The sequence below is a fragment of the Cheilinus undulatus genome, linkage group 2, assembly GCF_018320785.1.
Source record: "Cheilinus undulatus linkage group 2, ASM1832078v1, whole genome shotgun sequence".
NCBI lineage: Eukaryota > Metazoa > Chordata > Actinopteri > Labriformes > Labridae > Cheilinus > Cheilinus undulatus.
The window spans coordinates 29843141-29987319 of NC_054866.1; the positions used below are offsets into that span (position 1 = coordinate 29843141).

Consider the following 144179-nt stretch of genomic DNA (forward strand, 5'->3'; position numbering starts at 1 on the left):
TCCATATGCCTAGGACTTATGCACGATTGTAAACCCTTGTGTATAAAAGTGCTGTATGAATAAAGTTGTTATCACTGGATTCTAAAAGCCTCTGTGTGGTTATAAGGAGCTGAGGTGCACTGTGGCAAGAAACACCAACATTCATTTTAAAGCTCCTGTGAGGAACTTTCGCTGTACATCAGTTATGGCGCCCTCTGTGGACTCTTTGCTGCTTGTTTCCTGTGCTTATGAAAGTAGTGCTATTTTTCTTAAAAAATCTCCTCCTTTCCTCTTTTAAAAATTCAGCTTTATCACACACTGTGAATCTTTGCCATGGAAAATGTTAACTAAAGCTATTTAAACATTCTGCTGCTCATTTATTTATCTGACATCTACCCTGCTAAAGCAGTTTCAAATACTGAGAGTTGCAATATTGAAATAAAACCGTCAATTACGGTCCTGATTGCTCTTGTAGGAAGAGAGGCAATTTGAACCACATCATAATAAAATGGCAAGTTTGCAACATCTTAGAAGTAAAACAGAACCCATGATAAGGACAGGAAATCAAGTGCTGAGGTGATTAAATCCATGAGGCAAAATCAACTTTTGGACATTAACAAAATTTTATTTAAATGTTATACATAAAACTTTAGTTGTTCTTTTTTAAATTCAGCTAAACAAATATTTATATATTGTATATTTTATAAAAAGAAACATTTCAAACATTTTTTAAATATTAATATTTCTTATTTACAATTCAAAACAGTACAGGAAATAATAACAGTACAATGCAAATCCAATAATAAAAATGTTACAAAACATACGTTTTATTGTTTTTTCGGTTTGAAAATCACCAAGCTGATATTTCCAGAACGTTAGCAAGGATAAAAAGTAGCAATGTGGAGCTGCTCTACATTCAAACAGGAACGTGAGGTGCGTTCATCTCTTTAAATGCTTCTTTATGTTAGTTACAGTCCTGTAATCCAAAATCCTTTCTTTTCACATTAGTTGTCTTTCAAGTTATTTTTAGATAGTCTAAAATACCTCATGAAAAAATGTAAAAAACTGTCTTAAAATGCACCAGGAAGATTTATTTCAAAACACAGCTGAACGCACCTCAAGCTCAGTAAGGTCACTGTTCTCTAAAGGGACAGGGTTTGTGGAGAAAAGGCGCATGTTGTGTCTTTGTGTGTATGAAAAAATGCACTGTTTGCATTGTGTGTCTCTGTGAGTTTGTAAACTGGGGGCGAGGAATCCATTCTGCACATGGGCCGGATCTCTAAAACCAAAAACAAACAGAAGCTAACAGTCCAGCCGCTTGGCCTCTAACTGTAGATAGTTGACGTTCAAACCACAAGACTAAAGACTATAACGAGCACAGTCTACACACTTCTTCTTCTTCCTTTTTTCTCTACGCTCACCATCAGTCACTGTTCCACTACTTCCACGATGCGGCTCAAACTAGCACTCCAAAAACATTCAGGGGGAAAAAATACATCCTTCTTCCTGTGAGGCTACTGGCCGTTCAGTAGGCGCTGTGCCGTTCCGTTCCTGGTTGTCTTGTGTGAGGAATCTGGATGGGAACAAGAATAAAAAGTACAATTCAAAAGGAGGTAAAACAGCTGTTTGGTTGTAGGATGTGAGCTTGTGAAAGTGGATTAAGCGTGTAGAAACAAGGCTTGATGTCTTTCATGGAGGACTTCGATGACATGACATACCAGTCTTAGAAAGAGTGGACAGAGAGCTGGCAGACAGAGATGAAACACTGGCAGCAAGAACACGCTTTTGCAGCTGTAATGAGAGGAGAAGTTGCACAAAGCACAAAGCAGAGACACAACAGATGCTGATGTTCGAGAAAATGACTCTGAAAACAATGCATAAGAAAAGATGATGCCTAGTGTGCCATGCAAATGCAAATGAAAGACACTCATTGGTGGTTGCATTGTGGAACCTGCTCATTCATGATGCCTGACAGCTCCGTCAGCATGTCTCTGTAGTGAGCCCTCATCTCCTCTTGGTACTCCAGCTGGTCCTCCTTGATCAGACGCTCGTTCACATCCAGAGCCTGCCCGCATGCTTCTGCAAACTGCCTGCAGGGGGCACAGAAGGATGTGCTTAATGTAAGGTAGTGATGATTTCCTTACTTCAGTTAAGTCAATATATATATATGCTCTATATTTATTAAAAAAATAACCAACATCACAGCTCCCAAAAGTAACAGTTTTAGCCCAAATATTAGCAGCCCCGACTGTAAGACAACCCAACTTTCAAGGAAACATTTCATGGAAAAATACCCCTTCTTATATTTGGTGAATACAGAACATTGTATCGAGTTTTGTTACTTAGAAAATCGATTTCACACAAACAAGTCATTAGAGCACAATAAACATTAAATAAAGTACAATGGAACTTGGGCTTACTGGAGAAAAAGTAATTGATATTTTTCTTTAAAATAAATGGTTACCACTGCTTAAATTTGGGATGGACCATGTCTTTGCTAACATGCATGGGCCTCAGAAAGCTTTACCCTTTCTCCCCCCTAACGGGCAGCCTTGGTGGGATAGGAAGTTAAGCCACTGGTTGAGAATCATTAGGAATGGAGGATAGACCTTTGCTCTGTGGCTGACAAAACTGTATTTGCACAAACATATAATAGCTCATCGAAATACTAATAACATACTTAACTGATATTGTTTTTTCAGGGCCGGTACCAATACTGATTATGAGTAGTTCATGAGACCAATAATCAATATGAGGAATTGATATGCATTATGAGAAACAAAATGTACTAAATGTTTCTCTGACGATGTGTCAACACAGCAGCAGCAGGAAACAGGAAGTTATTCCATATGTTCACTGTGCCAGTGGCAGCCAGCCTTCAGTGTTGATTAGTTAGTGCTTGTGTGATGTATAGCCAACCAGATAGCGTTGTTGGCAGGATATCAGGTGAGCCTGTGAACAGTCTAAACAAAGCCAGAGGGAAAAACACACCTTGCAGCAGAGCCAAAGACACACACATTTTAAATAATTAATTTTATTGGAGATTGGTAAAACAAAATGCCAATAAAGATAATGGGCCAAATGCCTAATATCCAATAAACATCCAGGTTGACCTCTAGGTTATACAATGGTCTTTTGCTCTGAAAAGCTGTGATTAGGCTCATCTGTTGTGATATAATGAAATATTTTTTAAAACTGAGATCTTTTGCGTGGGTTCTGGGGGAAGATCAGGTGTTGTCAGCTACAAGGAAAAAGGACTGGAAATCACCGCTCTCCACAGATCTGCACACAACAGGTATCATTAGAATTTTTTTTTTTCTCTAGTAAAGGGATTTTTCCTCTCTAGTTGGTCAATTTGCCAGGCATGGAGGCGATACATTTCACCAATTACTTAGTTCTGCAGACCTCTGACACGACTAGCCAGATGAAGACGTGCCAAGTGTCTGGAGTTATACAACAATCCTTTGTGTTACTGGGTCAGCAACTTTGGACTGAGGGCAGCACTGAAGGACTACAATCTTGTTTTTGTTTGGTTATGTTTGGTTATGAAAATCACTGTATTTATCTAGCTGCAGAACAAACTCTACTCCACTGAATGATAGCTGTGCTTCTGGAAATACTGCCACACTGATCTGTATTTCTTAAGATCAGTGGTTCTCGACTGGTGGATCGGGTCCCAAAAGTGGGATGCAGGGTTGTTTCCAGTGGGTCATGAATGTGTGGGAGAAAAAAAGGTTGGTCTATCAATTTATCCCCCCCCCCCCTAATATTTTTGACAGCAAAAAGGGAAAAACAGTGTTTGACAGATTTTTCTCTGAATAACTCAGAAAATTTCGCTGTGAATCCATCTCAGTTCTCTAAGGAGTTTTCCCTGTAAACTTTTTTGGAAACTTAAGTAATTTCCCCTCAATTTTGGGGAGTTTTCTGAGGGCAGTTTCCAAGACACTTTTGGTAATATTCTCTGGGACTTTTCCTGTTATTTGAATAAAACTCACATTGAACCAGGATGCTTTTTTTTTGTAATTTTCAACAGTAGTTATTAGAACTTTTCATTGCAGTCTTTTCCAGGAGGTTTCCATGAACATTTTAGGAATTTTCATTGGAAACATTAGACTATTCCTGAAAACCTTCCTGGAAACTGTTTTGAATTTTTATCTATAATATGTCTCATAACCTTTCAGTAATCTTCTATGGCAATTTTCTGGAAACTTTGGGCTATTTTCCTCAGTCTTTGTTGTTCATGTTCTGTGCAAATTATCTAAATTGGACTGATGCATGCAGGGTTATCTTTTAAAAAGACAATCATATCCAAACCTTCTGTGTAAGGCTAAGGAACACCATGTTTACACTGAATTGTGCCTTAAATCATACCTGAAGATCTCCTTCAGCAGTTTGACTTGGTTGTCTGGGTATTTCTTTGCATTCTTCTCCTCTAAAAAGGCTCTCGCATATGCCATGGGACCTGCATTCACCTGCAATGGAAAAACCAGGTAAGACAAAACAAGGCACCTAGACTCAGTCAGATATCTGTATTCCTGTCAAACACATACCTTTACACTGACACTGCCCTGCAGTTTCAGCTGCAGACGAATCATGTCCACCTCCTCCATGTTGCACAGCTGGTTCAGCTCAGATACTTTACGGGACATCTCATCTATGGCCACCTCAATTGGGTTCATTTCTGTGCTCTGCTGCTCCACCACCTGGATACGCTTCTTCAGATAGGGGAAGCTCGAACTCGCTGAAGAACAACATAACATCCCGTTAGTCAAAGTCTATGTTTAAGTCTTAATTTTCTTCATATATTCAAGTAGGATTTTTTTTTGGTTGCAGGTCTTTATATTTACTGGTCAGTATGGTGCGTCTCTTGCACTGCTCCTCTACGTCTCCGTGTTTCTTCCCTGACAGAGTGAATGGCGTCTCAAACACAAAGCGGTTGATGTTGTGATGTCTCTCAAAATCAGTGTGCTTGTCCTGCTGCTCTTTCTCGTCAAAATAGGGCACAACATATGTCACCTGAATGTATGCAAACTTGGGGTCCAGGTCTTTAGGATTCACCTGTTTTTTTAAGATTAAGAAAGAACAGGGGATATTTTAATGAAACTTTTTGCTAAAAAAAAAAAGTAATCCGTGTTTTAGGAACACAAGGTGAGGAAAATCTTTTTATTGTTATTTTCTGTTAACTACCTTATTGGAGTCCTGGATCATCTTGACATTATCAGCTCCAAACTTGTCAGAGTAGAGTTTGAGTAATCTCTGGGAGATTTCTGACAGTCCTGTCAGCTTGGGCTCTTTGTAGATGAACTCTTTGCTCTCCTCCTCCTCAAAGAAACCCTGCAGGAACATACACACATGCACACTACTTAGCAAAGCAACAAGTACAGTATGGGAATTTGCATGTTTGGTATCTAAATGTTTTTGCTTTCACAGCACTGTTCTCAGGTTGTCTGTCTCCCACTTTTGGTCACAGCCATGTTCAGTGTTAGAGCAACTTATCCCGGACAGCGTATCAATGTTAAGTGCTGGATGGGCCAAGAGGAAGTGCCAGAGGTCTTTTTCAAAGCAATATCCAAGTAAAATGTCAAATGTGAAAGAGGTTTATCATATTATAGCTTCTTGTCCCAGACGGGTCTTTGACTTGTCACTCAGTACGTTTACATGCACAGTTAAGTCGAGCTGCAGTAGAAGCTCAGTCAGGCTTTTCACTGGACTACTGTCCTAGTCCTAGTGTAACATGACCTCTAGCTAGTTAGAGTTGACTTTTTTTTCCTGTTGTCCGTGCTAACAAGTTAACAGGCAGCTAATTAGTATTTCAGAGGGTGAAAACACAAAAAATGAAAGTCTATGACCACAGGAGATCTAGTAACAATTAAAACATTCATAACTCCCACAAATCTGGATCAGTATTAAAGCTGTTTGTTTTCTCATAAACATCATAAATGTATTTATGATCTAGGATACTTGATGATATTAAAAATGCAGGTTTTCATACTGAAATAAATTTTTTAAAATAGACACATGTCAGAAGCTGGAAGGTGGTAGTATTTATGCTGTTCAGCTTCTGGATCAAAGCCTGATGTGGAGATTGTAGAGCATAGCGTGGTCCCGTCTGGCTCAGTTTAGGTGTATGTGTGCAAAAGAAATTTGATCTCCTCCACTATTATCTATGTATGTCAGATCAAATGCAACTGATTTGATCTAGTACATTTCAGTCGGAAAAACATTTATATATAAAATTTTATATCTTTCTGTAAAGTCTAGTTTTTAGTCAGACCAACACAATAATTCAACTTTTTCTAACTGCATGTAAACGTACTGAATGTTTAGGGAGGATAGAACGTCATCATTCGAAGATTATTGGGGGTAAAATGGACCATAGCAAGCTGAACACAAACCCTCCTTAAGGACAGAAGCAGACAATGTTAATAGTGGTTGAAGGAGAAGAGAGGTAAACGTGGTTAGCACTGAGGAAAATGGAAAATCAAAGACATACAAAACTTACCGCAATCTTGATATATAATATAATAAAAAAGAAGAAGAGAGCAGACAGAGAAATTAAGGACACTGTCTCAGAAAAATCCTGCCTCCCTTATCTTAACATATCCATGCCTCACTGATAAAACTCTGGGTCTGATCTTTTTCCTCCGTTTTTGAACACTGAAACATTTCATATTCTCAGTTTTCCCCTTCAGAGCTCCTAAACCCCTGAATAGAATCACCACCCCCTAATTAACCTGTAGGAAACAGCATCATGCATCCAGGTTCTTAAAAACAAAGCACAGTTAAAACCAGGAATTAAAGATAAACCAGGACACAACTCCATTTGTTATGTGCTTTTTTAACACATCTCAAAGGTTGGCTGAACCAAATAACATTTTATTTTCCCACATACCCCTGGTGGTAACACTCTGCTTTGAAGGCTTTGATTATAGATTGGTGTATTGGCCTTGATATCTTCCATCTTGGATGGCTAAAAAATGACTTAGATAAGTTGTTAAAGGAAAGAGCAGCGTCTTTGGTGAGCCTGTTTTTTTGTGAAAAGTAAAACTGTTTATGAGACGGGACATTTCTGCTATTTATCAAAGTGAAAATAAACAAAAATACAGTGAATTTTGGGGATACGTATGAGATTACCATTACATTATTTCAAAAGACTTTCAAATCTCACTTTCTCTCTACCCCAACTTGTTTATTCTAATGATTATAAGCATAACAAACAGGCACACATGTGCTAGAGTTTGAGTTTGTTGTGCTGCATCTCATTTAATTTCATTTATCACATCCATTTTAAAACTTTAAACTAGTGGTTCTCAGCTAGTCCAGTCCCAGGACCCACCCCCATCTCCTTTATGATAAATCCAGACTCTAATTTCTAAAGATTTACAACCTGTCAAATATATGTAATCAGACCAAGACAAACATGTTTATCACAAAAGCCCTGGCACAACTGATAGCATACATTCTATTTTACTCTTTTTCCCATAATATTGTCTTAAATATTTTCTGTAAGAAGTTGAAAACCAGCTCTGTTATCCCAGGATATTGAGGCAAGTTGAGTTCTTGAGAACCAAAATGTACTTGTCACAGCTAAAAAAAAAATAGAGTAAAACAAAATAAAAAAAAAAATGTTTACCTTTCTTTAGATTATTTTTTCAGGCTTTGGCCCCTCATCCTCATTCCAGCCCATATTTCTTTAATTCTGTATCTGTTAAACATGTTATTTTGAAGAATTCTTTACACTTGGTAAATCTTTTGCATTTCTTCACTACAGCTGCTCAGTATTACAACCCCCTTTGGTGTGACACAATCAAGTTTCCCAATAGTACTGTTTGTTATTCAACGTAAATTGAAACTGTCTACTTCCCCTTTGTTGAAAAACCTTTGGATACTGTTTAGTAGCCCATTAGGTTTTAATTTGGGCATGAAGTGGACAATTTCCCTGAATTTCAGTGTATTTGGTCTGATGCTGCAGCTGATATAAACAGCCACAGTGTTCAATAGAGTGCATTCGGAAAGTATTCAGAACCCCTTCACTTTTATCAATTTTGTTATGTAGCAGCCTGATGCTACATTAAAAAAAACTTGTATTGTCATTGATCTTTTTAAACTAATTAAAAGTAGTGCATATAACTAAGTCCAGCTAAACAGCTACTTACAGATGCACATACCTGTAATTTTTCCATTAAACAATCAGATGTGCATGTGTCATTGAGCCCACTTATATATTTGGCTCTTTATAGTGTGAGTGGGTAGAGCCAGCTTAAAAACTGTTGCTCACCTGTCCATAGAAAGCCACACGGTAGTAGCGCCCAAAGAGCCGCTTTTCTGAGTTCACCACCTCAGTCACCTTCAGGTAGGAGCGATGGATGTCGTAGTAAAGCTCCGACAGCCTCTGTTGATACAAATACACGTGAGCTTAAATAAAGCTCACTTCTCCTCATAAACATTCAAAGAGTTCACTGTTCATACCCACCTTGAAATCCCGCCTTTTTTCAAAGACTGCTATTACAGGTTTGTTGATGTCAGCGATGAGCTCGTATCTCTCTGATTTCCACAGATAGTCCACACATAGCTCAAGCTGCTCTACCAGGGTGTCCTATGCAGAACAGAGGCCAGAAGAAAGATACGATATAACAATGTCTTACTTACTTAGGATAGGGAGTTTTGTAAAGGGTTAAAGTCTGACCTCAGTATAGGGTGTGTCTTGTGTACCAGTGTCCTCCTTCATGGCTCCCTCCTCTTTCACATTTGGGCTGATGCACATAAAAGCCGCCCAGCCCATAGAGAACGATGCTTGGGTTGCAAACGAGCAAAATTAACATCAGAAGTAATACAATCAATCTTGCAGGTGTGATTTTAAGCCTCTGAACATCCAACAAGTATGCTCTTGTATTAAAATACAAGAAGGTTTCACCATTGATTATGCAGTGAAGCATTTCCCTTTTTGCACGCTCAAACAAAAACATCAAAAATGAGTGTGCGTCACATCAGACCTCAGTGACACTGGATGTTTCTTCAGTGAGACTTGAGTAAAAAGGTCAGACAGTGAACACAAAATGTGACAACTTGACAGAGGATCATATCTCTAAGGCAAGAACAGTGGTCCTCAAACTGCAGCTGCATGATTTAATGCTTAGAAAAGACTATGAATCCAACAATGGAGAGGTTAATTCTGATATCTTTCCATCTCTAAAACCTTCACTCCCACCTCCCACCACCCAGCGGGCCCCACGGCGCACACACTCACTGTCTTGTTCTCGGGAGGTAGTTAGTAAGGAGCTACAGTTAAAGACAGGGCTTTCTTCAGGGGATACACTGGACATCCTGGCCTTGTCAGCTCTCCAGTAGCCTGTTTGGTAGGAGTGGAGGAGGAGGAGTTTTACAAAGTTCCACTTGCTTTTGCCTTTTGTGTTCAAGGACAAGGCTCACAACAAATGGCGGAGAAGCTTGCATGCTACGCTAGCTGTGTGGACGCAGGCTCAGTGCGTTAAGTGCTTGTGAAGACAGAACATGCTTTGATACCAAAAAGAGAGCATGCACTGGTGAGAACAAACATGTTTACAGGAAAAGGAAGGTAACAAAAAAGGAAACGAGCCTAGGTTCCTGCTAAAGGTGGTGCATGGAAATCACAATCAGATGGAAAGATTGATAAAATGTACAGAAAGACTGTATTAATTCATCCATACCTAAGTATCTTCACCATGAAAATACTATACTTAAGAAAATGACTCTCTTTAAGGTGTACAAATCAACGCTTATAACGATATTAAAGCTTCAGAAATGTGCAAGGATGAGCCAAAATGCAGTGACAGTTAGCAAAGACAATGTTAGCAGAAAGAGAGGATCGCTGATTAGCTGCAATAGGACTATGCATTTAGAAATTACAATGGGCCTGTACTACAAAGCAACATTTTGGCTAGCAGGGTAATTGGATGTTTTCTGTGATTCATAATGGTAACTAAGGCTGAACACTGCTACAACAAGTTATATTCTGGATAAGAGCTCAGCTTAAAATATGATCACGAAAGATATTAATAATATTTTACAGCTCTAACCTGTTTATTTTCTATGCTACATGCTGTTGTGGCTTCATCTTAAACTCTGAGACACACCACACATGAGAGAATAGTTAATCAAAGGGAAGCAACGGGAGATATACTGTCAAAAGTTTTAGGCATGTAGGGCCCTAAAGATTCATCACAGGGCCCGATGTGCCACAACCCAGGACTGAAGTGGGGTGGGGAGGGGTGGGGTGGAGTAGCTTACTCACAACATCTACACCTTACTTCAGCCTCAAGTTTTGGCCCAAATATGACTAAAAGTTCTGCGTAGTACTGTATATTTAGATTTATTCTGCCTTAATGATAACTAAATTGTATTATGAGCTATAATATGCACATTACACTTAGCCCTTGCTTTGGTGCAACTTTGCCATGTATTCATTCCTATAACTGTAATCTTCTTCTCTACTATGTATTTAACTTCTTATTCTTTACTATTGTAGTTTTCTTGCTTAGTATGTGAAATGTGATGATCTGCTGATGGAAGACTGATTAATGTACATGACTGGTCATATGCTGCTAACACTGCCCCTTACAAACTCAGAGTTTACTTGAGTTGACAAGTTGGCTTTATGTAAGCACTTATCAAGATCTCTTTTAGCGAGGTCTAGTAAGCGGTAGATACTCTTGGTATGTTTTTGTAGTTTGCTTTGTAGTACAGGCTTCATGTCTAAAGATACTAAAGAAGCACTCAGAGCAGCAAAATATAAGTCATGAACACACGCTGAACCGTGCTGAATCAATCTAAGTTGACACAACAAATCAGTGCACTAACCTCGCCTCTTCAGAGACTCAGCAATCAGGGCTGAAATGTGGATGTAGCACATGGCAGCCTGAGGGAAAATCAGAAATATAACTGTCAAATTTAAGTCAAACTTTGGATTTTTAATTGTTTTAAAAATTCTGGTGCAAGAGTTTCTTTCATAGTAGCATCTTTTATAACCTCAGAAAGATCGCCGTTGCGCACATGAATCTTAGCCATGCTCTCCAGCCAGGTGCGTCGCAGCTCAGGGGTGCTGGCATAGGAATTCGCCAGACTGTACTGAAGGTCAACTAGCATCTCTGGATCCTTTTCATGCTCCTTCATTTGAGCTGTGGCCATCAGGACCGTCCTGATCCGCTTTGTCAGATCCTTCACCTCAGCAGGGAATGGAGTGTTCTGTAGGAGACGTGTTGTTAACAACCATTAGTTTAAAAGAAGAGTGGCAACAAATCATATTTATCATTAATTAAGCTGTAATACAAGCTTACTTTGAGTGGAGCATCTCCATTGGCAAAGTTATTGATGATAGCCAAAGACTGTTGAAATCTAGAGCCTCCGATGCCAGCATCTGCTATCAGCTGGCTCACTGCCTTTATAACCTAGAGCATAAAGATGATTTAGGACAACACTGAATCATAACCCAAAAAAAAACACTACTATGATGAGGAACTTGTACAACTTTTGTCTCACTAACCTGCAGATGTGAGCGTACTATGGACTTGCCCTTTGTAAACTCAAAGTTTTTCCTCATGAAAAAATAGAGCAGGGCCGCAGCCTCCGTCTGAGTCTGGCTGGATCGATGGTTACAGCACTTGAGGATCTCATAGCACAGACAGCCACACAGGTCTGCCTTACCCTGGAAAAATCCACTGGGGAACTACAGGAAGACAAGATGGTTATAAAGCATCCACACAAAAAAAATGTACTCTATATATGCTTACAAACAGTGTGCTGCACCTTTTGCACAAAGAGTCTGAGTGCAGCAAAGACGTGCCGTAGAGTGGCTGTTGATTGGTTGATCTGAAAGAATAGCAAGTAGGTGTCCAGCACCTTCTTCATAAGCACATTTTGTCCTTCATCCTGCAACAGCTGCTTCTGTATGCATGTAAGTAAAAGAAAAAAAGCAGGAAAAACACATTTTGCAATCAAACTTCATGGGAATATAATTTTTCAAACTGAATTTAATCAGAAAAAATGAAAATTACAAGCAATCAATGTTTAAACAAAGAGACAGTTCTAGCCACCAGGTGGCAGCAGAGTTTTAATGGCTTGACTAACAAGTGCATAAGGTGAGTTGATTGTGACACCTCCACAATTAACAAATTGCATTTGGAAAATACATTTTTGTTAAATAAATGTATGTTTTAATCCTTTAAAATAACACGAAGAGCCATAATTGTAACACTATTAAGTAGTTTGCAGAATAAAATCAAAAAGCAATTATTAGGCCAATTACTGATCTTTGTTTAGGCCAGTATTATTGTGATAGCCTCCCAGTGACACATTCAACTTTTGAAAACTTAAATAAAAAATAAAATAAATAAGCAATTAGTTCTATTTGCAACCACATGTAATTGTCAAAGCCTTGAGCACATATTACATAGTAATACTATAAAATATATTAAGCTCCATACATTCTTTGTAATCAATGTTTTTTACATAATGGAGCATAAAATTAAATGGAAATGCTTGTATGTTGAGTCATGTTCATAAGTTTTAGGCACGTAGGACGTTAAGGATTCATCACAGGGCCCAATGTGCAGCCAGCATCAGGCTCCACACATGTCAACAAACATGTTTGTTGCTCGGCAGCCAAGGTCAAGCTCTTGTGTCTTGGCCTTTTCAACCCCGGTGATATGCCTGGAGACCACTGGCAGTGTTGGGACCTTGGGACATCCATAGCACGATCAGGGGCTCATGGCAACCTTACTGCACACCCGGACAATACCCTAGGCCGTGCTAACTCGCCACATCCACCCCTGACTCTGCCCTAAAGATGTGGACTTTGCTATTTTTCCAACAGATTATTTTCATATGCCCCTGGTAATTTGCAAAGATACCAGAGTATGACCTGGGTTGTTTCAATTCTCCTTCCAGTCCAATGGTGCCCTCAGAGAGGCTTTCTCATCATTAAACACCTTACTACAGCCATCATTTTTGGCCAAAACATGCTTAAAAGTTCTGCGCAGTCCTGTATTTTCAGAAAAAAAAAAAATAATAGATAATATATACAATACAGTCAGGGTGAACTACTGTATAAAAGAAGCACTGACCTTGTGATGATGCACAAAGAGCTCAAGAACATCCAGCACAGTGAGGGACACCTCTGTAGACAAGTTGGCCTCGATGTCAGTGGGACTCAAGTTGTCCCCTTCCTGAATGCTCCCATCTAGAAACAGAATCACACATAAGTAATTCATATTTTTCTCCACTATAACTGTATTCAAGTCTATCAAACGTATGCTCTGTTTTTGTGTTTTGTGTCACCTGTCTCCATCATCTGCAACAGTTTGGGGTTGGTGAGAGCATTCTTGCCCCTGATGATGGGCATGGTTTGAGAGCGAGCATGTCTGTGGCCGTCTCCTCCAGATGACGCCATCCTTGAGGTAACAGCAGCTAGTATTAATCTGAGCACTCATGCTTATTATAAATACCTATAGCTAATGAAGGACAAAACCTAGTGTCTATTGATTTTGTTTTGAGGACATAATGTTAACAGGAGTGCATTTACAAACTGAGTACATACACAGAAACTGGTATATCACACATAAAACTATGATGAGTGGCATGCTGAGAACACAGTCACAGTCTATTACATGAAACAAACAACAAACAGTGGATACATCAAAATGATAACACACAGGACGAGGATGTATATAAGCCTGTCTAGATCCATGTGGTGTATGCTGTCCATAATTCAAGTTTCCTGTTATTAGAAAAATCCATTTTAGTAACATTTGAATTAGCATTAATAACATTTTAAGTAACCAGAGACTCGTGTATCTTAAAATAACTTCATTGTCATGGCTGAGGTTGAGGAGGGTGATTACCATTGTGGGAAGAGGCTGGAGGACTGGGAGGACTGGGAGGGGTGGTTAGAGCCCTTCAGAGTGCCATTGGCGTGGGTTGACTGGGCCAGCTTTACTGCCGCCGCTAGCTTCCTGTTCATAAGCCAATGACATCAAAGCTAGCATTAGTTGGTTTAGTTGTTTAGTGTTCATTGATAAAATCAAGAGTCAGCTGTGTAACTGTGTGTTGCATACTAACAGTCACTGAGGTATTCCTGCAATCAACACTAACGGACCCAAACGTTTTAATGTAAACATTTTGCACTATAGCTCTTTTCCTTTTTTGCTCTTTGGTGACCTTGTCACATATTTATAGAAACTAGGTCTATGGAAAGTCATACATGAAATATTATTCATATGTTAGCTGCAAATTGTAAGTAAGAAGCTACAATTAGATCAAGATTGCATTTAAGGAATGTAAAATAATGTTTAACTTCTAAAACTGATATTTGGAATAGCTACATTTACATTTGAGATACCTTTAATTATTGTTGAAACTTATCAGGATTGATTATTGAAAAAAATAATTTAAACTTGTCAAATTGTGATGGTACAGTGCCTTAAAAAGTTTTCACCCCTTGGATGTTTAACGCTTTCATTGATTATATAAATGAATCCTCTTTAATATCAAAGTGATAACATATTTCTACAAAGCAATGTCAATTAAATAGAAATATGTAATTTAAAGTAAGTGGCTGCATATATATCCAGCCCCTTTAAGTCAGTATTTAGTAGATGCACCTTGGCTGCAATCCAGCACTGAATCTGTGTGAATAGGTCTTATTCTAGCTTGCACATCTGGACACTGCAATTTTTTGATTGATCCTTACTACATTCTTCTTTTTTTAGAAAAAAAAAAAAAAGCACAAGCTCTGTCAAGTTGCGTGGGGACTGGGCATGAACTGCCCTTTCAAGTCCAGCCACACATTCTCCACTGGATCGAGGTCTGGGCTTTGACTCAGCTACTGCAGAGCATTCACCTTGCCCTTGTTGTCTTCAAACCGTTTCTGTGTAGCTCATACTGCATGCTCCCGGTCATTGTCTTGCTGGAGAATAAATCTCCTCTCAAGCCGTAGTTCTCTTGCAGACTGATTAAAGATTGTCCTCCAGGAATTTCATATATTTTGCCACATTATTTTTACCCTCAACCTTCACAATCCTTCCAGTGCTGGCAGCCAATAAGCATCCCCACAGCATGATGCTGCCACCACTGTGTTTCACAGTGGGGATGGTGTGTGTGTGGTGATGTGTTTGGTGTCCTCCAAACAAAGCATCTTGTCTGATGGCCAAAAAGCAAAATTTGGTCTCAATTTTTTTCCACTTGACCATGGAGTCACCCACACGTCTTTTGGTGAACTCTAGTCAAGATCTAATGAGTTTTCTTCCATAGTGGCTTTTTCTGTGCCACTCTCCCATAAAGCTTTGACTGGTGAAGAACCTAGGCAACACATATTGTATGCAGAGTCTCTTCCGCCTCAGCTGCTGAAGCTTGTATCTCCTTCAGAGTAGTCTTGGTGGCCCCACGAGTCTCCTTCTTGCACGGTCACTCAGTTTGTGAGGATGGCGTGATCTAGGCAGATTTACACATGTGCCATATTCTTTCCATTTCTTGATGATGGATTTAATTAAACTCTTGTGGATGTTCAGTGCCTTTGCAATTCTTTAGTATCCATTCCCTGAGTTGCCTGGAGTGTTCTTTTGTTTTCATGTTGTACTGGTAGCCAGGAATACTGATTAAAAGTGAATGGCCCTTCCAGACACAAGTTTCTTTACACTACACTTGAGACACATTCACTGCACTTAGGGGATCCCAATTTTACTAATTGAATATTATTTTACCTTTAATATATTTTCATTTAATTGGCTTTACTTTGAAAAAAAAATCTGTTTTCCCTTAGGCATTGAAGAGCTTTTTTTGTTAAATTTTTGTGTGGAAAAAAAGGTAAATGATAATGACCATAATTGATACACATAATCAATAAAAGAGTAAAACATCCAAGGGAGTGAATATTTTTTATAGCCACAGTATACATCATCACTGCAGTAAGGAAGTATCCTTAATAGTGTAATAACTTGTAGACATATCACACTGAAACTACTGATATCCGTTAAGGGTCATTAATTTGTCCCTAGTTATGTTTATTTTTCAACATGAAGACAGCTTTTTTTGTCAGTACATGTTGAAAACAAAATTACATTAATTTGTAAACAGTATCAGTAAATTTCTGTATTGTTAAAAAGTGAACAGATGCACAGGTGAAACATTACCATTACCAGTCAGCCCTAATATGTAAATGTAATGGGGCTTGCTGTAGTAGGTCACATTGTGCTGTGCAAAGCTAAAAGCATCCATGATCCTCAATTTGACCCTGACGTTCGCCAGTAACTAAAGTCAGAGTTAAGGGAGGTCAGCCAGATGGAAAGGTTAGTGGTGCAGCAGAGTCAATGGTTTCAGTTTGCCATTAGCATCATACAGTGTTAATGTTTTTCAGCGTGTGTTAGAGTGTTAGTGGAGAGCAGAGGCCGGAGAATTAAAGAATTAAAGAATTAAATGGTGGAAGGCGAGGAGGTTAAAATGTAAAGATGTGAATGAAATGATGAAATGGGTTTCAACAAACAGATGTTCAACATTATGGTGCTTGAATCCAACTCTATGAGAAATGACGGCCAATCAACACAACCATCTCACAGCTCATTAATGAATCAATCTTGTGTAGTCATGATAAAGCAGATAACTACAAGTTCATCATGCAACATCAAACGTCAAATGTGTGAAATGACATTTAGTGCAGACAAAACCAAAACAAAGCACCAGCATTAATTCTGTGTTTAGAATCCATGTCAATACAAACAGGGTTACATGACGCAACAGAACATCAATGATGTGCAGTCACACTGACTGCCAATAACAGTAACAGCAGCATCATGCTCAAGAGGGATGTGGGGGGTGAGTGAGTGGTGGAAACTTCAACAGCAGAGTCAAACACAGAGAAGACATTAAGATTATTAGTTTGTGACATGATTTGTTTATTGTGCATGTGCACAAAGCATGTCTGCATCTAAGCTCAGCCTGAATGTGGCTGAAATTAAGGAAGTGAGTCACCCTGCAACAGCAAACAAACTGCAGCATTATCGAGTTCAGTAAAGACTCTGGAAAGCAACTCAAAACATACAATTTTTCCACCAAATCCGGAGCAAGTTTGTTTGTTTTTGATTTTGTTGTTTCAGAAATGTCAATGAAATAAGAGAAGAAAATGTTTTCTTGTTGCTTATTTTTTCATCTTAGCCCAAAATTTAAAACGGACCAAACTTAGTTAGTTAGAAATGGTTCTGTTTTGTATTTCTATGAGCCAATAAGGATTTACAGATTAGTAGAGTTTTTTAAAGGAATACTTCAAAATTTTGGCAAATTCACCCTTTGCCATAATCGCTATAGTCTTAGGAGTAGGTTCGTTACCTTTAGTTGTCGGTGCAAGCTGTTCTTAGATTGGTGGGGCTGAGATGCAAGCTGCTCAGCTAACGCAACGGAGACATATGGTATTTCCGGCTTTCCCTCATCAAACTCATCAAATACACAATCCAACAACTCCAAAATGCTCTCGTGGACAAGTTGTGACCTGCACATTCACCACTCTATGAAATAGTAATGTATAATTATGTAACATTATGACACATAAAGCAAATACTTGGAACTACTTTCTTGAGTAAACCACTGGGCGGAGTGACACAGTGCGCACCTCAGGCAGTGCCGTAATTACTTGGTTTCACCTGGAGTATCATCGGCTTGTTGTTTTGTTCAAGTTTTCTTGACGGAAGTACCTGCACTAAACGTGCGCTTTTGAAATAACTCCGCCCAGCAGCCGTGCCTAGAGTGAAGCTCCGGCTTTGCATTTGCCTCTAAAACAACTCTGTCTTGTAACGTTCCATGATTATTTCATAGAGTGGTGAATGTACAGGTCACAACTTGTCCACAAGAGTGTTTTGGAGTTGTTGGATTGTGTATTTGAGGAGTTTGATGAGGGAAAGCCGGAAATACCATATGTCTCCATAGCGTTAGCTGAGGACCTGGCGTCTCAGCCCCACCGATCTAAAAACAGCTTGCACCGACAACTAAAGGTAACGAACCTACTCCTAAGAGTATAGGGATTATGGCAATGGGCAAATTTGTCAAAATTTTGAAGTATCTTTTTAAAGGTTATTTTGGGCATTTTGCCTTTTTTGACAGGACAGCTGAAGAGAGCTCTTGCTCTCTTTTAGCAGTCAAACATATCACTTACTGGAATTAGCAAGCAGAGTAAAAAAGGTTATTTGTTGATGTGCTGTAAATCGCCTGCTCTGACACCTACCCTATGGCGGTGGTTACAGGCTTAAATACAACTATTCAGAAATAATAAGGCATCTTATTGATGGTGTCTTTCACTTTTATAGGTAATATATAGGCACTGACATTAATTACAATGTTTTCATAACCAGCTAAACGTTCCAACAGGAGTTTTAATATTAAATACTATAGAGAAAATGTAAAAACTGAAACCAGGCATTTAGATGCTTCAATGTTGTCTGACGGGCTAGCTGACTTCCTAGTTTGCTGCCCAGCTTCACACTGCGAGTGTAATTCATTACTCCTGAACTTCAATGAACACCCACTCTGACTCAGCCAGGCATCAAAGAGCGAACAGAGAGAGACTCTGAGACAGACACAGTCGTAAGACTGTGAATCCCCCATGGCTCCACTATTACAGACGAATGTTAAGTAGCTAGAAGCCCCAGACAGGCTCATCTACGTCTTAGAGCACTAGCTAGGCCTGCAGCTATCTTTACTCTCTTAATGCCTCCACACACAGAAAAGCAGTGTGTTCTCCCAGCCTTTTGTTGGCTTACATCTCAGCATCTTACTGCTGAAAGGAAAAAGAGGGCTAATTTAATTAGCTGGGAGGAACCAGAAGATGGAGGAGTCTGGCTGTGCCAATGGCTCAGCTCCAGTAAGAGCACACACACATAAACACACATGATAAACCCCAACCATCCTCTCCTTGCCAACTACTACAGTACAATATCCAGCAGAGCTTTTCTCCCAGCAGCCAGATCCAGGAGTTTTACCTCCCCCTCTCTTTCTTTTCTCCCCATCTTGAAGCTCATCCCTGAGCGTGCACATGCATGCAGAACGCATATTAGTATTTCTGCCTGACTGTGTCTGACTCATTTATTTGTGTTTGCACATATGTCTTCATAGCTGCATTTGCACATATGTGCATTCATGTGTGCGCTTGATTTAATGAATTATGTAGCAGTGGGTGGGGGAGTCACAACCTTTGACTGCAGAATGTATGTTGAGTTAATGAGCTATTTCCGTATCTGCAGCTTTACAATAAATGCATGTGAATGAGACTCGGCCCGCCCGTTTGTAAGGAATGAAAGCAAAGAGGACTTACCTGGCTATGTGGCGTTTCCCAAGAAACCTGAAGTGCTGCAGACACAGCCTGGAAAAAATGAATACATAAATATCTAGGTGAAAGGTTAATGTTTGTTTTTGTTGTTTTAGGTTAAAACACACTGTAAATGAAGTCCATGTGATGAAACTGTGCTGAAATAGTGAAGTCTGGATGCTGAGACAAACAGGAAACATGGGCAGTTAATTAACTGAGCTTTTCCCTGGATAAGAAGCTCTCATTGGATTTACTGTTTTTCTTCTCACTCGCTTGCTACATCTTTAGTTTTATCGGTTCCCTTCTGGTTACATTTTCTCTGTTTCTACTCCTCTTATTCTCCCGTCTTGCAGATACAGTATCACTCATGGGCTTAAAAGGGGCTGTGGTAACGCTGCAATGAAGACAGAGAAGCACTCACTCCAGGATGTTGAAGAAGTCAGAGATCTCCTGGTGAATGGCGCGGTGCCAGTAGGACACAAGCACATCTGGAAGCAGGTAACAAATGACAGCATGTCAGACATTAGTGTGGATTTATGGAGGTTCCAGTGAAAACTAGGTCATCTTTTTGGAGTAAACAGACCTTTTTGTAGATGTTTAAAGAAATTCAATAGCATAAAAACAACAACTACTGTTTAAATCTTTTGGAACATAAAAAAACAAAAATGTAGTAAAACTGTACACATGTTAAGTGATAATTAGTGCTTAGCTCTAATAGCACACAACAACATATAAAAAATGTGATTTCCTACCCTCAGATATGGTTTTCATGATGTGCAAAAAGCACATGAGGAGGCTGCGGGTCTCTGCTTGGTCCAGCTTGTCACAGCGAGATCCATAACCAATGAGGGACTGCGGCCGGGCGAACTATGGAAACACACCAAGACATGAAGACATGTTTGAATGTTAGGATTGTAGCTCCTGTTGCTGTGGACACAGGCGTCATTTTTTGGTATTTTTATGCCTCCATCCTGGCAATAGCCGAGGCCAAAGACATAATGTTTTCAGGCCGTTAATACGACAGAGACACTGATGTGATATCTCAAAAAAAGCTTTGACAAATTTCCTTCAAAATTTGCACAAATGTCCCCCTGACTCAAGGATGAATAGATTTGATTTTGGAGGCCACAGTAAAAAGGTTAACGCTCTGATGTTGTCGTATACAACAAGAACAGACACAAGAGAGTTGAAAATTAAATAACTTTTGGACCATAGATCGTAGCCTCTTCCTTTTCTTTTTCCTCTTGCAGCCTGCTGTTTATGCAGTTCTGATGATGCTACCCATGCCTTTAGAGCCTTTACTGAAGCTTTTCTAGCGAGCCTGGAACTTGGATGACTTTTCAGGGTATTTAAAGATTTAATCCACACCAGTAGATTATCCATTTGTAATCTCCTTTTGATCATTTCTGCTGCTAGTTTAGCATTCTCGCAACAATACAGTTTTCCTATAATTTGTGACAGGCTGTGAGAACCAATGGCAGGCTGTTCTGTCGTTGCATCAGGCTTTGCCAAACTGTGCATGTCTTAACAGTGAAGATGGCCTGAATAGCTCATAATGGAGAGAAAGGCTACGTTCACACTGAAGTTAAAAGTGACCCAATTCAGATTTTTTTTGCTCATATGTGACTCATATCAGATTTTTTCCGAACAGCAACAGCGAGTTTGCTGATAAATGACTAAAGAGTCAGAGAAAAAAGTGCTTCTTTTCTGCCTTTTTTTTTTTTTTGACAAAATTTTTTTTAAAAATGAAGAAATTGATTTAGGAGGAACCTAATAAAAAAAGATAAGAAGTGTATACCAAACACATAAATTGAATGTGTACAGATAATGAGATGAGTTTATGTCCACATATCTGCTGCCAGAGTCCTAAATAACATCCACACATGACATCTTACAAGTCAGCAGGTGATGACAGTTTCTATTATGTCTTACATTTTTCTCTTTCTCACCTTCTCACATCCGTCCATCTTCTCGCTGTTTCTGTCACTGTTGCTGGGGTTTGAGTCCACACTGATCAGAGAACCCCGGGAGTCCGCCTGGTTACCCGTGGCAACTGCCAGGGAAGAGAAGGCTGGTGTAGCAAGGGGGGAGGGGATGAGGGCTGTTAGCATCAAAGTCCTTTATCACACCATTTTGTACTTGATAGTAAACTGACAGCTGCAAACAAACATATGGCTACCTGTGATGGAATTGAGTACTTCTTTGGAGAAGGAGGCGTCCACAGAGTTGCCATGGCGAGTGACGGGAATCACCGCTGCAGCCACGCCACCTCCCACACTGAGGTCATCTCGAGAGCCCTGGTAGGGGACAAGGAAAGGAATTCTCATTTTTTAAAAAAGGAAATTATAAGTTGTGCTTATTTCAATTTTGATATCTCATGTGCAAACACTAATAAATAAATAAATAAAACTGTATCAGAGAAAGTTCACAACAGCATCAACATGAGAGAAACACTAAGGTCTTTTTTTTATTCTTACTCACAATCATGAAAATAAACACTTTAAAATTTAAGTGAACCCCCGGCTCAGAGCTAACTCCGCCCACCTCCATAATTCAAAAAATGCACAGAAAATGGGTAGTTTGGTGCTGAGAGGAGGGAGGGGAAAAGGTCAGGGCTTTCCAGATGAGGCGGGAGAGATAGTGATGTCCCCTTGTCAGAGAGCGACACAGACAGAGTCCCGCAGCACTACTGCCTCATAGTGATCTTTTTAAGTGGAGGAGTTTTCCCCTCTAGAGTCCCCCTGATGCAGGCTATAGCGTCGTGGTGAACTGTGGCGGTTCTGAGCATGACCTGTTCGGTCCATTTGCTCCAGCAGCGGCGTTACTATAGCTGGAGCTCTCGGAGCTGAGGCAGTGCAGGTGCAGGCAGGAGAGGATGGGTGTGGTCTCTGAATGGTAAAGTCAGTTAGAGGTGGTAACGCTTTATCTTTTATATAGAGTTAAGCCCCACCTTTTCAGAAAAGATTTTTCAAGGCAGATGTCCGTTTGAGCTCATTAAAAGCCGTAAAATACATATTTTTTTTAATTTGGTGCAAATTTCAGCTACAAAACCAACACTCATGTGTTTTATTATAGTTCAGTCAGATACCTCAGTGTACAGATGGAAAAAAAAATGTTGGATGACTCAACACAGTATTTAAACCTTCGAAACAGTTTGTTTGTAGTTTGGTATAGAAACAAGTAGAAGCTGACAGACTAAAGAACAAAATTTCAGTAATCATAACAGTTCCAGCAAGACCCTGTTATTTAGGTAAGTGATTCTCTACTGGTTGATCTGGAGCCAAAAGGGGGTCACAGAGCTGTTTTCAGAGGGTTGCGAATGTCTGCCTGGAGATAAAAGGGGCAATGAGTATATGATGTACAGAAGCCTAAGCAGACATATATCCAAACTTTTTATTCTACTAGTTGTCCTGAGAGTACAGTCCAGTCATTTTTACTAGATTTCAGCTTTTTTATCTTGTTGTCTTGGAATTAAAAAAGCTTATTTTCCCAAGATAAAAACTGCAACACTACCTCCGGGAAATGGGAGTAAAAATAAAATGTATGTATGCTTTTCTATAACTGCCCACTTTTCAAACCACTTTTTGTCCTGTCTTGTGTTTTATCTAAGGTCTAAACTGTTAGATTGTTCATTGAATAAACACAAAAGGATATACAGTATGTATAAATGTATATATTTTTATCTTTATCTAGATCATGATTTTTCATGAGGATGTGCCAACAAGTTGAGAACTACTGACTTAAATGATATTGACAGGCTTTCAAAGATACAAAAAACTGACCAGCTTAGAAAGGAATCATAATTAAGTGTTCAGTTTGGTTGAGGGATAGAGGAATTTATTTTGTTTTTAAAAAGTTTTAAATGTATTTTGCTTGTCCTTGAATACACTGGTTAATGTCAAGGTGTGTTTATTAAATCACTGCAACTTAATACATAGCATGTCACCATAACTTAGATGGCTAGTAAAGTAGCAAATGTGTTAATTAACTCTACAACCATGTAAAATTCATCTGAGGCTGTTCCTCAATTGTGTCTAATTCCATATTACTAAAAGTCTTTAAGTCCTTGACTTTTCGTAAAAGTTTGTGGTGAAGTACCTGGTACCACTTGGTAGTACCACTGTTTAAATAAATCCAGATTTTTTTAAACAACCATTTAAATCTAGAAAAGCCATGTGGACAACATTTACTCCATAAGAAAGCATTGATTTCCCTTCTGTTTATTTCATCCTAGTAATAGACAATAGATGTTGCCATGAAAATACTATCTCTCTCTTGCTACACTGCCTTTTCAGAAGTTATTAATCAACCTTAAACATGGATACCTCAGGCAAAAAAGATACTCATTATTGCTCATTATTATTAAGTGTCAATAGATTTGCTAGGGGCTTTAAGTGAAGCAGAATCTGCTGGTGGTGAAGTTTCAGGACTGAGCAATCACTCCTAAGACAATTTTGGTTGTGATGGATGATCATCTGACAGTGATCCTGGTTTTTGCATAGTTAATCAGCTGTTCATTGTCTGTGGTTAATTATATTGCTCTTGAAAATCAATGCAGTGATTGATAGATAAACTTTAACAGCTGGCTGCTTTAGGTGTATAAAGACCCCTGGCAGTTCTCGTGTTATAATAAAAAGAAAATGGTCTGAAAAACTACATGAATGTGCAGGTTCATCAACGCAGTTTTTTCAGTCTCAGTCGTAACCACCCTGACTCTTACCTGGTCACTAGAAGTGAAGTAGATGGGGAAGAGATCCCTGAGGAAGAATCGAGGCATGTTGTCTAGGATAAGGCCGTACAGTGGCAGATAAAGAGAGGCGATTCTGGCCTGCTTCTCCTGGAGGAAAAAAACAACAACAGGAGTTTTCACATTTCATGTATTGATCCATTGGTTGCATGCTATTTACATATTGTGCAAACAAAGTGCCAAATCCTCATGGATTAACAAGAAACCTGAAATACATTTCCACTTGTCCATCAAATTGCATCATTACAAGTTTTAGAGGAGGTGTGTTGTGTTTCTTTGCAGCTTAGGTTTAATCATTGTATCCTGCCTTTTTCTTTCAGGCTTTGGAGATGAACTCTACTACAAAAAAGGTCTCTCCTTGGGCACAGACAGCCGAGAGGTTGGGTCACAGCCCATGTTTGGAAGCTAGTCTTCCAGTTAGGTGGCGTGGGTTTAAGTCAAATCTGTGGCTTCTTTCCCGTATGTCGTTCTCCACTAACTCTTTTTATTCTCTATCCACTGTCATGTTCACTCCAAATAAATGCACAAAGCCCCCAAAATCTAAAAAAAAATTAAAAAGGGTAATTCTCTAAAGAACAACTCAAGGTTTTCTAATGCCAGTTGTAATATATTGTACATGTTTTTGCACTACGAGAGCAAGAATAATACATTTATCATGTTTCTTTAATCCTGGAGAGACATCTGATAAAATAATCTCACCCTATTGAATAAAGTTTTACATAATTAATTGCTCTTTGATTGTCTATATTTTATCAACAGTCTTTTATGTACTAAAGTACACATGCAATTAGACATTATTTCATATATCCTGCAAAGAAAAGGTCCAGACTTTAAAGAGAAGTGATTTTATTTGGCCTCTGATCACGGTTTGTTCTGACTCTTTTGGCTGCAGCCTTGCAGTTGTGTTGTTGTTGGCAGTGTTTGGTAGACTTTAAAGAGGGCAGATTACTGACATGATCCAATCTGGACATTTCCCAGCATTCATTAAGACATCTTGTCCACAGCTTGCAGCTGCTTTGAACAATCATGTCAGTGTGTATGTTTGTGTGAGTCACAAAAGGAGACCTTTCTGCTGTGAAACTCATGACTCATTGTGCCAGCCGTTCAGTTTCCCACCATGTAAACATGTGTTCTGGCTACCTTGGTGGCATAGCGTGCATCCAATGAGTGTTTGGCCATTAGGGTCTTCAGGGTGGCCAGTGCGAGGTGCCTCAGGTCCTGCTCGTCCTGGAGAGCCAGCCCAAGTTCCCGTAGCAACAGACCAGTCAGGAAGTGCTTCCTGCAGAACTCTCCGGTCAGGTTATACTCTGGCACTGAAGCTGAGAGATGACAGGACAGTATAAAAAAAAAGGTCACATTTGAGAGGAAATAAACCGACATAATCGAGATTACCCTTGAGCTAATATTGGCTTTCCATCAGGGAGTTAATTACCACCCTCTTAACATAAATAGAGTTACATTGAGCAAATAACGAGGCCAATTTTTCCATGAATTTCATTACCATGACCACTGCAGCAAATACACACATGTCTAACATTTAAAGGAATGAGTATTTACCATGAGTACTTTGTGGCTCTGGAGATGCATGATCTGACATGAACGAACAGTCAGAGGACAGAAAGAGAGAGACAGAGACAGTGTTAATAGACAAATGAGGGTTGGATCTACTTGATGTATGACTGTTAACACATTCAAAATGGAGTCACTTAACCACAGCCGAACAACTCTATCTCTTACTGTACCTGCAATACGAGCGGAGGGTAAAGGCAGGCTGAGAGGGATGTAGTGCTCATGGTTACACACCTCTCGTAAGAATTCAAACTTCAGCTCACACAAAACCTAGCAGATACAAAGAAAAATGTATTGTTTCACTCTTTATTTCACTGTAAATATATATTCAAAGTGCCCTTTTTTTACCTTGCTGTCTGTTGCAGTGATCATATTAATGTAGTTGCTAATCAGTTTAAATGTGACGCCTCTGTCCATGAGAGTGAAGCAACGCTGCAAGAAAACGGCAAAGACAGGAGGTAAGACAAATATCACCGTATCATATTTAATTTATTTTTTCTGCTTATGGTACTGTTTCTAGTTTTTAATAAGGAAAGAAACAATTCACAACGTTAACACAGCTGCTGTCTGGAAATGAGCAGGGAGAGAAAAAATCTTATTTTGCCTGACTCAAAACACAGGAACAAATACTCGGTAACCCATTCTACAATAACAAAGGAAAAACAAAAAAAAATCAATTCTTGACTACAGTTCTACATAAACAAAGACACAGAACCTGCCAATCTATCAGGGTCTAATAATAATAATTTCTTTCTTCATTTTCTTGAACTGCAATATATTCACATAGTCGCTAAAATCAGTCCATGAAGAACCCATTTTGACTCCATCCACACAAATAACACTTCTGCTTTCAAATAATCGGTGTATACTGATACTTCAAATTAAATTCCCTCCTCTGTTCCTTAATCTTTTGAGCTAACAACTTTTTCATATTTTCAGAAAACACTCAGACTACAAGAAAGTCAGAGTGAAAGATCACTAAAGCACAAATGAAGGAAATGGACACGTCTTTCACTTGCTGACGGTTTAGCTTTCACACAATGAAGTGGTGCAGTAATGAGTCTAACAGCCTTGAAAAGTGTTAGCATTTAAGCATTTCTGGGTCCATTGTCTCAGAGTCTATGGCTTTTTGGACCTTTGTTTGTTTTTTACTATTCTGAAACACTTTGCTTTTTGTAAGCCATACTAAGACGAACGTCCTTTACAGGAGAGTTGAGGGCGTGAAATAAAAGTTGAAGGTTTTGGTGGTGATGTTGAAGTCTGTTGACCACAGTGTATTTCCTTCATAACAATTACCTATTTGTTCTAGCTGATTGCGTAAACACACCAACAGTTGTAAGTAGTGTTCATTTGTGGAGATTATCTTCACGAACAAAACAATCAAACTAAGTACTTCAGTGATAATCCAGAAATCCACTGAATGTCCTCAAAGACATTTGGCTGATGGAACTTGCACCTTGCTAACTACTGGGTGAGCATACAAATCTACATAATCCTTGCAGCAATCTGTGAACCTTAAAGCACAGAGTGTCCCTGTAAACTTTATTGTTTTAGTTACAACCTCGATTTATTAGAGAACTTATTTTGTTTCTACCTTGACAAAAGCAGCTACGGCTGAGTTGGCACTGCGTGTCTCCTCTCCCAGGTCTTTGTTTTTCCAGAAGATGTGTTCAGACACTGTCTCAATCAGTGTCTCCACACGGCTCAGGTAGGATGAGGGGAAGCGCTGGGGCCTCTGGAGCTGTTGGGAAACAGGGCCAACTTAAATTCATCAGTCACTGTACAACGTCAGATTACTGAACAAAAAAACAACAACAACACAGCAGTCATTAAAGCTGTAGTGAGTGGATTTTAGCGAGATATGGACTTGTCTGAAATGAATACTGATTCCTTTTTTACCTTCTTTAAAAGCAAACAAGACAAGGCCATGCAGACTGACCATTAAGGTAGTTATTTACAAGGTCAGATATTACTGCTGAACGGTAATGTGACTTACTGCATGCTGCCAATGCCCTTTTTAAAATTTCCGCTGTCAAAAGTTCACATTAGTGATATGTTTGATGGTCAAAAGAACAAAAAGGATAAGTTTTAGTGAAAAAAAACTTGCACATGCAAGTAAGGGGGGGGGGGGGGGGCCATCAAAAAAGCGTAAATAAGTGTGTAATATTACCTTTAACTTGTCAGAGTCAACCAAATGCTGGGCCATAGATTTGACAATCAGCTCAAAGAAGAACCAGGAGAACTGAAACCAGGAAAGGTCAAAGCAAGGTTAACGTTTTTACAATATTAAATCTGTCTAATTAGTGCCTGCTTCAAAACATGAGAGGAACACATGATGCTGTTGGAAGGTTTTGCACTCATTTACTTTTACTAGCCTTTTTAGGCATAAATCGACTATCTGGCTTTTTTCTTTCAACTTTGCCCAAGAGTAGTTATGACGAGAGGAACGAACCTTCAGAACATTTCTCACGGCCGCCTGCTCGTTGCTCTTCAGATCAAATGTCATCCCCTTAGCCAGCTCCTCGTGGACCGTCCTGAAGCCGTGGGACTCTGACTTGAACACATACTACACACAGAGAGAAGAGAACATTAATTTGGGCCAAAATACATGTACTAGGTGCTGCAGTATTTTTGAATTTCTTTGCCTTTGTTGGAAAGTTATAATAAAGAGACAATAAAATCAGTGAGAGGATGCAGGAAAAATCCCTGCTCGAATATCAGCAGTATCATAGTCCTAACTAGAGCTGCAATAACTCTGAATGAGAGAATTTGTTACCATTTCTTTTCTTACGTCATTAATAAGTCAATATTTGGAGGGTTTAGATGGATTGTAAATTCAAGACATTTATCCAACATTTTGATGTTGGAACCAATGTCAAACTCAAAATTTTAAAAAAGAAAGCAATTATGTTGTAAAACTTGGTATGTCTTTGCGGCCCTGGTCCTTACATACCAGACTGACCCAATCTGCTGACTTTTGGTACATTTACAAAATCATTACCTGTTCTATAGCTTTCATAAAGACTTTTTTAAACTAGGTACACCATTGTAATTAGCCTTCTCATTTACAGTTGCAGAATGGTAGATGGTGGAGACATTTAAGGGATGGGGCAAGTGGTTAAAAAAGAGATGTTAAATGTGGAAAAAACGACATAAAGTTAGCAAAAAACCTGTGGAGAATAAAACAACTTAAAATACAATTCAGTACACAACAGAGTACATACCAAAGATAGTTTGCACATTCTTTGATTGTTCTTTGAGTCTATGGACTCTTGTTTTGGTTGCTTGTGTGGCATTTCATTGTCAGTCACTGTTTATCATTGTCTGACAGATGCTATATGCCTCTGGGAAAGGTGGATTTCTCAGTAATTCTGGTGAAGCCTAACCTGACCTACCAGATGAACAGCTCCACATATCTAAGGCATGGGTTATATACTTAACATCTATCTGGGTAACCACCCATACATTGTGTTTGGGAAGGGCAGAAACTTTAAAAACCCAAACAATCTGTCACATTCATTTCAAGCCAATTAGAGAAGTAAAACAAGAAGTAGTACTGCACAAGGAAGCACTGCTGTTCACTATCAGTGGAACAATCTAGAAAAACAAACTTTTACTGAAGCCTGTCAGGAGGAGAGCAAAAACATTGTATCCACCAAGCAAAGCTTTCAGAGCAATTCTTTGCCCTTTCTAAAGAAATTTTCTCCACCTCTGACGAAACTGCCGCTATGGCTGCACCCCAATCTAATGTCTTCACCAGCTGCCTTCGTTTATTGGCTTGCAATGCAGCTAAACTACGCATGTAGCTACTGCCTTGTTTTGCTCAAATGATGCCAATTGCTCCAGTCAAAAAGTGTATCAGCTTGAAGCTTTGCAAAATGGTTAACCTTGAGATGAAGCGGTATTGTTAATATTACAGGATTGCGAAGATGGAAGCGTCTCAATATCTTTGTGGACATGTGGCTGTTTCAAACGATAGGTCTTCAAAGCAATAAGTGTATTTTTTTTTCTTCAGTGAAACAGAACAAAGGGAAATAGGAACTACAGTTACCATCATCCTTAGCACTCCACTCGCTGGCATGATAAAACAGCGAGAAGAGGTGGATGCTATGACTGGCAAGGAGTGACAAAGTTTATGAGATTGTGGAGGCTCCAGCGACTTTTACATCTGATGTGTGGAAGCATTTTGGTTTCCCAATGTCAAGAAACGACAAAGGAAAAAAGATGACGGATGACGGCTAAACGAAAAAAAAAAAAAAAAAAAATTCTGACACTGCCAGACTGTGGTGACACAGCTGATGGGGAATATGACATGAGGAGCCACTTGGCAAATTGTCACCCTGAACAGATTCATTGAGATGCGAAGAATCCAGCCGGGCCAAAAGACTCCTAAGGAAGCGTTTACAATCCCACTTCCCCACAACAGCACTTAACAGATCACATAGTGTATCAGTGGATATATCACCAAAGACCTACAGCTATTTTCAGAGGTGGGCAACCAAGGTTTTAGACGGTTAATAAACATGCTAGCACAAGTATAGATTTTAAGCCTAACGCTCACCCATAGCATTTTTTGCATATGTTGTAAAATTTAAAGTGCAACTGGTTTTAATAAATGCCGACGTCACATTTTTCCAAGTCTTTGTTTATTGTTTTGTTTTTTAGATACTGCAATAAACATTGTACAATGGACTTGCTATTAAGGTCTTATCAAACTGAAAGATTTTGATACCATTACATCCCTAATCCCACCTGATGGTTGAGCTGTGGGATCTGGCCTACCCATTGGCTTTGCAAGGTGCAAGTGAAGCCAGCAGTCTACGTTAAATGACTTCCAGATCAGACATCCTTTTATTTGTAACATACAACCAGAAATGTCTTTGTCGAGAACATATCAGAGTAGTACTGTGCAACTTTTGAGTCTCAGTGACATACGTAGACAGATAACAGCTGAATGTAAGTCATGGACTACAGTGTCTCTACTTGCACTCACTTCTGCTCATTATCAACCAACTTGAATGTGATTTACCCTCAATTAAGGGGAATTAGATAAAATCATCTTGATGGAGATTAGTAAAAAGTACGAAGTCAAGCTTTTTCATAAAAAAGGGATAAGAAACAACTTTAAAAATGTTGTGCTTGCTGGCTTTAACAACCTAATATCAAGCAGATTTGTGGCTTAAGTTTAAATGTTTGATTTATAATGGATTTTAGCTGCACTTTCATGCAGATTTCTGTTTATAGACCAATACTCATCAGAGCACTGTGTGGGATCTGGAGGGCAATCAAAGTGAATAAGGTTCCACCTGTTTGTTGTTCTCCACACAGACTGTTTTACACACATACGCCAAAGCATGCTGATACAGAACTGGTCAATACAGCTTGGACTACAAATGGAAACCAAAAAACTTAAACTGCAGAGAATCCTGACCAGATTCCACCTTTGCATGTAGAATGGCTGCACTTGATTCTACATTTGTATGCAGAATCTGTAAATAGATATTAGTTTTAACTAGACAAAGAGGCCATGAGAAAACGTAATTTCCAACTTACAGGTAAGAGTGTGATTTTGGTGTCTTTATACTCCATGAAGAGCAGACACAAGAAGACTTTCTGACTTAGCCCAACCTCTGCGCCTGATGAATATAGCTGATTTTGTATGTAATATGTTATCATAAAATCAAACCCACAAAATCTGTAAGATTCTTGTCATTTACAACTTGCAACACCTTCACCGCTGTTTCCTCCTCACTCTCTTATTAATGTCTGACCACCAGTGAAAAATCTAAATATATCTTCAGTTTATAATGACGCAAAACAGAAATGAAGGAAATCCTCACATCAGCAGGCTAGAACATTTAGAAGTGTTGTCCACTTTAAGCCCTCAAAATTAGTGAAAAGCAAAGAAATATAAACAGAGATTAATACAATTCTACAAGTATGAGATTCGTATGAAAAAGCTGCCTTTTACTGCAGTGAATAAATCCCCCTTCTTCATGATTGTACAAACGTGCATAATCACACACTCAGCAGTTTAAATTGGTCAGCTCTAACTGAGCACCATGCCAATCTGTTACCATGACAACCCTGCTTCCATTACTCCTCTCTCTTCTTGCCTCCCATCATTTGTCTCTGCCACTGCCTCTTTGAGCCCAGCACTTTTCCATCCCTGTGTCCAACATGAAGCAGGTCTTGCGGTTTCTCGTTGCTCTCCTCTCTCATTCTCGCTCTGATTTTTTTAAACAAACATGCCTTGTGTTTCTGATTGAGCACCCTGAATGTCCCCATTCGCCTCCTACTCAATCACCCTTTATTCATCCTCTCTTCTCCTTCTCTCCCTGGTTGGCTGCGTGTTTGCACATAGCTCTCGACACACGGCCCTATACCACACTCCTGCTGGCTCAAAAACACACAAACGTGCATACATGCAAACACAAAAAGCCCTCTTCTCTGTCTGTTTTCCTTTCAGAAATTAAATAGTCTTCTTCTGCTTAATTGAAAACAACAGCCTTCAAAATGATCATGTGATCTCCCCGAGCACACACATTAATTAGGCATTCAAAAACCACACAAATGCACAAGGTTGCACACTGCTAACTAAAGGTACCTTGATGTAAGAGTGCAGGTAGTGAACCAGGTTTTCTTCATGACACTTTGCAACAATGTGGACAAGCACCCTGCAGACAGAGAAGAGAAGCGCAATATTTCTGCATTCTTGATCATTAAACATCATTCCAACGTGTACATAAAAGCATACAGAGGGACTTTAAAAAAGGATAAGTGTCAGAAAAATAAGATGGAGAGCAAAAATCAAAAGCAAAACACACCTAAACATATATTTCTACAAAATAATTTCACAATAATTGTTGAATAAATTACAAATTAGAGAATGCTAATTCATCAATAAAAGGGTATGCAGTGTTAAAAAAAATTTAATCTACAATGCATTCTGCTCCTCTTACTTGGAGCCTGTTTCCACATGAATCAGACCCTCCACACCAACCCACTAACCCAGATGTAAATCAAGCGCCTGAGGAGACTGTAGTACCACTACCTACCTGGTGGTGGCAGTAGTGACCTCGTCGTTGTCATTCTGAGTCAGGACCTTGAACAGCTGGTTGAAGAGCACTGGCAGAAACCGGATGATCACTGGGATTCTCTCCATACTGAGCAGACCCTGGAGAAGGGTGGAATAAATGCGTCGGAGGATGGAAATAAATAAGACACATAAACCACAAAGAGGAAGAGAAAACCACAAGGCTGGATTTATAACAGTTTAGCTTGATGCAGCAGTGCAGATCTTTTTCTTAATCAGTAAAAATTGGTTGTATGAAGGGTTTTTCTCTGACCTTCAGGCAGTTGAGGAAGTTGGAGGTAGGAGGTAGTGAGAGGTCCAGCTCTCTCTTCTGGCACTGCTGGAAGAATCGGTTCAGGTGGGGGTCCTGGCACAAAGAGGAGTCCACAAAAATCAGCATAAAGCATCTGCAATAAGACTTAGTGGACTGAATCATTTTAGGTCAAAGTTAATCCTCAAAAGCAACATTTTGCATACAATATTAGACACAATTGTAAGTATAAACTATTAGCAGTAGTTTCAAAAAGAAACTGAAAATAAAAGATAAGATTGTAAGACTTGTCAGTTTCTTCTGCTGTTTTCTGTTGTTGGTTTTTACAGTCAAAGAGTTCAGTTTTGCCGAAACAAAAAGACACAGCTTGGTACCAAAGACAGACATCAACATCCAACAATGCTATAGCAAAAGAATCACAGAACATTGTTTCACTGTAGACTATTAAATGTTTTCATCAAACATGATTTAATCAGTTTTTTTTTTCTTGGTTTTAACTGAGGGACTCCCTTTCTAAAGTGTCTTGTTTTGATGTGTTTTAAGCCCAGTTCTGACCAAAGGGACTGTTTTATAAAGTTATAGAGGACAGTTGCAACTGTGTGAAGTGAGCTGTTTCAGCTCGAGTCAGGATGGCTGATGATGGTGCCTGCAATTCCACATGTCAGATCAACAATAGCTGTTTTTTGGAGGTTGAAAGCAGATAGATAAGAAATTAAAAATAGTGTTAAAGATTAAATGCCAACAAATGTTAGTTTAAAAAAAAGATAAAATCACGCTTTGAAGCTTGGAATTTATCATCTCTATCTTTTTATTCAGACCGCCTTCAGTTTTTCTCATTTTTGTTTTATTGAAACCTGATGAAAAAAAAAAAATAAAAAACTTATGTTCACTGAACTTTCCCGGGGCTTTTAAAAGAGGTGACCACCAAGAAACCCATAGTCACCATGACTGAGCTCCAGTGATTGGGTGTGGAGATGGGTCTGAATAATTATGTAAATTTGATATTTCCGTTTTTTATTTTCAATAAAATGTAAAAGTGTCTACAATTCTTTTTTCCCCTGGTCATAATGGAGCACTGAGTGTAGATTCATGAGAATTAATTTTTTTTTCCATAGTAGCATCAGGCTGCAACAGAACAATATTGAAAGAAGAGCTGATGATGTTTTTGAAGAGCTGTGATTGAAAAAGAGCATTAAAGGGTTATGTATGAACAGTAACCTCCTATTTCTACTATAATGAATTAAAAAAGATGTAAAAAATAGGATTGCCAGTAAACTTGTGGTATGAAAACAACAACAGATAGACTGATTGACAGCTGCAAAAGAGACTGGCTTGCACACCTTCACCACAGGCTGAAACAGTAGATTACTATCCATTTTATATCTTACCAAATAATAAGTAAAGTTGCCAACCATTAAGAATGATGGTGCATTTTGGGCTCACATTCCATTTGTTACATAAATTTTAATAGTTTGTTTAGAAGCATCTTATTGGTGTTGAAAGCCCATTTCACACTTCCTCACTGGTAGAGTGAGTGCATCCATCCCTTGCAGGGGGAAGCTGTATGGAAGAGCTCAAGGCTAATAACATTGTTTAAAGTGTTATTGAGTGCTACCATGCCTTCATTCTTTTAAAAGGATGGATCGGCTGATACAACAAGTGCAGAACTTTGTATCCATCCTTTTCCCAGACCATTTTTCTTGTTAATGGTTAGATAATGTAGATTTCACAAGGACACCCTCACCTGTAGGCCATGAAAAACAACGTGAGTATGCTAGACAGAAGTAACCCAGATGATGGTCTTACCTGAGTGTAAACTGTTGAGACAACATTGGTGGACACTTTGAAGATCGATTTTCCTCCATCGACCCATTTCACATCTGCTCCATTCTGTAAAATAGGATACAACCTTTATTTATCATCTGCTTGATGCTGAATAAGCATCTTATTAAGGAAATGAATGCTTCTATTATTCATCCCAGGTTTTAATATTCATGTCTTTCCTCCTCCCATTTCCCTTTCTTCCTCTCTCACCTTGGTGTTGCTGGCTTCCTTGATAGCCAGGTATCCAGGCGGTAGGTTACAGGAGACGGGGATGCTGAACTCCTGAGATACCAGACGGCCTTCTTTGAGGAGAGGCAGCCAAGAATACCCCACTAAAAAAGCACAAACAATGATGAATGATGGAAAAGAGCCACAGCAAAATAAGCCACTGCTTATTAAAGATCCACCAAAACTCACCAAGGGTCTCCAGGGTTTCTTTCCTCTTAGAGTTTGTCTTGGCGTTGATGTCACATGTGACATGGTAAAAAGAGAAAAGAAGGTGATGCTTTTCATGGAGCTGAGTGGGGAGCTCAATCTTCACCTGGGGACACAACAACATTTTTTTTTTCATTTAAAGGTTACAACAACAACTCTTCCTTTTTGCAAGTTGTCTGTAAACATGCTTTTTTCTCATGCTAACTAACAAAAATGTTAATCTTTCCTGTACCTCATCGTAAAAATCAGGGTTCTGGGAATGATGCAGGACTGTAGAGCAGGCTGCTGTGGTGAAGACTGGACCTCCTGGCTTACCATAGATGCACTGAAAAACAACAATAGGAAAAGAAACAAAATAAGCAATAAGCAGACACTTTTTTTCAAATATAGGGTTTAATTGGAGTCCTATAAATGTCTCATTGGCGTGTATTTTACCTTTAAAGGCTTGGCAACTTCTTCATCTGAGCTGCGGAACTCCACATAGACTGCAATGTTACGAGCCTGCAAACAAGAGGACCATTGTGGCACTAATGATTGCAAATATTTAAAAGGATGAAGAATGGAAAAAGGAAAACACTATGCATGCTGTAAGAAATAATAATTCCAGTGATTTTGACTCAGAGCTCTAGCTCAGGCTTTTTTTTGTGTTCAACCTTCTGCCATGTTCTCTACCTTTGCAAAGCTCTTCTGGCTGTCATATTTGAGATGTTTAGGGTAGACATAGATGTGGTTTCTGTAGACACGGTGAGGCTGTGTGAACTTGGTGGTGTCCTGGACAAACTCCTCTACCTCCACAGTAGGCTGGTGTTTGCTCAGCTCCTCAAAGGGCTTCACCGGAACATAGGAGGAAGTCACACAGTCTGAAAGAGTAGATAAAAAGAATTCAGAAAACATCACATAATAGAGAGGGAGAATGTGAATGGCTGAATCCACACACAAACACTTTAAGAAGTGTTTCTGGTGCGTGAGGGCTCCACTGTGGACTTCTGTACTAATAATTACACACTTTTCATGAGTCCGCATATATGCAGGAATTCCTGTAGGATTTACTTGGAAAAAAAAACCCAAAACTTTCATGGACTTCTCACTTTTTTATCTATCCATCTAGATTAAAAATGGTCCGTTTCAACTGTCAGCCTCAATAACTAACTCATCAAGAAACTAAATCAAAAATGAACTCAATAACAGACTTACTAACAATCTAACTCACTCACTAACTCACTCACTGACCTCCTAACTTATAAACAAACCAACTCACCCACTAACTCACAAACTAACTAACTGACTTACTCACTCACAAACTAACCAGCTAAAACACATTTTAACGAACTCACTACCTCTCTAACTAACCAACTACCTAATTGATGTTTTCTGAATTTCAATACAGTTCTTCAGTGGATATACCATAAAATACAGAAAATCTCCCAATGAGGGAAAAAGGTTTCAACTACCCTTCTGCGTTATGATTTTCATTTTTACAGTTATGGCCTAACAAGGGTGAAAAGCAGTTAAATGTGTCTGCCACTGTTGTTATACGTTCTAGAATGCTCTTAGAAGTGAAGTGGATGCAAGCAGTACGCAGTAAGTGGGTTGAATTTACAATTGCGTGACTTAGGTCTGGCGTAGAGTTTGATAGTGGAAGCTGCATACACTTGTGGTGATGACACTGTGTGTCCAAGCCCTATATACTAGTACATAAGTCAGACCAGTATATAATGTGCAGCCACAGCCAATTGTTCAGATGAAAAAATAGATATTAAAAGTGCAGCTTGTATACCAAATTTTACTGTTCATTGAATTGAAGAGATACAAATACATCCTGGAGGTTTTTTTAATGTTATCTCAAGCACATTTTGTTTTCAAGAAACATGTGCTCTCTCATTAATCATTTGTATACCATCTCAAGCCCTCACAGACAAATGCACTGCACACCTGATGGCACTAAAGTCAGAGATGGTTCAGAGCTTAGGCTTTGGGGAGGAGACTTGGATGGGTCAATGAATGTCTACTAATTCCGATAATAGTGGACGTACTAGGATGCTCCATTGGAACATAGTCGACTGCAATGTCCAGCGTTCCAGGAATAGTCTGCAGTTTGCTGTTTTTTTCAGCCCTGTGCACACAAACAGAAAAAATAGTTGTTTACAAAGAGATTATTTTGCCTCATAGCAGCATAAAAACAACCTTTGTGATATTCAAGCCTGCAGTACGTCTTACCTCCTGTACTCCGATATCAGTTTCATCAGATCATCAGTGGAGATCTTGTTGCTTTCCTGTTTGAAGAGAGGGGAGAAACGAGATTCTCTGTCCAGCCCCCCATGATTGTCCTTAAACACTGGCCTATAATTAAAAAAAGGAAACAAAGATTTAGGTTAAGTATCATATCCTTTAAAGTGAAAGTAGAAGAATTAGACAAATGTTAAGAAAAGCCTTCAATCAGCAGCACTGACCTGACCGACCAGGCAAAAGGCATCCGGTACTTTCCCAGCTTACTGCAGAACTGCTTGTTGGATTTCAAAATCTTCTGAACAGTCTGGACAAGACACAAGCAGGGGAAAAAGGGGCAGAAAGACATGTAAGCAAGACGCCACAGCTGTTATTTTTTACATGCAAGTAGACTTTCTCAGCCCTTAATACAAACTGACACACTAAATCGGGGGTTGTCTATTAGAGTTTCTCTTGCAGCAGGTCGAACGTCTGCTGATTCATTTAGCCTTCTCAACAACGACCACATGGAAGACTGCCAGCAGGGACGCCAGGAAATGTCTTGGAGAGTATTTCGGAAAAAACAACCTAATTAACAAACTATCTCTGCAGACTGGCTTTCAGTGATGAAGATAAGCTTAGTACTTACAGGAAAACCATTTTGTAAAATGTTATAAATTAAACTTTCTGGAGTAGATAAGGGAGTTTCCCTTACAATAATTGCCCTAAGAGCAATGTAATGTGTAGTTAACTTTAAAAGATAAGATGCTGTTCAAAGTTTAGCCGTGTGGTTGGTGATAGTAAAGAAATCAGCTAATTTTTCATTCAGAACTTCAAGTGAAACTAAAAACTGTCACTCTTACCTTACTGGAGTCTGTATTTTTTATATAAGGTTCGGTCCCACAAGCAATATTTCCCATCAGCACCTTTTCAATTCTGGCCACCATCACGATATCTGTGTGAGGGTTTGTTACAGAGAAAATGGCCTGCAAAGCAAAGCATATTAAAGTCACTCTACATGTTCAACACAAAGCAATTATGCAAGGACAAATTCTGTGGAGTGAGATCCCTGCACCTGTTTGGGGAAGCAGAGCCAGTGATCCAGGTCCAGGCTCAGGTAACAGTCTCCAGGCTTCTTCTCAGCAGGAGAGGACAGGCCATTTTCCTGTCCTCCGACCCCTGTGCAAGGACCACCTGTCCCATTACTGTAGCCTCCGAGCATCTGACGCACTGCCTCTTGGTTCAGGTCTACATGGAAGTCTGCAGACACCTTTCTCCCTTCTCTGACATCCATCAGAGCCAGCGAGATGAAGAAGGGCTCAATCTAGAGAGGCACAACGAACTCAGTCATTCTCCTTAATAAAAAATACTTTACATTTTCAGATCACGATGTCTCATTTGACATGTCTTTTGATGTAAAAGAGAAATCAGTCCTTAGCATGTATAGATTTGTGCTCCATTTCAGTTATTTAAATGCAAATATATTCACAAAATAAAGTCATTTGTCAGGACTGGGTCATATCCTTACATTGGTAACTGGTCCAGTTTCACTCTCGTTGATGCAGCCCTGCAGCATGAAGTTGAGTGATCGACAGGTTATCATAAACCTTCTACCCAGTTTTTCCTCAAATGGACGCACCGCTCCATTCTCCACTGATGAATGTTCAGTCTTTGGGCTCCTCAGAACCTGTGATTTGTAAAACACAGTTTGTAGCTAAATTAAAAATAACAATGAAACTGTGTAAATATAATTCTTTATACATACAGGAGTGTCAGGGTCCAGCGAGAATAGATTCAACCTTTCTTCTCTTCTGGCTGAGCGAATCCCTTCATCCGTCTCTGAGATATACTGTAAGAGAGGAAGTGAAGTTGATTACTATTTCCCTGACTTATGATTAATGATACTGTGATTTAATTTAAGGCCCCTGTGAGGAATAATTAACTGGTTAAGAAATGACTAAAATCAATACTAATACCCCTATATAACCTACAAAAGAAAAAAAAAAAAAAACTTTAGTGACTAAACTAAATAGACCTTTTTAGATATTTTGATGCTTGTAACCACGGCCAAAGGGTATTTGGAAGACGATGTGATGGCCAAATTAGCCCGTTCTTACAGCCTTCATAAAAAGGATGTTTTACCCTTTAATTGAGTGTACAAATCATTCAAGGTCAATATAATTTGGTTGTTGTTTTTTTTACAATAAAATAATTTAAAAAAAAAAAACGAACTTTTGAATGTCAAAGTGAAAACAGATTTCTACAAAGTCATGTTAGTAAGACAAAAATATGTAAGGTAAAATAAGTGATTACATAAATATTCACCCCCTTTGAAGTGATTGATGTGATTCAACAGAGGAACAGAAAATTGGTGCTAGTAGTTTCACAGTTAGTGAAATGGGGATCATCTGATTGCTGAAATGTGTCTCAAGTGATTGTAGGTCCCCCAACTGGTTTATCAGTATTCCTGGCTACCATTACACAATGAAGACAAAAGAACACTCAAAGCAACACAGAGAAAAGGTGATTGAAAAGTAGAAGTCAGTTACCTGACACGACAGATGGATTTGTTTCACACATCCAAAAAAATTGGAGGATGCTTGGATGAACGTTCTGTCTGTCACATCTTTACAGGCCAATCAGAGCAACAAACCATGTGACATCATCACCTCTACCAAGGTGCGCGTGCACTGCTACTAAGGGATTAACTCCATATAGAACTGCATAACGCAAACCATGGCAATTATAGACATGTCAGTACACAACTTTTGTCGTTTTTGGAAAAAAAAAACAAAAAAACAACTAAATGTTGTTCTTTGTTCTTCTTTCAACAAAGAAATGCTGTCAAGTTCTGATAAAACTGGCACTTCAGCTGTATCCATGCTAATTTCTTCCGCCATAACGGCACCGGCCTCTTGTTGTTGCCTGCTTACATCATGACTCCGCCACGGCCAAAAGTACTGCCCCTTAACGCTAATTGGTCCTGTCACTTTCTAACCAGGCCCAAACGGTTCAGACAGGAACTTTGCAGGATGGATTCACCAGTGAGAAACATGGAAATGGGCAAATCCATCTTTAAGAAGTCAGGGGATGGATACAACAACAACAACAACAACAACAACAAATCTGAATCTTCATCATCAAGACATGGACAGAATATGGCACATGTGTTAAGTTCAAGAGAACACCAAGACAACTATGACTACTCTGAAGCAGTAACAAGCTTCAGCAGCTGAGATGGGAGAGACTCTACAACAATTGTTGTTCTTCACCAGTCAAAGCTTTATGGGAGAGGGGCAAAGAGAAAGCTGCTGTTGAAGAAAACTGTTAAAAAAAATCTCAACTAGAGTTCACGGAAAGGAATGTGGGAGACTCCATTGTCAAATGAAAGAAGGTTCTTAACAGTGCTTTTTTTGGCCATAAGACAAGACGCTATGTTTGGCAGACACCAAACACTACACATCAACTCAAACACACCATCCTCACTTTGAAACCCGGTGGTGGCAGCATCATGCTGTGGGGATGCTTCTCAGCTGCCAGTCCATTAAGGCTTGTAAAGGTAGAGGGTAAAATGAATGCAGCAAATTATAGGAAAATCCTGGGGGACAATCTTATTTAGTCTGCAAGAGAACTACAGCTAGGGAGAAGATTTATTTTCCAGCAAGACAATGACCTGAGGCATACAGCCAAAGCTGCACAAAAATGGTTTGAAGACAACAAGTTGAATGTTCTGGAGAAGCTGAGACAAAGCCCAGACCTCAATCAAAAACAGAGTTTGTGGCTGTACTTAAAAAGGGCTGTTCACTCCTGATCTTTGTGCATCCTAACAGAGCCTGAGCAGTTTTGCAAAGAGGAATTAAGTAAAATGTGCCCAGATGTGCAAGCCTGATTGAGCACTATCCACAAGGACTCAGTGCTGTCAATACAGCCAATGTTTGATCTACTAAGTACTGACTTGCAGAGGGAGAATATTCATGCAGTCACTGGTTTAACATTAATTATCTTTATTCGACTTACATTACTTCCTAGGAATCTATTTTCTCTTTAAAATCAAAGAGTTTTCTAAAGGCAATTAAATTGACCATGACACTGTAGGCACTGTACATAATCCACAGCTAAGAGTTACAGAGCATGATTTAACTGATGACATTTGACAGTCAAAAAAAACTGGTAAAATACATTATCTTAAGAGACAATGGGTTGGAGAAGTGTTTGACTCCACTTTTACATTCTGTAGCAGAGGAGTTGGGATACTAATTAATGAGAACATCCCCTTTAAATTAAATTCATATTATGCAGACCCAGAAGGTAGTCATAAAATGCGTCATTTTTGAAACCACATATACATAGATCAATATTTATGACCCACCCTTATCTGATGGATCATTTTTATGCAAAATACGAAGGTACTTGATATATCTCCTACAGGAATCATTATATTAGAAGGCGATTTGAATAATATCATTAGTATAAAGGACAGTTCAAAAAATAAAAGGAAAATACAACCACCCGCATGTCTAGTAGAATTTCTGTCAACAAACAAATTGCAGGATGTGTGGAGGGTAATGCATATCGAGAATAAAGATTATACCTTTTATTCTCATGCTCAAAAATCATACAACTGAAAAGATTACATTTTCATATCTCGTAGAGGATTAGGAAGTGTTAACTTAACTAAAATTCATGATATAGTCATTTCAGATCACGCTGCAGTGACATTAATAAATAAACATTCTCAGAAAATTTGGAGAATGAACTGAAAACATTTAACCAATATAGAATTTGCAGAATTACATAAAAAATCATATTGAGATATTCATGAATACAAATATTGACAACACTTCAATTAAAGACAGACCTCAGATGGACATTATGTGGAATGCCTTTAAAGCGTATATTAGAGGAGTAATGATATCCTTTTCAGTAAAAAAGAAAAAAGAATTAGACAGAGAGATTGACCAAGTGGGAAAATCCATGGAATATTTTCGGAATGTTCAAAAAAATACTAACTGCATCAGTGATTTAGAGAAACTGCAAAAAAAAAAAAAAAAAATACAACTAGAATATGACAGTCTGTTACTTTAAAAAGTTCAGGATATTAAACAGAACACAAATAAACTGTCAAATATATCTGCAAATAAGACATGGAAACAGCTGAGCAATTTGGTCAAAAAAATAGTAAAAAGAAATATGGCAGTTCTACAGGACAAACCCTCAAATAAGACAATAACAGATAATAAAATAATAAATGCAAGATATGAGACATATTATAGGAACTTATCTGATAAAACACATATTGACCCTGAACCCTTCTTAAAATCAGTGAACTTGAAAGTTCTAACCAATGAACAAAAAGAGAAGCTAAGAAAAGACAAAACAGTATCCGAAGTTAAAAAGGCAATTGACAGTTTTCCCTTAAAGAAGGCAACCGGTGGTGACGGATTACCAATTGAGTTTTATTTTGTTTTTTGGAATCAAATTATCCTTTATTTCTTCATGTTATCAATAATGCATGGTAGTATCACGCCCTTCCAAAAAAAATGTATCAAGCAATATTTAATGTGATACCAAAACCAGGACCTGAAGGCAGTCAGCCATCTGATTATCGCCCAATAAGTTTGATTAATTGTGACAATAAAATTATCACTAAAATTTTAAATAATCAAATGGCTGAAATACTTCCAGGTATAATTCATTATAATCAGACTGGTTTTATACAAAATAGAAGCCTTAAAACTAACATTAGAACCTGTGTATCATTAATCCAGTATGTTATGAAGCAAAAACTAGATTTGACACTGATGGTAGTTGATGCAGAGAAAGCCGTTGACCGTTTAGAGTGGGCTTACCTTTTCAAAATATTAGAAATGTAGTGGATTCCCAGAAGAAATAATGGCAATGATAAAAAATAATATATAAATCACCTACTGCCCAGGTTTATGTTAATGAGACTCTTTCAAAGATATTTGGTTTACGAGGCACGAGACAGGGTTGCCCTTTATCCCCTTCATTATTTGCTCTGGCATATAACTACGTATTTAAAATGATATGGTCCCCAAATTCCTCTTCATTTTTCCAACTTTACCTCTCATTCCTTCAAAACAGTTTTTCACGAAAATTAATAATTTACTTTCTTCCTTTGTCTGGTCAAATAAAGCAAATCGATTAAGCAGAAATCTTCTCCAAAACAAGAGAACAGAAGGAGAAATTCCCAAACTTAGAACTGTATTACTGATCCTCACAGACATTTTACATTGATCGAATAATTAATGATGCCAATGAAGACCCTTGGATAGGCATAGAAAGTGACCAATCGAAACCTCACAACTTATTTACTTCTCTGTTTACAAAACAAAGAATAAAAGGGCCCAACTTTGTATTAAACAGCACCTTAAATTCATGGCAGAAAATTAGAAATATACAAGCAGTGGAACTTGGTATACCCAAGCAAAAGATCTGGAATGATCCATAAATAAAACTCCAAAACAGGGAAATGAACTGGAACAGCTGGAGAAAAAAAAGGTATTCAGTACCTCTCACACATAACTGAAAATAATAATAATAACAACAATGTTCTTTCATTTATAGAGGTTCCAGAACAAATTTACCTCAGAAAACAAGGAGTTTTTATTAGATATCTACAGCTTAGGAACTGGATTACAGAAAACTTTGATTTAGAATATGATCTAGTCACAGGACCCTTTGAAGAGTTTTTGGTAAAACGTGGTAAAAAGAAACAACTAATCGGAACTGTATACAACATGCTGCTGAAGGAACAATCTAAACTGTACTCACTGGAAAAGCTACATGACAAATGGAACAAAGACCTTCAATTTAATGATGCTAACACAAAAGGGAAGAAATGTGTGTATCTCACCAAAAGCATTGCTGGAAATATAACCTACATTTAATACAATACAAACTCATGACAAGAATATATTACACAAGAGAAAAAATGCATAGTTTCTATCCAAACTCCTCTGATCAGTGTGTGAAGTGTGGATCTCCTGATTTCCTTATGCACTTATTCTGGACATGTGTTAAAGCGGTGAAAGTGTGGAATGAGATTCAAGAATGGATGTCTGTTATATGTACAAAACAAATTCACTTCTCAGCTGCACTCTGCATCTTCCAGAAAGCTGAGGCAATTCATTATCCATTGGGATGGCAGATTTTCTCTGCCTTGGTTTACAAGAAGTTAGTTTTAAAACACTGGAGAAAAACAGAGAATCCTTCTCTATATGCTTGGAAAGGATTGATGAAATATTACTTGACAACAGTAAAGAAGATAGCAATGAGGTGAAACAATTTAACGATGTATGGAAACAGATTCATGAAGCATGATGAAATACGAAATATTGAAACATTAAATTTCACAGCTATGGGGTAAAGGGGGGGGGATCAGGAGAGAACACAGGACAGAGACCGATGTGAAGTGTTTGTGTGTATGTGGATATGTACAGGTGTACAGGGGGATGCTTGTTGGGGGGGAGTATGTGAATTTAAATGTTGTAATTGTTTACTGTGTGTTTTTTTGTGTTGGATTATAAATGTAAAAATGTTTCATGTCATTCCGACATCGCTATGGAAGAGTGTAGATTGTGTTATATTGTTATGTTATTTTATGCTATTGTACTGTTCAGAAAAAGGCTATGTAACCTGTGGTGGGAAGCATGAAAATTAATAAAAAATAATTGTTGAAAAAAAAAAAAAAAAAAGTAACATTTTGCCCCTGGTGAATGACTAAATTATCATTGCCTTTGAGTTTGTTTTTGTTTTCACATAGGCGTTTCTTACCCCCATTTTAATCTTGGAGGGTTAGGAAAATATCACAAATGCTTTCTCTTTTTACTTGTCTTTTGCAAAGAGTCACTATTACTTTTGCTGAGTTACAAACAATGATTGTCATAGCATGAGTTTGTGTGCCAGTACATGTGCACACATGCACTGTAAACAGAAATCCTTACAACTTATGGTTGAAAACTTCCAAATGAGCCTTTATAAACCCTGATGTGTTGCTTACACATACATTGAAATGTATTATTACACTGTTTACTTCAATGGTCTAGCAGCAGAGTTAGACTTATTTTAAATGAGGATGTTTCAGCTCAACCAACCTTTGCTAGCTCTGGATTGATGCCGTTCTCTGCTGTGGGATCTTCATTCTCCTGCAAACAGCAGTCACTCAGCGACATGTCAAACATATCTGAAGCAAGACAAAAGAAAATAAGGGATGACTGCAAGCAATGGCTGTACATAAATGTTTATCAAACTGCTTCAATTCACCATAGGTAGAAAGCCATATACCATTTTCTGAAATAGGTTCAGCAGTGCACTAAATAAGCTCTAACCAGCATCAAGTACACATATATTCATCTCAGAATGAAATATGAATCCTTTTGCGGTGTTTATAGGTAATAACGCGGGCATGCTTCTACAGAAACATAACCTTCATGTGCCTTGAGCAACTCTTCCCAAAGGCCATGCTGAACAAAATGGCTCATTAATGGTAGGTCACCACATGCTGCTTGCAGCCTGATTTAGAGGCATGCTAGCAGACCACAGAGCTATGACAGCTCAGGCTATTACATCACTCCACCACCTCTCACTGGGCCAAGTCTCAGTGCTCCATCAGGGTGTGTCATGTTATAGTCTGTGGTCCAATGCCCAAACTATGGAAGAACTGGCACATATGATTGAATTTTATATTAAGTTCCTTTTTTAATAACAAAGTAGGACATACGAAACATAAGTGGAGTCCCTGGTTGGTGTCATTTCCTGATTGTGATGTGATAGTTTAAGCCTAAAAGCAGCAAAAATTCCCCAACGAGATCCTGGTGAAAGGGCAAGTATTATTTAAAGCAAGTCAGACAGAGAGGAAAAGGTTACATTCTGCTGACATTGCATGTAGAATTATTCCCCTCTTAGGGGCACTATGATTAATAGATGTTGAAATTATGCTAAAATTTCCTCTGTCTCACTTTAAATACCACTTTCACCTCCAAATTACCATTATTACTTCCACCCTCATTGCTGTTTCCAACAATATTTCATTCCCTACCCTCTAAACCCATCATAGGTAAACTTGTTGTACTCTAAATTTCACAAACAGAACCAGTCTCACCCTGCCGGTGGTCTGTGAGGTCCAGACTCTTGCGGTCAGGAGCTGGACCTTCATGGGGAGAGATCTGCAAGATGCGGGTCAATGTGCTGATCCACTCCTCCATGTCCTGCTCGCTCTCTGCGGCCAGCACGAAGTACGTAACCTCGTTCATCTTCAGCTCGAAGGCATGCTTCCTCAGGCGGTTGTTCTTTGGGGAGACAGATGAAAGGATGGATAGGATTATGTGGTTAGCCAACAAAACCAGAGCTTGGTTTTGCTTTAGGAAAATCTGATTTCTTCTTGTAGCTTTGAGGTACTGACTTAACAAGGATGAGCTTAGTTTCTGGATATATAATGGATAAAGAAACCCTCTTCTAAAATGTTTTATGAACAAGTGCATATTAAATCATAACACTAAATGGATCATTTTGAACCCAAAATACAGCATGCAAGTTGTGTAATGGTAATTTAAGCTTGATATAGCATCAATCCTTTAAAACTGAACTTTAAAGTCTGTTAAGTATGCATCCATCCTTGGAAAAGTTTTAAAAAGTTATGTGTCTTACTGTAAATTTAAAGTGATACATATTGATTTGTATGAATGTTATAAAGATAAATATATGGCTACACACACATAATTTGAAATGGCAGATGATAAAAGCATAATATTTCTAAAAAACCCACAAAGGATATGATTGTGGTTTTTAAAAGACGGAGGAAGCCACAACTCCCAAACCCTTATATAGTGCATTAAGAACATGCAATTATATAGTATAAGTGGAGCGAGATGACTCTGACTATAAACTAAAAGCAGAGTAATGTAGGGTCGTCTTGGAGGATTTCTTTGTCAGTTATTCTAAAAGAAAAAAAAGTCAGATACCCCCTTTTAGAAGGAGTACAAGAATATTTTGAACAAGACATGTGCCATTATGCCTGTGCTTGAATTGAACATTGAACATTACCATTAAACACAATTTGTGCTCAAGAAGGTCAGAACATGCATGGTGAGAGTGGTAATCCTATAATATCTACACACTTTTTGCATTAGTAAAGCATTAGTTAATACGAAAATCATCTTCTTTAAAGCATCATTAATATCTTCATTTAATTTCCAAACAGAGATACCAATGCTTTAGAAATGCATTAGTAAAGTATTTAAAGTATTGATAAAGTGTAAGACATCATCTACAGAGCATGACTAATTAATTTATAAATCATTTATAAACAGATGTAATACTAAAGCGCAGGACTGAAGCATTCAGAACAGCACCCTTTACTAATGCTTTACAGATGCATAAATAAAGCACCTAAAGCTGCGATTATGAATGACATATCAATAAATTAATCATCCTTTAGTAGAGATTAATTAAGTATTTAATAGAGCTTTATATTAATGCATCAATAAAGCACCTATAATTGCGATTATAAATGGCGCACAAATTAGTTAATACTGCTTTGTCAAAGATAAGTATTAATGCTCTGAGCCCTAAGCTATTTTTAACCATTTTGTCTCACCTGGACTTATTGTCTTAAAAGGCTTGTAAAACATCAACCCTGTGGTGCATAGTCAAACTCTAAAAATCAATTTTTTCAGGACAACCTAAGCTTTAAGATGTGTGCTGCAGTAAAGCCACTGTAATTTAAATAATGATGGGACTGTAAGGAGAAAAAGAAAAAAACTAAACAGAAATTAAAACTCAAATGTTTTATGTGACAAAGTAAACAATAAGGACTTTATGCATCCCATCTCTCTGGGACCAAAAAGTGAAAAAGATCATTCTGTGACAAAAAGTCTTGAAAATATTCATAATGTACAAAAAAGTCCTTATTCTTTTTCATATTGCTTGAATTTGAGCCATTATTCAAAGCAGTTCCTGTCTGCAGTGACACAGAGGGCCACATCACAGGCTCTCTGTCTCACTTTCTCTCTTCTGAGCTGTTCAGGTCATCTCCTCTATTATCTGCCTAGTTAGACATTCGCAGTTTGGCAAAGCCTGCATTGGTTCTCATAGCCCATGTAACAACCATAAGCTAATTCTGGCTAGTGTCAGAAAGGATCAAAAACTGATTCAAAAATTATAAAATGACACTCAACATTGGAGGTACTGGTGTGGATTTAATCTTTAAATACCCAGGAAAATCACCCAAGTTCTAGGCTCACTATAAAAGCCTCCATAGGGGTTATGAAGGCTTAAGATAAGATAAGATAAGATAAGATAAGATAAGATAAGATAAGATAAGATAAGATAAGATAAGATAAGATAAGATAAGATAAGATAAGATAAGATAAGATAAGATAAGAGAAGAGAAGAGAAGAGAAGAGAAGAGAAGAGAAGAGATAAAACATCAAAACATACACTGACGTGCTTGGATAGCATAATTAGAACAACACAACACCAGGCTGTAAGAGGAAAAAAGGGAGGTGGCTATGATTCATGGTTCAAAGCTTATTCAACTTTTAATAATCTGTGTCAATTCTTGTGGTGTACAACAACATCAACTCAGAGGGTTAACTAATGCTTACAAGTGTCCAGTTCCCAGTACTTCCCTTCAAGTTTAAAGTCAGTTGTTTTTAATTAATTCAGTCCTGATTTTTCTTAACAAAAGATGTTCTGAAGCAGGTCTTTGTGGAAAACAAATTTAAATTGAACTAAGAATGAAATCCAAAGCAATGAAGAATTTTTAAAAATTTGTTACATCCAGTAATGTCTTGTGTTGCAGCATTTTATAGTTTTGAAAAAGTCTTGACATTTAAATCTGACTTTACACGCTGAGCTGGTTCATCAATCTTACTTTAAATGAAAAGCTTTAAACCTCACCTGCACAACCCCAGTGCATGAATCAAGGAAGATGCACCCTTTGGGCTCCTTGGAGATCTTTTCATCTTTGTAGAAATTCATGATGTAGGAGTTATCAGTCAACTGGGTGAGCTGAAAATATCTCCTCTTGAATGACTGTAAAGATAGAATAATGCTCAAGTACATGAACTTGGTAGAAGGACAAAGCCAAAGGCGACAAATTATTGAAGCTGCATGCTTTAATATTGTATTTTTCTTCAAATGTTTGTGGAAGGGAAAAACCTTCAAGCTTGTATCATAGTGCAATCTGAGGATCAGGGTGAACCTGAGCATCATGCATTTCCTCACCCGGACAGTGATGCTATTGTTGACGGTGCTGTTGAAGTTCCCTTTGTAGAGCCAGCCTGACCGAAATACACCGATCCCTCCTCCCCCTCCTCCACCACCTCCCCCTCCCCCTTTGGACGAGGACAGGGAGGTAGTATCCTGTAGAGCACAGATACAGTCAGTTACTGATACATGAGCTTCCCGTTCATCCCTCATAAATGTAAAATTCCAAACTGAAACAGAAAGAGACCCAATATTAGGATGTTAGTCAAATTGTGCTCAGAGAAATGTCCCCCTGACCTTTTAATAAATTATCTGCTCTCACAAAGTACATTTGAACAGCTTTGAGGATGAGATAAACTAATTTAAACATGACCTTCAGGATGTGTGCAGTAATGCAGTCATTGTTAAAGCATTTGTCAGAAGATGGTTATTACTGACCTCATCCTTATCCATGTCCTCATAGTCAATCTCAAAAGTATGGGATGGCAGCTTCTCTGCTTTGTACAGTTTCCTATAAGAGGATGAGGAAAGAATAGAAGAAAATATGAAAGTCTCAGAATTAAATATAGTGATGGTACAAGAAAATGATTTCAGGAATTTAATTAGGCCCCTCAGTGAACGTGGGTGGCTGACTCTGCTCCATCGTTCTCTGTCAGGAGTCAACAATAGGTAGCCCTCTTTCAATTTCACTCCACTGATTTCACAGTCTGGCTGTCTTTGTGTGAGAGCCACTGGGGTAAAATGCTTTTGTGTGTGTGCTGTGAGCTGCAGACAGCCAGGCTGCAGTCTCTGGAGGAAAACACTGGACCCACCCTGCTGCTAAAAGTCACAAAGTCATAAAAAGCTGCTTAAAAAATATTTTTAGGGGACTGTGCTTTTAAGATTTTTGTTGATAGCTGGCTGGCCACTGGCAGAGGAATGAAAATTGTGGCCTGAAGATAGGAAAATCATTCTACCCAGTCGCAATGGTGACAACGCATATAGTTTACTAAAATAATAGCTTTTCCCATTGTGTAGTCGATTCATGGATGCATCTTACAAACAAACCATAACACATGGTTGACTAGCTTGTGAGCTGAATAAATACTAACTAGCTTGTTAGCCGCTAGGTTGGAATCCAGCTAGCAGCCATGCACCATTCCCTTTCCGTATTTTCTAATCTATTTTTGTGGTCCTGTCTGATAACATTTACCATGCTAATTTTGGATCATACTCATTTAAAGTGGTAAAACTGTGTGAAAACTAAGATTGTAACAGAGCTTGGCAACCAACGCGACTGCACAATGCATTATTGGCATTATTTCGGTCAGAATCGCCATATTGGCAGGCCAACAGTTGTACTGCACTATCTAAATAACAGGCACTGTAAGCATTATTCTAGGGTTTCTAATAATGCTTTAAAGTAGTCTAACAGAGAGTGGTACATACAGAGACAAACTCTTTTCTAATGCAAAGAGACAATAAATAAAAAGACCAATATTATTTGAAATGTAGACCCAAATTTAGTGCCAAAAAAAGACTGGCTTTGTCACCTGAATTCCTTGCCTCCAGTTATTTAAAGAGGACATATTTTGCCCTTTAAAGACAAGTTTATATTGATCTCAGAGGTCCCCTAACCTGACACGCCAGATGGATGTGTGAAACACATCCATCTGGGAAAGCTTCAATAGGAAACATTGGAGAAAAGGCAGAGGCTTTGAAAAAAACTGGGAGTGTGACTGGATGAACGTTCTGTCTGTCACATCTCTACGGGCCAATCAGAGCAACAAAACATGTGACGTAGCTGCCATTGAGCTGCGTGTGCCCAGCTAATGAGGAATAACACGAAACATGGCAACTACAGACATGCGAGTACTCGATTTTTGTCGTTTTTGAAAAGAAAACAACACAGTGATGTTTTTTGTTCTTCTTTTAATGAAGAAATGTTGTCAAGTTCTGATAAAACTGGCGCTTTAGCAGCATCCATGCTAATCTCTTCCTTCATAACTGCACCAGCTCTTGCTGCTGCGTGTTTACGTTACGACTCTGCTGCGCCTGAAAGTACAGCCCCTTGTCGCTGATTGGTCCTGTCACTTTCTAACCAGGCCCAAATGGTTCAGATGGGAGCTTTGCAAGATGGATTTGCCAGTGAAAAACAAGGAAACGGGCATATCCATCTGCTTTGCAAGCTTAGAGGTCCCCAAAACATGCCTGTAAAGTTTATTCCTGAAAAAACACTCCAGTATAGGATTTTTCATGTCTAAAAACCCCACTGTTTCAGCCCTGCTCAGAACAAGCCATTTCTGTGTCTGTGGCTTTGAATTGTAATTAGCTGTCTGACTCCACCCCTGACCACACCCCTCTCAGGAAATGGATGCAGCACTCATAATATTACAAACACTTTTTTTCCAAAGTTTAGACTGGTATTCGAACCACCAATCTTGCACACTGCAGCCAGCAGGGTAACCCACTGAGCTATCCAGCATCTCAGCTGGTAGCTGAGAGGATCAGTAGAGGAGGGTGGAACTTTTCTCCAAGTCGGGGAGGGCCAACCAAACCTGGGGGCGGGTGCTTATGCCTCTGGGGAGGTCACTAGATGTACAATCTGAGAACAGCTTGTTTTAGCACACACTTTCTGAAAGGTAGAGAAAGAGAGGGGGAGAGGGAATGGATTTTTCTGGTACTTGAGGGGATTGTGGACAGGCCAGGGACACATACTTGTGTTAGAAAAGCCTCAAAAAGTGATTTTTGCATAATATATCCCCTTTAATATCTTCCTGGTATGTGGTCCAAGTGCTTACACTGCTGCTCAGTTCAGAAAGTTCAAATCTCTGGAAGCCCACGCACAGTTTACCAATGGTTGAGTACATGACCTGGATGTTTATAAAAGTTTGAACAGTATTTTCAGGTGAGCCCTGTGGAATTTAATACAGATGTCAACATGTTTTGCACCTCAAAAGCTTTTCTTGTTTGCAGTCTTCTTCTTTGTTTCCTACTTTTTGTTAGCTTGACAACCAAGCTTGTCAGCCACTGAAATGCAAGCTATCTTGCTAGCCATATACACACAAGCTAGCTGTTATGAAGCCTAGTTTTGTTATCTAAAAATGTTTTTTTAATCTTTTTTCCCTGTTCATTTGTCATTTCTTTTAACTTAGTTGCATTCCTGTACCCCCTAGCTCTTCCTTCCTTTGTTTATTCTGCCTGTATGATTGTGTGCCCCAGCCTTATTGTTTTCACCTGGGTGTGATTAGTCTCACCTGTCCCTGATTAGCTCTTTCACATAAAGTCTTTGTTTGTCCCTGTTTCTGTTTGTTTCTTTAACCACTTCTTCTTATGTGAATGTTTTCACTTGCATGGCTCTTCTTTTGTTTTCACCTGTTGCTAGACCTTGTTCTTTTTGCCTTTTTAAAGTCTTTACCCTGTTAGCCCTGGACTCTGGGCAGTACTCTCTTTGTTTTGTCCTTTTTGTTAGCACTGAATAAATCTCATAGTTGGGGTTTCATCCTTTGTTGCTTAAACAAACTAGTGAGCCAGCTTGTAAGCTGCAAACAAATCACTTTGCCGGTTTGCTGTATATGCACTAACTAGCTTGTGAGCACCATAACACCTAGTTAACCTAGTAAACAGCCCCCATTTCAGTAGAGTTTGTTTTTTTTCTGATTCTACAGATGAATAACATCTAAAGATTGTACAATTGTTCTTTTACTTATGTTTTAAGCTTTGAAGTTTCCTAGTTGTCAGTTCAGAGGTCATGTGAACCAACCCAAAGAATACAGTGAACACCCATGGGACCAAAGAGTGACATTCCTGCGGTTGAGAGCAGGAACTGCAGGGCTGCTCTGGGTCAGACTCACTGTGACTGACAAAACACAAGCTGACTGACTGACAGCCTGATTTAAATATATGACTGACTGAATAAATGGCTGCCTGATGTTGAGTGATATTTATGACAGTGACTGAGAAACTGTTGGGTGTATACATTTGTTTAAGTGAAATGTTCTCAGTTTTCATATCTTACATCTTTTTCGTCCAGTGCTGATCACCATCTTGTTTTTTTTAATGACCTCCCATCTAAGTGTGACAAATAGTGGTTACTCTGCCTGTCAGCAGCTACTTCTGGATCTGTATGTTCATGAGGATAAAAACACAGAACCTCTTACATCAGGTCAGTAAGTCAAACAAAGCTGAACTCTTACTTTTAACATAATCATATATTACAAACATACATAGCAAATAGAACAGCTGTGTATGTTTTAATATATGCAGATCAGTAAATTGACATTGAGAAATGTAAAAGATTGCCAAAAAAATTAATGGGAAACTTGTGTTGATATAATTTGAATATAGTGCCAATATTGGTACCAGTTCAGAGGTCTGGCTTATAACTGTTCTATTAGCACCTTTAAGGCATCATCTTCAACTAAAGTAAAATATGTGAAAACCCTGAGCGACCAGATCAAGAAATACTTAGGACATGGAAATTTGAGAAAATTGGGTTGAACAAACACATTTTAGTTATATGAATGCCAAATGACACAGAATTTATGGGAGAACATAATTTTACTCCTAAACAAAATAATCAGAACAAATTTGGTTCAGAGCCCTGCACTATAGTGGGTCAAATTACAGAAGGGGTGGATTTATCGACTCAACAGACTACATGGTGCAGACTGGCCCTTTCCACAGGTTGTAGGATTATCCTTAGAAAGTGGAAAACAAAAAATGTCATTCCATTTAGTGAGTGGCTGGCAGAAATAACCAAAATAGCTAACTACGAGCAATTAATTTTTAAATTGAACAACAGACAAGAGGTATTCTGGAAAATATGGGCCGTTTTATGAATACAGTACTCAGTGGCTGAGGAGAAGTGGATGTTCTTATATGTATAAATAGGTATGTAATGTATGTGAATGTAACTTAAGCCAAGATACCTTCGTGATAAAGGTTCCAAAGCCAAATGTGATATGAGATTATAATGAAAGTAAATGTGGAAGACAGCCACAGAATTTGGACCTTAATTATTTCTTCTACACCTGTTATTTCCAAATAACGAAATAAGCCTACAAGCAATGTTTTAAGTCCACTACAAAGTGTGCAACCTTTGTGTCATCTAAAAATTTAAATTGCACATTGCTGAACATTATTAAACACAGAGGGACATGTGCTGAACTGCCTGGAGTCTCTACCAGCTTCCTGTTGGGTGACTTCAAGACTACAGTTATTAACTGTGCCCTACCAAGAGGCAACCACTAGAAAATGCTGGTCTAGAAGAGCCAAAAACAGAACCTCCAATGGCAACTTAACACTGGTTCCAGAAGTCTATCTCCAGAGAGCCTCATGTTGACATGTCCAACTTCAAAGCATAAATCAATGTGATTTAATGCCGTATTTAGCCAATTAATACAGCTAAGTGTGTGGCTGGTTGTTCTAGCACATGGTCCAAGAAGTCTGTGCTCCAGTTTCTCCAGTGGGTGATATTATGATATTGTCTTATCTGTGTTAGCACTATTTAGCAGGTAGCAGAGTGTTCACTCAACTACCAGTCTTAGCATGTCTATTGTTTGTCATATTATTATTATTATTATTCATAATTTAATTATTTGTTCATTAATTGTTGTTAGTGTTTCCTTGTGAGGCAGAAAGTTGCTGAGGAAACCAGTTCTTTGAAGCATGTCTTCTTTGAAGCAAGTTTGTCACATTCCTCTGAATAAAAACCTTGGTAAGCTAGTACCACAATTAGAATATCAGTCTGCTGTAGGCAAATTCATTAAATCTCTTATTACCCTGCTAATGAAGTAGCCCAAAGCACAGACTGTTAAAGTTTAACAAGTTTCTCCAGTTGTACTTTCTCATGCAAATATGGACACTTCTGGCTACAAAAAACAAGGTAGACAACCAAAATCCCAAATTTGAGGTAAAAGGTTAGACAGTGTATCTGACCCAAAAGTGGCTTTGCACAGAAAACCAAAGGTCAGCCTTTCCTACTGATCTCTATGAAGCTAACTATCACTGGATTATAGCTTCATATAAAATCTACACAGAGGTAAAAGTGGAAAGCATGTTTCCACAAATGATAATTAAATATTCAGAAGCATACAGCACACAGAATAACAGAGTCATGCTAAACAGTATTACCTTGGAAGCAGGCGGTAGTCTCCAGCGTACTCATCGTACTTGAACTGGACCACATTCAGCTCCGAGTTGTAATACTTACAAGCCTGAAGGAAGGTAAAGAGATCAGGATTAAATATGAATTTTTCAAAATAATGGCCTCTCTTTCTCTAAAGTTGTACCTGGGGCAGCTTCAAAGTCTGCAGACAATAAAGAGAGCTACACCACCATGAGAAAGCAGTCAGACCTCCACTCTCCTGAGGCTTTGTTACTAATGTACTGGCTGGGATTCATCATCAGAATATTTAAATTATAAAAGCAGGGGAATTAAGACTCTTTCCCTAAGGGATGTGCAAATCAAGATATCTGAACTTCTTAATAGATCACTTGTCTGTCTTAGGGGTTGAAATGGATCTCTCTCGCTGTATCATTACCAGGAATTTTGCACATACAACTCACAAAGGCTCAAAGACAGTTTTACATTCTCTCCTCTGTTTTCTGAATACAGTTCAACTATTTTCTTAAAGCCACATGTTTAGAAAGATTTTGACCTTTTTTTACTAATGTCAGAAACAATAAAAAAGGCCAAACATGTCATCTAAAGAAAGAAAGACAGCAAATACACACGTGACCCACTGGTAGGTCTCCAGTGAGCTGTGACAGGACTGTCAGGGGGTTTTCCATCTACTTGGGTAACATTTCTCTACTCAGGCCTTGAGATGATGATGATGACAGTTTAATCTGAAATGAGCACTTACAGCATTTGCCTACTCAAAAACTCTAAGACAGGCGCACACATCTGGTTTATTTTGGAGGCATGATGAAAATGCTCCAGCGTTACCAGGATGTGCTGTACTAAGAGCAGCCTGAAGTGACACACCAAACCACCACCAACTGAAATCTTTTTTCCTTTAAACCACAGTGACTTCAGTTAGATCCTGCACACACACACACACACAACACACACACAGAGTTAAGACTCACCTGTCTGACCAGCAGACATTCAGTCTGTAGTTCTGCCCCATCTGGAACAGTTGACTTGAGAGTGCGACTCTCCTGAGGCACAGTGGATACCTGAAGGAAAAAGGGAAAGTGAATAGACCCTGAACATGATGGGAAATATACTCCAGTATATTTCAAATACTTTTAAGGGAGTCACTTAGTAACTAAACAGAGGGCTAGACAAAATGTGTGAGTTTCTAAATGGAATATCCCATTACTAAACCAGATAACTCAAGAAATATGAAACCATGACTTCTGAAAGCCCCCTTCTCTTTACAGGCATGAAGCAACAGATCAGCCGTTAAACCATTCATCTGAACACACATAGTACAGATTTATGTGGAAGAAAACCATGAATAAATGAGTTCAAAATATAGCACGGTCATGCTCAATACAGATCATACCAAAGGAGGATTTGAGTCACATGCTATCTGTAGAGTATAAAAACCCTCTATTCTCAACTACAAGTCACAAAAATAGACAAATATGAAACTGTCATTCATAAAGGGGAGAAAGTTTAGAAAAAAGTGTGTCCACCTCTTAAATCTATACCAGGGAGCTATGTTCTGAGGTAACCCTATTTTACTATTGCACTTCAAATTGTTGTTTTCCTCTAATTTGTCTCCTACATGTACAACAGAGGTCGGGCAAAGTCATTGTTCTGCAAGTCAGAAGTAAGTCTCAAATATCTGTGTCAGGTCCCAAGCAAAGACAGACAAGTTCTGAGTCAAGTCCAGCATCTAAAACTTTGAATTCAAGTCCGAAACAAGGAGCACAATATGAGCGGTTGCTTGTATTTCCCTTAATTTTCTCCCAACTTCAGCAGCATAGTTTCCAGGTTACTTTACTAATGAGCATGGTAGATTACTCAAGCTAGCTTTTATCAATGTTACCTAAAGCATATCAAGATACATAGTGCATATTCTTCATCAGTATGGATTGCCTTTCTACAAGGTTGACTCTCTGCTTTATTCTTGCCAGAGAAGACTCAGATTGCCGAGGATCTTCAGGATAACTACAGTTCTGTCATATCATAAAATACTTTCAAACACATTTTCAAAAGTGTTGTTTAACTACACATAGTGTGGACTAATATAGACAATTAAAAGTGTTACATTTAACTCTATATGAGTTTAATTAACACTTTCAAATGTGTGGTGTATTTCACTTTATTATATTTTACCTTATCTCTGACCTGGGCCTCTTCAAATCAAAACTTAAGACTTATTTATTCAGGATGGCTTTTAAATCCAAGTTTTAGCCTGTAATTATAAATGCTGTTATTTTCTATCTTTATGGATTTGTCTTGTGCTGTATTTTTAATGCCATTTGATGTTTTGTAAAGCACTTCGGTCACATATGGGATGTTGTAAAAGGCTATATAGTTTAAGCACATTTACATTTACATCTGTTGTCAAAAGCTGAAAAAAAAAAAAAAAACAGCTAGTTTCATGGTGTTGCAGGAAGCTTGGGCCTCCCTGCTCTGGCTCTTAGTGTTTACTTTTTTCTAAGAAGTACTTTTCAGCTTTTTAAAATGTAGTCAGGTAGAATACTTCCCCAAAAAACATACTGAAGTAAAAATGAAACTACTGATTTTAAAAAGTACTCAAAAAAGTACAAGTCCGCTACAAAACTACTAATGTAGTTAGTTACTTTCCAGCCCTGGCATTAAGACATGCTAGACTAGAGCAATGATATATAAACACTGTGCCTGATTAAAATAATCATTCTAGCATTGTAAAGCTAATAACATTTATGTTAATTCAGAGATATGCTTTTTTTATGAGCTAATGTAAGAAAACACTAAACTAATGATGACAGTGGCAAACAGTGCCTGCTTAACATAAACAAGACTGTGTTGCTTTTGTTACTATGTAGGCATTCAGATCTACTGAAACTATCATTACACTTATATGTATTTTTAAGTTTCATGGTTGGTCCCCTGTGTTTTTGGATTTTGTGTTTAGATTGTTTTATTGTGTTAGAGCAGCGGCTCAGTGTGTTTTTTCTCTCTCACTGCAGGCTTGGTTGGGGAGGAATGGAGCACTGCAGGCTGCAGCTAGTTAGGCATCACAGCTGCAGTCAATCTCTGGGTAATCAAGATCTCCTCTGTACCACTGCCTCAACTTCATGACTGGTAACTGGCTTTCTCAACTCTAAGTTGAGCTGTTCTTTACAGGTGAGCTTTTTCAGCGACATTGTGGAGTTTCGAGTATTTTTTTGTCTGTTTTCTTGCAGTGCCTTCTGTATGCTTCCAGTGATTCTGCCTGCCACCAGCCAGCTAACTCACCTTTGTTTGCACTATAATCTCCTGTAAACAAACTCCTTTCACCGACTTCCTTGGCTCGTACTCTGCTTCTAGGTCCTTGTCAGCAATTCCACACATTAATAAGCTTATTTAGAATGCTAGCACAGTAAGCACGGATGCACGGGTCATAACTGTGGTTATTACTGTGCCCTATATCTGCATGCTAGCATGTTAATGTATTAGTATACTGGCAGTATATCAATTCTGAGAAATCACTGAGTGTGTGCCCTCATTTTAAGGGACATTGAGAGTATAATTAAAAACAGACAAGAATTAAAAAGAAAAAAAAATACAGAACTAGAATGGCCGTCTGAGGCTGCAGACCCACGCCTAAGCAGCGCCACTGAGGAACTCACGCTCCCATTGATTACTATGGTGTTCAAAAATTTTCCCTGAAAGTTTGGTGAAGATCCGACTTCCTGTTCTCGAGTTATCTTATCTTATCTTATCTATAATGTGCTACATACAAACAAACAAACAAAGAAACGAACAAACAAAGATACGGAACCCTTTACATAACCCCCTGCCGATTTCATCGGCTTGGGTAATAAACAGTTGGGATTGCAAAATCAGCAGATTGCAATTGGATGCAATTGCATTCATGAGTACAGTAGCTTATAGTCATATTTTTATTGACAACTGTGATGAGTTTTAGTGTGCATTGCAAGGGATGATTTTACAATTTAAGTGTTTACTCCTGGCGCTTTGAGCATTATGCAATCACTTGATTGAGTCAGGTAATGGCTATCTGCCCAGTTTAATAAAGAGGTTATGTAGGAGGCATTTCCAGTGAGAGCTTTACAGATAAACAGAAGCAAGTGTCTCTCACACCTCATTCTTAACAAAGGATAACAAACTGTGTCATCCAGGAAGATTTTAAGATCAGACCTGTAGCTTAGATCTGCACAAATACAGTAAATCACAGTATATATTCTCTCTGATCCATGTGCAGGAAAGGGACACTCAGTCCTTAAAGTCTAAAAGTTAGATTCATTGGTTGTAGATGGCTTAGTGATTAGATTGCATGTACAGAGGCAAAAGTCCTACAAGTGAGAGGCTGGGTTCAAGCCTGACCTGCAGCTCCTGTCTCACATATTCCTCCCCACTCTCTTCCCAATTTGCTTCTTGATCTACTTTCCTATCAAAACAGGGTTTAAAAGCCAAACAATAAATCTTAACAAGTTAATAAAGTTGAATTCACATTCAAAGAGAAGTGCTGATATTTTTTCTTAACAGTGACTGTGCAAAATAGAAATGAAAACAAGTCGGCACTAAAGATCTTTGTGTGCAAACACAGACAGACTTTGATTTATACAACCCAATCAGCTGGCTGGAGCGCTGAGCTCATGAACCAACTGGCAATGAAGCAGATCTAGTAAATGCCTTTTGTGCATTAGCAATACTCTGCCAAGCCACTCTCACTTACAATTATGGAAATTGACTGTGGGCTGCAGAGACAAAGAAAATCAGAGGAGATTGTGTTGAGACCAGACAGAGCTGGAAACCAGCAGGATCATGCTTTAAAGCTTCAACTAAAGGGTTTACAAGCAAGCGTTTCTCTGTACCACAAGTATCTATTAGGTAATCTTAATGTGCAGTGGATCTGCATCTGTAGAGACGCATTAGCTCAGTAATGAAAGCAATAATAAACACAGAGAGCTGGAGAGAATAAATAGTTGACTGTAATGAAAGACCTAATGCTAAACATGCATGATTAAAGTGGGTAAGTGTGTCCTGCAGGAGTGGGGGAAACATTTTCCATGTTGCATTATAAACAACAATACATCACAGTCAAAGTAAACAACTGACAACTTCAGCTGTGTCCCATATAAATCATATTTTTTGAGCTCTGACTGTCAAGCTAAAGTCCCATAATGGAACAGAAAAATCACGTCTAACTTTCTACTGACAGTCTATATGGACCTTTCCTGCTTGTCATTTCCCCTCCATCTTTACTCTGACTGCATTAACCCCTGAACCATCAGCCCACAAACACACTTACCGAGAAATCATTGTCAGGGAACAGGAGCAGGTCTCTGAGAGGGTCTTCCTTCAGCTCATCTCCCAGTTCAGAGATGACAGTCTCATAGTCGAGAGGATCAATCAGCTTAGGCTTCTCCTGCTGCAAATGCGAACACAAAGACATCCAATCAGCATTTACTAGTTTGGTAAGATATCTCATACAGATATGCATTCACAGAAAAATTACTCATCAAAAGTCACTGGAAGTTACTGGAAGAGAAATTAAAGATTCCAAGTGAAAGACGTTTGCTAACTTGATGCTAACACCTAATGGAAATTGCCATTAACAAGCTAACAGATGAAGCATTGCTAAGTAACAAAATAGCCTATTTCCCTCGACATTACTGAGTTAAATAGATTAACTGGTCATACTAGGGGTCAACCAATATTAGTTTTCGGGGCTGATACGATACCAATTATGAGTACTGTAGTTCATGAGCCTGACAGCCAGTATTTGGAACCAAATTGCATTTACAAGTACAAAATGTACTTAACATGGCAAAAGTAAAATTGCACCATCCAAGAAAGAACAATTGACAATTTGGTCCAAGTTGTATCAAAACAGCAGAGCAGCATAACTGTAGAAAAACAGGGTGATGTCATACACTCACTGTGCCTGTGGCACAGGCTTAAGTCATGTGACGTCTAGCCAGTCAGACTGTGTTGTATACAGGACATGGCTAGCAAACAGATGTGCTACAGCCGCTGGCTGGTGGTCGAGCCATATTAAAACTGGATACTGGTTAAAAAACAGGAAAATTTTAACTCTAAAGAGATAGTCACATGAACCTTAATTTTTCTATAATCATAAATCAATAACTGAATATTTCAAAATCAGACTGCACAGCAGTGCAGGGGTTGCTGTTGTCACAGCAAGACTGTTCCTGGTTCGGTTCCTGGTAAGAGCCTTTCTGTGTGGAGTTTGTATGTTCCACGTGGGTTCTCTCTGTGGACTCTGGCTTCCTCACACAGACCAAAAACATGCTTGTTAGGTTAATTGGGAACTCTAAATTGGCTGTGGGTGTGAGAGTGCCTGGTTGTTTGTCTCCATATGTCAGCCCTGCAATTGGCTGGCGACCAGTCCAGGGTGTAACCTGGCTCTCACCCAATGACAGCTGGGATAGGCTCCAATCCCTGTGACCCCGAATGGGGTAAGTGGTGTAGATAACGGATAGATGGATATTTTAGAATCATTGCCCATCCCTAGTATTTAACAGCAATATGAAAAGAATCAGGACTATTAAATTAAAATTTCACAATATTAAAATAATAGCCAGTATTCTAAATTGGTTATGAGTACTAGGTGAGAGAAATCAAACATTTCAGGATTAGTAACATTGTCAAGAGAAGATTTTTTTATCATAAAAGATGATTCCAAGAAAATTATGACACATATGTTTTACATTCACTCCTTTACTCCAAAGTTAGCTCAGTAAAAAGTATTGTTTTTGCTATGCACAGTGTCAATAGGTTTCATACTGGCACAAATACTGAAAAATGTCAAAGAAAAGACACTTTTAAAAATCTAATTGATATTACAAACTACATAATATTTTAACAGCAACTATAAATCCTCAAGCAACAAGATTGCTGTTTTCATAAGTTTAAATAGTAGCCATGACAGAAACATTTTCTGTGTTTTGCCATGACATCATTAGGACCCAAAATAATCGGAGGAAGTGGCAGTACAGCTTCAGTGAGGCTGTGACACATCTCACAGAGCTAGATAGCTAGATAGTACTTTTATTTTGATGACATTTTAGATGCACAGTTTGAAACGGCTTCATTCTAACAGATATTCAGCTTAATAAAAGTTGATTTAGTGTTGGGGAAATGAAAACTTGAACAGGCAACAGCATAATGCTCAGCATTAACAAACACTTCAAAACCTCAGACACAGTTCACTTCTAAATGTGGACATCTGGTCGCTCAGTCTTCCATATTGCATTTAACACCTTTAGTGTTAAAACCACCAAAGAAGAACGTATGTAGCTGTGATGCAATGCAGACTAACAAACAATTATACACTAGCTTTATTGTTTCAGCTTTGTCTTTTATGTATGTTGAAGAATTAAGTCACTGATCAATGAGTCACACACAAAACACTATTTGAAGTATGTTAAGCGCAGAGTACAATGTAAAATGCTTCTGCCATTAACAGAGCAGTGACTACAGCAAAGCGAGAGCTGAAGCAGGCTGTGGTGAGGAAGTAATGATCTCTGGTTTTAGTTCACATGCACAGCAGAGTTTTTACCCACCACAGCTACACTAACAGACAAAACAGGCCTGCTGGCACACAACCAAGAGAGAAAACAGCAGAGAGGAGCACAAATGAAGGTGATCTGTGTGCTGGAGGAGGCCCTTGGTCTGTGAACTGCTGCTGACACTGTACACTCTTAAAAGAAAAGTGTTAGATTTACTTAAAAAATGCTTCAATTGTTAAGCAAAAGAATTATGCATTAAGTAGGTCCAACACTTTCTTTTTTTCTGTGTACAGTTCAAGTTCAGCAGCCAGAAGAAAGTCAGCATGGTTTGTACTCGCACAGACCCACAATTTAACACCCACAGTTGATCTAGACTTCCAAAACTTCAAGCAATATTTTGTACCAACACAAATACTGCTCAATTTACAAGCAGCTATAGAAATGATAAACTGGCAAACAATTACACATTTTGAAACACAGAATTCCTTTATTTTTGCCTGTTTCTATTACATGTAAGTTTAAAATCCAATATTTGACTATTGGTCGGACAAAATAAACATTTTTATAATGTCATCACTTGTAGGAAATTAAAATGCGCATTCAATATAACTATTTCTAATATTTTATTGACAACACACAATTAGTTGACAACAGAAACACTTGCTAGAAGGAGTCTTAGCACAAGCTCCTAAACCAAAGGGATTAAGAATTTTCCTTTCCAGAGAAAATTGAGGATATGAATGACACGAGATTAATACTGATTAATGAAAAGGTAGAGCAGGTGATCAGATCGAGCGTTCACTGTAACTCTGGTCTGACCCATGTGACGTCAGAGTCTGTGTTTCAGGAAAAAGTCTGGCTTTTTCACGAGCTGTCGCAGTTTGATACAACAGCGTGCCATTAGGTATGCTGGTGGGAAACACTGACATTAACACCCACAATTTGATCTCACAAAGCCTGGCTCAACAGTGTGGAACAAACAGATCTTTAAAACTGGAGGCAATGAAGCACAAACATGTCATAAGTAAAAAGGCCATGGGCTGCGGTCTATTATTACAACAGCTGTATATATCACAACTATGACTATGGATGGCAGCTTATAAACATGTGAAAGCCACTGATAGTGAAATACAGCCACATGACAGTCAATAAATAATTGTTTGGAGGGTAATGCAGCATAAATAATCTTGATGTTAGAGAGCTAGACAGAAAAAGATAAAAATACATACAATACTCAGCCGGTTGAAATCCGATCGCACTCGTTTGCTCTTTAGTCTCTTCCTGAAGGTGATTTTGCTCCTGAAGCTCATTTTAAGTCAAACTGATAAAGTCTGTGATGTATTTTAAGAAAAACAAAGCAAAAAAATCAAATATCTGTTGAAAAAAGATGTTAAGACTGAATTTAAAGTAATCGAAACAAATGGCACATCGCAGGCATGTGCTCTAACAGAAACAGAACTAACACTAAGTGGCTTTATGAGTGTGTGTCAGCGCACGTGGAAGTAGAGGAAGTTCATGTTTGATATCCAACACGCTTCAGTACAAACACCCAACCACGCACTCGCAAACAGACAGAAAACGCCCCAACCATTAGGTGCTCCTTTTTCAACCCACTGTGTTGTCAGTCTTTCGTACTTGACACCTAAACATGACAATAAAACACAGTTTTATCTTGACTAAACAAATATAAGCTAACGTCTCTCAGCCTATAAAAATGAGCACAAAGAAGGACAACTCACTTTCTGTCATGCACCCACATATTCTCAGCTTAATCTTCAGCTTAACCTTTATCTGCTTATGTCCAGTGCCATCAAAATAGTGAACCGGTTATCCACACATGCACACAAACACATTACTGCATGCACACCATCAGCTTCCTCTTGTAAGGCTTTAACCTCTCCACCTCCTCTCTCAATGATACAGTCTGTAACCCAGTTTACACAAGTTATTTTAAAGCAATAAGTACCAAAATGCATTTAACGATGCATGCTTCTATTGAACTGCATATATAAAATGACACACAATAACAGTTCTGAGTTTTTGTCTGTTTATGCAGATGCTCACTTCCCCACTGTTAACCTCACAGCAGAACAGAGATCTCTGTAAGAGGAAACAATGCCTGATGATGATACACATTGTTTAAAGTAATTTTAACAAATACATAAAGTCCCACCCATACTTCTTTAAAACACTGATGGATTGATGCAGGAATTCCCCACAAGGTGCTTATTACTCAATGAGTGCAGGCATCTAGCAGAAATTTGGTCAAGAAGACAATATTTACCATGCTGGGCCTGTTTTTTTTCCCGTTTCCCCTGATACCATTCAGCATATACCCCCTAGCAGTATTATTTCCTGTTGTCATCATCCAAAATCCCTGCAACACAGTCATTTTTTACATAACCTCAATGTTTTCATTTGAATCAAATTCATTCAAGCTGTTTTTATGTTTGACCACTTCTTTATCACTGCCCAGTCTTTGTAGTTTTATCATTTTCATCAATGTCTTAGCTTCGACAGATAAACAAATAACCCCGATCATGACGGCCATTGTAAAAAGAATGACATTAATAAAAATAAAAGAATCAAAATTTCTTGAATCTCCTGAGTCCTTGCTTCGAAGAGAGAGATATTCTCAGAGGCTGGCAGTCACCTGGTGCTACCAAATGGGCCAATCACAGCGCTTGTGTTCTCTGCAGCTTCAACACGTAGTTAAGGAGGAGGTACACGCCCGCTATGTGCTGAGGCCTCTGCGTATGGTTCAAGGCTATGCAGACCTACGGCATATGCTATGACGTGGAATGGAAACAGAGGTATAAATCAGACTTTACACGATTTGTTGTAATTTACATGGGGCTTAAGCTCAGATGACAAGGCTTTTAAGGAGCTTTTGAGATTAAGAAAGTTAAGGAAATCAATATCAAAACCAAATCTGAACTAACTAAATCTGAAAAAAACAAACTGTAAACAAGGACAATCTCTTGAACAAGACACAGGTATCTGTATAAATCTCAAGCCATTTTTCACCTGCGCACTATCCTTTGTAGTAGTGTGGTTTACAATATTTCATTTTCACATTTGTCAGTTAATGGAAGTTGATTTCAATCAATGTTGTCAGATTTGAGGTTGAAATGGGTTTCATAAGCATGGGAAAGTACATGGTAAAATCTAACTGTCAAGTGTTTAGTTTTGAGAAAGTATCCTGCTACTTGTAGACTTAATTATTCATCAATAATGACACTAGTAAGCTATGTTTCATAACTGTCCCTCTGATGTTCATGACAAGAGTGAAACAGAAACATGGCCCAATAAATCTTCTAAGTAATGCATTAATCTTAATCTGCTGAATTTTTTCCTAACCTCATAAGCATTAATGGGCCTTTGATGGTTTGTGCTGCTCTCCTTCAAGCTTATTTAATGTCACAGCAATAAGCAATAGCTCCTCCTTTTTCACTCTCTTCCTCCCTCCATCCTTCCTCTCTTTTGCTCCAGCTGCCTCATCTGGCCCCGTCCCCTCCTCATTTCATCAAACATCCTCACTCCTTTATTTCTTCATGCTTTGATTTCCTCTGTCTCTTCCCTGCTCCCTTGTTTTCAACCTATTAAACATCCCTTTTAACATCTCTCCTTCAGTCCCCCGCACTTCTGTTTTCTCTCCTCCTCCCTATTTGCAGTGTTGAGAGAGAGTGGGTGTTGATGTTGGTAAACTACAGCTGTGTGGAGGGCACAAATAGAGCTTGAAACTGGTGGCTCACAGCATGGCTCTTCTCCAGCAGAACTGTGATAAAAAAGGCGCAAGACAGTGGGAGATGAAGAAGGGTGCTCTGAATTAGTCAGAAGAAAAGGAAGGAGCACATACGTAAAACAAATAAGACAAGGATGAAGGGAAATGACAAGGTTCGGCTTTTTCCACAAGCTGGTTTGTGTCATTCTCAAGCACGGATTGAGTGGCTTGTCATCCTGTTCAGGGGATGATGTGAGGATAGTGTGACAAAAACAAAGAGAGTGGGAAGTGTGGAAGAAGAAAAGGACTGTGAAAGATTGATAGGGAGGAAAATGTAGAGAAAGGGGGAGAGAGGGGGATAGAGACAGCTGAGACAGCAGAGAGGAGAAGAAACTAGACAGAAGCCATCTGCTTCATATCATTAGAACAGTGCAGGGTCTTCAGAGAGACACGGTGGGACTAATGGGGAATCATACTTTGAAAAGAAGTCACTCTTCTCATGTAAACTAGCATTCTCCACTCTTAAAGGGTTCAATTTAAAGTGCTGAAAAAAGCAAGGAAACCTTATTTGTAACATCTTGTCTTCTTCCAGAGCAGACACAAGCAAACTGAAGTGTCGACTGTCAACCTCACGCATCTATTTCAGCATTCTGCTTTTTGATTGTGCAAACCATTCACAGCCCTTATTCAAGAGTGCAGGGAAAATAACTGGTTCATAGATCATGTTGAGAACCAATTAACAAGACAAAAGCATATTTTCAAATGCCACTCAAGAGATCTCCAGAGGTCAGGAGCAAAGAGGATTGACAGTTGCTGAGGAGAAAGTGGAAGATCTGCATTCTTCCCCTGACCACAGTGTCAGTGACGGGGTGACAGAAGGACAGACTGAGTGTCGACCTCAGCAGGAGAGATGGATGGAGATGGACAGTGTACTAAAGTGTCTGACAGCTAGGAGACAATGACTTATTGAGCGTTTGTTGGACCTTTACATGTCCTACAATGTGTCTTTCTCTGAGCTCTGTTCTGCCTGTAGTAGTTAATAAAAGCTGCAGATGTGAAAAAAGCCCATCACATTCACTCTCCTAGCGTATTGTGGATCACTTTCCAATAAAGATACTGCACCATTTTAAATTAAAATAAACTCTCTTTTGATCAAACGGTGTTGAGGAAGGGGCCATGGTAGCCTGGTGGTAATGTCCACGTGATGCATCTGTATTTTATGAAGCAGGTAGCACGGGTTCAAGTTCAACCAATCTCTCTTTCCCCAGTTTCTAACTCAATCTGCTGTCCATTCTCAATAAAAGCATAAAAATAAAACAAATCTGTGCTGAGGAATTGTAAACCAGTTTTCAAACATTGCTAATGATTAACCACATTTCAGAAAACCATGTTATCAGATTCACTGTGTACATTTTTCAAAGTATGTGAGGAAAAATGTTTAAAATTAATCACTGTCCAATTGTTAAAGGCTAATTGCTTGCAGATGGTAGTTTTTATTTTATTTATATTAGATTAGTGATCTTCATTGAACAATTCAAAACTTCACTTAAACTGACAATTTTACAAGGTGGTCAGTCTAAAAGCTAGTGTTTCATAGGCTTCAGTGATACCTTCAAAAATTCTTCAAGCCTGCATTTGACCTTTGGAGAAGGGTTTACTCATCACAATTTTAGGTTTTTAAAATTCTGATAATCATATTAGTAAGACTACCAATCCAACACCACTGCAACTTTCAATTCCCACTGTTATGACTGTGATATCTTGACTGAAATGACTATAACGCAGGCAAAGTCCCCTCACACTGTCTGTCCTGCACAAATACACTAGCAAGGTCTCACGTCTACTTGTGATATCTCTCCTGTTTTGAAATCGTAAGACCTATTTGTGAAATCATTAACCAACCTGACACACCAAACAGACTGTTTGACATATACATGCATGGGATTTACTGTACATCCATCTGGGAGGCCATTCTGTCTGCTACATTCATTGCAAGTCTATTAGAACAACAAGACATATCACAAAGGGAGTAAATAACTAAATCCTCTTACCAAAGCCATTCAGTTTAAGAGAACACACCTTTTTCTATCAAGAACGGCTTTCAGTGTGGTTCTTTACTCTTCTAGGTGTCTAGGGGCACAGATGGCCTAACAGTAAGGTTGTGCCCCATGTATGCAGGCGGCCCTGGTTAGCTTCCGACCTGTTCCTCCTTTCCAGCATGTCTCTTCCCCTCTCTCTCATCCCTGTTTCCAACTCTATCCACAGTCCTCCTCTCTAAATAATGGCATAAAAAGCCCTAAAATAAATATGCACCAAAATGTCTAGTTCTGATAAACTTGCCGCCGTAGCTGAATCAAAGCTGATTTTTTTTCAGGCTGCTACTGTTGACAGGTTTGCAGTAAAACTAAACCACACCCACAGCTAACACCCCTTTCACCCCAATTGATGCTTTTCATTTCAGTCATTCTTAGACTAGGTACAAGCATTTCAGCCTGATTCTTTGCAAGGTGGATCAGTCTGATGGCAGATGTGGAATTTGGCCAATCCATCAGTTTTGCAAGGTTTATCTTTAGCTGGTTTGAGTTGACAGTGGACTGGAAGACAGTGGGGATTGTCGATTGTATTATTTTAAATCATGTGCTATGAAAAAGTACCAAAGACAGAACTTTAATCAACCTCACTCTGGAGTTCTCCACAGCTCAATACTTGGGCCTTAACTATTCTTATCTCTTTCATGCTATTACACCCAGTATTAATTTTATTCACTTGACAGCTGATATATTTTTTCCTGACTCTTGTGTGACCTGGCTCCCTAAATCACCACTAATGAATCACACTTGGATCTTTGCCTTCACACATAAAACACTGCTGCAGAGACCCGCTGTTATTGAGAGCATTGCCACTTTTCTTTGCCTTAAACTTGAATTACTAATTTGAGGTTTCAAAAGAAGCCCAGACTTTATGACATCATTAGCTGTTTCAGCCTGGAAAAGTGTTGACTAAAAGTTGGCACTGTAGTCCCGATAAATCTGTACGTCTTACATGTAAATATAGCATTGCAAGATCAGCAAGAGCCAGAGTTGGTGCACCAGTTTCTAGAGCAGACTGGCCTGAATACAGCATCCCATGTCTTTATGCTTACAGTGCAAGAATCAGCAGGCAAACATGGCTTTGCAGGTTAAACTTACGACTCTAGTTTGCCAAAGAGACCAGAAGAACAGGCACCAAGAGAGAAATTGGGTGGTTAATGGAGGGAAAGGAAGAAAGGGGAAACAGAGAGGGCGACTGTAGAGATCCCACCCTGCCAAAACTTGAACATTTTTTCCACCATGCTGTCAGAAACCAGGGTCTTTCTGGGAATAAAAATCCAGCCAATGCTAATGGATAGAGATACCAAACAGATGGCTAACATACATCATTGTACTGAAAAAAAAAAGAGTCAGGAACGGGAAACACATATGTGCTTTGATGAATTTCATTCATCCAGTCTTTCATTCCTCAATGCCTTTATTCATTCATTTACTCTCTCAGTCAAACAGCTCTCCTCAATCGTATTCATAGTTCTGTTTGAACAGCTATTTTTACCATCTCTGTGAGCCATATGCAGAGAAAGCAGGTTTTTTCCCACAGAAACTAAATTCCTCATGTCTGACCCCACCACCATCCCCCTCTATTCTCCTCTCTCCATTTCCGTCTTTCTGCCTCTCAGCTGTGAGGGGAAACAACCAGGCCCCAATCATGGATCATTCAGAAACCTCAGCAAAAGATGCAAAGAAAAAAGCAGCACAAAAAGAAACTTTGACAAGGAAATGCAGAGATGTAGACAAAAAAGGAAACATATTGCCAGCATTAGGAGAATACATCTTTTGTGCATTGTTTTGGCTTAAGATATCTTAAAATATACAGAAAGATGCATTTATGCATATCCAGATAGGATGCCATGATGCATACAATTACACTTGTCTCCTCCACCTGCCAATGCATGCATTAGGTAGTAAGCATGGGAAACTAGAAGTGCAGCTGGTTACCATGATAATGATGGTCAAAGGTGAGGTGGTACTGGTGTAACCCTCTAGGGTGGGAGTTGCAGCATCCAGTGATATCTGGTCCTGTCTTGAACACATGTGACCGCAGTCAGGCCCACCCACTGAACGGAGGAGAAGGACCACACTGGCCGAACAACCCATAATCCAGCGCTGTGACACCTGGCCCAGCCTGATTCCCAGGCTTCACCTGAAGTGAACTTGACTATCAACCTGAAGTGAACTGTCTCCCCCTGGTCCAGCCAGTGGTGCTGTGCTGAGTTAAGAAAACTGAGGCTGCATCCCTGTCCACAGTCTCGGTCCTGCTTTGCAAGCGCTCTTGTGTGCTGCTCCTCTGCAGCCTCCAGCTCCTAATGTTGCTGTGGCTGAGCTTACACACTGGCAGCCTTACATGGCTCTCCCTCTCTCTCTCTCTCTCTTCTTCTAACGCACACACATACACACAGTCACTGCAGCTGTGAGTGGTTCAGCCCAGCCCAGCTCACCCTACAAATCACTGTCTGCAATAGCTGTCAGCTGACCCAAACCAGCTGCCACACACTCATGCAAACACACACATAAAACTACATAATTTTTCTGATTTCCACGCTGTAGCACTCTCCCTCTTCATTTGTCTTCCAATCACACTAGTCCTTTCAAGTTGAGTTCTGCTGGCTCTGCTTGTTCTTTCGTGGTTTGAGTTTGAAAACAGTGCAGACACGCTATCCCACACTCTGATTTGGTAAAATAAACTGTATTTTTTGAGAGAGCATTAAAAAAGTGTGCATTTATGCATATGCGATGTTTGCTACAGTAATTTCATCCAAATGTCTCTGGAGAGACTGTTGGTTAATGGTGGAGGCGGCTATTGAATGGATTGTGTTTGAAAAGTGGGAGGTGGGTGGTTTTACAGATGAAGAGTGCCAGTGAAGTTTTAGGACTGCAGATCTACCGTGAAACCCCTCTGACTTTGGCTCAACACATTAGAACACCTAATGGGACATTAGCTGAGTCAAAAATGAAGTTTCAAATAAAACATCTTTTACTTCAGCGCTGATATCCCTAAAGGCCAGCAACAATCACTTTAATTATTTTCATGGTTCTCATGTCACCATAACATCTGGTCTTGCCTTGTTTTAAATGCCCCACTTTCAATGTGTGTGGCTGTCCAGAATGAAAGATTCTGAGTACAAAATGGTTTTCATATGTTTTGCAGCTATTTGAAATTCTACTTATTGTTAAATATACCATGTTTATTCCTGCGAGTCGTACTTGCTGAATGAAAGGTTGTCCAGAACAAAGATTTTAGAAAGGGGAATGCTTTGAAGCTTTGATTTCAGTTTACTGTTGTTTTCTTTGTCAGTCACACTTAAGCCAGACACATTTAAAATGGTATATGGGAAGAACATGAAGTGAGATGTGGAATAATAGGCTAAAACCAATGTCACTCAATGAAGCAATGCAAAAATCATACTTCTCTTTTTTTGTCTCCATATTCCCCCATTTGAGCTGTTAAAGTTGCAGACAGTCACTCATTAGAGGAACTGAAAGTAACTTCAGAGACTCGCTCTAGAAGTATAAATAAATTCATAAGTCCCTGACTTTTTTTAAAGACAGGAGTCAGATGGTTTTTCCACTGGAGTGACATGGGAAATGAATAGGCTGCCTTGGACAGGACCACATGGCTTAATGGCTCCATTTATATTGGCAATTTTACTCCAGTTTTGTGGATCATTCTTACATGTCTTCTACTTTCCTTAATTTAGGACTGTGCCAGCACCTTCTGCCTCACAAAAAATAGACAGACTCTCCAACAGATATTTAGAATAAAAAATGTTGCAGTGACTTAAATCGAGGTCAGACTATATGAATTTTTTGTCTCTTAAGATTTTCAGTGTGCTGGATTAAGTGGTTACAGAGCCATACAGTTGTGCAATTTGACAAACAGACAAGGCAGGTGCAGTGTGGTCTTTCTTTTTTGCATAAATGTAACACTTCAATGTTTCAGATCATCAAACAAATTTTGATTTTATACAAAGATAACCAGAGTAAATACGAAACTGAGTCCTTAAATGATACTTTCATTTACAATTTTCGCCCCTTGTTGAATCATGAATTAACTGTGATTAACCCTGTAATTTTTTAGAAAGCTGAGTTCAATTTTACTAGCTACATCCAGGCCAGATTATGGCCAGAGCTGTTGGATCACTTAAACAGAATCTGTCTGACAAAGTGAAGTAGGCCAAAAGATCTCAATCAGCAACACATCATGCCGTCATCTAAAGAAATTTAAGAACTAACGAAAAACAAAGTCATTGACGTCTATCAGTCTGGAAAGAGTAACAAAGTCATTTCTAAGGCTTTCAGTCCAGCAAACCATGGTGAGTGTTATAATCCACAAATGGGGAGTGCATTGACGACTCATTCAGGAGGTCACAAAAGTACCCAGAACAGCATCTAAAGACTTGAAGGCCTCACTTGACACAGTTAAGATGAGTGTTCATGATTCAATAATAAGGTAAGGCAAGTTTATTTGTATAGCACCTTTAAGAAACAAGGCAATTCAAAGTACTTTCCAAGACATACAGAGCAAAGTGCCCCTGTCACCTGCTTTCGGCACAATGTAACTTTGGTACCATACCTCAGCCCTCTTGCAAGACTTGTGTATGGCTTTAAGGCACAAGGTCAAAAAAGAAGCCAGGTACTGTCTCAGTAAGGTTATAAATAAGGCTAAGAGAAAGAGGAGGACAAATGAAAGGAGTAGAAAGCCAGACTGGAGTTGAATAAATACTGGACAGGCGTTAAAATTTTGGCTTTAACTTGTGAAAAGGAGGTTTTGGTCCATAACTGAGCTGGCTTTGTTGCTGTTGGACAGGTTATAATATTCTCATACTCTATTTACTATTTGTAAACAACAGTGAAACAAGCCTTTCTTGCTGTCCCGGTACTCCTTCTTCAGGTTCTTGAGTTCATTAATTATTAGGTCTGGCATTCAGGTGAACCCAGCCTACATGGTACATGGTACACGCCATCTTTTCTGCAAGTTTGGCCAATAACTTGCTCTTCCTTGTACTACCCAGATTCACCTGTAATTCTGTCAATGCCAAAATCACAACCAAACATTATGCTTCCTCAGCAGACCACTTTTTCTCCATTTTCCACTCGTCTTCACAACCTAGAATATGACACGCCTACTGATGATGTCATGATTCCCAAGGAAGAACTAACTTTTTTTTTGTTTAAACTGAGAACCAACTTTGAAGTTCCAAAGCAATTTATCTATGTATTCATGTGTATGGAAATGAATTTGAGAATGTAGCATGTGTGGATATGACTTTTTTTAAACAAAGAGGAGAACTTCCATTTTCAAAAATACCTACCCATGTGTGGACCTGTGTTGTTTCTTACAACCAACACAGGTGAAACTAACTTGAGCATACAGCACTAGTTCAGGCAGATAACTGAGATCAGCTGATTTTCTGTAAGCCCACTACTGGCCGGTCGCACACATGCTGCCATATTTAAACTGCTGTAGCCTAGCTACCCTTTGCCTCTTTCTCTGCAAGCTGATTTTTGCAACTCTCCTCCACCCCAGCTCCTCCTTTGTTCTGCTTCTGACCCAGTCAATGTCAATCTGTTGTCACTGATGCCTGTCGCTTTCCATGAAGGCTCATAGAACAGCAGGGGGTCCCAGAACAGCTACATTGCCTAATAGAAATAACAGCAATAAGTTCAAATTAATAAGTGCTAACAGAGGCAAACATTTATAACTGCATTATGTGTGTTTCTTGACAACGTGGTCATGACTGAATTGGCATTGGGCGTTGATTTAAACACACAAAGGCAGGAAGAACATCCAAACAAGGAAAAAAGAACTACAAAATAAAACAGGAAACACTTGTAGATATAAACAGCTAACACTGGATCAATTGTGGGATTATTTCATACGTTTGCCTTTGAATTCAGTATCATTTAGCTCCCTGAATGCACTGTTTTCAAAGGCCATCAGTCTGCAATCTGCAATTAAGTGACACATAATACACAGCTCCACATTTCCACTCTCTCAGCTTCCTGCAGAGAGTAGGTGGTAACCATGGCAATGTTGTGAGGTCATTATTTAAAGTCATTAGTGTCAATGTCAATGACAAAGAAAATCCCTCCCCCCGCCTACAGAAACACTCATTAGTATAATGCTTTAGATCGCTTAATATAAACAGCCACACACAGAGAGGCACACGATAGCATGTGCACATACCAAATTGCTATTCTTCTCCCACACATTGTGCAAACATTAATGTGCCCACTCTAATGTAGATGACTGTGCATGTGACAGTGCAAAGTAGAAAAAAGACACTAACCACACCCACCACCATAACCAATAAAATCAGCCTCCCCCTCCCCAACACCTCCATATCCACTGGTCCTCACTGTACTCTGTGCAGTGGTACATGCCTGAAAGCAACAGCTATACAACAAAAAGAAATCCACAGAGATGGGCTTTGTTTGGATGCCAGGCCTCCACAATGGTCCTGTCATGCAAATATGCCCACACACACATGCCCTGTAGATGCCAGCAGAGTCCCCATGTTACACAGCTTGCCTGGTGTTATGCTCTCATTCCCTCCGCTTGCCTTCACACTGTTTCCAAACATAGATTTGATTACCATGCTGGCTGCTGTGAACGTGCTTCTATCCAGCTCTGGTTATAGTTACTGGCATTCTTCCATTAAGAGACATGCAAATTACATGTAGAAGAGAGAATGACAGGACAAGAAAGCATGAAGAGCAACAACTGTTAGACTGAGGGACTTTAAACATTAGGGACAGGGATTTTAAAGTGCTACTTTATTCATAAAGCATGGTAGTTACATTCACAAAATAAACACATTGCAAACATTATTGACTAAACAAAACTTCATAAATAAAAGAGCAAAAGGTCAGAGATCTTATCCAGGATTAAATTATGTCTAGACCTGTTTTAGAGGAAGTTACAAGTATAATGGCTTGCTGAAGCTTCATTAGCTTTAGCTAAAGCTAACATAGTTACACTACCTACATGATTAGCAATACAACATAAGCCAATGTAGCAAAGTCAGCTTTAGCCACCTGAGCTTAAGCAAACATAGCTATAGCTTACGTAGCTACATAAATATGTATCTACATAGCTTACATAGCTGCTTTGTGAGCTTAGCTTTAGCTATGTTAGCTATGTAGCTCTGTTACCAATAGCTAAGTTAGCTTTAGCAACGTGAGCTTTAGCAAACATATCTAAAGTAAACTTAGCTATGTAGAAAAAGTAGATACGTATCTTATGTTGTAGCTCTGTGGGCTTTGCTGTAGCTACATTATCTACAGCTAAGTTAGCTATAGTAATGTGAGCTTTAGCAAACCTTGCTATAGTAAACTTAGCTATGTAGAAAATGTAGATAAGAAGCTTACACTGCTGCTTTGTGAACTTAGCTTATGCTCTATTATCAACGTGGCTTACGCAGCTAAAGGAGCTACGTTAGTACATATGCTGCCTTAGAATGTTTCCATGGCAGATGAGCGTTTGTCCTTTAAGCACACTGTTTACTCTGCTTTATTTAGTGTTTTGTAATTAGTTTGTTTCAGGTCAGGTTTTTAACACTTAACTTCTGGAATCCAAACCATTACCTTAACCCTTACCATTACCCTAAACCAGGGCTGGACTGGGGAGGAAATTCCACCCTGGCATTTTTGACTTGGACCGTCCTCTCAAAGCGGGTCAATACATAACATAATGTTACACTCTTTTGTCCCCCTTACGACATACAGCTACAAAAAAAAAATCGTCCAACTATGACATATTTTAGAGGTAAGTGTCATAGACACATCTAATGGAGTGTTTTCACTCTGTTTTGACTGGCTACTAATGGTCAGAGGTGAGTATTTGATATATCAATATGGTGAGTAAGCGCCATATCAAGCAGAAGTGCAGAAACATATACCCTTATTTTGAAAAATCTCTGCCTGAATTCATTTTTTTGAATTTACTACAAATGGTTACAGAAATTTAATGAGGTAGATTTACTGGAATAATGTCGAGTAACACAAATTTGATGCTAAATACTTAATGAAAAGCTCCTCTGCTTTGATGAATATTTGTTGGTTCTTTAAATTTCTACTCCCATACAGGGGTACACCCTGGACTGGTTGCCAGTCAATCGCAGGGCTGACATATAGAGACAAACAACCAGGCACGCTCACATTCACACCTACGGCCAATTTAGAGTGATCAATTAACTTAATGAGCATGTTTTTGGTGGTGGGAGATAGCCGGAGTACCCGGAGAGAACCAACGCATACACGGGGAGAACATGCAAACTTCGCACAGAAAGGCCCTGGCCGGGAAGCAAACCAGCAACCTTCTTGCTGTGAGGCAACAGCGCTAACCACTGCTGCCCTCCATATAAGTAATCAGAAATGAAATATGCTAAATAGGCTATTATACTGATGCAACTCTGACATAAGAATGATGGCAAATTAACCACAGGTAACATTTTATTCTACTATTAAAATTAAGGGCATTCAATATTAATAAAAATCCTGGCACAGGTCTACATGTATGAAACTGAGTCTGAATTCAGGACTTTTATTTATAATTGAGAAATTTCACAGTGAGAGGGGTTTGCCATTCTTCAGATCACAGGAGATCCATTAATCTCAACCTGTTTAAGTTTTCTATATAAAGTGGAATCACTGTCTAATCATGTTTATTAGCCTATACTTTGATACTTCACAGAGCTCACTCACCCACTGATTTCATGCTCCTCATGCTCATGATATACCTGTCACAGACTTGTCTCTCCTCCACCACATGTAGCTACAGCAGCATCGGATTTTCTACTGCATGGACTGCAGAGTCTTTACAAGTTTTGCGCATCTCGACAGTTTTTTTGTTGTAATTTCACAATTATTTCTGTATCCAATCGTAATCCTACTGTTTTCGCGATTGGTTTCGTTTTCCTCCAGACACTTTAGTTTCACTTTCTGAGCTGGAGCAGAGTGGGGAGGGGAGGGCGTTAAATGGACCTTTAGGGCACGTGATTGGGCCGGTCACTATAAAGTAAACAGCCAATGGGCCACTGCCCCTGCTCTATGGGCCGATGCTTAGCAAATAATGAAAAGAAATAGATCATACTGGCCCCACAGTTCGTCAGCCCACCAGGCATTTACCTGGTATGCCATATGGCCAGTCCAGCTCTGCCCTAAACAGAAGTTTCAGCTTATTTTAACTTGAAAGTTTCTCAGTGTCTCAGATAAATGGTCTGTGAGAGTTGCCATCAGAGATAAATGGTCAGCAGCCAGACTGTCTTGGGGAAATTCTCTTTAATACATTTTTCTAGTCATGCCAATTGCGATTCTTTTTTTTTTTTTTTTTTACCCTTTTAGGGTAAAATTATAACCATCACTCAGAGTAGATACCCATTATGTTGCACTTTAACACCACTTTCTCAAACCAAAACCATTACAACAAACCACCTAAGCTTCCCCTCCTCCCCCATCCCCTCGTTTAGTGTTTCAACAGAGTGCAGATAACTGATCTCTCTTCAGATACACGACCAAAGTTGATCCAGTTTGTATTTCTTTGATGTATTTAGACCAAACAAGTATTATCTTCACTGTTGAAAAAAAAAGAGCCAAAATGACTTAGGAGTGCTTCTTTATGTATACACAGGTGTCAGAAACAGGTGCTCTTAGGTCCCAAGGAAAAATCATGAAACCAAACAAGAGGATGTCACATATAATTTGCTAAGGGTAGAAAATTCTTAACCTGGAAAAACTTTGGCAAAAAGTCATATAATTTTGAAAAATCAGTTTGTTCTCCTTGAATTGTACTTTTGCAATTGCTACAAACAGGACTCCTCAGTCACCAGGACTATCTCTATTACACAAAGTGGGGGCAGAGCTTAAGGTTGAAGAGGCGGGGATTCACATGAAAAAAGTACACAAAATGTTTGAGCTTTTGAAATAAATCCTAAAAAACTAAAGAAAGAGCTGTGTCATCTACATGAACACGTAGCAAAAAGCAACAAACCCAGGAAGTTTGACCTCAACACATTTTTAAAATAGTCACTACTCAACAACATATTTAGTAAACATATATTTAATACTCGCCCTATTAATGTTAGTTATAGCATATTATACCTTTGAACTTTTTATATCAGAAGGGTAACTGGAGGAAAAATTAGACACAGTGGTGTCCTGACAGTTGGTTGGCATGCCTTTTGTTAAACATAAAGGACAGAAGAAAACGAATCCTATAATTGTTCAATTAAAAAATGCAAATTGACCTTCAATGCATCTTCCCTTTATAAACAACACAACTTTGTGTACTGTGCAAAAACAAGAGCAGATGGATCATTGCAGAGGTTTTTTTTTATTTTTATTTTTTTGCAGGGATGCTCTTTATCATCATGCTTGACTGTAGCCTGATGTTACTATACAACGATGTGATTCAGTGAAGAAAATACATAAAAAAACTTGACTCTTCTTTGACTTTCCATAACACTCTTCCAGTGCTCTGTTTCCTTTTAGAATATAAGGAGAGTACAGAAGGATTTCAAGCAAAACACCTTAGGCATCTTTCAGCAAATGAGGCAGCAAGTGTTGAATAAGTGATGAAGACCTAACACTTCTAAGGAAGAAAATGAAGCGTAAGACACACCCTCTGTGGTTTGCTGTACAAGAAGAAGCTTTTGCTCAACTCCCAGCTCTCTTGTTCTTGTGTTTGAGGTTTGTTCAGATAATAAATAAATCACACAATGAAATGTGAGAACAAAACTCTATGAAAGTGTCCCTCTCTCTGAAAAAAAACATGAACACCAGTTGCACTTTACTATAGCCCAACCGATTTGAGATTTTTGGGGCCGATGCGGATACTGATAGTGGGGGCTAAAAAAGCCGATATCCAAAATATCGGCAATTATCCTATATTTGGCCAATATATGAAATAAGAACACTGATATACAAAGGATATATACTGTAAAAGAACACATGTGGACATGTGAATAACCAGTTGCAGTTATCTTTATTTCACAAAGATGCAACTTAGACGACATTAAAACGCTGTATAATAGTCTTATACCGTGGCTCTGGACCATATTAGACAGGAAAATGATCAATGAAGAGCCATATTGACATCGTTGTGGCAAATATGCACATAGAATATGCTTACAATTTGTTTCTTGATAACCCTGAGGAAGGCCACAAGCTTAAATGCACCTGTTTTATAAAGCTGTTCTCTAAAGATCTACTATTAGTGAAACTTTCTGTCTCCACACTGGTAGAATATGTCACAGGAAAGATAAACACCATATGAATGCTTTTCTGGTTTGTGCTTTTCAAAGTAAAAGCCCGGTTTAGCATTTCTTTTCTTTTCTTTTCTTTTTTCTTTTAGATTTATTTTTGGGCATTTTTGTGCCTTTATTGGATAGGGGAGGACAGTGGACGGAGTCGGAAACAGGGCCAAGAGTGGGGGAGAGACATACGGTAAAGGGCTGCCAGCGTACACAGGGAGCGCCTCCAACCACCAGGCCACCTGCTCCCCCCGGTTTAGCATTTCTATAGAGAAACTCCGTTCACTTGTACAGAATTCTTTTATTTTGAATAGTTCCCGACACACTTCCTCTATACACTGAATGAAGTCGCTTTGAGCACAGGGCTTTGAGAGCAGGGAGATGCGGCTGACAGGCAGAAAACTAGCACCCTGTGTGAAAGCCACACCGGCAGGAACTGGAGCTGACACGTGCGGCACACGCAAGCAGCAAAACACGATCCCAGTCCGAAACGAGCGTTAGTCCTCTACTCTGCTGCAGTCGAACTGCGTGAGGACAAGGCTGCTCGTGAGTGCTTAGGGACGGAAAGGGGCCCATGGCTGCACCCGCTGCTCAGTGAGAAGAGCAACAACAATATGTGCTTTTATGTCAAAGCCTCCAAAACTCTCCAGCAACACCAGAAAAAGTCGCTAGATTAGTTGCTAATCGCTTTTTTGAAAAGAGTTGCTAGAGGGGTCTGAAAACTCGCTAAAAATAGCAACAAAGTCGCTAAGTTGGCAACACTGAGTGAGGGAGAGCTGCTGCTGCATGCTGCGTCTGAGGGGGAGGGGCCAGGCACTTGGGCTGAATTCAGCGTGGACACACAGAGCGACAGGAGCAGAGACAATCCCAGCACAGCAAAAAAGTTAATATATCGGCTACATACTGGCCGATGTTGATTAATCTGTGAAATGCTATAATCGGCCTGATTAATCGGCCCACCGATAAATTGGTCAGGCTCTGCACTTCACACTATTGTTTATTTCCTCTGCCACTCCTCATTTGATCTCAATGTTTATGTATATATTTTCCAAGTTCTCTAGGAAAGGAAATAAATTACAACCATTTTAACAGTGTTTATTAATGCCTTAGTTTATGGATTACCTTTCCGAAATCAGTTGCCTAAAAAAATCAAAAGTGATATTTAATTGTGAGTAATATTTTCTCTAGAGAGTGCAATGTCAATGGTGTTGTCCTTTCTTTCCCATTTTGATGCTCAGTTTGAACTTCAGCAGATGTCTTGCCCATGTCTACTTGTCTTAATGTATTGGTTGCTACGATGTCACTGGGTGATTGGATATTTAAGCTGATATGATTTTAGAAAGAATGAGCATTAAACTTAAGGTTGAACCATTCCTTGCCATTAAGGAATGATACAAACATCCATTTACTTTCTGTGTAAATGAAGTGATACATTTTGTTTCATGGTTGAGTGTATCGTTACATTTCTGCTGATGACAACTTGCCGACCACAAAAAGAAGCCCTGATGAAGACCTGTGGTTTGAAACTTTGTGGCTTTTTAAATGATTTGGTTGTTATTAATTCAAGGTTTTTAATACATTTCCTTCCTCATTTTTACTCTTTTTCATGCTTGAAGTAATAATAATAATGATAATAATAATAATAATAATAATAATAATAATAACTTTATTTCTATTGCACCTTTAAAAACAGAGGTTTGCAAAGTGCTTTGACTGTAAGCAGAAACACAATTCGAACAAAGTATCATAATAAAAGCAAAGAACATTACGACAAGACAAAACCGCAAAATAAAAAATAAAGCCAGCAATCTAACTCCAACATCATAATCACCCTAGTAGACCCATTATAGAGCCTTAAAACATGTCAAGTTAGAAATACATTATGAAACCTTGATATGTAAAATTCCAGAATAAAATTAAAGATCAAGAATAAATAATAAAAAATAAAAATTCAGAATAACCTAGACAAATCCAGGCAACACAGGAACCCAGCTACATAAAAAGAGACAAAAAGACCAGAAATGTAAAAGCATTAAAACAATAAGAAGAGACAGAAAGGAATATGAAACAAAGCAGTAAGAAAAAGAACAAAAACAACTAAGATGTGTAGAGATAAACGAGTCATAATACAAAAATTAGAAAGCTAGTAGTGGTAAAATATTAGTCATAATAAAATCATACTAACAATATTAATCAGCCATAAGGACACAGCAGCATAAAGAGGTAAAAACAATAAAAGTGGAGGGAGGGGGTAAAAGCTCTGAAAATAACTGGGAGAAGAGAAGATATATTCAAGCAATAAGAAACAAGCAAGGTAAAAAATACAAAGCAGAGAGGAGCAGACATGGAAGCTTTAAGGTAAAATTTCAGGAAGCAGAGGAAAATCAAAGAGAGAAAACTGATGGACAGAGGGAAGATGCAATAAAAGACATTAGAAGTGCCTGCTTTCTCTCCTTTTAGTTTGCATAATGTTTACCCCTGTTTTTAGAGCACCCAACACGGTTTTACATTTTTTCTAATTTGACCACATTGAGCATCCAGTTGTTTCCTTTGACTCTACAGTTGTAAAGAAGTGTTGAATTTTTTAATAACATTAAAAAACATGTAACAATCCAAAAGGTCAGTTCTAAATATGATTTGTAGAAGTGGCTAAAATAATTATTTAAAATTTGTTAAACAATCTTCCTGTAATTTCCAAGCACAAAAAGGCAGCAGAGGGATATGGAAAAGTCAAAGTGCTGGTATAAATGTAGTTGTAGTATAAGTTTAACTGCAAAGTAATACATAGGTTTGTATCAAGTTAGGTATTCAGCTTTTTTCATACAACTATTACTTTCATTTTCTTCCTTCTAGCCTTACATCAATGATTAATGTGCAAAACTTGAAGGGATTTAATGCTTTAGAATGTTGAGCTGATTTAGCAAAACAGCATCAAATGAATGCTAAGGTAAAAGAGTGTACCCAACAAATTTAATGTGACCACATGTTAAATCTGTTTAATCATTTTTCAGTCTCTTAAAAAATATGAAAGAATACCAAAGAAATAGAAGGTTCCATGTCAGTTTATGTCTTAGTTTAAGTTTAGGATAAAATGCACCCACTTAAATCACATTAGCATTCAGTTTGTGTGCATGTGACCTTTTGTTAATGTGTCTTCCTCTTGTCTGTGTTTCTCTGTGTGACCGGGTTGATCTGTGTGAGCCTGAACCTTTGCAGAGGATGACATCATCAGGGTGTATAGGGCAGTGTGCTGCCATCATTTGTTCTGCTAATATTTTCCAGATGTACAGCTGAAGTCTCTACAATTCTTCTGTTAGCGCTCAAAAACACTGAAAGTAACAGCAATGCGGTTATTATGTACCCTACATCTGCAGGAGTTTGATGCATGTGCAAGTGTTGAATGCGCATGTAAGTTAACTATTTAAGCAAAAGACAAACACGCTGCTCATTTTACGGACTTCAAATACCTAAGCCAACTAGGCCAAGTAGGAAACCACAGTCCATTAAAACTCCTACACACTGCCTTGTAAGCAGTTAGCCTGGCTATAGTTAGGTTCCCTGTAGAGCTGCAGCCTGACTCACGGACACACTGTTTGATGTGGTGCAGTGCTCCACTGAGTTTACTTGGGAAAACATTCTCCTGTTCCCATGGTGACCACAACAGGAAGGATGCTGTCATTCAAGGGTGCTTGATTCTGAGCAAACTACGGCTCGGCCTCCGGGCGCTCACAGAGGGACACAGGGTCAACCTTCTTCTTGCTCCACCACGCTCCCCACCTCCTCATGTCAAAAAGCAGCAGCTTGCATGCAGCGCTTCTCTCTGACATGCTGTGAGACATGGAGTAAAATACAGCCATGAGACGACCACAAACTACCAAATTTCTTTGGATTAATATGAGCTGAAATGCAGACAATGTAAGAAATCTTTTTGGGATTGCAAGTTTAAAGTTAACCAAATATGTGCAGTGATATGTTTTCTGATGCCAATTTGTGCATAAATATTGTCTCAGTCTAATCCTGATGTGCATTTCTCAGCAAAACCTCAACCTGCAGATGCAAAAACCACCACAGAACAGTGTCTTGTGCACAAACAGGAAGATAGTCTCTGTAGAAATGTATGTTTTGCATTATTCAAAAAAAATAAAAAAAGATCACCGTCATATTGCTAAGAACTTTTAATAATTCATTAAAAAAATCCTCTGTACTATACCTGCAAAAGGAGATTGCAGATCTACTTCTGGACAATTTCTTGGCTATGTTTTTCGATCATGAGATATTTATAAGTGTCAGGTATTTATAGTCAGCTAAAATGCAAGACAGTGCATACTTTCAATCCTCATTTTGTACTGAAGCGATTCCAAGTATCAGATAGTCTTCAGGGGCTTTCCTTCACCTGACTTATTTTTGTAGTGATTCTGTTGCTCTTTAATCGTTTCTCTTGCATGGTTTCTCTTCTGCTGTCTAGATTTATGTGGCACAGATGTCTTTTTAAGTTTTGTAATGACCTAAAGGAGGATTTGGAAGTTCCTGTTTGATGCAGTAATACTTTCCTAAGAGAAAGTGATCATAAAAATGATCAAAGTCATTGTTTTATACAAACTCTCTGCAACAAGGTCACATTGCGGACCTGAACACAGACTGCAAGGAATGTCTGACACAGTTTTATCTGGGCCTGAGTCTAGCTAGTCCCTGGAGGAGGTAACAGGAAGAAGAAGGAGTGAGAGTTTAGAGCCATAGCACACTGCCAATGCCATCTAGTGCCGAGAGCTCCACACAGCATGCCCTGCAGAGGATGGGAGAGAGAGAGAGAGAGAGAGAGAGAGAGAGAGAGAGAGAGAGAGAGAGAGAGAGAGAGAGAGAGAGAGAGAGAGAGAGAGAGAGAGAGAGAGAGAGAGAGAGAGAGAGAGAGAGAGAGAGATTCTACACACCTCTCCCTGCCACATCGTTAATGAGTGACCTGCAGGAGGCGCCCTGTGCCAGAGATACTATCTGGTCCTCTGGCAGCTGGTATGTTTAGAGAAGGAAGCTATTAAAATGTCTTTAACTGAGAACCAAAGTCCTGGGGCAAGGAGGGATGCTGGGGGGAGGGAGCAGGAGAGGGGAGATGGGGTGGAGAATATGGAAGAGAGAGGAAGTAAGTGAGAAAGAATCTGCTGGAATGGGGGGGGGGGGCAGTGTTAAAATTTTCCATTCATTCTCCCTCACATAACCCCCCCTCTTAAATACACACACCTATCTAAAGAAAATCACCTCAACTTTCTTTTCCATCAATCAATACAACCTGGAGTATTTTGAAAAGAGCATCCCAATATAAACCAAACCAGAATTTTAAACTTACATGTGACACTAGTAAAAATAAAATGATGCCTGGCAATGTTTTGTGCAGCTCAGATGTTGCTTTGTCTTTTGCAGCTTCTGGCTCAATACTACTAAAGATTTGTAGATTTTCAGATGCTATCTACCATCAAAATACCATGTATTGTCATGTTTTTTAAACACTTGATACTACCAAAAAGTGTCCGAAAGTATCGAAACTTTTGTCAACCTAACATTGAAGCTCTCAGGGCTCCATACATGGGCCTTTACTATTCAAAGTTAGCAGTTAAAAATTAACAGAAGGAAATGATGTTGTGTCTCTTAATAGATTAGTACAGCTGTAAAGTATCCAGTTTGACACATTCAAGCCCATTTTTAACCATTTACAGCATACACAGTATGCATATCCTGCTCTATGCATCCCATAGATGATGGATCTTTTTATTTGTGTCATTTCTAAAGTAGCAGCCTGTCTCTACAGTTGTATGTTTTTTTAATGCTAGTAGCAAGTTTCCCTGTTTTTTAGCTGGTATAAGTATGAGTTGTAATGCAACATTAAGTAGTACACCACACAGACATTGATTAATAGTGTCGTGGAGAAATTAATCAGTGGTGCAGGAAGCAAAATCATTAAACATATTTTTTTGCAATGTAAAATAGGCCCTTTACTTATTTCAGAATTAAGTTTTTGCTTTATTTTATAAAAGCAGATTAGCACGGTTACACATCTTCCAAATCAGGCTACATAGCTATATTATGATAATGCATCTATGTAAATACTCCTTGTTCTTCTCTCAGAAACAGAGGCTAATAGGCCAAACGCAGTCAACAGTAAGATAAGGTTGTCAAAACTGTTAAGACTTTGTGACACCATTTTTAAAATAAAAATTTCTCTGTTTTTTTAATGACTGATAATAATGACAGAAACTTTAAATCAATTAATACATAATTCCGAACTTCAGTCAAAGCCCTTTAGCTAAAAATTTATGAGTGCACTATCTAAACAAAACAAAGCATCTGCAACATTTCTGTAATAAAGCATTACCAGTGTTTGGTATTATTTAGATACAATTTTACTCCATTCTTCATTGTAAAGAGGATCAAGCATAAACAGTCTTTTTTTAAAATCCAGCCATAAGTTCTCTATTTGTTTGAGGTCTGGGCTGTAGCTTGGCCATGATGGAATTAACTAAATTCCATGGGACGTTCAGTGCCCTGGATTTTTTTTTTGTATCCATCCCCTGACTTATACTTTTCAATAACCTTTTTCTTTGAGTTGCCTGGTGTGTTCTTTGGTCTTCATGGTGTAATGGTAGCCAAGAAGACTGATTAACCAGTGACTGTACCTTCCAGACACAGGTGTCTTGATTCTACTATTGGTTGAGACACTCCTCACTGTACAGGACCTCTGTTGAATTAGGTGGGTCACATTAAAAGGGGTGAGTATATAAGCAGTCACCTATTTTACATTACATATCTTTATCTAATTTACATTACTTTATAGAAATCTGTTTTCACTTTGACATTAAAAAGCATTTTTTTCATTTTATGTATTTATTTTAAAAAGCCCAACTATATGAACCATTATTGATTTATAAAACCAATAAAATGGTAAAACATCAAAGGGGGTGAATACTTTTATAGCCACTGTAGCGGGCATTAGTTTGCAAATTTTTCTAACTTAAAACGAGAAATTATTCAATATTAGGTGCCTATGGGACTTCTGTTTTTGTTCCTGTTGTATCAAACCAAGTACATTTTTACTAGTGTGTTATCGAAGTATAAAACTCTGGTACTATGAAAGCCCCACCATAACATGCCTCATATCTCAACCTGTCTACATTCTGCTAACACAATCAGCTGACTATGATGTTCAAAAACTTGCATCATGAGAAATATGTCTGGCAAGTGAGACAATAAAAAAAAAATCAACGAGCTGTGTCATTTAGCAGTCATTCAGCAGCAAAACACTCAGCTACTGTACTGTCACAGAGCTGGTGCCTCATTAATTCACTCTCCCACGTGGCATCTCTCCACATCTCCCTGCTGTTCTCTCCTCCTCCTCCAGGCACCGTATCAGGACTCAGCAGGCCAGCATCAACAGCTGAGGTCATCAACTTCTTATTCTCCTTGTAATAAATATTTGTTATAAAATCTACCCTTCTGCAAATACAAGAAGCAGTAAAAATCTGATTTGTGTAGAAAAAGTAAAATGTACTTTTAAAATGTGATTCAGTGCTGCTTTTTGTTACTGATGGCCCGATGGGGAAACACATATCACAGGGGAGACTTGATGAATATTTACGGCACCAAGCAGAGCAAAAGAGCTGCTTTTCATTAACAATTTTCCAACTGAGAGAGGCACATTAATTACAAACAGAATCAAGAGGTATAGTGCTGAAAGAAGAGGTTTAAATATGTACATCTAGACCTTATATTACTGGAAAGAGCACAGAAGCAACATCATAAAAATCAATTCACTCTCATAGTACTACCATGTATTCCTTGTTTAATTCTACACAGCTGTTAGGCATCTCCTGTTTCCTGTCCAGGTAAGAGTGTCTTCAATCAATAACACAATTCACTAAGTCCTTCTAGAAGAGCCAAGTCAAACAAAAAAAATAAAAAAATACTCCAAATGCTCCTCTCTTCCCTTGCCTGTCTGAGCCTTTGACACTCAGAAACCATAACTATTCCTTCAGCAATCATCCCTAATGATTTCTGTTTCCTGCAATCCTGTGAGCTTGAAAAATTCGTCCTTACTCTGAACCCGCCATATTCCTCCTAAATCATGCCCAAGGCAATATTTACTTTCATGCAGACAAGCCAGAAATACATACCGACACAATAGATACTATGCTTATGAACAGACATATCAGCCTCATTCCAGCCTGAGTGAAAGATAAATCATACGTCTTCATGCCAACCCCCAATCTACACCCTCAGTTCAGAAAAAGGACCACTAGAATGCCTGGTTTGCAATAAATCATTCAGTCAGAACGCCTACATGACACCTACACAATGCCTACATGTAACCTCTGTGTAACCTCCACGCCAGCGCTAACTATCTAGCAGACGCCCACTCAGCACAGTGTCTCCCCTCTCCCCGAGGTCCCAGTTTAGACAGAGGACACAGCTGTTCTGAACGGTTTTCCTCATGCGTTTTTCATATATTATTCCCCCTTACCTTTCCCCCCCCCCAATTTAGGGATCCAAAATCCCTCCCCTGTTTCCCTCTCTGCCTGGTGATTTTTTTTCTCCTCCTTATTTCTTTTGCAGATTCTTTCTCTTTGGCTGATGTTTAAGGCACAGTAAATTGATGTATACACACAGAAAGACACTGAGTGAGCTGGCAGATACAAAGAAAGGATTTAAATCCATGAGGATGACAGACAATGAAGGGTCTGAGTAATGTATCCTCACCTTTCCTACCTTCTCTCATTGAACATTTTGGCTCGAGGCTGTGTTTCCACTGGGACTTCGCTTTGTCTGAGTGAGCATGAATAGCAATGAGTGAAACTGGCATGTTTGAGTCAAATCTTTCTGTACTGCTGCTGTTTGACAAGAGATGTCTGCCCATTCAACAACCATAAGAGTTTTAACTCATAAAGACATATTTGAGTAATTCATCTTTTTCATGTATATAACAATATAACCCATAAACCATGTTTTCTGCATGTGCATTTATTCATTTGCTCATGATTACTTAACACTAATACAAAAAAGCTTTAAAATTAACTTAGATGTAAAGAGGCAGTGTAATCCCATTTTTATCACTGCACACTAAATATAAACATACAGCATATATTTAGCTACTGTGCATCACAAATTGCATATTTCTGTTCTAAATTCTAAACATTTGGAGTGCATAAGTGCGCATTCAAACTACTGGCACACTCAAAAATGTCAGAGAATTAAGCGTGGGACAATGTATGCTTTCCACCCTGTATGAACAGTGACGTAGTGACAAAATAAGTTCATTTTAAATAAGAATTATGTTAACATAAAATACAGCTTACATTAATCTAATTGTGAGTGAAAATATCCATCAAATTTCAGTTAGAATTGTCTAATGTCTACTTACAACTTTCTGTTAAAAAAGCAGTAGTACAAGAAAAGAGAGGTAGTTAAACCGACGTCATTTCCTGTGAGTGTATAACAGCAGTGCACAAATTTAGACAATGCTAACCCACTTTAATTAAGGGCTCTGTACAGCACTTTAGTATGCTGTATTACAGTATACTAACAGTAGTATGTGACTTTAGACACACAGTTAGCTTAGCCTAGCTTAGCTGAACTTAGCTGACCGGAAAGCAAAATAAATTACCTGCCAGCACCTTAAAAGCTGTGTCAGTAAGACTATATACTATATGTTGTTTTTTTTTTTTTTCTGCAGTCAACCCAGGTGTAGCTTTTACACAACAATGTTTGTGAGTTTGAAAAAAAAAGTAGGAAATCATAAAGATTCAGTGGTGCTGTTTTAGGCAGATTTTTTTCCAATTTCTAAACAGAGCAGACTGAACGATCATTTTTGGTAAAAGGCAAGTTTTTAGGCTTCCTCTTTGTTAATACCTGAGGCTGGAGGTATTATAGTTTTGGTCAAGATCATTGGGCTTCACGCTCATCTCTTGCCTGTAGCAATAAATCACGAACGCTCTGAGGGATTTTCTTCAAACTTTGCCCAAACGTCCACTCTGACTCAAGGATAAACCGAGTAAATCTTTCAAGTAAATGTCTAGGTGAAAGGTAACCTTGCAAAGCAGATAGATACGCCCGTTTCCTTGTTTTTCACTGGCGAATCCATCTTGTTAAGCTCCCATCTAAACTATTTGAGCCCAGTTAAAAAGTGACAGGACCAATCAGCGACGAGGGGCTGTACTTTCAGGCGCAGCAGAGTCCTGACATAAACAAACAGCAGCAAGAGCTGGTGCAGTTCTGGAGGAAGAGATTAGCGTGGATGCTGCTGAAGCGCCAGTTTTATCACGCATAGCTCGATAGTGGCTACATCATGTGTTTTGTTGCTCTGATTGGCCCGTAGAGATGTGACAGACAGAATGTTCATCCAATCACACTCCGAGTTTTTTTCAAATCCTCTGCCTTTTCTCAAACGTGAAACAAATCCATCCAGTGTGTCAGGTTAGGTGAAAGGTGCTTTAAGTGACTTTGAGTGATTGTTGATGGTATGGCTTTCATGCTGAAAATGCCAGATTCTGATCCTGCCAATCAAATGTTGCAGCAGAGATTGAGACTCATTAGACCTGACATTTTCTTTAAATCTTCTATTGATTAATTTTGGTGAGTCTGCGTGTACTGTAGCCTTCATTTCATGTTCTTGGCAGATAGGAGTGACATCTGGTGCAGTCCTCTGCTGCTGTAGTCCATCTGCTTAAAGGTTCAATGTCTTGTGAGTACATATTTCCTCTTTTGCATACCTGGGTTGTGACGAGTTGTTATTTAAATAAATGCTGCCTTCTGTAAGCTCAGACTAGTCTGGTCAGTCACCTCTGACCTCTGCCACAAACAAGACAACTTTGCAAAAAAAATGCTGCTCACTGGATATTTTCTCTTTTTTCTGACCAATCTCTTTAAACCCTAAATTAAACTAATTGTGAAAAATCCCAGTAGCTCTGCAAAAATACTTAGACAACCTGTCTGGCACCAACAACCATTGCAAGTTCAAAGTCACTCAAATCACCTTTATCCCTTACTGTGATGCTCGGTTTGAACTCAAGCAGATCATCTTGACCATGTGCCTACATGCATTGGTTGCCACGATATGACTGGCTGATTAGATACTTGCAGTAATGAGCTGCTGAACATATAAACTTAATAAAGTGATCACTGAGTAAACAGTATATTTTGTTGAGCACTTCACATGTTGGCTATGCCTTTATAGTCAAAATCTTTTTCAACCAGTGGTTTTATGATCAGACCAGTCATGACCTGCTCTGTCTTATTGTGCACTTTTCTATACTTTACTTGAATTTTTTTTTAACGAGGGTCTATGCTCCACAGGCAAAATGTGTGCCTTTCAACACGTGCTACAGGGTGTGAATAACCATAGTATTTGATTGTGGAGACATGAACAATAACAGCGGTTGCCTTTCTCTGTCTGTTTCTTTTGTACTTTCTCACACCAGGGCAAGAGAAGTTACCCCTGATCAGATTGGATTACTGGTGGGTCAGTAAGGTTGATCAAAGCCAGCAGTAAACATCTGAACAGGCGGAGCAAAAGAGAAAAAAGAGCTAAAAGGGTTCAACCATGCAACAAGAATTCTCTTTTAAGATTCATGCACTTTGAGGGTGGCTTGAAAAAAGGGAAGGCACACTTCCTTTACATTCAACCAATTTGTCGCTATATTAGAGCGCCCCTGTTCAGTCTCACCCTTTCCTGCCAGCAGACAGAGTTAATGAGGGAAACTCCCTATCATATATAACAGCTACACAAAATTTAAAAGTGTGTGTGGATACGAAAAGGCGAGGGCAGCGGGGCATGGGGTCGGACGGTAATGGCAGCAGCATATTCAAGCCTCCTACTCAGGAATGCAGAGTGAGGGAGAGACACAACACTCCAATTCAGTCGCAGAGAGCCGCTGAACTATTCTTAGGACAGTATGTGAAGTGGACCCCCCCTCCTCTTCCTCCTCCCCCTCCCTGGGGGACTCTGCAAAGAGTGGAGATGGAGAAATGGACATGGTGTCTATTAAGGTACAGGGCAAGGTGGTGGGGCTTTAGAGACAAAAAAAGCAAGTGGATAAAAAGTTAAGCTGTGATGAAGCAAAGCTTGGTCAGCTCAGTGTGAATGGAGCAGTTCAGTGTGCTGCTGTGAAGCTTCTGCAAAGAGCCTTTTGTAAATGTGCATGGGCACAATGCATGGAGCCCGGGGGACTCTCTCCTTCTCTCATGTGACTTCTCACAAACACTCACATACAGACAGCATACATACTTTCCCTTTTTCTAGTCTCTCTATCCAGGGGTGTCACACAGATTTTGGTGCCCTATGAAAAGATAACTCACTGGGCCCCTCCAACACAGCTGAGGCCAGCCCTGCAATATTACTCTAATTACACTTCAATTAACTAATGAGGCATAAAAGTTTTAAATGAAGGTTGTCAAAATGTTCTACTTGATCGCCCTCCTCTCTCTCACTGCAATTGTCAAACCAACACTTTTCGGTTGGACAAGACCCCATCAACCAACTAATAGTCCAACCAATTGGCGGGTTTCATCTCAACTAAACTGCAAAAAAATGTTTCCATATAGCAATTAAACTTCTACCATCCATCCATCCATCATCTACACCACCGGTCCCTTTCAGAATCACTGGAGGCTGGAGCCAATCCCAGTCATCATATTTCGTGAGACAGGGTACAGCCTGCACTGGTCACTGGTCAATCACAGGACTGATATATAGAGACAAACAAGCAACCACACACACTTAATTACACTTCTTGAAGAAGAAAAATAGTATTGATCTCAAACTGTGTTCATGGCACAGTTTTATGCTAAGAGGTGAAGTTTCAATGTGTGATTTTATAGTCAAATACAGCAGCTGTTAATCATCTGCATAGAAATTTGAACATCTGGTGTAACACTGCCACACAGCAGCAAAAGATAATGAAAAGTAAAGGCATAGGCATGGATCTCTGAAAGGTTGCGCAGAAGCAATTCCTTGATACTTTCTGATACCATGTGCCTTAAAGTAATCTTTCAAAGGTATTCAAATGCTTTTTGTTTGTACTGAGTAGAGAAAATGATATTTTTATTAACCCTACAAAGTTTAACTATGAGAATAATGACTAACAAAGTAATAAATCTAAACCAAAACTACATATTTGAGAGCCCCATCCTTCTTTTCTGACCTAATTTTATCAGAGGTTTTATCTTCTAATGCAGGTCAACTCTACAAGGTTACATCTACTGCAAGAAAAAAAGACTTCCTATGCTTGTACACTGAGCTTACATGCCACTGAGATCACTGCAGCAGCTCACTGAGTTCAAACAGTGGGGAAATTCAGCAAGAGACAGTGTCACAAGTGACAGTGACAGGCTCAGATTTTTCCTCATCTCTTTTGCTTTTTATTTCTCTCTCCTGTGTGAATGAGTCATTGAGAGGATGGGGGCAGAGACGCACACCAAGGCCCTGGCAGTGCACGGTCCTACTGTTATCAGGCAAACATGGCCGAGTTGTCTGCAGCTCAGTCATAACAAATGTCAAAGAGCTATTCATCTCCTCTAATCCTGGTCTCTTGAATATACACACACATGGGTGACACCAGAAGCATTCACTCAAAGTAACAAAGAGTGAGAACTGAAGAGCAGGGTGAACGTAATCCAGCTGATTTAAAGAGAGAACAGGGGAATAAAGGACATTTGGGTTGTTAGGGGAATCATGTGGATAGAAAAAAAAAGCAAAGCTAGATCAAAATTGTGTTGAGATTTTAAACTAGGTAAGCATACACAAAGTAGGGGGAGATGTGGTGAGGGTTGCTGATATTTGACAGGAGGAAGAGAATAAATATGTGTCACCCTGGTGAAGAAATCTCCCAAGTCATGTGTGCACATACACACACTGTTGTTGTACACGGAACAACAAAGTCTTCCACAGAAAAGCACAGCATGCTTTTGCAGTAAAAGCTGCATGCTGTGCACATTCACAAACTCAAAATGTAAGGAGTGAGGGTGGAGCAAGTGAACACAACATCCTGTCCCAGACTGGTAGGGTGTAAACAAATGTTCACAATCTGGTTTGACACACTGAGAGAGTGAGAAACGAAATAGATGCAAACTGAGGTTGGGGGCTGATACAGCACAAGATATGGGCATGACTCATCACTTCCAATAAGTCAAGCAATTTCTTTCAAGGACTGCCGAGAATGGCCAAATTCATACAGTAAAGTGAGGCTAAGCAAATGAAGGCTGAAGTTTTTTTTAAACTTTGAATCAATACATTGTTCCATCTAGTGTTATTAAGAACCATCAGTGGTAGTTTGTACAGCTTGTGATACATTAAACATAAAAGAAAAGAAAACAAAAAATACACAAAATATAAAGCAAAATAGAAAATAGCCTGATTTATAAAACTGAGAATAAATACAACGTAAAATGCAAATTAAAATATGTGCTTTTTAGAGCTAGTATCATATTTATAATTTATGAAGGTGCTGTAATAAACAGCCGATTTAGTGGTTCCTCGTGCAAAATCCTGACTTGTGTATGTCAGTAAAGGATCACAGACTGTCTCATGTAAACCTGGGATGGGATGTTAAACCGAGCCTGTACAGAGGGCTTAGAAACACATTTGACGTCGGTGTACTCTGCTTTAACCGGCCGTCTATAGTCTTTTGAATGTATTAGCAGCAGTGTTATCTTCAACCCTCTCTGCTTTCATATCCAGAGGCTTTTTAAAAACAGCGCAGAGATGAAGAGAGGGAGACAAGGGCAGCAGGTCTAGTTGCTATGCTTCTCTTGCAGTGGGAGCCCGGAGGAAACTTTTCTTCTTTGTTTCCTTTTTTAATTCTGGGTACTTCCTCTTCTTCATTGGTAATTAAACAGTGGTTAGCAAACACTTCTCAGCATTGCACCGGGTAAATACTGTAGCAGCTCTTTCATTTTGTTTTTTCTTTTTATTTCTTTTCTTTTTTTAATAGTTCAGGCGTATTGGTTGTGGGACTATGTGCACCGAACTGTGACCCCTGAACCAGCGAATACAAAAACCATTACACTCCCAGTAAATGGTGATCCGTTTGATTTCTTTATAACTCTGTAAAGTGCTACTTTAATGGTGATATTGCAAATTTCAAGCCAAAAACTCCTTAACTTATTGCACCTGCTTAACATGGTGATTTGTAATACTGAAACATGTGTATGAGATCAGGCAGACCAGGAAATGTTGCTTCTGTTGATTTGTGATGTGAAGCACAATACATAATACTACATAACTACATAACTAAATCAGTCTACAGCTAGAAAATGTTGAGTCAATGTACGCCTAAACACACAAAACAGGACAAAGTATCAGCAGTAGAGCCTCAGTGTGAACACTTTTGGAAGTGAGACAGATCTACCCTCACCATTCCTCCCTCACTTACTAACTCGGCAGTTCAGCTAGACTGTGACTCTACCTTGCCCTGTCAGGATATGATAAGAAACGATGAGTATCTCCACATCCTTCTGTTTAGAAATGCAGATTATTTCTGATGTAAGAGATTGCACAAACTGGAATTATGAAACCTACTGCATCACGGGAGAGAAGTAGAAGATGAGATGAAATAAGATATAAAGGGGAGGGGAAAAGAAGAGATATGCAGGGAGAGAGATGGAAGCACTTCCTGTTAGAATTCCATCCTAAATGACCTTTCTTTGTTGCCGTGGTAACAGAGGAATGGCTTTGGGGAGAGTAGGCTAATTATTACAGCTAATCCAACCAATGTCTCTCCTTTGGGAAGAATGTTTTCCAGCATTAGAAGTTTGACTAACTTGCATGAGACGGGCATATTAGTTGGGGTTATTTCCTGCCAACGTCTGATTAGAAAACTACCCTCTTCTTGAAACTGAGCAACACACTGTGGTCATATCAACCACAATCATTTAAAGCAAGCAAAGCAAATTAGCATGCTTGCAGGATTGAAACACAGGCTCATTTTCACATCATCATGCAAATACACGCTATGTATGTATGCAGCTATCATACACAATCTAACCAAGGCAGCAGACATCACGCAAGACTCAAACTGACAGCATGTCTGCAAAAACACCCCCTGCACCCGCAACATATTACAGGAGCATGCTGGGTAGACAGAGACCCCCCATCTCCCTCCTCACCCCTCACCAACAACTGCCTGCTCCAGATTTTAGCTCCAGACAGACAGACATGCCCAGAAGTGGTGTTTTACTAGAAAAGTAGACACACACTAACACACCATGACTAGCACAAGTCTAGAAGACAAAGAAATAAAGGCTGTTGTTCGTGCACATTAAGAGAAAGCAGAGGGCATTAGGCTAATGTAATGAGACAGGTCAAAATACAGTCCAGTCTCCAGAGAAGGACAGCAGAAGAGAAGAAAAGATGTGTGTAACAGCAAATTCTTTTGTTTCTTTTTTTTCTTTCCACAAAGTTGGCAAAGGGACAGGTGAGATAAAATATAGTTTAAAACATAAAAGTCAATGAAAAAAAATATAAAGGTAGGTAAATTAATTATGGAATGGTGCTTTTATATGTGAGAACTTCCAGTCCCACTCTGGGATTTATGATTGTATTAGAAAACAAAGTAAAAGTGCTTCAATCAATGTGTTCCCTTATGGTATTTAGGGCCAAAAGTCATCCAGCACCCTCTAACGATTTGTTCAGGAGAGCTAGAGTGCACATGAACACAGAGGTTCACCACACTGACTCAGACACTTAAGCTAAGTCACATACACTGCCTGGCCAAAAAAAAAAAAAAAAAATCGCCACCTGGATTTAACTAAGCAAATAGGTACAAGCCTTCTATTGGATAATTACTGCATGGGCGATTATCTTTCAGCTGGCAACAAGTTATTTAACCCCAGCTTATGCAATGAGTAACTTCTCATTTCTTAAACAACCATGTCGAAAGACACATCCTGTGGTCATGGAAAAGATGTTAGTCTGTTCAAGAAGGGTCAAATCATTGGCAAATGGAAAAAAAAAAGATTCAGTTTGCTAGGGAGCATAAAGATTGGACTCTGGAGGAATGGAAGAAGGTCATGTGGTCCGATGAGTCCAGATTTACCCTGTTCCAGAGTGACGGGCGCATCAGGGTAAGAAGAGAGGCAGGTGAAGTGATGCACCCATCATGCCTAGTGCCTACTGTACAAGCCTGTGGGGGCAGTGCTATGATCTGGGGTTGCTGCAGTTGGTCAGGTCTAGGTTCAGCAACATTATGTGCCCAAAGAATGAGGTCAGCTGACTACCTGAATATACTGAATGACCAGGTTATTCCATCAATGGATTTTTTTCTTCCCTAATGGCACGGGCATATTCCAAGATGACAATGCCAGGATTCATCGGGCTCAAATTGTGAAAGAGTGGTTCAGGGAGCATGAGACATCATTTTCACACATGGATTGGCCACCACAGAGTCCAGACCTTAACCCCATTGAGAATCTTTGGGATGTGCTGGAGAAGGCTTTGTGCAGTGGTCAGATTCTCCCATCATCAACACAAGATCTTGGTGAAAAATTAATGCAACACTGGATGGAGATAAACCTTGTGACATCGCAGAAGCTTATCGAAACAATGCCACAGCGAATGCGTGCTGTAATCAAAGCTAAAGGCGGTCCAACGAAATATTAGAGTGTGTGACCTTTTTTTAGTGGGGACTTTTTTTTTGGCCAGGCAGCGTATCTAAAATCATCTAAAATCACAAAACAACCAAAGCCAGATATAGTAATGTCATTTTGTGTTAGTGTTGTTGCAGAGGTAGGAAAATTCTCTAGATTTAAGGCTCTAGTGATAAGTTTTTGCTAATCACACCTGAAATAACCTGACATTAACAATGATGGCCCTTCACGTGCTTAAAAGGCAGGCAAAATTATCATCATTAAGAAAAAGTATGTATATATAATTATTTTAAATGCTCTAAGCCTGAGATGCAATGATTAGGGCTGATGCCGATGTTTTAAATGAAAATTTAGCCAATGATGATGCCGATAACGTTTTCTACACAATGATGTTTTGTGTACGACTTCTAGTTTGCCCACATTTTCTCTGACATTTGACCATGAAAAAAGATCAGAGTATAACTTGTCAAATCTTCTGCCCTGTAAAAATGTCTTATTTGATGCAGTAGACATACCAGATGCCAACATAAAATTGGTTGGACACAACAGATAAACACTGGTAACTTCATCTATTCATCCCTCATTCATGTTAAACAGACGCATGGGTGCATCCCTACCTGAAACCGTTACCAAGGTTTTGGTGTCAGACAGTATGATGAACAACCTGCTGCAGAGAAGACTTTCATTTGAGCATTTTTCCCTGAAGAAATTCTTAATGAGAGACAAGTCTGGATGTTAGAAAAGCAGGATGAGAATTTTAGTCACAACACTGGCTTTGTATAAAAAGATCATCATCAGACATATCACTTTGGTCACAGGAGGTGTCAAAATAGACACAAACCAAAAGTTTATTGGATGGATTTTTTGTGTAAGGGTGCTGAAATAATAGTCTGAATAATATTTTTAACCAGCATATGATCAGTGTCAATAGTGACAAATTTGCTGTCCTCCATGTACAACTTTTCATTAGCATCTTTGTTCAAATTCTTGCTGTTGTAAATGCATTATTTCATCACTGACAGCCACTCTCTCAGAACATAAATGCATGCTAAAACTTTCAAAATAAAATTGGATTAACTTTTGTTTGGGGAAGGGTAAACGTTAAGGTAACCGGTAGTGTACTAAAAGTTAAAAGTCGAAAACCTGACCTGATTAACCTGATTACAAAAACATGTATTAAGGCAGAGTAAACCGTCTGCTTACAGGAAAATAGTTGTGCCACAGGGCCTGAAAACAGTAGATAACAATGCTATGTAGCTAACACAGCTAAAGCTAAGTTCACAAAACAGCTACTTAAGCTATGCATCTATTTTATCTGCGTAGGTAAGTTACCTTTAGCTACATTTGCCAAAGCTTATGTTGCTAAAGCTAATATATCTATAGATAATGCAGCTATGTAGCTAGTATAACAACACAGCTAAAATGGTTTAGGCTGAGCTCACAGAGCAGCTATGTATATACATATATGTACAATATTTCAGGAATCTTTCCTTTAAAAATCAGACAAAACAAGGCCTTTACCTCAGGCAACTGGAAGTTGTGATTCATATTCAAACAATTTCCTGGCATGTAGATTTGACAGCAACCATTAAGTTTAACAGTCAATGAATTGACAAGATAACTACTAAACAATTAATCCATATCAAATACAACTTTAAGCTGCAGGGATAAGCCAAATAACACTTTGGATAAAAGCCAGCATTACTATGCTCCAATGATACAATGAATTGAAGCAAATCAGTACTATGAGTAAAATGACAATACCATACAAATGATCATACAACATTTCTTAGCATGATAAGATGTGTGCATATCTCTGACTGGACACCAAACCCGGGAAAGCCTGGAAACATGGTTTGAAATAGCCAGGATTCGATCATGCATAAAGCTAGTACCATAAGGACAATGAGGACGCCAAGTGCAAGGACTGGCATTACCAAGTGCCAAAGGACAGAAAGGACCAGGGTGATTTAGCACAAAACATTAGGATGTGTTGTGGAAAATTCCGAAGCATGCATCTGACCTGCAGCAATCAGGACTGGTGACTGCATAGAGGCAACCCCTCTGCTACTAGGTAAATAAACCCCAACCTGCAGAGGGGGAGCCAGGGTGGGCATGTTGGCCCTGGTCTCTGGCTGTGTGGTGAGTGTGTCTGGCATCCTCCAGGCATGGGATGACATGTGGTTCATCCCAGCAGGCAGCCAGAGTCACAACAAGAATGACACTTGTATCTACAAGGCTATGCTGCTCACTTTTGCTAAGAGGCATAAAAACACACATTTATTTTTGTGTATCAATAAGGAGTATTATGCATCAACAGATATAACAGGTTCCCTGAAGTATTAACTCAAATTTAAAACATATCATTCATCTGTTTTCCTATTTAACTTCTTTTTATTTTGGGGCACTGAAAATGAGTAATGGAAAACATTCCATGGCCACTGAAGCAACAAACTCTTCTTTTCATAAAAAGCCAAAACTCAACCAACATTGCATCCTTCATTCTTGTATCTGTCTACCCTTCCATGCTGCATGTATATTTGGGGACGGGTGGGCTGACCGCTGTGAGAAACAGTGAAGCAGTTAGAGAGCTGTGATTGCTTTCACAGAGCACTTCATCAGAGGAAAAATGCAGAATGCACCAGAGGGATTAACCAGGTATCATGTGTGCTACACACAAAACACACATATGGCCCTCAGAAGCCTAACTGGGGGCCCATGCAGAGCAGCGGGGCAGAGGAAACCAGTGTCACAACTAGACTATAAAAGAATCTGAATTAGCATTGAGAGACAGGGAGAAAAAGTCAATGCAGAGGGGGATTAAGTGAATGAGGAAAAAACTGGTTACTATGAAAAAGGGAGAGAGAGGGGTCAATGGGAGGGAGAAAAAGGCCCACGCTTCATTGAGTGTTGTGCCACAGGGCCCGATTCTGCTGACCTGGTTTCTTTCACCAACAAAGACCACGCATTAACACACTCACAAAACGTCCACGCATGCTCTCAGTGCCTATGGACATTTACACACCTACTTAACCTAAGCATGTGCACAAATTTACACACATGCTTAGCCACCCACCCTAGCCCCCATCCACAGTTCTACATCCTGTATTCATGAATATCATTTTAAGTGCACTTTTAAATGCCAAGAGACTAAAGAGTCTGTCTCTTTTGCTGGTGTTGATCATAGCATCAGTCATGGTTTCCATTTCAGTTCTCACCCTTCTTCACACTTCTTCTTGTGAAACAGTGAAATGTTGCGGTAAATTGGCATATACATGTGACAGTTTAATCTTTTACATCCTGTGGTAGCAAATCATATCACAACATGTACCATACAAGGTGTATACTTTTCAGGACCATGGGCTTTAAATGATGTCCCTTGTTTTATGATCGATAGGATAGAATAGAACCTTAGCTTTGAAAAAAGTAGTCTAATTCATAGGAAAAGTATGATGAAGAAAAATGAAACCAAAGATTGCAGGCAAACTCCTGTGTGCTGGAGTATTTTTTCTGACTTTTGATCACTGAAAACAAGATTATCCAGTACTGAGTACCTAGCACTTCTATTTTTATTGCTGCGGTATCAAAATATGTATTAATATAATTTGACGGTTTTTAGGTTTAAGCCAAAGTTAGCAAAAAACTACATTACTAGTTGGACCATAATTACTTCACATCAAATTATAGAAATCTCCCTAGTGATACTTAAGAACTTACACATGGATAGGTCAAACGACTTTGTGTATTCCTTTTCTAAAGCATACAACCACTAAACCCTACACAAGCTTGCTTCACATTTTCAGATGCCTTTGTTGTAACACGTATCTGAACTTTCATGGCAGTTAAATCACAATTACATTTAAATGTGCCTTTGGCTCCCTGTTAGAAAGCTGTTTATATGTTACTGAGACAACATTTCTCATACTAACACCCCTCCCTGACATATAAGTAAATTAACGTGATAAAACAATATTTATTTTATGTTTGTTGTGTGACAGGCTACTGTGTTATGAACCACCAGGCCAATTTTAGTCAAGAAAACATCTCTAAGTTTATAAAACCAAGCTTCATGAAAAATTAGGCAGCAAAATCTGCCCTAGGATGATGTGGATGTGTCTATTTAATGAGTTGAAATTACACAAGAAATTTTGAAAATTTTGAAATTTCTCACAAGAAATGTGATCCTCTCAAATAAAAAAAAATGCTTCTGATCAGAGTGCAGCTGCCTGCCTCTGTGCCAGAGCAGAGAGACAGAAGTTGGGGATTACATTTACTGTTTTCTGGTACAAATCTCTCTGTTAAGCCACTGTGACTGATAGATTTGGGAAATTTGCCTCACAATGAACAGTGTGTGTGTGTGTGTGTGGGGGGGGGTAGTTCCCCACCAGACTGGTGGTGATGTCATGGGCTCCTATATTTGCCCTGCTCAAATAAGACCAAGACAGGAAAGAGGTGAACAACAGTCTAAATTAAAAATTCTGTCAGGTATAGATCTCAGTGTTGTCATATGTTTACAGCAACCATATTTAAACATATCTAGTGTGTTAGGATACAAAGTTTGGAATTCACTTTACGGGGACTTTAATTCAGTGATGATTTTTGAGAGATGTTTTGAGAAAAATGAAAGGGGAGAAAATGAAAGAGGACAAAAGAGATCCTGAATTATTAAAAAGCTAAATGGTAAAAATTGGTCTCCTTAGCATGAAAAGGCTCATATAGAGTTATTAAAGGCATGGTGATGCCTCAAAATGGTCAACATGACCCTGTCCGAACTTTTTTGAAACATGCTGCTTGCATCAAATTGAAAGGGACACTTAATTTTCAAAGAACCAACACTACTTCTTAGTTTGGTGTGTTGTCTTTGTGCTATTCCCCGTTAAAACAAGTTAAGTGTTTTTTCAGATCACCCCATTCCGTTCCTATTTCTATACCACATGATGCCCCAAATTTTTTGAAAATAGGGTTGCAAATGAGGCTTTGAAGAAAACACTAGTGCAAAAACAGACTTTTAGAGCTGAGAGAGTCTCTTGCACTTCAGCCCCTCCACAAAATGGAGGTCGGTGCTCACAGAAGGACCAGCAACAAACAGAAGTGTTTCAAAGGATCTAGCAGGTAAACCCAATGAAGAAACTGGAGCACACGAATCACTTGATGACGTTTAATAAGGTGCAGAGGACTAACGTTTCGACACGCACTGCGTCTTCATCAGAGTCAAACAGTAATGGTGCAGTTTGAAAACCTTGAATACCCTCCTGAATAAAGAGTTACAACACTTGTCCCACTCTAAACAACCAATCAGTGTTGTAACTCTTTATTCAGGAGGGTATTTAAGGTTTTCAAACTGCACCATTACTGTTTGACTCTGATGAAGACGCAGTGCGCGTCGAAACGTTAGTCCTCTGCACCTGATTAAACGTCATCAAGTGATTCGTGTGCTCCAGTTTCTTCATTGGGTTTACCTGCTAGATCCTTTGAAACACTTGTTTGTTGCTAAGACTTTTAGAGCTATTTAAGAAATCAAAAGTAAAACTGACTGTATAAAACACTGTACTATTTGATGTTGAGGGTTGGACTTGAGGCAGCCGAAGTGCATCTAGTTTCATGCTGTGATACAACTTTTTACTCAGTGGCAACCTTCCTCCATCTACCTCCTTCTGTTCATCTCTCACTTCCCATTTTCAACTTGTCACTTGCTTGTCATGTCTGTGCTTAAAAAACTGAGCAGACTCAATGTGTGACTTCTGCTGCAGGGCTTTTAAAGCAAGGCAGTTGATGCTCAGTGTGCAGTCACGGCAGTGCAACATGTGTATCGGTTTCGTACCAACACAAGGTGACCCATCAGTCAATTTCTACATCCAACAAGGGAATCAATAACACCATTCTGCTGCACTCCATTTGACAAACCCACACTGTCAGTAAACCTTTACTCTTAAGGCTTGGACTAGTTTCTGTTCTACCCAAATGACCTGGAGCGTACAAGAGAATAGATTTTTTAGTGAGGAAAAAACATGGAAAAAAAACACTTCTATTCATCTGATGCTTATAATTCTTTCTCAGTTTAATCCCTTCTTTTGCCATGCATTATAAGATGTGAGTTGTGCTGCATTTTCCCTCTTTATTCAAATCAATTCTCAGTGCGCTCTGTGTCCCACTGACACACTAACACCACAGTGAAGAGGATGTAGAGTAGCAGCAAAGAGAGTGGAGTGGAGTGACCTTTTTCTATGCTAATCTCTACAGAATGGACACGCCAACACACTCAAGCAAAGGTAGAGGATTTGTCCTCCACCACATGAATGAAAAGGACATCATCACAACACAAATCCTTCTCCTTGTGCATGTCTGTGCGCGTACACGTGATAGGGTGGCTGCTATTTTCTCTGGATTACCCCTCCTCCTACTGTTTTATGTGTCAATCAGAGCCTCTTATTATACATGCCCGACACACCCACTGGTGCATACATTTCACCAACCACGACATTTAAATAGCATGATAATGGAATTAGTCGTAAATCAAACCCAGGGGTCAAATTTTCTCCCTCTCTGCTTCTCCCTCCATCTTTTCCTGCTGTTTGTGCACCTCTGTGCAGATGTAAACCGCTGCTTGGGTCATGCCGCATCCCACTATCATACTACAGCCACCACACCGCTATTTACTGCATTTCATTCACTACAACCCAGACACACTGGAATAAACTCCAACCCACATGGGGATATGATAGGCTCTACGACTTTACAGCCACATAACAAGCCAATAAGCGTGTTCTTTTCTGAATTGTAGGAAAAAATCGGCGATTTTTTTCATCTTGAGAGCATCTTCAGCATTAAATGTACGGTATTACTGCAGAATCAATAGACAGAGGCTGAACTGCACTGCTGCACTGTACTATCTCAGCTCATCCATTGCAAGGAAAGATGCACCATGAATGCCAATGTCAGGTCTACGATGCAGTGGTACGGATGATGGTAAATCCAATTCATTCCAGATGTAAAGCTACGAGAGATGCAGCATTAAAACATCGTAGCAGTAACAAAAAAAATCATTGGGCCCACAGGTGGCGATGCGTTTTTACTACCACCATGTGTTTTTTTTTCCTCCACAATTCATAGGGCCCCACTCACCGTCACTGCGGAGTGTCTGACTGCGTTGCACGCCGTCTGCCGGATCTCTGCCGCGCTCCCCGGTTTCAGAAGGTTCTTGGTGAATCTCCGGCTCGATTCGGCTGCCATCTCCTCATCTGAGCGGTCCCCGGGTTTAACCCACTAGTCAGCCTGCTGGTTTCCCTGCTGCAGTCAGACCTGGTCTTCCTCGCTCCTAACATGAGCCAACCGAGCTGTGTTTACACACACTCACACATAGACACGCACGTGCGCACACGCTTCACACACACTTTACGCCCATACACACGCAGAGCAAGGAGTGCAGAGGATAAATGCCACAGAATCAGAAACTACTACATCCGGTTATGACTTGAAAAATAAGACTACTTTGGCGAACCCGCGCAGGGCTGATTAACAAACGACGAATGATGCTTTTATTTTGAAGGCTAAATTCGCCAATTACAAGATAATTGAGCGATACTTTGGTTAACTTGACATCAAGAAAACGCAGATAATTTTAATAGTGCCGCAACAGAATTTCCTCCATTAGTATATTTCTTACGCAATGTAGCCAGGCCTATCAGAAGTCAAGCCACCTACGCAGCCTATAGTTACATCTAGAATTCATCACTAGTCTAGCAGGCTAAACTGCTGACATTGATTTGACCGGGGTGTTTGAGGCTACACTGTATACATAATGTATCTCAAGGGGAGCTCTGAAATGTCAACTACTCATCTAAAGTCCAGTCACGGCCAAGACAGACTGGAGCATTTACAGTCGAGGTTACCGGATGTGCGAAACATGTGTCAACAGCGACACAAGGTGGTAAGAAATGGTTATGACGTCTTCTGATTAACATTCTCCAATTATTTGTCTGCATCTTTTCTCCAAACACCTCGTGTGTATTTACACTTGTCATAACGCAGTGAGCGTGAAAAATCCATCAAACATATCTACGCCTGATAAACAGCAAATGATTGTAATTGACATTAAATAGCAAATGTTAAGATGGCGTTGTATAAATAGTGCTTTGCAGTTACATTCTGTAGGTGCTTCATTATGAGTAAGCAAGAATGACTATTAATCAAAACAAATAAACCTTTCCACATAGCGTTTTTAAAATATACATCGTACTCTGCCTCCCTCTTGTGTACATATGCATGCAGTAGCCTACAAGGTTAAAAGTTATTGAAGTAGGATTATTTTGAGCAGGCCAAAATCACACTTTATAAATTCCCATCGAATAGTATTAATGACGATATTTGGAGTGGGTTGAAATATCCACTACCAAAATAAAATGGAAATTTGATTTAATATGGCGTAAGTGCCGATTTGCTTCAGAGGAAAAGTCTCCATAACATCTCTCCGAATTTAAAAAATATTATTATAATAAAAATGATCAAATAAGGTTAGATATATAAATAGACTGCTTAACAACCACCATCCATAATATTGTAATCAATCTAAAATAAACCAACAAGTGCGCCAAAAAAGCTCCCCTTCCTCATTTGAAATCAACTGAAACACGTGACCCCACCCCCCCCCCAATGATAGCTACAAAACAATTTATTTAAAATCGACGTGCCCGAGGAGGTTTAAAGTTTAAATAATGGGACAACCAGCAGGACGCTATTACTTTACTGTTATGAACTAACTGTTTAGGTACAGGTGTCTGCAAGCATAAAACACCTGAAATGCATAGTCAGTCCTGTGTCAGGCCTTAAACAAACAATGATTTCAGAAACAGTCCTAACCGCCAACATAACTTCACTTAAGCTAAGCTAATGCTTTTAAACTAGCTTGTCCTTGAGGCTACATTAGCTAACAGCGACGGGAAGAGGAAAAAAAATGTCAACTAACGTACACTGTCTCAATATAAGAAGCAGCTGGACAGTGTGATTTGAAAACTACTTGTCAATGCAGATTCGTGCAACTTCTAAGGTGAGTCAGACGCCATATCGCTCTCTGTCCTTCTTTGCTTGTCGAGTTCTGTCGGCCTTTTCTTGGCCTGTTTGTGTGCTTCAGTCTCTCCTAGATGTGTACTCGTTGGTGTCAAATTGGTAAAATATTTATTTACTGGACACAAAGTATCCCTACGTTTACATTTTGTCCGTGTAAGATTTTTTAAATCTTGATTATACTTTATTTTGTAGCTTACCTTTACATCGTCATCACCTTTTTTTTTCTTCATTATTTGGAAGTTTAAAAATCTGCATGGTGGAAAAAAAACAACATGGGTGTCTGTTACATGAACCTAAGTCTAGCATGTAGCTTCTATTATATAAAATCAAGTTTTATGGTCGATCACTTCCAAATTATGTAGTTTTAACATAACATGCAACAACTTAAAATTTACTAGACTAATTTATTTTAACACAACATAATTCCAATGAGTTAAAATTGCAAATTACCTCTGCTTACAGCTCCAGACCAGTAGGTGGCAGTAATATGCAACTTTGCTTTGTTGGATCAACACAATTTATTTATGTAATTTTACTATTTTAAAAAGTAGTTGTAACTACCCTATTAAATTAAGGAACTCATAATCATATTATGGCAATCCAGGAAGCAGTCCCCTGGAGCAGGGACTTCTGGGATTGTTTTGTGCAAAAGAATTCGCTCTTCTACTGTTCTATAATGTTCATATTTCATTGCAAAATTATAATTATGCATGTTTTGTTTATTGGTTCATGTTTTTAGGGGAAAATGTTTTTCCAAGTATGACACCATGAGTGAGGGGGTTAATGCTGCAGACTACCCTGTCTGTATGTGTTTGTATTTGTGTTTGGAAGTAAAGGTAGCTGCTCATGGTTACTGCTCAAGGGCTTGACAATCTCATTTAGCTTGTCTTGAGCCATTCCTCATCACAGCTTACCACAATATCATACTTTTTTTTTTTCCCCCGCCACAATGTCGTACAAGTTTAAGTGGCCCAAGTAAATTACATCAGTGTGTTACATTTACCTTTACAAATCTAGTTGTCCTGAACCATGGTAATTAAGTAACAGGAACGCAAATACATCATGTTGACCCAACATATTTACATCTAGGTCACTCAACAAAATTGTTTCTGGCTAAGTTAACACATTTTACTTGGGTGGGAATACTTTCCATAACTTTATTAAGTTCACTGAGCAAGTTATTTTTTTGAGTGTAAAAGGTACCAGACTAATGTACTCAAGTAAAAGTAAAGTTACATTGGTTGAAATTTACTAACGAAAAAAAAAGACAGAAATTAGTGGTCTATAAATCTGAGTAGCTACGTTTGATACTAGGGGCTTGTACAATGTAATATGATTTTAACTTAATGTGAAATAAATACAAGAGGATATGGATCCACAATCAGGTTATTATGAGGTGTGACTTCACCTGAGGTGAACAGCTGTCTTGGGATGAAATGTGGAATCATTCTTATGCTGTGTATTAGACCCTCATCTAAGGTGAAAATCAAACTACTGGCCATTTTTGCTGTTGTTGGTAGAATGGTTGGAGCTCCTTGTTTTGGCTCATAGTGTTAATTTTTTACACAGTAATACTTGATGCTTTTAAAGATGCAATGAAGTACAATACTTTCCTCAAAATATACTAAATATAAATGTACAAGTACACAAAAAGCTACTCAATAGCTTAGAAACACGAGTAAATGTCATTAGTTACTTTCTGACCCCAGGTTTAACCAGCTGGGGCAGCAAATCATGTCAAAGGCTTATGTGGAGCTGTCAGCGGGTTTGCCAAGAAAGATTCATTAAGGGTCCTCAACAAGGTCCATACATGAAAAGATGGCTAGAATGCAACCTATTTTGGACCCACCAGATACCACTGTGTTTGAATGGTTTCCCCATTCATACCCCACAGGAGCCTGAAGGCCCTAACACTACTTCACTCAATACATGCTATAACTCAGTGGTTCTTAAGCTTCTTTTTTTTTGTTTGTTTGTTTTTTGTTTCACCCAGTGCAGACCTAAAATCAAGCCAAAGTCTCAAGGCACAACATTTTTTTATCAATACAAAATTGCCTCTTTAACACGTTACAGTGACCTAAGCTGTTGTGTGATTATAGTTGTAATGTATGGTTGAACAAATTCCAATAGCACACCTAGACTTGCTTGCCACACCATTTAAGAAACACAGCTCTAACTACTCAGTTAAAGCACAACTGAAGAGAGTGAGAAAATAGAACTTTCATTTTATAAGCACCTTAGCCATACTTAATGGAAAATATCCTGCACTGATTCTAACTGCATCACCATAATCTAGATACTGTAAGAAAGCTCTGAACAATCTTAAATTATCTTATCTACCTCATTTAAATCGGCCTACGGTACAGAAAAATGTCTGCAGCATTGAAGTTCCCAATGGCACAAAAGGGCAAGTAGTTTGGAACCACCAGGTCTCCACCAAGTGCTAGCTGCCTGACCAGTCTGAGCCTTATCTGGGCCTTAGTCAGGGAGGTGACCAAGAACTCGATGGTCACTCTGACAGAGCTCCATCGTTGCTTTGTGGAGAGCGGAGAACCTTCCAGAAGGACATCTATTTCTGCAGCGCTTCACCAATCAGGCCTGTAGTGGCCAGACAGAAGCCACTCCTCAGTAAAAGGCACATGACTGCTGCATGGAGTTTGCCAAAAGGCACCTGAAAGACCATGGAAAACAACATTCTGTGGCAGCATCATGCTGTGGGGATGTATTCCAGCAGCAGGAACTGGGAAAGTAGTCCGGGTCGAGGGAAAGATGAATGCAGCAATGTACAGACACATCCTTGATGATAACCTGCTACAGAGCACTCTGGACCTTCGGACTGGGGTAACGGTTCATCTTCCAACAGGACAACGACCCTAAGCACACAGCCAAGATAACAAAGGAGTGGCTTCAGGACAACTCTGAGAATGTCCTTGAGTGGCCCAGCCAGAGCCCAGACTTGAACCTGATCGAATATCTCTGGAGATATATGAAAGTGGCTGTACACCGACACTCCCCATCTAACCTGACGGAGCTTGAGAGGAGCTGAAAAGTAGAATGGGATAAACTGCCCAAAAACAGCTGTGTCAAGCTTGTAGCATCATACTCAAAAAGACTTGATTGCTGCCAAAAGTGCTTTAACAAACTATTGAGCAAAGGTTGTGAATACTTGTACATGTTAAATTTTTGTTTTTTATTTTTAATACATTTGCAAAAGTTTCAAAGAAAAAATTTTCACTTTGTCATTATTTTTTTCAGAATCCCAAGACAAAGAATTAATTCATTTTGGAATAAAGCTGTAACATCAAAAAATATGATAAAAAAAAAGTGAAGCACTGTGAATACTTTGCACTGTACCTAAAAGATTGTGAGCTGAGTTGATATGCAGTACTAATCCTGATCTCATGGTGGCAGTAGGACATAAGAAATTATCTCAGTTGAGTATCTGAGTACATCCTTTTTTATATCACGTTGTTTGTTGGTTTGTTTGTTTTTTTTTTGTCATTTTTTTTAACCAAGTAAGGTAATTTTCCTTCTTGCTGGCAGCTTGGGCACAATAAAGAATAGAAAAATGGTTTAACATATCTGACTTGTTCATCAAAATATTTTCAGTGGTCCTAATATAAGAATGGACAGAGCAGAATTGTAGCCTCTGAATGACGGTGTATATGGTTTTCTCTAACACAAAAGTTGTAATAAGGGCCTTAAATTTTTGGCTAAAAGTGGCTACATTTTATATTATGTGGAACAAGTGATACCAGTTTTATCTACTGGACTTACAGGCTCTTTATAGGGAGAATGTAGAAAGAACGGGCAGTGCCTGAGTTAAAAGAGGATGTGATTATTGTATTTAAGCTGGTTACAAATGTCACATCAATGGTTTGCCTTGGTTATTTTCAAAGTTTGTAAGCTATTTGAAGCTAAACTGTTGCAAAAGGCCATGTATAGCAGCTGCTAAAATAGCACTGCTTTGAGAAGTTCCAGCTTGTTGTCTTGATGACCTGTAGGTTTTTCAAAGTTCTTCTACGTTTTATTTTTATCCAGTTCTAAAACAAAATAATTGATTTGCTTGATAATGTAGCCATTATTGCGCTGTAAGTGAATTGTTTTTTTTAATATACTTTAATGTGCAACTGATAAAGTGACTTAAGGATATAGAAACACTTGCCACAATAGAGAATCTTGTGTGGTCTGACAGACATCCAGAATCACCTCGGAGCAGCAGGGGGAGGCAGCCAAAAGGAGAGGGATGGATTTAAAGACGGGTTCGAAGAAAAAATGCAGAAATGAAGAAGACAAGCAAAGATGTGAATAAATGAGAACTGGGGTACTCATAAGTGATAAATTTATCTCAAAATGCATCAGCCAAACAGTTATGAATGCATTGTGAGTTCTACCCTAATCCCAGCCCTGCACGTCTGACAGTAAAGGTTAACTGAGAGGTGAAAGTGAAATGTAGGATATGGAAAAGAGAAAACAGAGCAGCCAAGACAAAAAAGGGAGTGAAGAGGGTTTGTGAAATGCTGGGCCTCCTTTGGCAGGGGTTGGACACAGTGCAGCTTTAGGCAGCCTATTTTTCTTGTCAGTTCCTTCGATTTAATAACAAGATACCACTCTCCAGCATCCAAAGGTTCTTCAATTCGAGACTATCTTGAGGACAGAGCAAGAAAAGGGCCATTTGAAACCTTCAGGGAGAGCAGCAAGATCACATTTCTGCAGGTCAGGCTTTGACCGAATGTCTAATTCTAATTTCCTCTTTCACAACTACACACAAAAAAATGTATGTCCACCTGCAGTATGGCTCCCCAGTGGGAAATGGAAGAACAGCGTGTAGGTCTGTGCTGCTGAGTGTGTGTGTGTGATTATTTAAAAGAAGTGGATGATGTGTAGGAAACTGGAATTGGGTAAGATTGAGAGAGTATGGGAAATGAGAGTTTTTGCCAATAGAGGACAAGCCGACAGTGGATATACAACCACAGAGAGACTTGGACAGAGGTAAAACGCAGCAATAATAAAAGTTGAGGGAGATGCGAAAATTGAGAAAATGAAAGCAGAACACAAATAACATATGGACAGTCGAGAGTTTTGAACATATGGGCCTCCAACTGTGCAGGAAAGTTAATGTCAAGGGGACTGTATAGCCTAAGTTATTTATTCCAAACGCGTCAATAGCTGTGAATCTGAACACTTTTTCAAAGGTCTTAAAACAAAGTCAGCGGTTTGCTTTTGTTGTCACCCAATTTAATTTAATTGTTACTCTCTCAAAGCTTAGGCATCATAAATGTATTGAGACACTATCACATTTTATATCGAAGCTGAAACACATCCTTAACCGTAACGATTAGACATGTCAATTGCCTATGAATCCCAAAACACCATGACCATCATCGAACCACCAGTCCACCAGATAAAAATGACCAGTTTGTTTTAACATTTTGCAAGTCAGTAGTGCCAGTTACTCAGACCAAGTCGATTTTTTCTTATTACCTTAAAGTATCTTAGACCAGTCAAAGCCTTTAGTTTGGTCTGGTTTCAGTTGCTAACCTGACACACTAGATAGACTCTTTCACACTCATCCATGGCATGGGATATACATGCCATATCTGCCATAGATGGTGTTTGGGAGGGAAGAACCCTTAAAAAAAAAGACATTCAGAGGGGGATTTTAAAACATTCTGTCTCATATTCATTGCAAGCCAATCAGAATGACAAAACATATGTAGAAGGAGTGTGCCATAACTCCAGCTCAACTGGCAGCCTTTGTCATTCCACTAGGGATGAGTATTGAAATCCAGTACCAACACATCCCATACGTACCGTTTCCAGTTGCAATGCAGATTTTGGTGTTTCAGTTTGGTACCCTGCAATACCCTCCACAACTCCAAATGAAAGACACAAAGTGCGTTATGTTTGAGCCTTTTACATACAGAAATTACACCTTTGCTTATGTTTTTTTGTTGGCATCTTTTTGAGGTACTTATTTGAATCACTTATGATTACAAGACAGGTTTTACTCACCTACTGCCTTTTACCATATTCTCTTAAAAGTATCGATTCAGAAATTTTTTTTGGCACCAACACAGTTTAAAAAGTATCGATTTAGCACCAGTATCAGAAAAAAAAAACATACCCAACCATACATTCCAATACATGATTGTTAACTGTCACCTCTGCAACCCACCTCCACTGGGAGGCACCTCGCTCTCCATCCAGCCTGTTGGCAGTCTCTGACCAGTCCCATGTACTTGGGGAGCTTCCTCTCAAAGGCTTCTTCCAGGTGGTCTTCCCATGGGACCGTCAGCTCCAGCAGCACGGCCTGCTTGGTGTTCTTGGTGATAATAGCGATGTGACTGGGGAACTTCAGCTGCCGCTTGAGGTCCACCAACAGCTGCCAGTCTCTTGCAGAGGTCAGGATGTCTGCAGGTGTTTTTCTGGCTGCAGGGGTTGCCTGCTCCCCAGCTCTGACAAAGGCGATGGTTTTCTTGGAGGGCATGCTGGTGACCTTGTACATAATATTTCTTAGTACAGCGTGAAATGTGGACACATTATTGGTAACAAACACGTGACTAGCACTCGTCCATCCAGGCAATTTCTTAAATTTCTAGATGCATCATTATAAGCTATCTGTAACTTATTCATTTTTGCTTTGCTGTAGTTGCACCATAAATGAGCAGTTTACAGTGGAGTACAGTAAGCTCTTAAAAGCTCAATTTTAACATCGTCTGAACACATCTGAAATTTGCGTGCCAGCATATTAACTTGTGCGTACAATTTACAGCACTGACACTGAACATCATCATCATCACACAAATCATTTCAGCTAATGTGTCCCAGATATCTGACCTTTTCCACCACACTAAAGGCTTGATCAGAGATAAAGACAGATGGAAAATGCTGCTTCTGATCATCTTTAGCTCTCACTATCATTATGACACTCTTTTTACCATTATATTTAATGTCATACTGTATACCATAACTAGAATAGATTCTGAGAAGTTGCTGTAGGCCAGCACTGTAGGGTGACATGATGACCAAGTCATCGGCATACATCAGATGGTTAACAAGTCCATCACTCATCATGCATCTGGTCTTACAAGCTCTCAGTTGCTCAGAAAGATCATTCATGTACACATTAAACAAGAGAGGTGAAAGTATACCACCTTGGCGGACTCAGTTAGTCACAGAGAAAGGTGCTGATACACTCCTGTCCCATTAAACTTGCATGGTTTGATGCAAGTACCAGAAATGAAGTATTCTCATAAAATAAAAAGGGACCCCGCTGTTTTGTAGTTTCATAAACAATTTGCCATGATTAATTCTATCAAAAGCTTTGGATGCATCAAGGAAACACAAAAATATTGTAGTTTTTTCTTCTGTATGCATTAACAACTTCCTTTAAGGCATATATACACATATCTCTACTGTGTTTGTTAAAAGCCAAACTGATGGTCTGTTATTGTAATGTACTCTTGCAGGCGATCCAAAATGATAAGTTCTAACACTTTAGACAATATACTAGCTAGAGCAATAGGCCTGTAGTTTTCTATGCTAGATATTTTACCAGTTTTATCTTTGACTTCTGGCACCAATAACACAGATAACATAGAATCAGATAGCACACCATGCATTAAGAATCCAGAAAAACAAATGGCAAGTAGCACTGCTGTTCTATGACAAGCATACTTCAGATGCTCTGCTGATAAAACTGCCACTGTAGCTGAAACTACGCTAATGTCCACTGCCATTGTTCACTGGCCTGCGATTGCTTGAACTAAACCACACCTGTAGCTACCGCCTTTTTCCTCCTCAAATGATGCTGATTGGGCATTCTCGGACCAGGACCAAGTGCATCAGCTTGAAGCTGTGCTAAATAGATCTGCCTAATGATAGACATGTAATCTGGCCAATCTGCTATACAAAGTTAATCACTTGCACTCTTGCAACTAAACTGCCATTGTTCCTTTATCAACATTGTACCTGAGTGGGTGTGTTGAAGCTACCATAAGGACGGAACGCCGACTAAAACATGACAGAGGGAAAATAACTCAAGTAGCCATCAGTTTCATTTGACTGGCATGCACACACAGACGTGGCAGGTGCAAGCTGTCATTTATTGATTTGCAGCACCTGAAACAAGTTTTACCACACCCCTTAGACAGTGGTCAGTGTAAGAGCACATTCAAGAACAACAGTGTTCAACGGGGTGGCTAACTGATCCTGTCTCTCCTACCCAGTGTGGTAGCAGGGCTAATAGAGAGGGAGGGTTCATGTAGGAAAAAAAACATACAAAACATGTTTTTGCCTAAAAACAAAACAAAACAAAACATCTGAAGAAAGTGCTGTCCCACAATGTGAACATGGAGCTGAGAACAACAAACCCATATTAATGTTTAGGATATTGCACATTACACATACAATAAAGGGTCATGGTTTACATTAAAAAAGCACCATAGGTATCTAGTTCAAGTTGGATATGTAAGTTATGAACATAACTTAGCTGTGGTATACAAATAAATAAGGTTTCTTTTATGCTTCTTTCTTGCTTCTTCCTTCCAGTATTTGTGTTTCCATCTCAAGGACATTGTGTACTCTTGAGGTTCAAAAGAGTCTCATTCATGTACCCAAATTAAAAATGTCAGTCACTTTTTTCATAATCTGGGCATTGCAAAATAGCATCAAATGCAACCCCAGTAAACAGTAAGTTGATATTGCTGATGTGTTTGTCAGAGATGAATCAGCTCATAAGAGCCTCTCGTTTATAAACGCTCGGCACAGAATTCCTTCCAAACCTCAGTTGTGTCATAAATTATGCTGGCTAACTGATCCACTGTGGACATCTACTCACAGTATTCACCCACACATATACAGACACACACGAGGAGAAGCATGGATGTCTATGCCATTATTTTGATGTCACTATAAATCGAAGAAAATCAAAGAAAAACCAGTGCATTATTATGAGTTTTTGGTAATCGAAAATTTTCAGAGGGCAGATCCTCAACCAAGCCTTTTTTTTTCTTTGATGAGTTCCTGCTTGAAATAGTCTGGGTATTCAGGCAATTAAAAAAAAAGATTCCAGGCACAGTTCATGACTGCCAGTGTTTAGTTTTAGTTAAATCTTTTTTTTTTTTTATTTAATGACTGTCAAGAAAACTAGATGTAATTATTTGCATGCTTGTCCTAAAAATCCAAAATTTAAGGTAGCAACAAACAGGAAATAATTATTTCTTGTTTTACGCCATCTGAGAATTTTACCCTCAGGTAATTGATTAGCAACAGTGAAAAAAATCAGTAAAAAAAATTTCCTCGACAACACATAACAAGGTTTTGTTATTGACCTAAATAACCACTATTATGTTAAGAGCATTAAAAAGCACTTAATATTGCCTCAGAATTTGTGTTTGGTTGATAAAATTTGGTACTACTTTGTGCATTGGAGTTAAAAATGTAAACGTAATGATAATAATAATAATAAATTTTATTTGTAATGCACTTTACATCTGGCAAACAAATTTCAAAGTGCCCCACAGGAGATGTGATGAATGGTGGATTTTGAATGTCCAATGGCAATGTACTCAGTTCTCTATGACAGGTAGGAATGGAACCACTTGAGGGCAGTTCCAGGAAGTCTGATGTGATGTTGAAGACGGCATAGCAGGATGCAGTGATCTATGGTGTCGAAGGCGGCCGTAAGGTAGCTGCAAAACCAGGAGTGATGGTTAGCCCTGGTCCGCAGCTACCAAAAGGTCATTTGTGACCCTGACCAAGGCGGTTTCCGTGCTATGTGCGGCACGAAAACCAGACTTAAATTTTTCAAAAAGGTTACACAGTACTGTGCCTAACTATTAGGCATGTTTGGGCCAGAATGTACCCTCTAGGCTAAAAGTATAATCTTATCTTTAAATTGAGGCTGCATAAATGCAAAGATGTTGTCAGCACCATCAGCCATGAAGGAGGACTGACAAGCCAATGGTCATGCTGTGGATATTCAAGGGCCCAAAAAGTTGCAAGAGATCTCTGGGCATATCTCTTATATCAGTGATTATACCTTACATGGTTAAAACGTGGGGCTGGTGGGCCAAATTTGTTGCGTGATAATCAGGATAAAAAATTACACATTGGAGCTGAAAAGTGAAAATTAATTAAAAAGGGGCAAAAAGTCAGAAATGAGGACAATTCATAAGATTAATTTCGAGGGATGCACGATATATCGATATCAATATTGGTATCGGCCGATGTTAGTCTTTTTTTTTAACATATCGGCATCGGCCGATGTGTAAAAGTGGGTTGATATTAACAACCAATGTTTATTTCCATCTAGTTGCAGTTTGTGTGTTTCAGAATTCTGGCCCACAGAGGTGCATTACCACTTAGTAGGTGGCGGTAATGGACTTTTAACATTGGATGCCACCTGCCATTAAACAAGCAGAAGAAGTAGTAGTCGCACAGGGTTGTGGGGCGTTTTACTGAAGCAGAGAAGCAATGTCAGCGGTGTGGACGTTTTTCACGGTGTCGAAAGAAGATACTCGAAAAGTAAGTAGGCAACACTTGCAAGGGCGAAGTAATGCGAGGAGGATGCCGCCTCAGATCATTCAACACTACCAATTTGATGTGTCATTTGAAAAACCACCATCCAGAAGTTCACGAAGAGTGGCAAAAAGCTAACACTTCTAACGTTAGCCAGCAGGCAAAAACGAAAACAGCAGCAGCCGTAGTTGGGAGCCTGATAATCAATCACCTGACCAAACCAAGAAATTTGCCAAAGACAGCGCAAAAGCCAGGTCAATAACGAACAAGGTAATGGAAATGATTGCTCTCGATGACCAGCCGTTTTCCATCGTGGAAGATGGAGGTTTTCGCCAGTTAATAGAGGATATTGAACCCCGTTACAGCCTGCCAAGTCGGCGCTACTTTTCTGACGTTTCCCTCCCTGCTTTGCACGAAGTGGTAGCCACACATATTCACAAGTTATTGGACAAGGTGACTGACATTAACATCGTTTACTTTGCGTACATTGTGGCTGCTTTCAGTAAGGACATGTACAAAGACTACCATTTCTTTTGAGTTATAGTTGTGTCACTGTTATAATATTTTGATTTAGAAATTTTATAGATGGGAGTTAAAATTGACTTGCACTGATTTGCACTTATGTAGTTATTTTTATGTTTGCCTTAAGGAAAAATGTTTCAGTCTTGGGCCATTTACTTTAATATTTACTTGAAAATTACAATGCAAGTTGGAAAATGTGCACTGGCAGTCAGGCCATGTTTTGATATTTTTGATTTTAACTTTTTCACATATTTGAGTTTAAATGGAGTGGACTTGAGCTTAAAACATGTTTTGCAATTCAATAATAATTGCCTGGTTGCCAGGAATACTGACAAGTTTGATAAGTTAACTTAGTCAGGATATTATTTTGATTTATGATCCTTATTGTGATTTATGATCCAAACTTTCTCACAAGAGTTTTGTGAGTTGAGGGAGTTAAACTATACTTTAATGTAGTTACACACTTGCTACAAGTTGTTAAAGTTACTATAAAGTAACACTGTTAGTTACTTTTGTTTTATGGTGGCCCTGTCACCTCCTTATTTGGAAGTAAAACAAGTTTGAAAAGAAAGGAAGATATTCAAAAATTCAGTTTGCATGATTTTCAGTATGTACAAAATTTGATCATCTCAAATTGTTTTTTGTTTTTTTTTTTTTTTAACCAATATCGATATCGATAAATATTGATTATCGGCCATAACAGCAATTCTAATATTGGATATCGGTATCAGCCAAAAGTTTCATATCGGTGCATCTCTTTTAATTTCATAAATATGAGTCAAAATCATTAATACATGATAGAATTAATATAATGTGATTAAAAAGTAAGAAGTTCAAGGTGCAATCATCATGTAGAAATAAGATAACTATAATGACAGAAAGAGTCTGTTTTTCTCTCATATTAAATTTTTTATCACATAATTGTGACTAACAAACATAACTTGGCTGCTGCTTTATGTATAAAGTTAAGTTTTTTTATTTGTTTTACTTTTGGCAAGTTATGCTACTTTATCTATGACAGTGTGCAAACTACATTACTACCCTTGAATAATGTCATAATGCAGTATGTTTAAATTGCACAAAATGAAATTACTCATGAAGTTACAACGTGAGTAGTCTTTTAATAAGGTACTTATTTACTCTTACTCAATTACTTATTTTTATGAGTGCTTTTACTTCAACTTGAGTAATTATTATTGTTAAGTAACAGTACTTTTACTAACTGTGTACTCTACCCACCACTGGTTGGGTGAGGAGGAGGACCATATGTGGCCCCTGTCTCGCCAGTTCCCCATCACTGGTTCAAACCAGAAGTCCAAAGTTGTTTCAAGTTTACTAGTTGTTGCTTTCCTTCTATTTAAGAAGCTGTAACTTATATTTTTTGTTAACTAATTGATGAAAGGACTTAAAATCTCTGCTGAACTGTAAGACTAAAAATCAAACCATACACCCAGTAAGAAGACTCGGCCTTAAAGATGCCTTGTAAATGACCATGTACATTTTTCCTGCGTCTGTGTACTCCTACCCTACGACTTGGTAAATATGTGCTGCACATCGCACCTCAGTATCTGCCTCAGGGCCAAACTTTAGCACCTTCTCATCCTCAGGTTTTTTCTGTCTTTACCTTTTTGTTTCTTCTCAAACAGTGGAGTTTTACAAAGTCAACCAGATACGTGAAACGTCACTCTGAGTTCAGCGTGCACTCACAGATACTAGATGACATGCTCTTCTTTATTTGTTCTGCACTCTTACTTTCTAGCTTTTCTTTGTGTTCTTTAATAAATGAATAGTGTTCGTACTCTCGTATCCCTCGCTCATTCACTTACTGCATGTGTTTGTGTGTGTCTGTGTGCATGTGTGTGTTAGAGAAGAGTGTCTGGTGCCTGGGGTGAAATCAGGCAGATAAAAGGCAGTGATGAGGTCTGGATCGTCAGCATCCTGACAGCTGTAGATTAAATTAAAGAACTTCTGACAAATCAAACAGATTTCTCTCTCTCTCTCTCTCTCTCTCTCTCCGTCGCTCTCTCTCTCTCCCTCTTCACCCCCTGAGCCCTCATCAGGCGAGCTGGGTGCGGAACTTGAAACAAAATGGATTTCATCTTTAAGGGCTTGGCCAGGCTTTGAAACAGCACCAGCTGCCGGGCCTGCTTGTCTCGCTTTCGTTCTCTCTTTTTTTTTGTTGGACTCGTTTGGCTCGCCTTTTTTTCCCCACATACTTCAACAAACTTGAGCCATATTGTGACAGATAAAGGTAGAACATCAGAACTTCAAACCCCGACAGTAATTGAGAGATGAAACAGACACATTTTCTAGGTTCTGAGAGGCCCGCTCCGAACAGCACATCAAACGCTCCCACTCGGGATTCCAGGGAATGGCAGAGAGCGGCGCTCCGCTCCCACTGGATCTAAATGCCGCCGTAATAAGATGTTAGTACTTTCTAATGCGGTCTATTGGCAGTTAAACCCACTCTGATATGAAAATTCAAGTCAAATAGGCCCACTGCTGATCTCAGTGAAGCAAGCTCATACACACACACACACAGACAGGCTTTAAAAAATAGCTACTACCATCGTGACTATGTGTGTGTCATTGAAATATGGCCCCCCAGTGTGTGACTCTCAGTCTAACATTACACAGACGCATAATGAAGCATAATTCAGACACATGCTGCCACACAAAGGCACTAACTGACAGCTGTCAAAAAAGTTTCTTTTCTTCATTAGTGCCATGTTATCAGGCTTGTGCCAACTGTAGCCTTTATCTTTGCCTCGTTATGATAATACCACATAGCTTTTCATTGTCAGTCTGAAACGTATTAAAAATGAGGTCATCAAAAATGTCAGTACTTCCCAAATTTGGTAACTTTGATAACTTTCAGTGCCATGTGTATTTCAAATATAAATTCTCAATTTTCTTACATGAATATTGGTTTTATGAAATGTAGCAAAGCTGTAAAAACAGCATTTCTTTTTAATAGATAGGTGGCCAAAAGATGAATGAATCCATTAAAGACTGCAAGCAGATTTTTACACAGTTTCTAAATTGTACTGAAACGTTTCCAACATATTTGTGTAAATTAGACAGTTGCAAGACTAAGCATTTTACTTTTAATCATCAAAAACAAGCAGTTTGTCAATAAGGGATACATTGCTCCTATGTTTTTTTGATACACTAGTATCAATATTGTTTGATTGTTACTACCACCACTCAGAGTTTTAAGTTATTGTACCATGGCAGCCTTTGTTAAAAAAAATGCTAATATGATTTAGATCAACTTTATACAGTACACATGGATCAGAGATGCACTAATTGTAAAAATCAGGGCCATCTTACCATTATCATTTTAGCTGATGGCAGTGTTTTTTTTTTTTTTTTGTTTTGTTTTTTTTTTTTGCATTACTTGTAACTACTACATTTTTGGTATAAGACTCCCAAAATGCTGACATTTTCTCTCGTGTGAGCACAAAAACAGATCAGATTTTGCTCACCAGGTCACTTCTGTCTGATAAAACATGTCCTCTAGATCAGTGGTTCCCAAAGTGGAAGGTCAGGACCCCTGGGGGGTTGTGAGACACTAAGAAGGAGTCACAGAGTGCTTACCAAAAATACAAAGAGAAACTTGAAATAGATTAAAGTGGTATATTTTGCCCATTATTGTAAAAATATCCATACGATTAGTTCAATTTAGAATTAAACCAAAGCTATGGTGAGATTTGTGCTTATAATGTGTACAAAAACTCTTTAAAATGTAAATTTCTACATACTGTACTTGTGCAACATAATTTTCTCCAACCACCTCCCAGTCTCTGGTGCTGCTACTTTGGGGGTTACAGGCCAAAAAGTTTGGGGACCACTGCTCTAGAGCAACAGCTTAGTGAACAAGATGTCTCATTAAATTGATAGTTCACAAAAGATAAAAATCTGCTAGTATTGTCTGTTGATGTTCTTTATTTACCAATGACTGATGTCTGTCAACAAAATCAACATCACTGATCCGGATGTTGAACTGATACGTCCACACATCCCTGGGCTTTAAGTTTGAATCTTGTGTCCATTCAGGGTTTTCTGGTCATAAGTAGACAAAAATGGCTTACCGGCAATCAATACTTAGAAGTGATTATTTTGTAATATCCTGATTAAAAACTTCGTTATGTATTCTGTTTGTAAATGACTAAACTACAGTGGCCTGGAAGTAAAATTACAAAATTACAAAGTCTAAAACACTTTTCCGAAACTCGATACTTGTTAAATTTGTTTCAGAAGTTGTTAAGGTGTTCTGCAACTTATAAATCTGACTGTACTCCTCTGAAAATGCTTTGTTTTGTAAAATATAAATCTGAAAATTTTGAATGTAGTTTTTAAATTTTGATTTTGTTTCATGAAATATAAAAATGTTTTTGTTAAGCGTTTCAGACTTTGTAATTTTGTGTCCCATTTTTGTATATTTCTTAAAATGTAAATTTGTTTCGTCCTTTGAAAAGTGTTTTGCTAACGTTGATTTAATTTATGAAATGCAAAAATGTGCAAAATTTGTTAGTTTGTGTCAAGCTTTGTTAAAGTGTTTTAGACTTTTTTATTTTATATTACACCAAACGAAACACTTTCCATCCAAATGTATCACTAGATGGTGACAATTTTTTTTCTGTATTTAGCTAAAGACAATGTAAATTTATGGATGTTTACATTTACTACTTTTATACCAGTAAGAGTCAATGTGTCAAGCAGTAGATGGTGCTACTCATTATAAAATAGAAAAACACTGCACAAGAAGATGGCTTATACTTAGGAGATATGTTCTATATTCTATAACAGTGTTACTCAACCCTGCTAAACCAAAGAGCCAAATTCTTGAAAAGTACCTTAGCAAGAGCCACAATCTAAGTAGTGAAAAGTGGCAAAAAAGGGTTAAAGTGGCAATAAACCTAAGTTAAAGTGGAAAATATGCTCAAAAAATGGCACGGAAGTGGCAAAACATGGATGAAAAGGGACAAATAGCCATAAAATTGCAAAAACTGGGTAAAAATGGCAGGAAAGGGGCAAAATGAATGGAAAAATGAGTTACAGTTGGAAAAATTGGTCAAAAAGCAATCAACAACATCGCAAAAAATGAGTGAAAAGTGACCAAAATGGGCAAAAAAGAGCAAGAGTGGAAAAAATGGGGAAAGGAAGTGGTATTCAGTGGCAAAAGGCAGCTTAAATGGGTAAGAAGTGGCAAAAAGGGAAAAAAATTGCTAAAAGCAAGATAAAAAGAAGAAAAGAAGAAAAAATGATTAAAAGTGGCAAAAAAGGAAAAATGGGGGGGGGGCTTGAAAATAAGGGCAATAGAAATATACAGACAAAAAATAAAGGTTGACAATTAAAGCTAAACCTGTACAAGAGTGTAGCTTGGTGAGGTCTGAGGTCAAAGCTGACATTTTTTAAGGTTTTCTGTGAAAAATTATTTCAAATGAAGACATAGAAGAGCCCCAAATCATCACAAAAGAGCCACATGTGGTTCTAGAGCCACGCGTTGAGTATCACTGTTCAATAATGAAGGACAACTTTACCTGTGATCAAGAGAGTTTTGAACTTCTTCCAAACATTTTAGCAAAAAGTAACATTTTTATTTCATTGATACAGCAACTTTTCCACCTCCTACAAGGATAACATTATTTTTGCAACATCTTGAAGTTTTTTGAATTTTCCATGTTTCTTGTCAGGTGTTAGACAAATTGAAAATATGTATAAAACTAGTGGATGGAAACCCCACTGTGATCTTCCAACAGCAGTGGTCATCCCTATCTTCCCTTTTCAATCTCACCATCTGTGCAAAAGCAGACTGTATTAACTTAATAGGGGAAGAGATAAATAGAAGACACAAATTATCATGGTTGAAAAACTAGAACTTTTGCTTGGAAAAAGAAAGAAAGAAAACAAATACGTTTATTTATATTGCCAATTTAAAACCAGAGATTTGTAAAGGGCCTTGACTTAAAAAAAAAAATCAGACAATAGACCAAAGCAACACCAACACCAGAATAACCAAGAAAACTCAAGACCCCAACACTGGGCATTAACACAAACATCAGACAAACCCAACACAAAGCGATCAGTTGATTACTGATGTAATCAATCTTGTATATCAATCTTTATTAATCCACTGTGACATCTAATGCTGGAAGATTGCAGAGGTTTTGTGTTGGTTGCTGGTATAGATTCATTAAATGGCTTAGATAACTTGCTTGCAATACTTTCAGTGTTAAAGTGAATGAAAAAATCTGAAGAACTCAGCGAAAAAGAGCATATGTTAACCTGAAGAGTATTTTCAATCACTAGAGAGCAGTATTGGGCAGCGATGAGAGGAGATGCCCATGTTGTGACTGGGAGACAGAAAGACTGTAAAAATAGTGAGTGAACTCAAAGAGCCCAAGCCATAGCAGCTGGCCACACAGACTGAGCAGGGGTTCAGGCCGGAGCTGTGTGTGCTGGTGAGTGTGTGTCAAGGAGAGAGAGAGAGAGAGAGAGAGAGAGAGAGAGAGGGAGTGGTGCAGACTGCTGAAGAGAGAGGCCTTCTTCTTCCCGACTCCTCGGCCCTGCTGCTCAAACCAACAGAATTAATAGGCTCGTTTGCCAAGAAAAACACTCTAATCAGTGGGTTTCCTCTCATTAAAAGTTAATTAGTTTGACACGAGTTTCCTGCAGAAGAAAGTATTGGCCACTTAGAACTCATTAGAGCCAAAGGAAAACATCACACTGAGGAAAGCTGGAGGAGAGGAGAGAAGGGAGGCACACACATGTTCACACACTGTAACACAAAATACACACTAAAACACTCACACTAGCTGGCACCTCTTCAGATATGTGCTAAGTTTGTTTTTCTTAAATGTAGGTGACATATGTACACATGCATGCCAGCACTCATATACATCAACAGCAACATTCACAGTAACACTGACAAAGATATGAAACCTCATCTCTATAGCTTCTGGGATCAAACCTGATGTTTAGTGCATACATGTGTTCACATTGACAATTACAGCAAAATCACTACCTATATGGTGTTATTATGGCAGAGTGTTAAACATCAGGAATTCCTCACCTTCTGGTCACCACCCTATATAAAGAGAGAGCACATCACTGGCAAAGATGAAGGCATGAGTTTCACTTTCTGTAATTACAATAGCAAACAGAAACAATTTGAAGTCACAGCAACTTCATTTTTATTGGAGATGGACCATACAACCTAAAATTTATATCACAAAATTTTTTTGCCCTTTTGGTAATGATAAATTGTTGTATTACAAAAGAAACTTGTGATGGCGTACTATTGTAGATGCACCCGTAGTGTTTGGTTTAAATTCTTGCCTGCTGATGTGTGTCAGGCTGCTATCGAAAACCCCACATTTCCCGATGTGCACAATAAAATCATGAGAGCAAAATTACAACGAAAGAGTTTCATTGTGAAGAACTTTTTGGAAATAGTGTGTGTATCATTTTTCAATATAGCCTTAGCAGAGGTGGTGCCCAAACTGAGTTAACGTTTTTACACCTGAACTTGTTTAACCCCACAGCCTGCATCTTTAAATCTTCATGGATTTAAAATGGGCCAAACATCAGTTAAAACACACCTTTTAGATGTTTAAGAAACAACCTTGAGCAGCACTGGGCTCTAGACTAACTGAGTTGATCCATTGCAGCTCAGAATTTGAGTTAAAGCTCCAGACAGGCCAACAGAGACACTTTGCAAAGCAAGAACACCAACTGTATGTTGCTGTTATTATACACATTAAACTTGGAAACAGAAGAACACTCATTTTTACCTCACTGCTATGTTCCTGATGACATTTGGCTTGTTATATGGCTGCACTTAAGTGTCAGAGCAAAACAAGCTGATGACTGGAGAAAGGCTGAGCTGTTGTCTGTAACATATCACTCTGTGGTGCTAGAGGTGTCATCAAGTGTGGACTATAACACAATGCATGCATTTAATCTGGTGACACTGGTGTTGCGTAAATCTATTCTGTTGCAGAAATTTTACAGGTGATGGTACTACTACCAGTTAACAGCCCAACTAGATTTTCACTAGTTTGAAGTCATGAAGTCATGCGCGCAGCTCATCGGTAAAACGGTTAAAATTGTTTATCAAATTAGCCGGCATGGGATTTGCTAGTCAGTTAAACTAATTACCAATAATTTTTTATAAAGACAGGCTTGAAATCCCTGTCTATAATGCTCCTTTTAAAGGTGCAGTGTGTAATATTTAGCCTAGTAGCATTTAGCTGAACAAACTTGGTAAAATAAAGCAAAACATTTCTAAGACTGTCTATCTAAATAACTGTTTAGTCATCTAAATTCAAAAATAGCTTTTTTGAAAAAAAAAAAAAAACTCAGAATAAACCTTTAATTCATACATAGGGAGGGTCCCCTCCATGGATGCCATCTTGGAGTTTTACATGTTTCCATGGTAACATAGAGGAAAAAAGGATAAAAAGAGTTATTGTATTGTATTGTATTCACATTACAGATACACATTAAATTCAACTGTAAAAGCAGGGTGAGTAGCTAATGGACAAAAATCATGCAAGCAACTGATAAACAACACAAAGAGCACAACCAACTGGATGCATCGCTTAAAACTGAAAAATAAATTATCAGCACATCAACTTTAACTTCCTGTCTGTTAACGTCAAAAAATCATGAAAAATCTTGAAAGTCAGATGTGAACCTAGAATCTTGATATGTATGAGGAGTGTACCGTTAAATACCTAGGAGCAGGATAGGCCAACTGTACTCTTCATGCAGGAATTTATGACACTATTGGTCCAACACTACTCCATGATAAAAGAGGTTTATTTCATTACAGCAATTGCAAAATAAATTCTGATGTCAATTGGTACATGTTTTATACATATTAAATTTAAGCAATCTGTGACTGTAACCCTTAACAAGTAAGTTCAACATAACCTCCCAATGTTAAGTTTGACAAACTTCTGCTGTCATTTGGTACAGAGTTAATACTCTGAAATGGGGAAGCATCCATGCTTCCATCCATCCATTTTCCACACCGCTTATCCAGTTGAGGGGGTCATGGGGGGCTGGAGCCTATCCCAGCTGCCACTGGGCGAGAGGCGGGGTACACCCTGGACTGGTTGCCAGTCAATCACAGGGCTGATGTACAGAGACAAGCTACCCAGCATGCTCACATTTAAACCTATGGTCAATTTAGAATCACCAGTTAACCTAACTAGCATGTTTTTGGTGGTGGAAGTCAGAGTACCTGGAGAGAACCCTCGCATGCGCGGGGAGAACATGCAAACTCCACAAAGAAAGGCCCTGACTGGGAAGCAAAACAGGAACCTTCTTGCAACAGTGCAAATCCCTGTTTGCCGTGCAGCCATGTAGAAGAAGCACCTAAGGGAAAATACAGAACAGGATGAAAGTTTTGTTACAAATAAATGATCAGGTGGCATCATAACTATACTGACAGACAAGCATCTTCAAGGCTGCTTCTGTACATCGGATGAGTTTGCGTCCTCTTTCTTGAGATAATTCACGTATTAATCTCTAGTGGGTTTTGGCAGACTGTGTAGGTTGTCTGTTTTGTGAGAGTGCAGCTTCATAGATCTCACCAAGCAGGTAACCTGACATGACAGATGGAATGGTTCACATTTCCATGGCATGGGATAAATTTTATATCCACATGAGTAAAACCCCATAGACGGTGTTGAAGAAGGGCAGAACCCTCAAAAAAATTGTGGACTAGATGAACATTCTGCAAATTGATCAGAGCAACAAAAAACATGACATAGCAGGAGTGCACCACCCAAGGAGTAAACTGCATAATGTGAGCTCAGCAGGCAGCAGATTTAAATGCTTATTTTCATGGGGAGCTTGTTGGTAAACTAAACTCTTGCCAAAGAAGGTTAGGAGCAAAAATATTGATATCACTTACAAAAGCTTTCAGTGGGGTTCTTTGCTCTTCTTTTAATCAAGATATGTCTGATAAAACTGCCACTATAGCTGTACCCATGCTAATCTCCTCACTGGCTGCCATGTTTACAAACTTGCAGTATAACTAAACCCCGGCCACAGCTACGGCCTCGTTCTCCTCGAATGCTGCTGTTGGTCAGGTAATTCTCTGACCGGGAACAATTGTTTTAACTTGAAGCTTTGCTAGATGGATCCACATGATGACTGACATATAATCTGACCAACTCATCTGCTTTGCTTTACCTAGCAGGACCAGCTACAATAAACAGAAAGGCTGATTCATGCTTTTTTAAAACTATGCACTATATTAAAAATATATATTATTTCATTTTAAAGAGACAGAGTACATTAATGAACATTAAGTGTAAACATGTTTGATTTATTTACATCCATTGTCCCTTGTCAGGTAACACACATACACAAAGTAAGGCAATACAACAATGATTGCCGTTTTTAAACAGGCAGTAAAAAGATTGTTAGCTTTTTTATTCTTGTCTCAAACTGTGTTCAGATTAAACACCTAAAATGTATTAGAATCGTCCAAATTTGGTAAATCACAGATTTTTTAAGTTTAAAGCTTGATATGTCTAACAAAAGATCTCTTGATAACAATAATGTTTATTTAAAAGGGACTGTGAATGTTAAAGAACAATACTAGTACGGGACTAGTCAGTGTAAATATGCCAGATTATAGCCAATGAATAATTTCCATCTCTCATTGCTGGCAGATGTTGTTTAAAAAGCAGAATTAAATCATAAGCAAGAAAGCAAACAATTTAAAAACCCTATTTGAAAAATACAATTGCGGGACAGCAGAAATAAACATGTACAATCTTATAATGAGCATAACACATCAATAATTCAATATTCAGTAATACACTATATTGCCAAAAGTATTCACTCACCCATCTAAATAATTGAAATCAGGTGTTCAATCACTTCCATGGCCACAGGTGTATAAAATCAAGCACCTAGGCATGCAGACTGTTTCTATAAACATTTGTGAAAGACTGGGTCGCTCTCAGGAGCTCAGTGAATTCCAGCGTGGTACTGTGATAGGATGCCACCAGTGCAACAAGTCCAGTTGTGAAATTTCCTCACTCCTAAATGTTCCACAGTCAACTGTTAGTGGTATTGTAACAAAGTGGAAGTGATTGGGAACAACAGCAACTCAGCCACGAAAATGACGAAGCAGGGTCAGAGGATGCTGAGGCGCATAGTGCGCAGAGGTTGTCAACTTTCTGCAGAGCCAATCGCTACAGACCTCCAAACTTCATGTGGCCTTCAGATTAGCTCAAGAACAGTGCGTAGAGAGCTGCATGGGTTTCCATGGCCGAGCAGCTGCATCCAAGCCATACATAACCAAGTGCAATGCAAAGTGTTGGATGCAGTGGTGTAAAGCATGCCGCCACTGGACTCTAGAGCAGTGGAGACGCGTTCTCTGGAGTGACGAATCGCGCTTCTCCATCTGGCAATCTGATGGACGAGTCTAGGTTTGTCAGTTACCAGGAGAACGGCAGCACTTGAGTTGGGGGGATGAAGGGGGATGGCATCCTCCCTGAAATAAAAATGGTCAAAATCATCCCCCTTCTAAAACGGTCATCCCCCCCTTTCCATCCCTTGAGCCATTTATATCAATGAATATGGAAATATTACTACAATTATAACATTGGAAAAATTACCCCCACGTCAACATTTAGGGGGCTTTGCGCATATTTATTAAAATACTCTGGGTGAGGAGGCACACTTGAATATGACACGTTTTTTTTTCTTTTCTTTTTTTTAAATGACGTCAGTAAGCGGCGTAGCAACACAGGTGACACTGTTGTGATTTCAGCATCATGGCCAAGCGACATGGACAGCTCGATCTGAGGGACTTTGGATTTAAGAGGGCAAAAAGTAGCGTTTTAGGTAAGTCAAGTGTCAGAAATATCCGTCATTATTTTTTATAGACCTACCATGATGTCACCAAAGTCAATCTCTGGACATAGCAATAACAACACAGCTAATGATGTTAGGTTGGAATTTACGTTTTGCTCTCTTTCTAATGCTAGCTAGCAAACTTGGGTTAGGCTTCTCAATAGGCTAATGTTAGTTTTGATTTAATCAGCCTGGGCTGAGAAGAGTTAACGTTCGTTTGTCTGGGATTCTTCAGGCAACAAAAACAAGTGAAGAATTTTGACATTAAGGCAAGTAAACGTCGCTATCATTAATATTGAAAGGAGGAATTAGATACTGTTGCCATGAGAGTATAATCAGAGGCATTGGAATGAACATTATTAGTATGTGCTTACCTTTATACAGTCTCTCAAAATCTGGTGACTGCTTTGGGAGTAGATCTAACCTAATCATAATCTGTATTTGGCCACTGCTGTTTTCTCCATAGATGACAGCCAGTACAATGCGACAGCAGAACATGGTGCTGGTGCAACAAGGGGAGCTGGAGGGGACCCAGAGGCTGAGAGAATTGAAGGTTTGATAACTATTAATTTTAAGATAATTCAACTCTTTCCCTGCAAGCATGTTCTTTAAAAGTTGCCAGCCAGTGCAAGCAATTTTGAAATTTCTAGGAGTCTCTGAAGACTCCCACAGTAGTTTGTTATAAAATATTTTAACAGTGATATTAAAAGTAAGTTGAGAAACTCTATTTTCATCCCAAAAGCTGTTTTATTTTATATGTAGTTGTTTTTTGAATGTTGGGCATTTTCATGAAAATATGTAGTTTTCTAAATATCTAAGAGCAAGTTGTTGTGCTTTTAATAATTTGTAAAACATATTTAAGGTGCTGTCAATGATTTTTTTTGTTAAAATCCTGATAGCAACAACATTACAGCGTTTTGTCAGTAACATGTAAACATTTGTCTGTTTGGACACTGAGCTTGGTGACTATCCTTTTATTTTAACCAAATAAGATAACTTACAACACCTGACTGTCTGCTCACTCTAATGAAACCATAATATCATTCTTTTCTTCATAGAGGATAACCGTGGACAGGAAGCAGGACGGCACACAGGAGAGCCAAGAGTTGGAGAAGGAACAGGTTTGATAATTCTTTTTTTTAAGTATGTTTTGGGCTTTTTGACTTTAATTGATAGGATGGTTTGAGAGAGACAGGAAAAGGGGAGGCAGAGAGAGAGGGAATGACATGCAGCAAAGGGCCACCAGATTCTGGATCAATACAGCTCATTTTATCAGTGTACATGAGGCAAATTAGTTTTTTTATCATAGATCTTTTGTTTGTCTTTGTCAGCCCAGGGACTGACTCCAATTCTGAGGTGCCTTGGTCAAGGTCAATGACAGGAGTATCTGACATGTAACATCCATACCATGCATGTTGTTTTAGGATAATATAATAATTATCTTTGTGCTTTAACAACAATAAAAAGGGTACACAGTTGGTTTCCCACCATGTGCACTGTCTTAAGCACAAAATATCTGTCCCAAACAATAAAATCCACCGTCCCCCCTATTGTTTTTTTTACAACTTGACTACTGGAGAACGGTACTTGTCTGGCTGTATTGTGCCAATCGTAAATTTTAGTGGAGGGGGGATTATGGTGGGGCGTTGTTTTTCAGGAGCTGGGCTTGGCCCCTTAGTTCCAGTTAAAGGAACTCTGAATGCTTCCACATACCAAGAGATTTTGGACAACTCCATGCTCCCAACTTTGTGGGAACAGTTTGGGGATGGCCCCTTCCTGTTCCAACGTGACTGTGCACCATTGCACAAAGCAAGGTCCATAAAGACATGAATGAGAGAGTTTGGTGAGGCTGGCCTGCACAGAGTCCTGACCTCAACCTGCTAGAACACCTTTGGGATGAATTAGAGCAGAGACTGAGAGCCAGGCCTTCTCGTCCAACATCAGTGTGTGACCTCACAAATGTGCTTCTAGAAGAATGGTCAAAAATTCCCATAAACACACTCCTAAACCTTGTGGAAAGCCTTCCCAGAAGAGTTAAAGCTGTTATAGCTGTAAAGGGTGGACCAACATCATATTAAACCCTATGGATTAAGAATGGGATGTCACCTAAGTTCATATGTGAGTCAGTGCAGGTATGTGAAAACTTCTGGCAATATAGTGCATGTAGTGCAGTTCATAGAAGCAGCATTGCACAGAAAATGCAGCATAAAATAATGTTCTTTGATGGTTTGAAGACTGGACTCATATCATCAAAAGGAGGATGAAAAGTCAATTTAGCTGCAATTTTTAATGCATTATATGTTGAAAATGCATTTAAAAAATGCATTAAAAAATTGGTTGTGGAGTGATGAGATATGTGATCTCTTATTGATTGGTGTGGAAAAACTACTTTTATTAATATTTAAATAAAAGCCCAAATAAATCTACACAAAAAGATGTTAGCACCACATTTGAGTCTTGTTTTTACATCTCTTTATCTGTTCTTTACTGGCACACCAACACAGGTGGGGATGACTTCTCAGCACTCACCTCAATACTTCTTTCAGCAGATTTCCTTGAGGAAATTACAAGACTCACATTTGATACCCAGAAGACAGAAGTCATAACAGACTGAGGAGGAGTGGAAAGAAAAGAAAAAGTTTAGGTATGTGTGTGCTATCAGAAAGTACAAATAAAGGCGTGTGTGCAGGGATTTATTATTGAAATTACATCAGATGGGATGAATTTGGCCTCTGCAGGCCCCACTCTGTTAACAACATTAGACACACACTTACACTCCCAATTGCTCCCCCATTTCCTCCTTCTCTCCATCTCTCCTCTGCTCCTGATCTGTCCAGCCTGCTCACGCTTCCTCTTCTTAATGAATCATGAAGTTTGACTTGTTCTCCTTAATAAACAGTTCTTTGCGGAGAGTGAGTGGAAAGCGCAGAGTTTGTTTTCCTTTAATTAGCTGGGCAGGTTCTCTGCGCACGGGGCTGAAGTGAGCGAGTGGGCCAAAGCCCATCGAGCAGCATCCCACACTGAGGAAACAGCGAGGAGAGGTGGCCCCCAAACAGCCAGGTGGCCACAAGACGAATGGGTGCGGGCACAGACAGAGACGGGGCAGGAAACATAGAGGCATGGTTCTGCGAAGTGAGTAACAATGCTAGGAAATGTCCTGGAGAAAAAAAAAAACAGCCGCCAGTGGTGAAAGAAGGAGGGAAAGAACAAGCAGAAGTGAGGAAAGGAGAGAAAAAGGCAGGCAAATGTAGAAGAAAGGAGTTACAGAGGCAAGAATGTGATGAAAAGAGCATTGAGAACAGTAGTAAGGTACTATTTTCAGTCAAATAGCTAAAATACTCTAATCTGATCCCATATCCCATAACAAACAGAATACTATTATAATACATATAAATCTTAGGTAATGCTAATTTGATGTTAATGTTACATTTCTTAGAAAAATAAAACATACATTCAATAGCATAATTTGGGGATTAATGACACCTTGTAAAACAAGTCAAAAGTCATAGGAATACAGACACATTTAATGGATTTGCCAAAATATGTACCTCAATACTTGTTTTTAAACAGCAAAGGACATTTCAGGCTTCTCTTCAATATCGGTACTTGAAGAAGAGGCTTATGGACATGGGGTGGCAAAAAACTTGTCTTGTTTAAAGTGAGAGTGTAAAAGCAAGGTGAGCAAACGCACATGACTTAAGTCTTCACAAGAACTCGAACACTGCACAAAAAAAATCAGAAATTGTATTTTTAGCCCACTAAGATGATACGTATCATATCATGAGTGGAGTGTATCTTGGCATTTTTGCCAGTAATTCATCATGGCGAGGGCTTGAAGTAATCCAAAATTTTATGTTGACTAGTTTTTGTGAGGTTTGAACATTTGATTAAGACAGTGTTACCCAAAAAGTAAACTTCTAAGTCATTCCACAACTCCTTTATTTTTACTCTCCTCTACTAAAGAAATAAGTTTAAAATGTGAGCTGATAGTTGAAGTTTCAAATTAGAAAGTTAACATTAGAGATCCACAGTGCTGGGTCTTTGCTGATATCCGATATGCCAACATTTACAAAATAATATTAGCCAATACGATATTGATACCAATATTTAGATTTAGTTCATACCTCAAACTTCAGTCCTTACAACAATTTCAAGTTTGAGGTTAAAAAATTAACATATTTCAGTCCTTGAATACACTTGAAAGTGTAAGAAATAATAATGAATAAAGACAGAAATTTCAGCTGGCGTACGTCTGTTGGTTTAGCCTAGTCGCTTCTGTAGCTAGTATCTGCTGATGCCCATATTGCTGATAATATTGTGCATCCCTATTTAAAAGCAGAAATAATTTCATGTATGTTCCTGCAGAGTTTTGTTTGTAGATTGTTCCCTCTTTCTCAAAGCCAAACATTTGCATTAAAGCATCTATGGGGAGTTTTGACAGGCTGTAAAATAAACTGTAAGTAATAATGTTGCCTTTTCATGCCCTACACATGCCAAAGGAACCCCCCAGCAAGACAAAGGTTCCCTGATAGGGATGCATTTGACACTTTAAAACATCCGTTCATAACTGGTGGGCTGTGTTGCCATTCTCAGACAAATCTTTGTCCAAAATTGTCAAAAAGTTTATTAATTGCTTTTAAAATATATTTATATATATTGGAAATACAAATAACCAAAGTTAATGGGACAGATCCCTTTTATTGTATTTTGATTTACAGACCTCCTGGTCCAGCAGGTCAGTTTTTATCAGAGTGTACTGACTTCTTAACCACTACCATCAAGCTGGACAGAATTCTTCTAGCTGGGGATTTTAACTTGCACATAGATGATGATACGAATTCTGAAGCCTCTGAATTTCTTAATATTACAGACTCTTTTAACCTTAAACAACATGTCACAGGTCCCACTCATATAAAAGGCCACACCTTGGACTTGATTTGTTCCCTGGGGATAGATATTGATCATGTTCGTTGTGAAGATTTTCTAATCAGTGATCATAAAAGTATTTTCTTTGATCTTCATTTACCTATTTATCTTTCCCATGTTAAAAGAACATTTTGCTCCCATATTCTGACATCTGATACAGCTGACCAGTTTGCGGCTAACTTTGGTTGGGACTCTAATTCACATTCTAATGATACTGACTTTTTAATGCAATCTTTTAATGCTCATTGCACCACTTTATTAGATAAAGTGGCACCTTTAAAGTTGAAATCTAAAACCACCTCAAAGTACTCACCCTGGATATCAGAATCCATACGCTGCCTGAGGCAGCAATGTCGTAGGTCTGAACAGCTTTGGAAATCCACTGGGCTAGAGGTACATCGCCTTTATCTTAAAGATCTGAGCCATTCTTTTAACTTGGCAGTACAGGAAGCAAGAACTGCTTACTTTTGTAGCTTGATTGCTGCCACAAGAAGACATCCAAAAGTGTGATTTGTCACAGTCAATAATATTGTTTCACCACAGCCACCTACCTTACCATGACAGCAGACGACTGCAAAAAGTTTCTTTCTTTCTTTGTTGATAAACTAAAATCTCTTAGATCAAACCTCCAGCATAACCATCACCCACCTAGTGCTAGTTCACCATCTTCCTCCATTGTCATGGACTCTTTTCCCTTTATCAGCTTAGAAGACTTGACGGCCTTAATAAGGAAAACCAAGCTGTCTAGAGGCCCCTTAGATGTTCTCCCACCCTCTTTGTTCCTAAAGCTTTTACCCACCATCGGTCCTGCTGTGTTATCCATCGTAAACTCATCATTGTCCTCTGGCTGTGTCCCCACCTACTTTAAACATGCCATGATCCAAACAATTTTAAAGAAACCTAATTTAGATCCAGGTTTACCTGTGAATTATAGGCCCATTTTCAAACTGCCTTTTATGTCAAAAATACTGGAGAGGTGGTGGCCAACCACCTCACTGCTGTGTTGGAGAGTAATAATATCTTTGACAAGTTCCAGTCAGGTTTTCAGAAGTGACACTCCACTGAGACAGCTCTCATGAGGGTCTCCAATGATATTTTAATGTCTGCTGATGGAGGTGACTGCTCAGTGTTGGTCCTCCCTAGCTCTGCGTTTGACATGGTTGACCATATACTCATTAAGACTCCGTGAGATTAGGAGGAAATATCAGGTATAGCCTTGGATTGGTTTTCTTCCTATCTATCTGACAGGACTTTGACTGTATCTGTCGGGGAGCACTTGTCTGGCCCCTCTCCTTTATCCTGTGGTGTCCCTCAGGGCCCGGTCCTGGGACCTTTACTGTTTTCTCTCTATCTGCTTTCCCTAGGACAGATCATACAATGTTTTAATTTTTCTTATCATCTTTATGCAGATGATATACAGCTTCACTTGTCCTTCAAACCTAGTGAGGCCTTTAGGTTGTCCAGGCTCCTTGACTGCCTTAATGCCACAAAGAACTGGACCACAGCCAACTATCTACAACTAAATGACAGTAAAACAGAAGCTCTTATTATTGCTAAAGACATACATGTTTCTACAATCATGCAACACATTGGACCCCTCACACCAACAGTACACTCTAACATTTGTAATCTTGGTGTTATCTTTGATCCATCACTTTCACTTGACCTCCATATAAAGCAGCTAACGAGATCTTGCTTCTATCATTTAAGAAATATCAGCAAACTCAGAACATTTGTTACACCCACTGAACTTGAAATGATCACTCACGCTATCATCTCATCCCGTATTGACTACTGTAACAGCCTCTTCACCTCACTCAGTATGTCCGCCATAAACCGGTTACAGTCAATTCAGAATGCTGCTGCTCGCGTAATCACCAGGTCAAATAAATGGTCTCACATCACTCCCATACTAAAATCTCTACACTGGCTTCCTATTGCTTACAGGATTAGATTTAAAATTCTCACCTTCACTTTTACAGCACTCCATGGTCAGGCCCCTGAATACTTAACAGAACTCATTCACCCGTACCTGCCAACCTGTTTACTAAGATCCAACTCACTTAACCTGCTGTCTGTACCAAAGACAAATTTTAAACACGTGGTGACAGAGCTTTTGAGGCCTTAGCACCAAAACTCTGGAGCTCCCTGCCCATGTCAATCCGTTTTTCTGACTCAGTTGAATCTTTAAAAAAAATAGTTAAAAACATACATGTTCAGACAGGCTTATGAATAATACTATGCACCTTGTCATTGTACTGTAAATGACTTTTTATTCAGTCACCAGTAATTGTTTCTGGTCAGCGTTTTTAATATTGTTTGTTTCTGTTTCGTGTGTGTGCTTCGTTTGATGTAAAGCACTTTGTGACCGCTGTCTCCTGGACATCCGTCAAGTCTGCAGTCTTCCCCATGATTGTGTAGCCTACTGACCCAGACTGAGAGACCATTTGAAGGCTCAGGAAACCTTTGCAGGTGTTTTGAGTGAATTATCTGATTAGGGTGTGACACCATGACTTTTCAATATTGAACTTTTTCACAATATTCTAATTTTCTGAGACACTGAATTTTGGGTTTTCTTATCTGTAAGCCAAAATCATCCACATTTCAAGAAATAAAGGCTTGAAATGTTTCACTCTATGTGTAATGAGTCTATATAATATATGGGTTTCACTTTCTAAAATGAGTGAAAAAAAATATTGAACTTTTTCATGATATTCTAATTTTTTGAGATGTACCTGTATGTGGAAGTGTTCCTTGAGTGTCTACTTGAGGCTTGATACAAAACCCCCAGAATTTACATTAACACCCATGTTAAAGAAGCAATGGTTCAATGTTTAAATGTCCTGTTCTCAGTTCATTAGATTATACTAATGCTAATAGTTACGGGCAAAGGTGACATGGGCTTATCTCAGCTCAGCCTCTATTTCTGTTACTTCTACCTACAGAAATTGATAAATTATGGCACTGAGAGTACGTTCATGTCTTGTACAGTCTATGACTATCTACAATGGTGAACTTTGACCCTACAGCTCAACAGTTTACTGAAAAACTACGACATAACAAATGTGATTTACTTTACCATAGCGAAATAAGTTGTAATAGGGTCACTGTTGTTTTTGTTTTGCCGTTACGGCTCATAACGGCCGGAAAGGTGCTGTCAAGTGTGTCCTTTCACTGCACTATACATGCTAAGCTAAAAACAACGGCTATAAAAATCCAGAAGAATTAAATAAAAACACTTCCCAGATTTTTTCTGTACGTAAATGGATGGAAAACACTGTAGCGTCGTTTAATTTTGACCAGGGTATGACGTACTTCTGTATACTGGAAACCAGCTAAACCGGGCCAAGCATGCTACACAATAACGTCCAACTGGCAGTCATACTGCATACTACTGTCGAACACAGTATGACTGCCAGTTCACAATACATACTGCATACTGCGTTTGGCAGAAGTATGCAGTAGGCCAATTCGAAAACAGCCACAATCTCACACACGCACACACTCATACACACAGGTGCTGCAGATTTAAGCTGAGCAGAGGCCCACTCTACCTGAACCCCTCCTCCTCTCTGATCTCACCTGGCCTCTTTCCCTTTCAGTGAGAAATCTGTTTATGTTAACCTATTTACAAATTACCGATATTTACAATTAATAACCACATTGCAAAAGACTATTAATCAATACAGAAAAGTCAAAGTAACTAAATAACCCCAAAAATTGTAAACTAAAGGCAAATACAACTAAATAAACTTCCCTCCCTCCTCCTCTCTCTCTTTCCTGATCAAACCTAGCCTAACAAGGTGATTGGCAGCTGCTGTGGCCTGTTTACTGCATTCCTGTGTGCACTCCATGAAGACACGCCCCACAGGAAGTAGACCTCAAAGACAGGAAGCATTAGGAGGGTTTACAAAATAAAATAACATTCTGCATTAATTAATGAACCTGACAGTCTCTGCAGTTTAGTGTGACCTTTATCACCTTAGTGAGGGGGGTGCTTTCCAGCTCCCTTACAAAGATATCTTTCTAAATCTTCTGCCTTGTGTTTTATTTTGATTTGTATTAAAATATGTAGTTGTATAAGAAGCCTTTTATAGATTTCAAAGAGTGTGATCAAGCCAGCATTCCCTTTAAGTCTTTAAGGTTTCTTGTTTGCTTTTTAGCCTAGTTAGTGGGCACCCTTCGTACAGATGCTACAGTCCTTGTCACACTGCTGCAGGTTTGACTCCCAATCCTGATGGTTCTTGGTGCATGAAATTCCCTCCTTCTCTCTCCACCCTTTTTCTGTCACTCCTTATCTGTCCTGTCCAACAAAGGCTGCAAAAAAGTCTTTTTCCGTATGCAGAATTTTATGATGATGCATTAACAGTTGTGTGTTCATACATGAATGCATAAAATCAAAGTAAGATGTTGAGTGTCGACATGCTCAGCATGGTTTAATGATGAATCTTGATTGTTGCTGCCGCATGCAAACAAAGGGGAATAATAATCTGTTTATTCCAGGCTCTTTGCAATTTGTTATACTTAAGTATGACTATAATCTGATCAGAGTAAACCTCAGAGCAGCATTATTATTTTGACTGCATGTCTCATTCTGTGTCTGTGTGTGTTTACACCTTTGAGCTGCTGTGGGATCACAGGTATTAGACTCTCATCAAAGCGAACCTTTGTAGAGTCAATATCAGAGGCTTCACCTCAGTGTCTGACCTTTCCAGCCTGTCCCCCTTCTAAAAGACCCCCCTTCCCTTCCTATCCAGTGCGCACTCTTACACACTCACATACACACACGCCCTACCTGCTCCCCCTCGATCAATCTTCCCCCGGTCACTACGGCAGCAAAGCACAAAGCCAATCACATCAACACGGTTTGGATGCCACAGTCACGCTCTGACGAAATGTCACTCGAGAGGCTATGTCAGGAGACCTCAGCCCTGTTAAGTGTGTGTGTTTGTGTGTGAGGGAGCGACAGCAGAGGAACTTGTTGCACACGAACAGAGGAGCACATATAGATTGGGATTTTTTTGTGTGTAGCCGTAGCAACAAAGTTAAGATTCACTTCCTCTCTGATCCTTTAACTCCTTCATGAAGAGATGATTGACCAGCCTTATTAGCTGGTGGTATTTGTGCAACTTTTGTGTTGAATAGCTGCAGAATTAGGCTTTGTCTCCTGAGTCTACAAAGATTATGCCTATGCAGTACCTTTCAATAAAAGGGCAGCAGTTGATGGTTTGGTAAAAAGCTAGTCCACTAAGAGTAACAAAGCACAAAAAAGCGATGATATACTATCATTAATCTTTCACGAAAACCAATTTACATCCCGCAGACTCAGGTCTTACCCTGAATCATTACGCTTCACATGCACTAATTAAACAATGACTGATCTTATTTTTTTACACAGTATAACACAAAAAAGGACTCTGGCCAATCAGATGCAGGATGGAGCCTGGCCAATGCTGTGTACTGTATACTATTACCTTACCTGGGTTACAGTGCCTTTCCGTGTGAAGTTGGATGCCAAGACGAGGCTTCAGAGCCCATCTGAGTCTCACGTCCTACAGACAGCCGTCTGCGTTCTCCTGCCAAGCTCACCTGGGCTGCTTCACCTGCATCGGTGACCCAGTGGTGCAGTGCAGCTCTGAATGTGTAGAGCTGTTGGCTGAATCAAAGAAAAGGGGTGTGTAACACTGGTATGTAAAAAAAAAAAGGTTAGTGAGGAGCAGTATGTACACTCACAGATTGAGAGGAGCTCAAAAAGCGGAGCCAAATGGTGGTTCTTTGGCGAGCTTTTGGTGTAGCTCTGAACCTCTTTTCCTGTAGAAACATATAGTGTTTTTATCACTTCAGAGAACTGTCTAACATCAAAATAAGTCTCCAAAATTGGTATTTGGAGGAGACAAGTGTGACCGAACCTTATAAAAAAAAAAAAGCATTTAATGTTGTTGAGTACTTGCCCACATTCGGAGCTTTTAAAATGTTAAAACTGGGATAGTTGGCGTAACGTGGCTTAATGTACTTCCAGTAAACCAAATAGATGAGGTCATTTGAAAATAGAGGATCATTACCCAGATAAGTAAAATCTGTTTCTGTAATACACAACCAAAGTAAACAGAAAATTATTCAACCAATTAATCAATTTTTATTTGTATAATGCAAGCTTATAAAGAATGACTTCTCAAGACATTTTACAAAAGAGACCAAACTCTAACAGGCAGAAACCTCAAGCAGAACCAGTCTAAGCTGACTACTGAGACTGCAAAAGTTTTCAAAGTGGATGAAACACCAACAGATTAAATATCACTATTTACCCTTGGAGATGGAAGACTATATGTTGAGTAACAGATGAGAAATCTCTGACATGCAGTATTTTGGAAATGACTTTGTCTTTGATTATCATTCAAGTAGAAAGCAAACTCCTTCACTCTGTCTAAACCATACAAATATAATGGCAACAATTTACTGAATTGTATTTATGCAGTTTGGACACTGTGCATTTTTTGACGGGTTTATTCCTCTCCTGAGGATATGACCTATGAAATGTGATTTTTTTTTTTTTTTTGTATGTTCCCTACTGCACTCTTTGCAGTTTTATGAGCAGCGCGTACCATAAGGTGAGGGAGATTTATAAAATTGTCCAGCATTTGCTGTCTTAGTGGATCAAAAGTGACCCAGGGGTGCTGTGATCATCATTAAAGCAAAAATAGTGAGCAATTTCTGGTAAATTTGACAATAAAACAAGCAGTAAGTTCATGTAAAAGGAGCACATATGTATAAAAACACATTTTTATGATGTTGGGTAATGTTAGTTATAAAGCTGTACCACAGAATTGGATGATAAACCTTATAAAAGAGGCAACCCAAACAAGATCATTTTTGACCAACAAGGACAAGAAGCATCCTCTGATCACAACTATCAAATGATCAAAAATGCTTTTAAATATTCTGGCACAAGGAATAATCTCAGGTAAATAAGCTATATTGGCCATTAATTTAAAGAGTTGAAATGAAGTTGAAAATGATGCAACACAGAAATGTGTAACACTGTGCTAATGTACTTTAAATACAGTGTGTCAAGACATCAGGATCACAATACCAAAATCAGAACATTTTGATTTAAGCAGATGGATAGACTTGAGTCAAATCTAAGCTTAATTTTCCTACAGGGAAATGTTATTATCTGAAGTTACAGCAACCTTTTAGATAGCTACTGTAGCGATGTTGCAGTGGACCTACTTCAGTGGTAGCAGTGTGTTCTCTTTTGACAGTATTCACCAGCATTCTTTTGTAAAAAGATACTCAAATGTCATTGCTTGTCTTTTGAAATGTTTCACCTGACTTATTGTTGATTAAATAGCGTACTGCAACTATCCTCCTTGAGTGCAGAAGTACAGGATGTTAAAGGAAGCAAGGAGCTGCAGAAAAACATTATAAGAACAATGTAAGAGGCTGAATTTTTTTACATGGAGCTTCTCCTTCAAATAGTTCCTTTATGTGCAAGTGGACACCTGTCTCCTGTGTGGATGGTGATTATATATGTGTGGGGAAACACTGGGATAACATGCAGTAAAGTGCAGAGTTGAAACTGGGCTGTCCATTTCAAGGACTTTAGCATCTGAACATGGGATTTGCGACATAACTGGCTATCTAACATCCTGACTGAACAAATACTTTGGCACGTGTGGTTACTTTTGCATCAAAAAACCAGTAGGCCAATCACCCTTCTTATTTTGCTTTACTCTCTTTATATTTTGGGGGCTTTTTATACCTTTATTTGACAGACAGTACAGGTGATTGAGTTGGAAATTGGGTAGAGAGAGAGAGAGGGGGGACTGACATGCAGGAAAGGAGCCACAGATCAGATTCAAACCCAGGCCACCTGCTTTAAAGACTGTAGTCTGTAAAATAATCATGAGGCACCTGACAAGCTGATCACGCCTAAAAATACCTAAAAGCACAGTCTTTTCTTCATTATGGTTTGTGTTATAAAACAGAGATTGGACGAGCTAAACTGATGACATATTTTCAGCTTTTATGCAGTAACAAATCTGTGAAAAAGGATTTGCGTCAACAAAATTCATAAAAAAATAATTTCACGTGAAACTGATATGGAATTTGAAAACAGCACAACAGTCAATCTCTAACACTTAATGAAGAGAGTGTAATATGTGTGGTGACGAGTTTGTTGTTAAATAGAGAGAGCTGCGCTCACAATTGGTTTGTTTGAAAATAGCTCTGAGGACTATGGGATCAATTCTAGCTGGCAGCACCTACGTTTCAGACATCACAAACATTTGCATTGTTTGATTGTGGATAAACCGAGTAGAGACATAAGAGTATTAGCCCTAAGGTTCGCCCAGCGCTTTGTGCTGTTTTTAAAAGATATATTTATTTATTTAGGGCAAAGGGGGGTTATATTTAGAGAGATTGATATTCTCTATTTACAGAATGAATTCTATTAACCAAACAAGGGGTCACTGGCTCTGGCTAGCATGTTGGGGCTAAGGGAGTGTCTGGAGTTGAACAATATCCGCCTAACCTCTGCTTTAACCCCACATATGAGCACTATTGATTCATTCACTTTGAAGAGGTCCTTGAAATTGTTTCGATGAGGAACTATTGTGGCAGTCTATTGGGGCATCCGAGGCACCGGTCCAAATGAGAATGTCTCCAAGCTGGAGACCGATAGACAGAGGAAATCACAAAGGCTGCAGAAAAAAGACAGACAGGCAGACAAAAAATGAAAAAGGGAGAAAAAGAGTAAAGAGCTATAAAAAAAATGGCGAACTCCTTGTTTCAGAAACAATGACTCTCCTGCAGATAGAAAGCGATGCTTGAGCTGTTGCAATATCCATGTCTCTGACAGAACTCAGGGCGTATCAGGCTTATTGCATTACCCGAAAAAAAGGGAAAGGGTAGAAATAATCAAAAATGCATCAGAAATAATGCACTTTTCAGACTCTATCCATCATTGTTTCGGCACCCTCAATCCTTTACGAGAAGTGAGTGAGCTGAGGGAGGGGGGTGAGGCGCTCGCTCCTGCTCCAACCGCCAAAGAGGAGGATGGGTAATTAAATTGTGTGTCGCTCTCTAAGAACTAAAATGAATGAAATAGATGAATGCTATTGCATTATGCCACAATCGTGACCTGCAGAAAACTAATGGCAGAATAATAGTTTTAGGTACTGGCTCTATTTCTCTGATGCAGACAGCCGCTTGAGTGAATATGCAACCGTACTTGCAGTCTAAACAGTTTGTCCTCCACCTTGACTGTGTAATGGTCTGTCTGCCTGTCT

General features: G+C 38.9%; 1 protein-coding gene and 1 long non-coding RNA gene across 6 annotated transcripts; one reads left to right on the forward strand and one right to left on the reverse strand.

Annotated features, from left to right (window-relative positions):
• Nucleotides 1-588: 588 nt before the first annotated feature.
• On the reverse strand, nt 589-105311 carry dock10 (dedicator of cytokinesis 10). 5 transcript variants are annotated; one of them, XM_041801300.1, is made up of 57 exons: nt 105088-105311; nt 61057-61176; nt 56729-56818; nt 55769-55851; nt 50093-50165; nt 49673-49810; nt 49346-49480; nt 46548-46734; nt 45541-45629; nt 39189-39272; nt 38952-39110; nt 38499-38747; nt 38287-38409; nt 37669-37751; nt 37436-37558; nt 37252-37331; nt 35891-36078; nt 35654-35719; nt 35451-35543; nt 35201-35324; nt 34994-35115; nt 34766-34849; nt 32963-33055; nt 32672-32790; nt 32221-32290; nt 28066-28179; nt 27784-27855; nt 27208-27354; nt 25962-26045; nt 25787-25883; nt 25602-25634; nt 25185-25363; nt 24018-24134; nt 21477-21594; nt 21247-21368; nt 20050-20164; nt 19719-19785; nt 19304-19351; nt 13854-13964; nt 13291-13403; nt 13077-13192; nt 11761-11898; nt 11498-11680; nt 11292-11402; nt 10984-11199; nt 10816-10873; nt 9227-9328; nt 8666-8772; nt 8453-8575; nt 8258-8371; nt 5167-5313; nt 4827-5037; nt 4530-4720; nt 4351-4451; nt 1931-2069; nt 1698-1770; nt 589-1552 (listed from the first exon to the last, which is right to left on the reverse strand). In XM_041801300.1, exons 1-57 carry the CDS (start codon nt 105193-105195, stop codon nt 1494-1496), a joined length of 6609 nt encoding a protein of 2202 aa, XP_041657234.1. In that variant the 5' UTR covers nt 105196-105311; the 3' UTR covers nt 589-1493. The 5 variants fall into 5 exon arrangements, with proteins under 5 accessions (XP_041657234.1, XP_041657225.1, XP_041657243.1 ...); XM_041801291.1 differs by lacking the exon at nt 105088-105311 and adding an exon at nt 71033-71417; XM_041801309.1 differs by lacking the exon at nt 105088-105311 and adding an exon at nt 64510-64744.
• A 24578-nt stretch (nt 105312-129889) lies between these two features.
• On the forward strand, nt 129890-131083 carry LOC121518067. Its single transcript, XR_005992619.1, has 3 exons — nt 129890-129954; nt 130430-130516; nt 131022-131083. It is a non-coding gene; the product is annotated as an uncharacterized LOC121518067 (long non-coding RNA).
• Nucleotides 131084-144179: the final 13096 nt, after the last annotated feature.

Bases quoted from the DNA above. Each gene is read 5' to 3' on its own strand.
- dock10 (XM_041801291.1), bottom strand. From the start codon at position 71,191: ATGGGTTGTTCGGCCAGTGTGGTCCTTCTCCTCCGTTCAGTGGGTGGG. The intron at 33,056-34,765 runs GTAAGACCATCA...TCTTTGTGCCAG, and splicing joins TCTCAACAGTTTACACTCAG to GACCCCCACCTGAACCGATT. The intron at 11,899-13,076 runs GTCAGTGCTTCT...ACATGCATACAG, and splicing joins TCTTTGTGCATCATCACAAG to AAGCAGCTGTTGCAGGATGA.